This window comes from Esox lucius, chromosome 16 (assembly GCF_011004845.1).
Source record: "Esox lucius isolate fEsoLuc1 chromosome 16, fEsoLuc1.pri, whole genome shotgun sequence".
Taxonomy (NCBI): Eukaryota; Metazoa; Chordata; class Actinopteri; order Esociformes; family Esocidae; genus Esox; species Esox lucius.
Window position 1 is genome coordinate 32,909,196 of NC_047584.1, and position 122,142 is coordinate 33,031,337.

The 122,142-nt window shown below is 44.4% G+C and overlaps 9 protein-coding genes across 17 annotated transcripts in view; 3 read left to right on the plus strand and 6 right to left on the minus strand.

Moving 5' to 3' along the window:
• Nucleotides 1-4,440, minus strand: part of tmem182a (transmembrane protein 182a) — a 5,180-nt gene extending 740 nt beyond the window's left edge. The window contains exons 1-5 of the mRNA XM_010880522.4: nt 3,794-4,440; nt 2,275-2,407; nt 798-896; nt 511-648; nt 1-316 (exon numbers count right to left, since the gene is read on the minus strand). The exon at nt 1-316 is cut by the window's left edge and continues 740 nt beyond it. Coding sequence (XP_010878824.1) covers nt 90-316; nt 511-648; nt 798-896; nt 2,275-2,407; nt 3,794-3,946 — 750 coding nt within the window. The 5' untranslated portion in view covers nt 3,947-4,440 and the 3' untranslated portion in view covers nt 1-89. The remainder of the gene's footprint in view (nt 317-510; nt 649-797; nt 897-2,274; nt 2,408-3,793) is intronic.
• A 2,596-nt stretch (nt 4,441-7,036) lies between these two features.
• On the plus strand, nt 7,037-15,184 carry mfsd9 (major facilitator superfamily domain containing 9). Of its 2 annotated transcripts, none has more exons than XM_034297652.1 (6): nt 7,037-7,423; nt 8,992-9,079; nt 9,800-9,843; nt 11,763-11,892; nt 12,207-12,416; nt 12,836-15,184. In XM_034297652.1, exons 1-6 carry the CDS (start codon nt 7,337-7,339, stop codon nt 13,720-13,722), a joined length of 1,446 nt encoding a protein of 481 aa, XP_034153543.1. In that variant the 5' UTR covers nt 7,037-7,336; the 3' UTR covers nt 13,723-15,184. The 2 variants fall into 2 exon arrangements, with proteins under 2 accessions (XP_034153543.1, XP_010878827.2); XM_010880525.4 differs by having other exon boundaries at nt 7,039-7,423; nt 12,848-15,184.
• A 534-nt stretch (nt 15,185-15,718) lies between these two features.
• Nucleotides 15,719-28,664, minus strand: LOC105016584 (sodium/hydrogen exchanger 2). The gene is made up of 13 exons (XM_029125811.2): nt 27,332-28,664; nt 26,846-27,060; nt 25,195-25,443; nt 22,995-23,245; nt 22,676-22,893; nt 22,228-22,427; nt 21,181-21,270; nt 20,346-20,416; nt 17,949-18,116; nt 17,082-17,184; nt 16,724-16,840; nt 16,468-16,534; nt 15,719-16,382 (listed from the first exon to the last, which is right to left on the minus strand). Exons 1-13 carry the CDS (start codon nt 27,651-27,653, stop codon nt 15,952-15,954), a joined length of 2,502 nt encoding a protein of 833 aa, XP_028981644.2. The 5' UTR covers nt 27,654-28,664; the 3' UTR covers nt 15,719-15,951.
• Nucleotides 28,665-28,698: 34 nt separating this feature from the next.
• Nucleotides 28,699-39,264, minus strand: LOC114841030 (sodium/hydrogen exchanger 2-like). Of its 2 annotated transcripts, XM_029125812.2 has the most exons (13): nt 38,685-39,264; nt 38,180-38,394; nt 36,472-36,720; nt 35,357-35,607; nt 35,032-35,249; nt 34,584-34,783; nt 34,048-34,137; nt 33,863-33,933; nt 32,411-32,578; nt 30,594-30,690; nt 29,782-29,898; nt 29,477-29,552; nt 28,699-29,401 (listed from the first exon to the last, which is right to left on the minus strand). In XM_029125812.2, exons 1-13 carry the CDS (start codon nt 38,965-38,967, stop codon nt 28,968-28,970), a joined length of 2,469 nt encoding a protein of 822 aa, XP_028981645.2. In that variant the 5' UTR covers nt 38,968-39,264; the 3' UTR covers nt 28,699-28,967. The 2 variants fall into 2 exon arrangements, with proteins under 2 accessions (XP_028981645.2, XP_034153542.1); XM_034297651.1 differs by having other exon boundaries at nt 28,699-29,552.
• Nucleotides 39,265-39,841: 577 nt separating this feature from the next.
• Nucleotides 39,842-63,468, plus strand: inpp4aa (inositol polyphosphate-4-phosphatase type I Aa). Of its 4 annotated transcripts, none has more exons than XM_029125807.2 (25): nt 39,842-40,105; nt 47,816-48,044; nt 48,568-48,612; nt 48,962-49,080; nt 50,294-50,410; nt 51,554-51,633; nt 51,749-51,857; nt 52,247-52,337; nt 53,234-53,381; nt 53,522-53,652; nt 55,932-56,036; nt 57,483-57,591; nt 57,905-57,922; nt 58,052-58,238; nt 58,594-58,878; nt 59,204-59,354; nt 59,544-59,717; nt 59,885-59,923; nt 60,285-60,457; nt 60,874-60,997; nt 61,392-61,659; nt 62,065-62,162; nt 62,287-62,399; nt 62,759-62,913; nt 63,057-63,468. In XM_029125807.2, the coding sequence occupies exons 2-25, from the start codon at nt 47,939-47,941 to the stop codon at nt 63,187-63,189; spliced, it is 3,078 nt and encodes a 1,025-aa protein (XP_028981640.2). In that variant the 5' UTR covers nt 39,842-40,105; nt 47,816-47,938; the 3' UTR covers nt 63,190-63,468. The 4 variants fall into 4 exon arrangements, with proteins under 4 accessions (XP_028981640.2, XP_028981641.2, XP_028981642.2 ...); XM_029125808.2 differs by having other exon boundaries at nt 58,055-58,238; XM_029125809.2 differs by lacking the exon at nt 57,905-57,922 and having other exon boundaries at nt 39,843-40,105; nt 58,055-58,238.
• A 6,772-nt stretch (nt 63,469-70,240) lies between these two features.
• On the plus strand, nt 70,241-73,097 carry si:dkey-4e7.3 (nuc_hydro_CeIAG domain-containing protein). Its single transcript, XM_034297650.1, has 6 exons — nt 70,241-70,492; nt 70,833-71,020; nt 71,412-71,591; nt 71,663-71,774; nt 72,485-72,621; nt 72,733-73,097. Exons 1-6 carry the CDS (start codon nt 70,408-70,410, stop codon nt 73,078-73,080), a joined length of 1,050 nt encoding a protein of 349 aa, XP_034153541.1. The 5' UTR covers nt 70,241-70,407; the 3' UTR covers nt 73,081-73,097.
• Nucleotides 73,098-73,515: 418 nt separating this feature from the next.
• On the minus strand, nt 73,516-76,002 carry LOC105016589 (cytochrome c oxidase assembly factor 5). Its single transcript, XM_010880528.4, has 3 exons — nt 75,760-76,002; nt 74,163-74,246; nt 73,516-74,069 (listed from the first exon to the last, which is right to left on the minus strand). The coding sequence occupies exons 1-3, from the start codon at nt 75,859-75,861 to the stop codon at nt 74,028-74,030; spliced, it is 228 nt and encodes a 75-aa protein (XP_010878830.2). The 5' UTR covers nt 75,862-76,002; the 3' UTR covers nt 73,516-74,027.
• Nucleotides 76,003-76,289: 287 nt separating this feature from the next.
• mgat4a (alpha-1,3-mannosyl-glycoprotein 4-beta-N-acetylglucosaminyltransferase A) lies at nt 76,290-118,610 on the minus strand. Of its 4 annotated transcripts, none has more exons than XR_004574578.1 (19): nt 118,470-118,610; nt 117,681-117,932; nt 117,388-117,602; nt 96,413-96,580; nt 95,695-95,835; nt 92,223-92,356; nt 92,054-92,100; nt 91,318-91,431; nt 88,346-88,421; nt 86,791-86,905; nt 86,518-86,648; nt 86,298-86,405; nt 85,847-85,921; nt 85,477-85,595; nt 84,239-84,317; nt 82,285-82,345; nt 81,973-82,085; nt 78,787-80,305; nt 76,290-78,746 (listed from the first exon to the last, which is right to left on the minus strand). XR_004574578.1 is itself a non-coding variant. In XM_013137792.4 (18 exons), exons 3-18 carry the CDS (start codon nt 117,479-117,481, stop codon nt 80,279-80,281), a joined length of 1,602 nt encoding a protein of 533 aa, XP_012993246.1. In that variant the 5' UTR covers nt 117,482-117,602; nt 117,681-117,932; nt 118,470-118,610; the 3' UTR covers nt 76,290-80,278. The 4 variants fall into 4 exon arrangements, 2 of the variants coding, with proteins under 2 accessions (XP_012993246.1, XP_034142623.1); XR_004574577.1 differs by having other exon boundaries at nt 76,290-78,666; nt 78,707-80,305; XM_013137792.4 differs by having other exon boundaries at nt 76,290-80,305.
• A 285-nt stretch (nt 118,611-118,895) lies between these two features.
• creg2 (cellular repressor of E1A-stimulated genes 2) lies at nt 118,896-121,364 on the minus strand. The gene is made up of 4 exons (XM_010880553.3): nt 120,786-121,364; nt 120,208-120,377; nt 119,907-120,020; nt 118,896-119,773 (listed from the first exon to the last, which is right to left on the minus strand). Exons 1-4 carry the CDS (start codon nt 121,215-121,217, stop codon nt 119,632-119,634), a joined length of 858 nt encoding a protein of 285 aa, XP_010878855.1. The 5' UTR covers nt 121,218-121,364; the 3' UTR covers nt 118,896-119,631.
• Nucleotides 121,365-122,142: the final 778 nt, after the last annotated feature.

Consider the following 122,142-nt stretch of genomic DNA (forward strand, 5'->3'; position numbering starts at 1 on the left):
CCCAAACCTGTTGCAAAGATCCGAAAGCCTTAAGTGCCCCTCCCACTTTCAACACGGGCGTCATCACTCTATTGCCATGGCAACACCAATCAGTGGTACTGCATCCGTACAGACCGTCCAATGAGGAGGAACATGAGTCCAGCCAGCAAGCAGAAGGATATGGCGACGGGTGCGAAGAAGAAGGACAGGCCGTAGTAGATGGTCAGGTCAAAGTCGGGACACACTGACAGACGCTGGTGGTCTACATAGTCCTGCACCACACTCATCACCTCCACCCACAACACCAACATCAGCACCACCCCCAGCAGAAACACAGCTGTGGGGAGCGGGACACCGGTAGACCGGGTGAGGACAGGGGGGAGACAGAGAGAGAGGGGTGGGCGGAGAGACAAGTGGGAGGAGAGGAGTTTTAGAGATGTTTTGTTTATGTCTTTTTTATGTTTTTTATGTCTTCAACTGAAAGGAAGTATTTTTCTCAGTCCCACAGTTTCTTAATGCTGAATGACTCACCAGAGGTCAGGAAGAGGCCCCCCCCGGCCTTATATAGTCGGTGACTGGCGAATGGGGCGGCACAGATGATGAAGAATCCGCCCAGAATGACGGCAGCCACACCAATAAGCATAAACACACTCCAGAATCCTCTGTAGACTGTAGGTGAGGAATGTCAGTCATGGTTAACAATGAACAGAGTTATATACCGGCCTCTTTATTTCATTTAACACGTAAACATCCACAGTCTCAAATGCATATACTTTAATACAGCACACACACACACACACAGAGAGAAAGGTCCTTACTGATTGCAGAGTCATACGCGGTAGCGTTATGTGTCTGTTGGGACACTGGAAAGGGAAAGAGGTAGGCCGGTATGCAGACTTTAGAGTGCGGCTGATTGGCTGGAAAGAGACAAACAAACATATTATTATATACACAAAATACAGAACAATAGGTTGTGGCAGTGGTATAATGCGGATAGAAGTCTATTCACACCTCAAGGTAAAATGGTATCGCCACAATCAAGTGAATCACTCAACTGTCAGAAAGAGACTGCAAAAATATGGCTTAATTGCCAGACGCCATTATTGAAATTGTCAGACTGCATAAGAACCTCATACCAACCGTAAAACATGGAGGCGGTGGCATTATGGTTTGGGGCTACTTTGCTGCCTCAGGGCCTAGACAACTTCCCATCATTGAGTCAACCATGAATTCCATATTGTAACAGAGAATTATTGAGAAGAATGTGAGGCCATCTGTCTATAAGCTGAAGCTGAACCAAACATGAACCTTGTAACAGAACAGTAACCCAAAACACAGAAGCTACAGAATGTTTAAAAAAGAAGAAATAAGGATTACAGAATGACAGAATCAAAGCACAGATCTCAATCTTCTCATTATGCTTATGGGGGACATGATGTAGGTTGTTCATGCAAGACAGCCCTTGAACATGATATACTTGAAGCAGTAATGTAAAGAAGTGGGCTCATACCACAAGCTACAACAAGGCATCAAGGCAAAGAGGCGGTTCATCAGCTGATTTCCATGAACTGTACTTTACTGGACATAACATACAGATGAACATTATAGGGAATTGTGAACAAAACCATGAGGGAGCTAAGAGAGAGGTGAGAGAGGAGAGGGGAGAGAGGAGAGGGGAGAGAGGAGAGGGGAGAGAGGAGAGGGGAGAGAGGAGAGGTGAAAGAGGAGAGGTGCAGTTTTCCAAAATCCAAATCCTGTGTTCAAACCGGTGGCTCTTAAACCCCCTTTTGTGAAATCAAATTCATCATGTAACCTTGATCACAACCCCAGTGAGGTAAAGATAGTGTACATGGAGTTTCACCGTGTCTTCAGTAGTGTGAACATTTTAAATGGCCCCTTTTGACAACAGAGAGTAAATGTTTCCATTTTAAAACAGATTCCCTGCAAGTCTTCGCATTTTCTCACGGGGCAGAGATACCACATTTGTTGACTAGAGGCTGACAGGAAGCTTTGTAGTTTTACATTTTAAATATTACAATCAAAGCAGTAGGTAAAAATACTTTATAGATGGATACCTATGTCTCTGTTGGTTATTAAAAAAATGTATTATTGTCTATACACTGTCAATGATTCCTTTGCTGAAACAATTTTATCTGTTGTTGTTGTTATTGCTGTCAATCTGACCCATATTTTTTGCACCGTGAAAAACTTTGTCCCGGTAAACAAACTAGCATATTTTGTCTGGCCATAACCCCAGTGTTGTACACTATCTACATGTAGCAGAACAGGTCTTACTCATCCAGATCTTCACATGTGGGTTGTCATCCAGGTAACCACTGAAGGAGCATCTCCAGAAGAAGCCCTCATGATACACCATGGCATGAGGGGGGAAACCCATCGCGGGTTCTGCCAGAACGATGTCACCATGCTGGGGGGGGGGTAGAGTAACACATTACACTCCAACATAACGCCTCTGTCTTAGTCATAACCATGGCATGACTGCCAGAGAGCAGAAATAATCTCATTACTTGTTTATGTCTATCTTCTCGTGTTGCCTTAGTTAATGAATTCAGAATGAATGTTCTCTCTTTTTCTGCCTCCTAAGTGTCACTCTGACTGGGGAACATAAATGTTCTCGTAACGTATGGTGCTAGATTGCTACTGCTAATGACTGTAAGGTCAAGGGTCACGCCAAGATTGCACCTTAGATTTCGTCGGGGTTGTGAGAAGCCTGTTGAGTCCTGATTGAAAGTATTTTCTTCTCACGTTAGAACAGCTGCCTCGGTCTCGTTCCCTTTGATTCGTCTATTATCCCACTTCAGTCCAACTGTTCGCCTTTCACTCACATTCCCACTCTTCGATCTTACTGAAAACTATCACGTCTTCTCTTCCTGGACCTTTAAATCTTTGCTATCTCACAATATCTCTGTTGCTCAATGCTTGCTCTTTACTACTTTACCTCATTCTTCCTCTCTTTTTCTCAGTTTTCTTCCTCACTTTATGTCCTAATACTAACATTCACACAGGAAAATGACATATTTGACTATAATAGCCTTTGCATTACCCCATCACTACATGGGATAAAACAGCCCCTCTGACTGGATAGTGTTTGTCATACAGACATTCCTGTGCCTGGACCTGGTCCAGAGGGTGAGGTCAATTCAAACTGACATTTGGTTTTTCCATCCATGGGGAATCCAACACGTCTCAATCGCTGAATGTTTGCGGAGCAACTGCATTAAACGGTGTCAGTTTTCACCACTGGGCTCTGTAATGTATGTTTAATACAGGCCTCCGCGGTTCACAGTCCTATTCTCACTGGAAGAGCAATTAGACAAAGAGAAACAATGACCTTTATTTGTAGAAATGTGGCCAAGATAGGATTTAGGATTGGCCCCTTATATTCAATAGTAAATATCATAGTCTTGCTGCTGACAGATCTCAAGTCACTGTACACCAACTGGTTATACTAATATCTGGTTATACTAATATCTAAACTAAAGACAGGATATTTGTCTTCTGGGGAAACACGAGGCAGTGTCTGCTTTTGGTTCCAACACAACTGATTCCCCTGTGGAAACTCCAATCATGACTCCAATCAGAACTCCAATCAGAACTCCAATCAGAACTCCAATCAGAACTCCAATCAGAACTCCAAAACGTCTCCAATTGTCATTTTTATCTGATGACTTACTACACAGGTACCAAGTAGGCTATAATAAATTAACGAGTAATATAAACCAGTAAATATTTTCACATCAACACAATAAATACCCACACTCAATCTCATCGTAGTAACCTGGAGGCTCCTTACCTCTACAGCGACTCCATCAGGTGTGATGGTTCTGTTAGTTACACACATCTCAGAGGCCACGAGCCAGTAGTCCGTCCCGAAGGAGAGGAAGACAAAAAGGGCCGCCAAAGACCCGAACAACCCCGCGAAGAACAGAGCCACACTCAGCTTCATGGTCCAGGAGAGGCCCGGCACAGGCTTACTGAAGGAAGAGCTTGGGCCCAGTCAACTCACCCTGCACCCAAGACACCAAACACACACACCTCCTGAAGTCAGACGGAGTGTGTCTATCCTGAGGCCTCTGATGCCCTTCTACAGATTCAGACGTGGGAGTGTGTTCCGATATGTTTCAATAAATCCCCAGCTGAAATTCTTCCTCTGTGGTGGAACGTGACTTTGCTGTGTTTTGCCCGGTTGTTGACTTAGCCTGGCTCCTCTCTTCCCTCTGAGTCTCTTTCGAGGCTGGACAGGAATGGGCCGGGCAGGACAGTTAGGGAACTCACGGGCGTGTATTCCTCCCCTTGTGCTATTTTTGGGGGGCTGATTGAAGGTGCCTGCTGCACACATTCTGGCCACAGTCACAAGAGGGGAACGGGGGGGGGGGTCCCGGATCAAAATATCCACCAGCAACTGGACACCCCCCTCATACACAAGAAAATCAGAGGTGGCTGGTTAGAGCGAAAGGGCAGGGCGGTAGTAAGAAAGGCCTCCCTAGACCCCTAAGTTAGAGACAACCAACAGCACACACACAAAAACACACGCACACATGCCCACACGGGCCCCCACAGACTATGGTTGGGTGGGGTCGTGAAATTAGAATGAGTCCCTAGGAGTCACCTCCGGGGAGGGTGTCCATGGTGGTCATTTGTCTCCATGACAACAGAGTCACGGATGAGGCGGGGCAAAGCGGTTGACGTGTCAGGGATTGGGCTAGTAAAACGGACACGGACTCCACTGGAAATGTAGGCTAATGTAGGCTAATATGACACTGAGCTACATAGCCCACAGTAATGTAGCGAGTGACCCCTCTGTTTGGACATAAACCAACTTTAAAAAGTATCCAAATGTATTTGTCAAATGCCTCAAACAACACAGTGTCATCCTGCACCATGGAATTCTTGTGACATGGCATAACTACGTAGTGAGAATTAAGAAAAAATATATAAAGCAAAAATATAGCAAAGAATAAAGCAATAATATGCATAACACTGTACTCTAGCAGCAATCTGGGTAGTATTATTGAACATTACAGATATGGCAAGTATGTCAATAATATACATAACAATGTAAACTAGCAGCAATTTGGTAGAGTTATTGAATTTTATAGATACGAGTGTAATATGCTTATGAATGGTTGCATGAATGGTGACATAGCACGCTATAACTATGTAGTGATCGCTTGGAATCTCACTATATAAATGTACCCTAACCCTAACCTTAACCTAACAATAAATCCTACCCTAACCACTAACCCTTAACCCTAACTCTGTAAAGAAAAACACATACCATACACAATTGTGTTTTTTTCCAGCCAATCAGAAGCCAGTGGCCGGGCGGTGTGTTGGTGGAGCTGACATTAGCTGGCTGCAGAACATTAGCGTGTGACAGGGAGATTTAGCACGCTGTCCACAGAACTACCGACTTAAATACAACCACACACACAAACACACAGGGATAGGCTATTTAGCACTGTGCCACGGAGAAACAGTCTAATTAGCACAGCGCTGCCAGACAGACACGGAGAATGCGAGAATCCAACGGTCGGCTTTTCTCTGCTTCTCTCTACTTTTCCGCCGTTTATTCTTCTCCGACTTAGGCCTGAACAAGCGTCCCACGAAAGACAATTTTCTTTTAACAGGGATTTACAACGGTCCCCATTTCGATAAAAACACATATGCTAGTTACTTAAGAACTAAAAATAAAATAAATGTATTTGCAACGGAACGCATGTGATTGAACTACAGAATGCTACGCTGTTGATGTTGACATGGTCTGATTCGCTGAGACGTCCTAGTAAGGTATAGTCGGCTGTAGGCCTGTCTCACATGCCTGTTAACTGTATTTGTGTGCGTGGGTGTATAGTAACTTGGGAACTATCAGTGTGTCAGCTGTTCTATATTAACACAGTAACCCTCCACACCCTGCCAGTCCCACTGTGAAAGACGGAGCAACAAAATTCCAATAGTGAGACGGTTCATAAACACATGCTCACGTAACCGTCCCATATAGTGTGTGAATCCAAGAGTGAATGTGCGGACCCACCCCGTAAACCTGACAAATCCGTCTCCACAGAGTTTCTAGGCAGGTCCCCACTAAGGTAACTATGACTTTCTTGCGATTACGGTGAAGAGAAAACGTAAAATTGGGCACCGAGTCGGAATTTGGGTTACAATAGAAAGTGTAGCCTACACTGAAATAAGGGAGTAGCCTAAGGCAGTGGAGGTATAACAGTATACCTTAACGCAGTGGTTCCCAACTACGGTCCTCAAGTACCCCCAACAGTACACATACGCCAGTGGTTAACAGTATACATTATACTTTAATCTATTGTGGATGTACACTTTTACAGAGTTACAGTTCCATCTGGATACAATTTATCTTTATGCAGGGAAATACATTTGTCTAGATGTTAGGAAATGTGATACGTCTGCAAGCACGTTGCTACAATGAAGGACGGAAGAATGAACACGAGGTGACAATGAGAGGTATTTGAAGTTCCATCAATATCCACATAGAGCAGAGTGAGGTATTTGAAGTTCCATCAATGTCCACAAAGTAGAGCAGAGTGAGGTATTTGAAGTTCCATCAATGTCCACTAGGTAGAGTAGAGGACACCATTTCGTCTTCTCACTACAATTCACCCCATCAGCAGACATCATTAATGCCTTCATGCCATTTATAAAATCCGTTTTCTCTGGAGGTCTGTTTTAAAAATGTAAATAGATGTAGAACATTACCGGGAATAGTGTACCAAGAGTTTATAATTCTATTAATTCTTGATGTATCTATTTGTACTGCATGTATTTAAGTGAACTGCTGAACACTTAAAAAACACTCTTTAGACTAAATATAGTCTCTGGTACTTGTGAATGTACATGACCCAGGGTACGCCCGCATGTTTCTAGAAGAAAAACATACCTTAATGCGATATCAATAGACTTACATAACAAACTACAATTTCCCTTGACACACGTTTGCCGCTTGATGGACCCAACAGAATCTGACATTACTACGCTTGGATAACTGTCTGACGTCAGGTCGATACCATCTCGTTTCTCCCAGTGCGGCAAATGGGAAGACACGAGACCATGGCAGCTCAAACATCCACATGACGCTTCAATATATCGACTTTGATTTGGTGTAGACTGTATAATGTCACGTGTGACAGTATTATCACACCGTCATCAGGTTAATGTGAGGTGGTTGGAAGTTAAATCTAACCAAAACACCCCTGAAGAGAGCGGATATTCCCCACATCGTGGAGTTCTTTTTACGGTTGACCGGCAGTGTATCTGCCAGTGAGCGCTTCCGCATTGACAGTCGTCGAGTTGTGATTGCTGGAGAATGAATAACGTAAAATGTAGCATATTAGATCAATTACCAAGGAGGCGAACTCGGATTATACAATGTGTCTACGTGGTAGGTTTCATGGTAAGTTGTAACCGTTGTTGAAAATGTAGCTACATTTTGAACCTTTAGTTTCTTGGTTGCTGCATTGTTTGCTCTTTCTAATATGTATATATGTGCACGTTTCGGAAATATCCTTAAGGTTACGGTAAATGCTTGGTCACGACTGATTATTGAACTGTTGGCAGTATTCAGCGTTGGTAGTGGCTACGTCGTGACATTGGTAATTAAAAGGTGTATTCCGGTTTTGGCAGTTCCGTGACATTTCAGAACTTGAGCTGCAGGTTTTCCTTTAACACATCAGATGTGTTTACGCTCCTCGCGTCAGTACGTTCTCTGGTCCTTCTAAAGCGCATGCAGCATTTCTAACAGGTGGGTTACGTTCAGTTAGCGATGTCAAGGCAAGAGGTCTCTGGATTTAGCCTTCGTTTTGTTTTAGTTTTTTTGTTTTAGGCTTTTAAAAAAAAATGTTCAGCTTCATACGATGAACACATTTAATGTTATTTAAATTCTTGTCACGTAGTACATGATTAGTCTGACAGCATGTTTTTTGTGATGGTGGACTGGACACGCAGTAGCATATTTATCTGACAGATCCCGGATGATGGACCTGCATGTTATCTGAAGGCTGATACAGTAGTGCGTGATAAGTATTTCTGTCTGTGTGTAATGCTACCCAGATAAGAGGGTTGTACGAACATTTTCACCCAAACCCTTGAGTTACATCTTTGGAAAAGTAGTGATTCTCTTGCGCGCGCATACTCACACACACACACACACACACACACACACACTAATTCCTACATACTATGTTTGTGTCCATGCTGTTTGAATGCAGAGGAAGCTGAGGGACCATTAATAGGTTAGTTTAATTATAGGGTCCTGACAATGTGACTTTAATCAAGAGTCTAAAACTGGGTTCCTCAGTGACACTCGATGGGATGATATTTCCTTAAGTCGGTTGTTCGGTGCGTGAACAAATAAGGGATTTTTTCACTGCACTTTAGACAACAACAAACAGATATAGTATTTCACAAAGATTGAATGACTTCTAAACCTTGATTGCATCAAAACATCTTGAATGTTTATACATTTTAATGGGAATTCTTTGGAACAGATTTCCTAAAATACTAGAATAAGCAATATTAAAATCACTTCTTTGGGATTTTACAATCCTATTTCTGTTAACAAAACTAAATATTTTAGGGAGGGGGGGGGGGGGTGAAAACACAATTGGCACATGTGCTGCCTATTGAGGAAACCTTCCCTGAAAGGGATACTAAAGAGCGTGACCGATAAACAACCATGAATTACATTTCACTGCTCAATTGAATTTAGGACCCGACATTAGACATGTTTTTGGTTGTTGAGTCAATTAGACCATACCAGGGCCTGTAGGTGTTGTCTACCATTAACAGCGTCTTAGCACTAGATGAAAGTCAAAGCCTGTGTACATTTGCCCCAGTGGAAAAAGTATTTTCCTGATACTATTAATTGCCTTTGACTGTGTAATTACCTCATGTTGTTCAACCCCTGGCGCAGGCATTCGGGTTATGATGTCTTTTCTTATGCCCTTCTTGTCTCCTCCACAGGACCTGTTTGGGGTGAGCATGATCATCCCCCTGTTGAGTCACCATGTCAAAGACCTGGGGGCGAGTCCCACCGTGGCTGGCTTAGTAGGTACGTGGGATGATGTAGACCTGGGGGCGAGTCCCACCGTGGCTGGCTTAGTAGGTACGTGGGATGATGTAGACCTGGGGGCGAGTCCCACCGTGGCTGGCTTAGTAGGTACGTGGGATGATGTAGACCTGGGGGCGAGTCCTACCGTGGCTGGCTCAGTAGGTGTTTGGGATGAGGTAGACCTGGGGGCGAGTCCCACCGTGGCTGGCTCAGTAGGTGTGTGGGATGAGGTAGACCTGGGGGCGAGTCCCACCGTGGCTGGCTCAGTAGGTGTGTGGGATGAGGTAGACCTGGGGGCGAGTCCCACCGTGGCTGGCTCAGTAGGTGTGTAGGATGATAAGGGTCACCATGAGGATGATGACAGAGTTCACACCCCCTGTTGACCTTGCCGGGTATGAAAACAAACTTTTGGGAAAAGTAACTTTGAGGACATCACTCATTTAGGAAGAACAGATAATGGAGTGCCTTTTCTGTGCTAAATACTTTGTCGGCATTTAGGAACACGGCATTGGGTTGAAAATCCCCAGGTGCTCAGTCATTTTATATGGCAGTGTGTGTGGGTTGAAGTCATACTGGTAGTTTATACAAAGATCCGCAGTGGCTTCATGGTAGTCTTCCTTAGCAGCTGTCGGCTTGCCACTGTTAGTGTCGGCTGTTAGCAACCGTTCAGCAGGCAGACTGTGTCGGCATCTGTAACTAATGCATTGATTTGTGTCCTAGGCTCCACATATGGGATCCTACAACTCTTTTCTAGCACTATAGTTGTAAGTATTGCCTTTAATAATCTTGAGGTCAGAGATGGGGGGGGGGTGTTCATGTTATATGTGTTTAATATACTTGTATTTAAACCACTTTAAGTATTTTGTCACTTGTGTTTCATTGGTCTGAACTACAGTCTGATGTATTTTGTGGCAAGTTAGTTTAGAGAGGTGTAACTTTAATTTAATTGAATTAAGTCCTGATGGATAACATTCCCAAGTCCATGCACATTAACAGCTCCCCACAGGAGAACAGGGTTCAATACCTGTCTCAACCCTCCAGCACAAGGAAACGCTGTTGCTATGACTACCTCTGTCAATAAATGCCTGAAAAATAAAAACATTTAGAGGAGAAGAGGTGACCACTTTAGAACAAAAATGCACAGTCTGTTTATGGAGTATCCATTGATCAGTCAAAGAAAGTAAATATAGCCCTTAAATCTTATCCCTTAAACCCAAATCTAACCTTATCTAATCTAAACTAATTCTAAACTGTTATTCAAACCCTAACCTTCGCTAACATAACTGTGCAGATTTTAAGGTGGGGGGCATCGTAGTAGTTGATATTTTAAAAGTGGCGTTACATTGAAGTGGTTGTAGGTCTTGCGATCACTTGGGGTTCGCCATGCCATCCCTAGCTCACCTGTTGACCACCCACAGGTAGCGCTTAACCTTTAGCAATTAGCCTAGCTGAATTCCCAGATACTGCTCACGCCCTCTGAGCCAATCACAGGACGGGGAGAAGAAACCTATAGAAAATGTCAACGAGGGAGGCTTAGCAATGAGCACGAACCAAGCGCCTGTGTGCGTTCGGGCCAGACATCTCCTGACTTGGCGTTTGTGTCCTTTGGTTTCCATGACGATATCAACATCTGAGAACAGTTTGGAGGTAGTGGTAGACCTGTTGGATGCTTTGCAGTGCTCTGAGCATTAACACCCGACTGACATCTCCACAGAGTCCACGACTCCTGACAATGTTGTTACTGTATGCTGAAAGCATCTCTAAGTTCACTTCCCTGCCCCCACGCTATCCTGAAATTGCTTTAAATCTCAGAGATTGTGCTACGAATTATAGGAGAAGGAGCTGTTTGTGACCCTTGTTAAGAGACAGGCAGAGAGGGATGGGGTGATGGAGGGAGGGAGGGCAGAATGGAGGGAAAGAACGGACAGGTCTCTATGGTAACAAATTCAATTGAACTTGATTTCATTATACAATTTTGTGTGTGTCGTATGTAACAGTTCAATGAGTGACTGAGTGGGGCTTCTGGGCTGCTCGCCCCCGAGAACGAGACCATAAAATGACTTGAGTGTCAGGGTCACCTGACCCTCACACTCATGTCCTACCCGGCTGTCTCCAGGGGGACATTTATGTCTGTACATGCATTTAATATTCATCCTCAATGAATCACGGTTCCCAGAACTGTTTTCTGAAAACCAAACAGCCCTGGAGGACATTAGTGTCCAGAAAGAGGCCTACTCTGTCCTGCAATGTTGTGGAGATGTTTAAGATCTAGTGCACTGTGAGAAAATATCTGTCTTTCATATTTTACATTTCAGTCATTTAGCAGATGCTCTTAATCAGAGTGAGTTAGTAAGGGCATACCTTTTTAAGAGCTAGGTGAGACAACCACGCAGCTTACTAGTGAATGCAGTTTAATCAATTAGTTAATTATCAGCAAAAGTCAGTGCTGGATACAGACCATACAAATACTTTGTTTTATAATCCAACAGGCCAAGGTGGTGGCAGTGGTACCATTTTTAGATGTTTTCTGAAAATGGCAAGAGACTCTGTTTTCCTAGCCAGCAAGGGAAGCTGGTTCCACCGTTCAGGTGCCAATGGTGAAACCAGCCATTCATACATGCCAATTCCGATGTTGTGATGTCATTTCCTGTGTGTGATGATGATGGTTTGTTGTGATTGGCAGGGCAGCTGGAGTGACGTGGTGGGGAGGCGGTACTCCCTGCTGACATGCCTGCTGCTGAGTGCTCTCGGCTATGGCCTGCTGGGGATGTCCACCAGCATCACCCTGTTTGTCCTGGCCCGGATCCCTGTGGGTGAGTCAATCTGCGGGGAAGTAGGTTGGAAGCAGGGGGTTCCTGGAGGGTGGAGTCCTGGTAATGTGCTAGGCTGTGTACCTATGAGGTGTGGGGGTGTCTGGCCTCAGAGGGTTGGTCCTCAAAGTAGCTCAACCATTAATCTGAATCAGTCCTGAAAGCAAGACTACAATCTTTTAAATTGTTTTGGTGTTCAATTGTGTCGGTGTTCACAACGTGTAGTGAAGAACTCCTGTTGCACATAAATATAATACACCGTCTATCTGTTCCATGTCTGTTGTGTCGTTGTCTGTCCCTCTTTCTCGTCCTACCAGGGCTGTTCAAACACTCCCTCTCAATTTGTCGGGCCCTGCTGTCAGACCTGGTGTCTGAGGCAGAGCGCCCCCTGGTGATGGGACACTTCAACGCAGCCTCCAGCGTGGGCTTCATCCTGGGGCCTGTGGTCGGAGGGTATCTCACGGAGCACGAGGGGGGCTTCTACACCTCCTCTTTTACCTGCTCTGCCATCTTCCTCGTCAATGCAGGTGGGTGGGGGGTGTAGGGTTGTGCGTCAGGGAGGTGGGGGTGTAGTTGTCCTCTTCTGTCAGGAAGTTGTAGTCCTGGTCAGTCAGAAGAGGTCTCTCCTGTGTTTAAGAGGCGTTGGCTCCGTGCTTAAGTTGGAGAAGCTAATAGAGCAACACTTATATTGGTTTTCTCACACTTCTCACACTGTTTGGTTTTGCAGTGCTTTTTATTGTCAATCCAAATCCTGAGGGTTTGATTGAGGTTGTCCTTTTGTGTGGTTGGACACTCATGGTGGGTTGTTTTAACAGGAAGCTTCGTTTGTTTTAGCTTATCAGTTATCTTCATGTTTGAGTAACAATGTTTGGTTGGATATTAGGGAATGGGAATTTAATCGTAAAGCATATCCAGTCTAATGTGCTTTCTGACCTCTTGACTGTTGGTTTCGGCCCAGGGCTGGTCTGGATGCTTCCCTGGAGCGAAGCGCTGACACCACCCACTGACGCTAACTCCAACAGCAGCATCAGCAAAGCCAGCTGCCACAGCAACCACATCGCCGTGACGGAACAAAACTGTTACCACCGCAACGTCAACAACCACACAACAGGGCCGGTCAAAGCAGCCAAAGGACCGGCGGCTCCTGGGAAGAACCGGCAGAGCTGGAGCTGGGACCAGGACTGGGGGCAGGTGTCCCTGTTCCAGCCTGCCTGGCGCCAGCTCTCCTCCGTGGGCGCCAAGATCCGCACGGTGGCGTCCTCGGACATGTGGGACCTCTTCCTGATGCGTCTGTTCATGGCCGTCTCCATCATGCTGTACTACAGCAACTTCTCCCTGGCCATGGAGGAGCGCTTCCTGCTGAAACCCAAGACCACGGGCTACCTCATCAGCTACAGCTCCACCCTGGGCGCGCTGGCCGGCTTCCTGGTTGGGCCCGTCACCAGGCTGTACCGGAACGACATGGCGTCGCTGCTGCTCCACTCCACGGTGCTCACGTGCGGCCTGATCCTGCTGTACGCTGCCGCGCCCACCGTCTGGCACGTGGTGCTCAGCTCCACCTTCATCGCCATCTCCACCACCATCGGGCGCACCTGCATCACTGACCTGGAGCTGCAGAGGGGCGGAGCTCGTGCCAGCGGGACCCTGATCGGGGCGGGGCAGTCGGTGACGGCGGTGGGGCGGGTCCTCGCCCCTTTGCTCTCCGGTTTGGCCCAGGAGTTTAGTCCCTGCGGGCCGCCGAGTCTGGGGGTGGGGCTGGCAATGGCGGCTGTCGCCCTGCTAACGGTGAGGATGCCGAAATGGGACAGTAGAGGTAAGGGGGAAAAGGCGTGACTCTGAGAGAACTGCTGTTAAACCAGCACAAGCAGGAAGTGATGTCATACCTGCAGACAGCCCTGCAGAGCTGTTGTGGGGTGTTGGTTGGTTTTTTGGTTTCATAGCTGTCGTTTCGGTTGGTTTGGTGTCAGAGTGATGAACTCACAGGTTCTGGAAAAGCCGGGTCGTTAGCATCGCTGCTCCCCAAAATGGGGCAAACTCGACATGTCCACGGCACATTGTGTTATATTCTAATATTTATGTCTCGTGTGAGACAATAGATAACGGTAATACGAAATGGGCCTCTGATGTCGTCCTGCTCTTTCGAACCACTACAAACAGTCCAGAAAATCCTTGGTTTCTGTGTACTGAAAATGCACCAAACTCCTCTTTTTCTGGCCTACTGTGTAGATGTGGTAAAGAGGTCAATGGATCTTGACCAAAACAATTTAAATGTTTTAGAAATGCATGGCGGAGAGATTGCCGATCTTCAAAAGAAAATACATAAAAGTATAATGATGGTATGTCAACCTAAATGTGTTCATGTCATAGTGATCAATCAGCTGTATTACAGCTAGAAATGACTTTTACCTCAGCTACAGATTTCTGTAAGAGGTAACCTTATAGTGGTCCCTTCTCCGAACATTAACGTTGTCAGATCTGATGTTTTGAGTGTGTGCTAATGATGGCCACCTTCCTATATATTCTCCCTTCAAATGACTGTTTTACTGGGTCCATCTTGAGGCCACAGGGTGGAGGGCTTGTCTGCTGCTCAGGTGATTCATCTGGGTCACTTCCTTACTCCTCAGAGCGTGTACCTACTGTAATAATGTCAAATCATTTAAATGGTGTAAAGATTATTGATGTTTTTAAGTCCTTGAATCAAAAATGCTGAAGGACCCAAACTTGAGTCTTCAGACAGGGCACTGAGAAATCCTCATTTTGGTAGGGGTTTGTCTTTAGACAGGGAACGGGGAGAATGGAGGACCATTGTCTTGCTTCTGTGACCCAGAAACAGCTAAGAGGCTGTGTGGTTAAGGAAAATGTCTGTGTGTTGAGAGGTGAAAGGATTAGTGTTCTCCACTCCTCAATGACCACCTTTCTTCCTGGATGGTCATGTGGCTCCTCCCAGATTCTTTATCTGCCACACTGAGCTACAGTTTATGCAGCAGATAAAAATAAAGGTATAATACAAATGTAATGATCAATAAAAGATAACAGATCCATCCAGGTAAATATACCAAACATCTAACATGTTTACTTTTATAAAACATATATACTGTACATATAATTTCTATTTGAACAAACTCATGTTCATCAAATAAAACATTTTGATAAGAAATCATTTTTAATGTTTTGCCCTTATAATTACAGAAATCCTACTGAATGTGATGAAGACAATAATTGGTCTGAATGATTCATATGGAGAAAGATCTGCCCATTTGAAAATAAAATGTTTCTATTGATTTGTGTCCTATAATCATCTAAAGAATGTTATTGTTGTTCATGAATGACAGTTTGATTGTGGATCAGTCAAGAAATTAGTTTGATAGATTTATTGTACAAGTTTAGCTCTGTTGCTAACAAAAACACTTTGCATCTCAACCAAGATAACAGTAGCTAGCCAAATTAAATAATTATTTCAGATAATCAACAGGATTAAATGATGAGTTGAGCAGGGGTCGAGAAGACCATGTTCCAAACCCGAGGAGACATTAAGAACATGTATGCTGCATAGATGAGAAGGAACAAGATAATATTATGAAACTGCCATCACTTGTGTATTTTGTAAAAACAAAAAAGCCTGTAGGTACAGTAGCTAGAATACCTTAGTAGTTTCATTAAGGCTAATGGGGAGATATTGTATCCATGTGAGACTTGCTCTAACATGCTTCCTTCATCTTGATCTTGTCTGTTTATAAGGTATCTGATCACAATCAGATCACAATGCATCTTTAGCACCCACATCTGTCTTAAAACATGAGCACAGAATGCAGTTCTAACCTGGGATTAGAACCAGGTATAAATGGGGCTATAGATTCAGTGTTGAGTTGCAGTGGTATCATTTGCTCTACAGAGAATGGTTGGTTGTAGGTCTTTCGTGGTGCATTTTCATCTGGTGGTATTTGACACTACATCCTCCTTGGGTTCAAGAGTCTTTTAAAAGTTCCTCTGGAGGAGTTCAACTTTAGAACCCGATTCGGCCAACAGCAGTCCTGCTGCTACCGTCCAGACATCCAATTGGCCTCAGGGGTTCTTTGGTTTCACTGGGTTCCACCGTGGTCTCCTGAGAAGGGGGTTCTGTGTGCTGCTGTCGTCATGGTCACTTGGTTCCTCCGCCCAGGTTACAGACAGGGACAGGGGCTCCTCCTGCTCTGGCATTGAGTCTCTGTTGCCATGGAAAACCTCAGAGGAGTCAAAGTGACAGGGAGGGGCAGGAACCCGGGAGTCACTGGAGGAGGAGTTTAGACGGGACTTGCCACGCCCACCAGCCCTTCCTCTCCCTCCACTCCTCTCATCCACCAGGTCCACTCCTGCGCTAGAGGACACCTCTGTCAGAGTGTCCAGCCTGCGTAGTGGCAGACTGACTCTGGAAGAGGACCTACTGGGCTGGCCGATCCTGGAGCGGGGGGCTGATGGGTAGCCCCCCCCCGACAGGGTCTCATCCTCACCATTATCTGAGAGAAAAAGAGACGTTGTCAGTTTGGTTTTGGATTCAGAGTGATACACACACACACACACACACAATTCCCTCAATATCACCTGTTTGTCTCCAGTCAAGACTCTTCCCTGCAGGAAGAGAAAAGTACTTCTGGTTCCTGGCTTCATCCTGAGAAAAGGATACAGGCAAAGAGAGAAGTGGTTGATGACACTATTCAATCAGAAAATCCACATTTTGTTTCTTTATTTGTAAACACGAAGTGATTTCCTGTTAAACTGATCCATCCCATTTTTTGTAATAAAATCATAAAAAGGTCACTAAGAGCATGTTTTTCTATAATATCTGTGTGTTTCGGACCGGGCTTTGGAAGCTGCGGAGCCGGAGGCTACGTCTGATGGTGCCGTGCCGTCGGATCAGAATCTCTTTGGTGTGGCTGTCGTTCGGCAGCGAGTGTTTGGTGGTATACTCTGTCGTCTGGAACACAGAAGAAAACACACCACATTATCCAAGCTCAAAACATGACTCACACACACACCACGTGATAACACACACTTCAGCAAACAGCATCACAGAAAACACTGATTTGATTCTGTTTTCTGGTTGTCAATACATGCATCTGATAAAACAAGCGTCAATAAATAAATAAACAGATGACAGTCAGGGCTTTTGCCTTGGTGTCGTAAAAAAGACATCATTAATAACTTGAGTGACTCACCTGTTGTCTGATCTTGTACATGTTCTTGGACAAGATGTCATGCATTTTCCTCAGGTCTGCAGCAACAAATTTCCTCTTGGGTTTACCAGGACCCTTCTCCTTCCTGGAGGAGCAACCACACCCATTACTGGACACTGAATATACATTTCTGATGTGTTGAGGTTAAAAGGGCAGTATTGGGGGGGGATTTGGTTAAAGGGAATATGTGAAAGAAGGGATGCACTTATCCGATACCTGGAAATTTCTTAGAAACTGGACAGAAATACAGCATTACTTATCGGTGACAGTGAGTCTACGTAATGAGCCGATGCCACAAACAATGTGCAGTAAACACGTCGTAAGTGGTAGAATTAAGTAAACTCCACCACTAGCCTCACTGGGAGATCCACCGGGAGATCCACCAGGAGATCCACCACTAGCCTCACCGGTAGATCCACCAGGAGATCCACCAGGAGCTCTGCTCTCACCCTTTTTCTGTGTTGCCATCTATTAGTTTGGGAATTTCCCTTATATTATACATATTTGCTTCATATTAGAATAAGTAAATAAAGATTTTGAAAGTTTAATATCTGTTCATCTTTGGTCTGTGAAATAAAGTATGGTTATGCTTTTGAATTGAAAAGCGCAACTCTGTTCTTCATTTCTTTTGGAGGCGTCTGTGGAGAGGGAGCGTCGTCCTGTGAATCCGTGTGGGGTTGTCCCGGGGTGGCGCCCAACCTAAACCTTGCACTTGTCAGACTCATATAAACTTTAAGGAAAATTGTCCATTTGTCACATGCCTAGTTTTCACTAATTGCCGACTTGTCAAAGAGAGTTAATGACAGAGACAGAGATTGAGAGACAGGAATACTGAGAGAATAAACTTACCGTAGAGAGATGACAGAGGGAGCTGTGCTGGTGCCTTCAGACACTGTGTCCAGTATCTCCATAGCATTCTGCAGCTCCAGCTTCTTGTACAGCGCCACAATGCTGGACTCAGCCTGGTTATCCTTGATCAGGATCTTACGCAGAATCTGGTTATTAAACTTCATAAACCTAACATGGGGTGGCATGGGGGGTTAAGCTTCATAAACCTGACATAGGAGCGGGGAGGGTTATTAAGGGTTATTATTTGTAAATAAAAAGTTCCTTATATTTGATCACAGTGTGTAGGACGAGTCTGATTGGGAGAGCTGACTTACAGGCCGAGTGCAAAACCAAGGCTTAATTCAGTTTTTCCTGTGTTTTGTAGAACACCAAAAGGAAATATCCTTTAGTTTTGGGCAACATGCAGGTCAAGTGAGTCAGTAGATAAGGTAGGAAAGAACAGAAAAAACTACTCTTGTTGATGTTGTAGTTCAAAACAACACAACACTGAGATCCTGTCAACTGTCAAGTCATGCTTCCACAGTCAAAACAAACGTAAAGACAACCAAAAAGAAAAAGGAGCAAAAACCCCAGAAGCAACAAATATTTTCACTATCAATAATTCCTCAGCTTTTGTCGTGGAATAGTCGACCTCACCCACTCATGCCGAAAAGATAGGTACTAAATATGTAATGTAATATGTTATGCAATAAATTCAACATTTTGTTTAAAAATGCAGTTCACAACCTAACAACAATAACATTTCAGTATAAACAATTAGGCTAGATATAATATTACTCGGTAGACATCAAGATTTTCATAACAGCAGCAAATAACCTAATGCACAGGCCTGTCAAGGCGTTAGTATGTTATAACAAGTGATTTATTTCAAATTATTCCATTAATCACAATAGCAAATGAACTATAAAGGAATTAGCGCAGAGATCTGTACGAATTGCTTTACATTAGCCAGCGTCACGTGTCAATACTTTCTGGTCATAACAACAAATGTATTAGATTGTATAGCTATTGTTGCCGGACCGCGTAAGCGGAACCGACTAAGACGAATGTCTCTGACTGACTGACTGAGTGATTGACTGACTGATTGACAGACTGAGTGACTGACTGATTGACTACTCCTTGTTAAATAGCGTAGTGGTTAGAGAAGAAGACTTGTGAACTATAGGTCCCGATTTCATATCTCTTCGCAGGCGAAGCGAAGTACACATTGTGAATTATTCTGTGTTGTGAAAACTTCGCTGGCTAGAAACGGTATACAGCTATATTGCGACTGTTTCTGGCATGGAATAGTTCATCTTCAGTCTCGCTAGAAATTGCTAACTTCTTATGATTATTCCTAGGAAGTTAGTAGATACAAGCCTATTACTGGCTAATAAGCTGCTAAAACGGCTAAAATCGTCTTTTCACTTGATGAAACAGTTAGTCATCGTCACCTTTATTGATAGTTACTGTATAAATGTCATTCACGAATGAAAGAAAAAATTCTGTTGTTTTGCCATGAAAGAAAAAAAAACGTTCCTACGCCATGAAATGAAATAGCTTTGGCAGACTCGCTAGCAACTGCTCAATTCTTATGACTATTCCAGTAAGTTAGTAGATACCGGTAAAGCTTATTACTGGCTAATACGCTGTTAAAACGGCCAGTGACAAACGCCATACATAGTAAGAAACATTAGTCAGTTTAACTGTTTCAATGTCATTCATGAATGGCCAATTAAGTATTAAAATGGACAGGGGCAAAAGAGGAATTGTTCAGGAGGCTCTACTGACACCAGGCCAATGTACAGCTCCGTGGTTTAGCCGTGATGCTCTTTAAACACATGTTAGGTTAAAGCAAATGTTCCCACAAAATAATTCATTTTCACCAATACCTGCATGTCAGTAGCCAGCTAAAACTAGGGATGAAAGTGGACAAATGATGAAACTGTCATGTGTAAACTATAGTGTTTCTCGTATTTTTCCACCTCAATCAACTTGTTAACTAGTTCAGGACTACAAAAAACTGAAATGCCTGAGGGTCACAGAGCAAAGGGCTAGAAACAAACCCCACTGTAATATGGCAGGATGCTGTACCACATCAGTGTTGAAACCAATACTGTTGTCAGAGCAGCCTTCCGGTTTTGACCAGCAAATGGTCATTCAAAACAGGTTAGTATAACTCAAGCAGAGGGTTAGAAGAATGAACGTGGCACGTTAAGAGAATTAGATTCACGTTGGAAAAATGGTTAAGGTTAGCCGAAATGGTAAACCGACGCAGAGCAAAGATATTGAGCAATGACCTAATCTCTGAAACACAGAATATGACCACAGGACTTTAGAACCAACCAGGTTTGCCCAGAGAACAGACTTGGTTTCCATTAATGTGATTCTGCAGACAGGACAGGAAGTGATACATACTTGTCCTTCCAGTAGTAGTGGCCCCATTGTCCACAGATGTCTTCTATCCCAGCGATGGCATGCTCCATGAGCTGAGGAGGAGAAGGAAGGAGATAATTTGGACACTCAGGGGTTAAATTGGGCAGAACCCCGGTACCTTTGGTTATTCGGCCAAAAGCTTGATGAACTAATCAGCTAATCATTTATTCATTTGAAAATGTTGTTTTACCCTATGTATTAGGACACACAGCTGTGGATTAAAACAAACAAGCACAAGAGACAGATGTTGAGTTGCGGAACTGGGAGTTAGAAGACCATCGTAACGTACAGAAATTCAATAGCAAGACAAAGTATGAAAAGGCCTCAAAAACTACAGGCAATGACATCAGTGTTTAACGTTATTGCAAGAATATTTGTGAATTTAATTTAGGTTGGATCCCACGGGACATGGTTGGCCAATTCTCCAAATTGTCGTGTCTCACAACAAGAACAAGAAGATATACGGAGACACTAGATAGACTGAGGGAGTAGATAGACAGAGCCGATAAGCTGGGCTACTATATATATTTCAAATCCCTTTAGTTCTTCCTACCAGAAACACTGAGAACAACCTAATTTCTACTTTGCTACAGTATGATAATGCATTTGGCTTCCCAAATATCCCAACTGCATTGGGCAACACAGCTCTTAGAACGTGGCCACATAGGGCGCCTCCACCTCCCAAATCCAAATGTAACCCCAGCAGACCCCCACCATACACCCTGAGTCAGAACCAGCCTGTCTGCTGTACCATGGAACTGTGTAGAATACACTAAAAACGACATGACAAACAAATGAACAAAGAGTCTTGACCTACCCTGGAATGGACCTCTACGTTGATGGTGTCCAGGTTGCGGTTGGTTCTGCGGACATTGATGAACTCCACCAGCGGCCTGATACTGATGCCCTGTGTTCAAGAAGGGAGCAGATATTACCAAAAAAATTGGTTCCTTACCGGTTCTGTAGCTGTTCCCATAGGGGAACACGTATTTGTGTCCCGAGAGAACCCTTTTTGGTTTGAGGTGTGAAGTATTTTACATTGGAGCCAAAAGGTTCAACTAGGAACTAAAAACGGTTTTCCCTGGTCAGACAGATACGGGAACAGGTCAGTGGTTCTGGTTAGATAGATACTGGAACAGGTCAGTGGTTGGTCAGATAGATATAGTCGGGAAATCAATTCAGTAGGCCTATAGTAGAGTTTATTTCCCGACCACAATAAGAATAAATGTATTTTCAGTAACGTCAAATGCACCCAGATATTTTAATTGGCGAGTAGAATGCTTATTTCACCAGCCAAGACAGCATGTTGTCACACAGTATTCTAAGCAGTGCAAAGACATTCAAGTAGTGAAGCCAAGTAGTATATGCAAATTGTGATATAAACTTGACCAAAGTTTCACAATATTTATGACAGGCAATTCACTAGTAACAGGTCAGTGGTTCTGTTCTGATAGATACTGGAACAGGTCAGTGGTTTTGGTCCAAAAGATACTATAAATGGTCAGTGGTTCTGTTCCGATAGATCCTGGAACAGATAAGAGGTTCTGATCCAACAGATACTGGACCAGTTCACCAGACAACCTTGTAACAGGTTTCATAAAGACACATGAGGTTCTCCCCATAGTATATCCTGTTTTGGTTCATAACACTACTCGGTTCCATGTATAAACTATTTGGGTTCCACCCTCTGGGGAAAGGGTTTTTCAGAAGGTTATCCTGTTGGGATGGAAATAGAACTCGTTTAGGTTCCAGATAACACCTTTTTTCCAGCCACTTCTTGATCTGCAGGCCTGGGCGGAAACATAGCCAGTAAAACAGCCACCTAAGAGGTTGTTAGGCCACGACACGCAGACTAGTCGCCTACCTGGATGAAGACTGTGAAGAGGATGATACAGATGGTCGCTGTGACAAACAGTTTTTTGCGGACAATGTGGTCTGGAAGGGTGAAGACCAGGGCAAAGGTCACTGCCCCTCGCAGGCCACTATAGCCAAGCATAAACTGGTCCTTGAAGTTGAACGGGATGGTGCGGAAAGGGTTAATGATCTGGGTCAGCACCAGGATACCTGGGAGGTCAGAGAAAAGGGTGAAAGGCTGAGGGTGAACATCAAGGAGTTACAATCCACATTAGAACAGAGTGGCCCAAATCTTTTTACTATATTCATTGTCTTACTTGTATCTATACAACCAAAGTATGTAAAAGCAAAGACCTGAAGTGCAAAGTTGAACAGTCCCAGTCTACTCATGTTGTAAGAGGCGCATGTGAAAAGTACAACATCATTTGATTTGACAGATTCTCTCATCTCTTTCGTACCCAGTCCTCTCCACAGGAAGGCAAACAGCAGCGTAAACAGGATGTAGCCCCAGTTCCACTCGTGTTCCGTCGTTATGGTGACCACGCCCAGGAAAAAGAAGATAAGGGTCTCTGAGATGCTACTCAGCATCTTGACCACGTGACGGATGGTGGTGCAGGACCGCTGGGTAACATTCTCCTCCACGTAGTACTTCATGGTTAGGGCACAGGTCACGATGCTGTGGAGGGACACCACAGGGACATCAACGGTATCTGTGTTTCGTGCATTATGTGTGTGTGTGTGTGTATGTGTGTGTTGTATGCTAGCTCCACGACTTACGCCATGATGCTAGAGATGTTGAACAGCTCAGCCACCAGGTAGGCCAGGTAGCTGTACATGAAGATGAAGAGCGGTTCTATTTCCCGGACGTTGGAGGTGAAGCGCGTGGTGAAGGACGCTACGAAGCCAAACACCAGGCCAAAGGCCAGCCCGCCGAGTCCTACCACAAAGAACTTGGCCACGCCCAGAAACACATCCACTGTTTCCACGACTGGCATCTCTGCTACAAAGGTAAACATGTTGTACAGAACCTGGGGGAGGGAGGCGAAAGCAGAGGTTGGCAGGAGGGGAGGGTTAGGAGCGAGAGGGAGGTGTGGGGAGAGACATGCTGTCAGTCAGCCTTTATGGGAGATAATACACCCACTTTTGGATACACCATAAGGTCCCATGTACCACAGTAATAAGACTATAGAGGTTAGGTGTCAGAGGTCATGGGTCATGACCTCCAATTGCTCTTTCAGCTTTACATATTCATAAGTAATGTCTGTTTGCACTGTTCTGTTTACCAAGTCAAATCTACAGAGCCACTGGCCTGACCAAGGCCCTATGTTAGGCCTGCCAAGGAACACAGTAACAAGAAAGGAGCCATTGTTTCATTGGCAACCAACTGCTGTATGAATCATATAGTGGCAGAAACCTAGATAACAATTCACCTTGTTATCACAGAGTTAGCCAGCTACTGGACTTCATATTCCGAAACTACAGTACCTAGCTTGTAAAAAAAGAGACATCTGTAAATGTAAAAATTAAGGTCTGAGCCCATTGCGTTAGAATATGGATTGACATGGCTCTCTTAAAAATAAAAATAAAATCCATTATTATGTTTGCACTTCCCTATGTTAGCAAAGTATTATGTTAGCAATTCCCTTTGTATGCTAAAGGTGCAATCAGTGACAAGTGTCATCTGGTCAGAACATGTCTTCCATCAAAGTGTTTTCATACATTAGTACATAAGTACATTAGTATGAAAACACAGTTCATTTGTTTGTTATAAAACCTGCTTCGTGTCCCTGAAGTATGTACCTTCAAGACGATGATCTAAACTCAGTTTGTGTGTTTTCTCATATGTTAAGTTAAGGATTTGGGCAGGGTAAGCTGGACATAATTCATCTCATTTATCCACTGACTCTCGGTTGATGTTATCTGATTGTTTAAGCTCCTTGTTGAATGGATTGTTGGAGCTGACCTGCCCAGCAGAAATATTAGAAATACTGAGTATTGTATGAACAGAAATGCCAACAACCCAGTTACACTGCCAATGAGTCCTATATAACACCCTATTCACACAAACCCCACCAGTCCTATATAACACACTATTCCCTCAACCACACCAGTCCTATATAACACCCTATTTACACAAACCCCACCAGTCCTATATAACACACTATTCCCTAAACCCCACCAGTCCTATATAACACACTATTCCCTCAACTCCACCAGTCCTATATAACACACTATTCCCTCAACTCCACCAGTCCTATATAACACACTATTCCCTCAACCCCACCAGTCCTATATAACACACTATTCCCTCAACCCCACCAGTCCTATATAACACACTATTCCCTCAACCACACCAGTCCTATATAACACACTATTCCCTCAACTCCACCAGTCCTATATAACACCCTATTCACTCACACAAACCCCACCAGTCCTATATAACACCCTATTCACTCACACAACCCCACCAGTCCTTTATAACACCCTATTCACACAACCCCACCAGTCCTATATAACACCCTATTCCCACAAACCCCACCAGTCCTATATAACACCCGCTATGTTGAGGGAATAGGGTGTATTATAAGCAGTTAACAACACAGTTGTAACTGGAACGCTAGTTATTATTAACAGGCTCTCCACACAACGTCATCTACATCCTATGACGTAATTATAATGGCAAAGTTCTGTTCTACTAAATCTTTGCATTCTTTTGCGATAACATCCCTTACTCGTTTAATTTAGAAAAACATGATAATAAGCAGGCGATTTAAAGGGACATTTCCCCATAACACAGCCAATGTACTTATAACTAATGTTAGCAATATAAATACCAAATACAAAAACATTATTTTTATAAAAACAATAGTTATTTTTGAAACAGCAACATGTTTCCAGAAGTGTCTCAAAAAACGAACCCTTGCCGGCTCTACCAAAAACACATACACCTCCTGTATTCTACCACATGCAAACTCACCACAGTGACAGCGTCGCTGAACAGGCTCTCTCCAAACACAACGATGTAGAGCTGCTCGTTGACCGAGACATCCTCGAAGACGTTCAGCACGGCCACCGGGTCAACCGCTGAGATGATGGAGGCAAACAGCAGGTTCTCCTGCAGGTTAATGTCCTGCACCTCCAGTGCCCCAATCTGACACACCCCATACAGAGACATGCCAACCCCGATGCTGTTCCACAGGGTCCCCACCACTGCAAACCAAAGCACCTGTCGGCAGAAGATGGCAAGTAAGCTGGGCCTGTCTAAGACTGAAAAGGGTGACATGCAAGCTGTGCCTGTCGAAGGCTGAAATGGGTGACATGCAAGCGGTGCTTGTCTAAGACTGAAATGGGTGACATGCAAGCTGTGCCTGTCGAAGACTGAAATGGGTGACATGCAACCTGTGCCTGTCGAAGACTGAAATGGGTGACATGCAACCTGTGCCTGTCGAAGACTGAAATGGGTGACATGCAAGCTGTGCTTGTCTAAGACTGAAATGGGTGACATGCAAGCTGTGCTTGTCTAAGACTGAAATGGGTGACATGCAAGCTGTGCTTGTCTAAGACTGAAATGGGTGACATGCAAGCTGTGCCTGTCTAAGACCGAAATGGGTGACTGGCCTGTACACATTTTGGGTGCCAGTATGTTAAAAGGCAGGATATTTTCGTTTTTGATTTGCTTGATTTTAGCACACAAAATGGCTTATTAAAGACAAACTTCCTTATGTTTTCTTAGTGGTCTCAGACCGTAGTAAACAATAGTCAGTCATAAGATTTAATATTGCGTTGTTAGGCAACAACATTGGCTGATTCCATATAAGCAAGGAAAGAATTAGCATAGCAAGCAAGTGTTGTAATTTGCTCAGATTAAAATGAATTGTGCCTAAGGTGTTTTCATGGTTCCCAGCCTCTGTCTCCAGTACATATCCTGCTGCACTTGAGTTTGAACACTCATTCAACTCTATCGTTCAACTCTATCGAATAAAGTCTCTAGCAAATAAAGCCCAAAAAAATCCAAAAAATGCATTTAGATTTTGATAGATGAGGGTTATTTGATCAACTGGACAATTTGTAATGCATTGGTTTAGTTGTACAGACAGTCTACAACCTATGCATATTCATAAGGTTAGCATAACCTGTCACGCACCTTAGAATGCGGGTGGTGGGATTTCAACACCCCTCATTGAATATTGTAGTGTAAACCTACAGAAACAGACACCAAAATTAAGACCACCAGCACCCATTCGTCACCACTGGGAGGCTGTCTCAGAGGCTGTCTCAGAGACCTTAAAAAGGGGTCTTTTGAGTTTGAGTTCTACCCGCACCTCCACCTTTCACCCTTCCGGCTCAATAAAACACCCACCAGACTCCACCTGTGTTTGTTCCCTGGGTCCCCACCACTGGGTCCCCACCACTGGGTCCCCACCACTGGGTCCCCACCACTGGGTCCCCACCACTGGGTCCCCACCACTGGGTCTCCCCTTGTTACAATATTTTTAAAAGGATGAAAATTACGAGCCCACCGATCCATAGAGAAAAATAGGTTGGAGCTTGACTTTAGACCACATTTTTCTCAATAGAATGTAGTGAAATGCTGTCTTGCCCTGGTCAGTGGGGCGCCTCAAGCGTACCGTGCCAATGTTCTCGAAGAAGGGCCGGGTGGGCATGAAGTATCCAGAGTCCAGGACCATGGGAGGAAGAATGTAGAGGAAGAAGATGTTGTAGCTGAGCACAGACGGGGGCTCCTCGTGGACGGCGTGCATGATGGCCCCCACCATCAGACCAATGCTGATCAGGAGACACGATTCTGGGACCCAGAAGGTTACCTTGTGGTAAATGTGGAAACCTAGGGAGGAAGCAGAGGTTAAAGGTCAAATGCTCTACACTGGCATCTCACTGTAAATTGATCTTTAAGGGAACAATAAACATTAACATATGGGAAATCACGTGTTTTGCATGCACACATTACATGAATGAAATTGCATATTATATCTGTGCAAATTCTAAAGCCTATGTTTTCTCTGGCCGGATGAACTGTGTGAATTCCCACTAGGAGAAACGCTTTAAAACCTTATCCTATTACTATTCTGACGGGTGTGCCCACGTTGTTTTCTTACCAATCTTGGCGAATGATGCGAGCAGCACCCAGAGGGTGATCTCAAAGGGCACCTGTATACGAGAATAATTCATAGCGAAGACCGGCAGATCCGATTTCTCCGCATTGGGGAAGGCTTGTGGACCACCCGCTGGATGGACTGGGGGCAGAACGGTCACGGTACCCGAAGGTTTTGATGGGACCTCCGTGAATGACCCACATGGTAGAGTCAGAAGAGTCAACCCAGTGGTTAAAAAGTACACGGCCAGTTTCATGGTCATTGATAATCGTTTTGAGAAAAACTCCCCAACGGCTCCTGAAGTTGGGTGGCTGATACCACGCATTCAAAAGGACTGAAAATCCCGAAGCAGATGGCACTTCAAGAACTCCAAACGCCACTAAATTACATTATTTAAAAACGAAATCATGAGAACAATCCTGAATAAAACAATATATTGTATTTCCATGCGTAAAATCGGCCCTAAAAAACTTCCTCTCGTGGCCGTTTTTCTAAAGACTGTTTTAGTGGTTACAGTCCGTGAGTGGATTTTAATCTGCTACCTGCTGCTCCACGCACCTGTGGTGCGTGATCGGAAGGTGCAGTCAGAGAAGGGTTCTGATTGGAGCAGCCACATGATTCAGAAAGGGACGGACGATTGTGTTCAGTCAGTTTCAATTATATCACTGTATACAATGCGCACATTCATCCTGCCGCGGTTTCTACGTGGGTTTCAAGTTTCAACTGAACCGGCCAAGGATGGAACAAAATAACCCAAAATAAAACGTCTCAAAAAACTTCCAAGCCTACTAATCTTTAATGTAAACAGTCACGATACATTTAAGCCTACAGGGTCGAATAACAATGAGTTCCAGCGAAGTTACCAAATACTCGCAGGAGGAGAGTGTCGAATACTGTTTCTGTGCGACAATGTACCACAAGATGGCAGTGTAATTTAATCTACAGGACAAAGCACCGCTAAATTCCATACTTGCAAAAATACGCGAACACTTGTCAGAGATGCGTCTGTGGAGAACGTAAATGTTAATTTCTATCAATCCCTAATTACCCTCAACGTACTGCTTCTTGGCAGTATCCGGTGGTACTTCTGTTTCAAGCTAAAATGCGTTATAGGCCAACACAATATCGAACATTCATTATTCCGGATATTAGAATCAGAGTTCAAGCAGAGGTCATGAGGATTGGTCTGAAGGTCAGACAAGAAAAATTGGGAACATTTACACTGTATAGATGAGAAGTACCACACTCTTTCCTGGAACTTTCACATTCAATGGTATTCAAGGGTATTTCTCTATTTCTATTTTGAAAATAGTAAAAATAAAGAAATAACCTTGAATAATTAGATGTGTCCAAACCTTTGACTGGTACTGTATATTAGATATTGTAAAAAAAAAAAAAAAACATTACAAAGCATTTAATCGCCTACACCTGTCTTAAAACATGAGCAAAATGTGGTCAGAACAAGCACAAAGAATGGTTGATTGTAGGTCTTTTGTGGTGCAATTAGATTTTATGGTATTTGATACATCACAGTTCTTGGGTTCAAGAGTCTTTAAAAGTTCCTCTGGAGGAGTTCAACTTTAGAACCCAATTCGGCCAACAGCAGTCCTGCTGCTACCGTCCAGACATCCAATTGGCCTCAGGGATTCTTTGGTTTCACTGGGTTCCACCGTGGTCTCCTGAGAAGTGGGTTCTGTGTGCTGCTGTCGTCATGGTCACTAGATTCCACCCAGGTTACAGACAGGGACAGGGGCTCCTCCTGCTCTGGCATTGAGTCTCTGTTGCCATGGAAAACCTCAGAGGAGTCAAAGTGACAGGGAGGGGCAGGAACCCGTGAGTCACTGGAGGAGGAGTTTAGACGGGACTTGCCACGCCCACCAGCCCTTCCTCTCCCTCTCCCTCCACTCCTCTCATCCACCAGGTCCACTCCTGCGCTAGAGGACACCTCTGTCAGAGTGTCCAGCCTGCGTAGTGGCAGACTGATTCTGGAAGAGGACCTACTGGACTGGCTGATCCTGGAGCGGGGGGCTGATGGGTAGCCCCCCCCCGACAGGGTCTCATCCTCACCATTATCTGAGAGAAAAAGAGAAGTTTTGGATTCAGAGTGACACACACACACACACACACACACACTTCCCTCAATATCACCTGTGTGTCCCAGACTCTGAGTCCGGTCGAGACTCCCTGTAGGAAGAGAAAAGTACTTTGGGTTCCTGGCTTCATCCTGAGGAAATGACAGTGAGAAAGAGAGTTTAGCAGTAGATGACGCAATTCAAACAGACTGTTTTTGGTAAAACAAGCATCTAACCCAGTTTGGAAACAGTTTGATCCCAATAAAAGAATTTCCTTTGAAGCTGATGCTTTTAGTTAAATCATGAAATGTATGTTACAAACAACTACATTCACTATAAAAAGGTCCACTATAAAACTGTCTGGATCCGAGTGTTCCTTACCGGGCCCAGGGAGGAGCCCTGCCCAAAGCTATGTCTGATGCTGCTGTGCCGTCGGATCAGAATCTCTTTGGTGTGGCTGTCGTTCGGCAACGAGTGTTTGGTGGTATACTCTGTCGTCTGGAACACCGAGGAAAGCACAGCACCCATATTTTAATAACACACACAAAATCATAGAAAAAATAAATGGCAGCTTGTTTTATGGTTGCGCTTAAAGATGATGTCATGTATAACACCCGATGCCTGTACCATCTTTATTACCGTGTTATACATTATTTTGTGTTTTATTGTCTTAACACTAAATTGATTGGATACAAATATTTTTTATTTGAGTCGATGGGACGTGACACTTTAATTAAATTTTCCTTGCTGGCTACCCAAAACTTCTCGTAGCAAAAAATACTACAGCCTACAATTTCCATTCCAGACGTCAGGCAAGACAAATCCTGTTCAAGCGCCACTATATAGAACAGGCCACCAGATGGCAGCAGACACAATGACTGAGTCTCCACCCACAATCGCCTAATAACCTAATACACCAAATGTAAATGAAACACCTGATTGCGAGTTTTCACATGCAGTTTTCAGGGAAGCTGATGTGTTGTCTGTTAAAGATATGCCAGCGCCTTGCAAGCCGGTTTGCACAACTCTGGCAAATTTCCCAGGTTTTCTAGAGATACTATAAATGTTGTAATTTTCTGGAAATCAGTGGGGGTTCGAGAAAGTTCTAAGAATTTTGACCTTGAATATTACAGAATAAGGACTATGACACATGCAGGCATAAAATAAATCTTCATTAATGACTTATGACTCACCTGTTGTCTGATCTTGTACATGTTCTTGGACAAGATGTCATGCATGCTCCCCAGGTCTGCAAACCTCCTCTTGGGTTTACCAGAACCCTTCCCTCTGCTGCATGGTAGAGAGAGACAAACAGAGAGAAAGAAAACAGAGAGACCAAGACCAAGTATTTATGTCACAAGGGATCCTAACATCAGTTCTATCCAAGCCTGTCAAACTATGTCATATAGTGTGACTAGCATGTTTTAAAACTATCCTGTTGTGTGTTTTGATTGTTCTATAGTGTGTCTTTGTTTTAACTTGAGTGCTATGTGGTTATTTGATTGCTTTGCGTGTGTTGACATTATGTTTTAAATGGCCCGGACTATGATGACAGCTGATGCCAATTTCCTACCTGCCGCCTTCCTGAACTAACCGACACACCCCAATCAATTTATAAAGCGGCGGACAGGAACACAGAAGTGCCATGTGACTGGCCCGCTGCCAGACTGAACCAGTCTCTACCGTCCATCTCCTCCTGATCCACAACACTCTCAATAAGAGAATTCTTTGGAACCACAAATGGCGTGAGTCAAATTCCCCCTCTGAAAAGAACCATGATGACTTCCTGTTTTTCTCCTACGATCACAGCCAATGAGGAACCTGCGGATGCCAACCATTTATTTCCCCAGCCAGCTGTCACCAGATCCAAGACAGACGTGGCCACGATCCCGCCAAACCCAATGACTAGACAGCGCCATCGCGTTCTGGACAACAGCTAGAACAAACAAATTAAAGCGGACAGAAGATCGATTGTGTAATGAATCGAACAAACTGAAATGACCTCCCAATCTAAACTGCTTGGCTGTTAAAAGGGTGACTGGCATAAAATGCATGCTGCAATTTAGTTCCTGAGTCAAACAGAATTGTGCTGAAAGTGTGCTATACATGCATTAGTTCCAGTGTGGTTTAGTCTAGGTATGATTTTAAAGACTTTTTATTGGATTTTACGCTGTAGTAGGGCCCTCTTTAGATTAAAAAAAATGATAGAATCATTTTAATCCTGTATTTATAAATACTTTTGAATACAATTCTTGCCTCTGGTTGTTTGAGAAAAAACCCTTGCTTTCGAAATGTCCATAATGAAACAAGCACCAAATTGAGACTCTACATGCAGAATTCTGCCAAGGTATCCTCAGGACCAGCCAAATAATGAGATAAAGAGAACCACACGTTTTTGACACAATAGAAGTTATCAGCCAAAAACAAAGGAAAACTGGAATGCTAGCTTTTCCTTAACAGAGAGTACACAGTGGTGAAACTGTAACATACCTAAAATTAAGAAACACCTTCACTATAGCCAGGCTCAGTGATGATGGCTTGTCTTTGGAAAGTGGATGGCCCAGGCTGACCTGGTTCTCAAGAAGGCAAATTATATGCTAATGCACACTGCCCACAAAATGAGGTGGAAACTGAGCTGCACTTCCTAATCTGCCAAACATATGACAACATTAGGAACACCAGGTGAGTGCAATAAATGATGAGGCAGAACATGAATCAAGCAGGCTCCGGATCTCATAGAGTAAGATTTGAATACCCCTGCCTTGGATCATACAACCCACAAAGAACATCAAATCAAATATCAGCTAATGGTGTCTGTTAGATGAAATACTGCAATGCAAAACAGCATTAAGATTTGTGATCCATTGAAAATGGCCACAAGTGAGACATAAGCCTTGTGAACCTAACCAGTAATAATCTACTAGTTTTCTCTTGTCATATCTTTCGCATAACTATTGGCATGAATCCCATCGACAAAAGATAGAGCAACACTGAGAGAGAATAAACTTACCATAGAGAGATGACAGAAGGAGCTGTGCTGGTGTCCCCAGACACGATGTCCAGTATCTCCATAGCACTCTGCAGCTCCAGCTTCTTGTACAGTGCCACAATGCTGGACTCAGCCCGGTTATCCTTAATCAGGATGTGACGTAGGAACTGGTTGTCAAACTTCATAAACCTGACAGAGGTTGGAGAGTGTTTACCCTGACAGAGCGTGGATAAGAAATTATTACACCTTAATTAAATTGGAAAAACAATATACTAATAAGACCTCATTATTGTGCTTCTGAGTACATCCATTTGCCAGTGACATCACTAAGCTCTTAGCGGGCGAGAGAGAGCAACACAAGTCAGTCGACATGCAAGTGATATTTGAACTCCCTAGCCGAGCTCCTTTTGTATAGGTTTTCGTACCGTGTGTGAATTAAAGATGTAAGAAATCATTATGTATCTGTAACTTCTTAAATGTTACACGCTAAAGGCCATAAACCTGCTACCCAGAAAGATACACAACAAGTCACCTTTTAACAGAATGAATCTGAAACTCAGTTTGGACTGAGTAATAAAACCCTGTCATTCTCTGACCGGATATCCATATCTTGGCTACTCAACTAGTTTACCATTTACCCGAGACACCTGCTATAGTGCTACAAAAGGAAACCTGAGACCGATAACTCCACAACCGCATCAGCACCCCAGAGCCATCACTTTCAATAAACCCAGGCCTTGGCTGCCGCGCCTTCCAAGCCATTCTACCGTCGCGTATTGTGATTTGTTTGTTTGAAATAAACAGCCTCCAGGCCACAGCCTCCAACCCAGTGTCTGTTCCCTGTGTCCTCATAGTCACACAAAGAGAAAATATTGAACGTAACTCGGCCTGCCAGAAGACCTAGGGCAACAGGTGTCCCTGAGATACAAGAAGCAAAATACACCACCTGTGACATTTGAAAGCAAAAGGGACTACATCCAGTTCATCTGTAGGAATGAAATTCAACATTAAACCATTGAAGTGGTCCTCAAACTTTTCCTCAGGGAGCCTCAGGAAATGTTTTTTAACTATTCCGAAACAAACACATATGAATGAAGTGTTAACTGGTTGGGTGCTCCACCCAAAACTGAAATGCCTGAGGGTCACAAAAGAAAGGGTTAGAAACAAACCCCACTGAAATATGGCACCCTGTGATTAGAGGACCAGGATGCTGTACCATATCAGTGTTGAAACCAATACTGTAGTCAGAGCAGCTCTGAACGTGGCATGTTAAGATAATTAGATTCACGTTGGAAAAATGGTTAAGGTTAGCCGAAATGGTAAACCAACGCAGATCAAAGATATTGAGCAATGACCTAATCTCTGAAACACAGAATATGACCACAGGACTTTAGAACCAACCAGGCTTGCCCTGAGAACAGACTTGGTTTCCATTAATGTGATTCTGCAGACAGGACAGGAAGTGATACATACTTGTCCTTCCAGTAGTAGTGGCCCCATTGTCCACAGATGTCTTCTATCCCAGCGATGGCATGCTCCATGAGCTGAGGAGGAGAAGGAAGGAGTTCTTTTTGACATCCACTGTACACACAGTGATTCTAAAACAGGCTGTCTATTGCTGAACTTGTGTACTGTATCGTAGAACAGTCTTGACCTACCCTGGAATGGACCTCTACGTTGATGGTGTCCAGGTTGCGGTTGGTTCTGCGCACATTGATGAACTCCATCAGCGGCCTGATACTGATGCCCTGAGGGAAGCAGATATTAGATCAAAGATATCAATAAAAAAAAGTTTGACTGACCCTTCCTTGGTTCCAAAGAGAACCTTTCCTGGTTCCAGGTAGATACACTTACAGGGCAGTAGTTCTGGTCAGATAGATACTGGAACAGGTCAGTAGTACTAGTCAGACAGATACTGGAAGGGGTCAGTAGTTCTGGTCAGATAAATACAGGAGCAGGTCATTAGTTCTGGTCAGATAGATACAGGAACAGGTCAGTGGTTCTGGTCAGATAGATACAGGAACAGGTCAGTGGTTCTGGTCAGATAGATACAGGAACAGGTCAGTGGTTCTGGTCAGATAGATACAGGAACAGGTCAGTGGTTCTGGTCAGATAGATACAGGAACAGGTCAGTGGACAGCCATGTTTCATAAGCCACTTCAGTCATTGACATTGGTTCAGACTAGTCGCCTACCTGGATGAAGACTGTGAAGAGGATGAGGCAGATGGTGGTTGAGACAAAAGGTTTGTTTCGGCCGATGTGGTCTGGCAGGGTGAAGACCAGGGCAAAAGCAACTGCCCCTCGCAGGCCACTATAACCAAGCATAAACTGGTCCTTGAAGTTGAACGGGATGGTGCGGAAAGGGTTAATGATCTGGGTCAGCACCAGGATACCTGGGAGGTCAGAGAAAAGGGTGAAACGCTGAGGGTGAACATCAAGGAGTTACAATCCACATTAGAACAGAGTGGCCCAAATCTTTTTACTATATTCATTGTCTTACTTGTAACTATACAACCAAAGTATGTAAAAGCAAAGGTCTGAATTGCAAAGTTGAACAGTCCCAGTCTACTCATGTTGTAAGAGGCGCATGTGAAAAGTACAACATCATTTGATTTGACAGATTCTCTCATCTCTTTCGTACCCAGTCCTCTCCACAGGAAGGCAAACAGCAGCGTAAACAGGATGTAGCCCCAGTTCCACTCGTGTTCCGTCGTTATGGTGACCACGCCCAGGAAAAAGAAGATAAGGGTCTCTGAGATGCTACTCAGCATCTTGACCACGTGACGGATGGTGGTGCAGGACCGCTGGGTAACATTCTCCTCCACGTAGTACTTCATGGTTAGGGCACAGGTCACGATGCTGTGGAGGGACACCACAGGGACATCAACGGTGTCTGTGTTTCGTGCATTATGTGTGTATGTGTGTGTGTGTGTGTGTGTGTGTTGTATGCTAGCTCCACGACTTACGCCATGATGCTAGAGATGTTGAACAGCTCAGCCACCAGGTAGGCCAGGTAGCTGTACATGAAGATGAAGAGCGGTTCTATTTCCCGGACTTTGGAGGTGAAGCGCGTGGTGAAGGAGGCTACAAAGCCAAACACCAGGCCAAAGGCCAGCCCGCCGAGGTCCACCACAAAGAACTTGGCCACGCCCAGAAACAGGTTCACTGGTTCCACCTCTGGCATCTCTGCTACGAAGGTAAACATGTTGTACAGAACCTGGGGGTGGGGGGGGGGGGGGTTATAGTGTGTTTTTGAAAGAGCATGGAACCCGAATGCACCTTTAGAATGTATTTATCACCTGGAAAGAGGCACACACACAGGAGAACACACCGACACCAGCCACTCAGTGGTTAGGCTTGGGGTTTCTAATGGACCTTTAGACCCTTATAGTCCACACAGTAGGACAGGAAACCTGATGGGTCCCTTTTGTTCATTGGCTCTTTGTTGATGTTTCAGACTGTGTTACTTTGTTTTGTAGATGTAGACACCAATGCTGCGTTATCACAGCCAGCTTACTTTGCTTGAGTCTGAAAGTAAGAACAGGAGTCCAGTTCCATCCAAGCAGAGAGGTGTCCTGTGATCAGTGTTGATCGAGAATGAAGTGTGTAGAGACCACACAGTAAACTGTTAAGATACAATCTTTGTGTGTTTTCAGAACACCTTGAGGGGGAAATACGGACACACCTAACACATAAGGAACCCGGAACAAAGGAGCTCTTGTTACAGACAGGGATACTCTTCACATACTCCCAGACAGCTTGGGTAAGTAACTTTAAATAGCAATGAGGAGGAGGAACATGAGTGAATAAATACACTTCATTACTATGCTGCTGACACATAAATACACACACAAATACATAATATTATCACGAGAGATTTTAAAAAATATCATAAACAGACATATGGCTCCAGTAGGGGGAAGGATACCCAAAACATTCATTAGGGACAGAAGTGTCATGAACCCTTCATGTTCTCAAATTGAATTTGACACCCCTGTTTTGCAATATTCCTGCGATATAAAAGAGCAAAACAAACTCAATATTTTAAGGCAAAAAATAAAAACAACACACACAAACTCACCACAGTGACGGCGTCGCTGAACAGGCTCTCTCCAAACACAACGATGTAGAGCTGCTCGTTTACAGAGACATCCTCGAAGACGCTAAGCACGGCCACCGGGTCAACCGCTGAGATGATGGAGGCAAACAGCAGGTTCTCCTGCAGGTTAATGTCTTGCACCTCCAGTGCCCCAATCTGACACACCCCATACAGAGACATGCCAACCCCGATGCTGTTCCACAGGGTCCCCACCACTGCAAACCAAAGCACCTGTCGGCAGAAGATGGCAAGTAAGCTGTGAAGACTGAAGTAGCTTTCACATTCAGGTGAAGGAAGTCCACGATAACTTTGGCTCTGTAACAGCTTGGAAAAACGTCCCAACCCCAGTCTCTCCAAAAGTTACAAAGTGACTTAACAAAGATTAACTTGTTGTATCGGCAGAACCTCTGAACACTTTTTAACAATGTTAAGTCCCACGTAGCCAATAGTTTGCCCCGATGAGCAAATCGTCTTAATAAATATCCCCCATCTTAGGCAGTTGTGGGGGAGAGGAAATGTGGGGGAGCTGTCCAATCTGCAGTGATGCGCTAGGAGTCGGGTGGGTCAATGCCCGGGAGACGTGGCACGCATGGTTCCCACAAACAGACAAGGGTAACACGGGTGCAAAATCCGTTGCCTGGCAACCCAAACTCCATAGGTCATCGGTCCCCAAGCAGAAAAGAATTGTCAAAAGATGGAAAAGGATATAAAAAGAGTCAGTACTGCTCAAACACTTATTAAGAAGTGGAAAAGGTGGGGATCTCTTGATAACAAGCCAAGGTCAGGTAGACCAAGAAACATTTCAGCCAAAACTGCCAGAAGAATTGTTTGGGATACAAAGAAAAACCCACAGGTAACATCAGGAGAAATACAGACTGCTCTGGAAAAAGACAGTGTGGTTGTTTCATGAAGCACAATACGATGATACTTCCACAGAATTAAGCTGCATGGTCGAGTCGCCAGAAAGAAGCCATTACTGTGCCAATGTTACAGAAAAGTCCTGGAAGACAATTTGCATTCTTCTGCACGAAAGCTGCACATGGGACGCTCTTGGACTTTCCAGCACGACAATGACCCTAAGCACAAGGCCAAGTTGACGCTCCAGTGGTTACAGCAGAAAAAGGTGAAGGTTCTGGAGTGGCCATCACAGTATCCTGACCTTTATATCATCGAGCAACTCTGGGGAGATCTCAAATGTGCAGTTAATGCAAGACGACCAAAGACTTTTCATGACCTGAAGGCATTTTGCCAAGACGAATGGGCAGCTATACCACCTGCAATAATTCTGGGCCTCATAGACAACTATTACAAAAGACTGCACGCTGTCATTGATGCTAAAGGGGGCAATACAAAGTATTAATAAGAACTAAGGGTATGCAGACTTTTGAACAGGGGTCAGTTAATTTTTTTCTTTGTTGCAATGTTTTGTTTTATGATTGTGCCATTCTGTTATGACCTACAGTTGAATGTGAATCTCATAAAAGATAAAAGATGTGTTTTGCCTGCTCACTCATGTTTCCCTCACAAATGTTCGATATATTACCAATTATCCAAGGGTTCACAAAGTTTTGATCACAACCGCATCTCTACGAAATGTGTATTTAATCAAACGCATTTCATGAAAAATATTATGATATAGCCATCTGTGTCATTATTGTGAGAGGGCATCTTCTATCTGGCACCAGTGTACCGTGCCAATGTTTTCGAAGAAGGGTCGCGTGGGCATGAAGTATCCGGAGTCCAGGACCATGGGAGGAAGAATGTAGAGGAAGAAGAGGTCATAGCTGAGCATCGCTGGGGGCTCCTCATGGACTGCGTGCATGATGGCCCCCAACATCAGACCAATGCTGATCAGGAGACATGGTTCTGGGACCCAGAAGGGTACCTTGTGGTAAATGTGGAAACCTGCAGGGGAAGGAGAGGTAAAATGTCAAACGCTCTACACAGGCACCTCTGTGTAAATTGATCTTTAAGGGAACATTAAACATGAACATATGGGAAGTCAAGGGTTTTGCATGCACACATTACAATAATTAAATTATATTAGATATTTGGGCGGAGGTCCTCGGTGAATTCCCATTAGGAATGTCGCGACAATACTGAGGTAACTTGAGGATAACTAAGAGAAACGCGTTAACACTTTATCCTGTTCTTATTTTTCTGACGGTTGTGCCCACGTTGTTTACTTTGCTTACCGATCCTGGCGAATGATGCGAGCAGCACCCAGAGGGTGATCTCAAACGGCACCTGTATACGGGGATAGTTCATAGCGAAGACCGGCAGATCCGGTTTCACCGCGTCGGGGAAAATTTGATGATCCCCCGGCGCTGACTTGGTAGAGGACAGGTCCGTTACGGTACCCGAAGGTTTGTTTGGGATCTCTGCGACAGATCCACGTGGTAGAGTCAGAAGATGCAATCCGGTAGTTAAAAAGTACACCACCATTTTCAACTGTCTAGATCCTCGCATACTGGTCATTCAACGCAGATGTTTTTAACCCACTAAGCAGCTTAAATAACCAATTTCCTTACAGCTCCAGAAGTTGATTGGCTGCCCCTCTCGCGGGCACCAAGTCAAAGGCTACGGAGTGAAAAACTATCTGCTATAATTTAAAAGTAAATTACGCTACATCCCTATATTTCAATGCCAAGATACAAGACATTCCAGTTCAACTCGTTGTGTTTCAACTCAACCGACCGGTTTTGGGAATGACCGCTCTCAGCTTTGCTTTAATATTCGTTTCACAGGTGGGGCGTGAAAAAGATGCTCGTCTCGAGAACAGTTCTGATTGGAGAAGGAACATTGAAATCACTGTATTCAATGGTATACGTTCCACCTGGTTTCTGCGTCAAAGGCCAGAAAATGTATCAATATAAAACCAAAATGGTCTCAAAAAGCAACATTTTCTCAATCCCGATTGTAAGCCCAGTTGCATATGCTACTCATACATACAGATGGTAAAATAAATAAAAAGGTGCCAATGCACTTATTTAATCTTTATATCAACGCGTTCGTAGGATACATGAATGTTCCTGCACGAACATACCACAAGACGACAGTATAAGAGGACCATGGTGGACAAAGCATCAATGACGGGAAATATACATTGTTCTCGTCCCAAGACAATGAACACTGGATTGTATTGCCACAATTTGACTATAAGTGTATTTAATTGACTGCATTCTGAAATATATATCGGTCACCAAATGGTGCATTAAGCAATAACCTAAACACCTAAACATATGTAAAATGTCACCTCAATATGCATGAAGCTAATGTGATTCATAGTTGCTGCATACTTAAAGGTCGTTTTTTTCATACAGCCATAGTCACAACATCATTCTCATTAATGAAGCACGTTTTTTAATGAAGAGTGCTTCAGCCGAAGCGCGCCCGAGCGCGCCACAGTCCGTTTGAATGAGAGAGGAGGGCCTCGCGACAGATTTCTTACGTCGTAATGTGTCATTCAGAGCTCGGGCTAGGGCGAGTCTTACTGCAGACTCCGACGCTTTCAGGAGGAACCGAGATGAGCATCACAAGGCTAACAAATAAAGTGCACATTTAGGCCAGCCGTTTCAAAACAGGGATGGAGGCAATAGGTTGCGTGTTTCTTGAAGTAAGTAACCTAGCTTGTTTAATGCGTAGCCTATGTCTTTATCTCTAAAAATGCATTATATCGGTTTTAACTGGATGGGGTTTCAGGCGTGTTGCCTGCTGTTAAACAATCGCTATTCTGTAATGCAAAATAGTTTCTGTTTGCATGACATGACAATCCCATTGTAGCCGTGTTCTTGCTGTATTTGACGGGCTAAGGGTTGCTTATTAAATAACGGGACTGCTGGTCCTTCTGCTGTCAACAACGGATCCAACTGAACGAGCATCATCAGTATAGCAGATTTTATTATGACGCAATCTTTGTTATGGTCGGAACGTCAAAGATAATTACTCGGTCATTGATTCATCACATTCTGTACATTTTAAATTATGTATTTGAATGCGTCCTTACCGATGCATGCTATATGAGTGCATACATAGCTCGAGACATAAACTACAGTCGGTTTGTTACCGCCCGTGTCTGTCGTATTGCATCCGTGTAGGCCTGCAGAAAAGGCAGTGGTGACGCGTGTTTGTATACGGTCGACAATGGCACGGCGTGAACGAAATGCTCTAACACACTCGCTTTTGGCAAAGGCTCTGCTTTGATCTGCTGGATATTTTTAGCGGTTTATCGTAACAATACAGGTGTATCTGTCTGTGTGAGTGAGTGACAGAGACTGATTAACTATTGACACTAAAATCCTCAAATGTTTCCCTGCGGACTAAGCAATAATTGCTGCAACATGATTGAAATCTCCTGGACCAGTAATCTAGGTAATCTAAAACAATTAAATGTAAGAGTTTTCAGCCAATGAGATATTGTGTTTACAGGTTTTACTATGCTTAAATCCTAACAAGAATAGTAAATTATAGACAGTCACCATGCGTAAAAAGTACATTCTCGACTTAAGGGTTATAGGTTTAGGATCAAACTTACAACTTGGGGATGGTTTAAGGTTAGAGAAGTGAATATGACGTTTTTGGAGTTAGGGTTATCTAAAGGGTTAGGTTTAGGGACAATAGGATTTTCAGTAGGAATAACGTTTTGTGTCTTGGTAAAACTTGTGTTTCCAGTGGGAAGCCATTGCTGTAAGTCTGAATAATAACAGCATCTTAGTGAAGTTGAAGGTCTCTTTCCTGTTCATCTCACCCTTCTCTGACATCAGTGAAGGCCACTCCCCCCTACTGTTTGACTGACAGTGGGTGAGAACAGTGTCCATGTTGTCTGGGAAGTAATAGTGTGGCTGTCCTGGGTTTCTTCATCGTGTGTCAGCTTTCCATCTGAAACAGAGTTCCCTAAAGGTGTCCTGTGTCTGTCACGTAGAGCTGTCTCTCAGTAAACAGAAGCAGATTGTACAGGCGACCTTACACAACTGTCTGATAGATCTGTTATCTCTGGTAGATCTGATGACTAATATATCTCTGATGTCTCCCTAATAGATCTGATAGATCTGTTATCTCTGGTAGATCTGATGACTAAGTAGATGTATTTGATTGTTCTAATTGATGTCTGACCTATCTGGTAGATCTCTGATCATTCTAATGGTTCTGACAGATCTCTGATCATTCTAATAGTTCTGGTAGATCTCTGATCATTCTAATGGTTCTGACATATCTCTGATCATTCTAATAGTTCTGGTAGATCTCTGATCATTCTAATGGTTCTGACATATCTCTGATCATTCTAATAGTTCTGATAGATTTCTGATTATTCTAATAGTTCTAATAGATCTCTGATGTCTGATTTGCTCCCTGTGGCGGTGCTTCAGATCCAGAGAGACGGGGTGTTGCCGTCCTCCCACAGCCCACAGATCCCCGGGCTGTGAGGATTACAGCGTGTTAAAGCCCCCATTGACTCACACAGCCCAATGACACCAGAACCTATTAGCAGACTGGGTAATTGCCCTCAGTTTTGTTTTTGTACAAATCCGCAAGCATAGAGCATACCCTGGTAGTGATTGAATGGGTAAACATGTAGCCTCTCTGGGAGGATGAGCCTCTATGTCCGAATGACAGTGAACTGGGCATTCTGGGAGGATGTCTTTATGTCCGAATGACAGTGAACAGCCTCTCTGGGAGGATGAGCCTCTATGTCTGAATGACAGTGAACTGGGCATTCTGGGAGGATGAGTCTTTATGTCCGAATGGCAGTGAACAGCCTCTCTGGGAGGATGAGCCTCTATGTCCGAATGACAGTGGAGAGGGCATTCTGGGAGGACGAGTCTTTATGTCCGAATGTGGCAGTAAATGATTCTCTCTCTGCCTGGGTGTAGTGTGTAGGAGGTGCTTTGATGGAAGCTCCTGATATAAAAATAGATGTTCACATGCAGAAGTTGTCTGGATGGATGCACCAGAGCACCACACCCAGGAGGGTCTTTATAAGTGTATCATACAGAAATAGCAGCAACACACACACACACCAACACACACACACACCAAGACACACATACACACCAAGACACACACACACACACCAAGACACACACACACACACCAAGACACACACACACACACCAAGACACACATACACACCAAGACACACATACACACCAAGACACACATACACACCAAGACACACACACACACACACCAACACACACACACCAACACACACACACACACACCAAGACACACACACACACACCAAGACACACACACACACACCAAGACACACACACACACACCAAGACACACATACACACCAAGACACACATACACACCAAGACACACACACACACCAAGACACACATACACACCAACACACACATACACACCAACACACACACACACACCAAGACACACACACACACCAAGACACACACACACACCAAGACACACACACACACCAACACACACACACACACCAAGACACACATACACACCAAGACACACATACACACCAAGACACACATACACACCAACACACACACACACACCAAGACACACATACACACCAAGACACACATACACACCAACACACACACACACACCAAGACACACATACACACCAAGACACACATACACACCAAGACACACATACACACCAACACACACACACACACCAAGACACACACACACACCAAGACACACATACACACCAACACACACACACACACCAAGACACACACACACACCAACACACACACACACCAAGACACACATACACACCAAGACACACATACACACCAAGACACACATACACACCAAGACACACACACACACACCAAGACACACATACACACCAAGACACACATACACACCAAGACACACATACAGCCACGTGGACAGATAAAGCTCAACCTGCCCCATTTGCTATCCTGGTGCCCTTTCCAGTTGACATGTGCCTGTCCGCCTTGGTGACATGCGTTTCACACACCGACTGGCGTGCGTCCTCCGTCTTTTTTACGTGTCACTCACTCTGATGGGCATGCGTCGTCCAAAGAAAAAAATTACCCTTTTTCAAAACAGGTTCAGCCATAATTTGGGGAAATTTGGTCCCCATTTTTCATACTTACACACACACATACACACATATATACACACACACACACACACACTCACACACTCACACACACACACATATCGCCTGACCATACGTACAATTGTTAATCTTGAGTTCCTTTCTAAATTTTGTCCCAGTTTTGTTCTATAATTCACTTGCACACTGATCTGGAAGCAGGAAGGGTTGGAGGTTAGGGTTGTCAGTGTGTGTGGGTGTGTGTAGAGCACCTGCAAGTGTGTGTGTGTGGGTGTGTGATTGCTCATGTGCCTGCAGGTTTTTGTAAGAGGAAATGTCAAGTGTTTGAGAAAAGCCACAGGAAATGAAAAAGTTGTCGCAGACGGTGAGCTCAGAGATCCTTCAAGTATGATTGGTTCAATTTAGTAAAAACTAAAATTGTTTTCTACTCTTACTCTTGTCTCTGTCTTTCTCAGTTTCTCTCTTTTCTTATCTTATCTTATCTTTTTGTTTATTTCTTGTCTGTTTTTTCTGGTTGCAGTATTAGTACAGACTAGGCCTGTCATATCACTAGGGTACACTGTAAAGCGTGATGGCAAACCAAACCAAGCACCTGCATTTCCATGTTGTATGAGGCTGATACAAGTGACAGCTGCCACCGTATTGGAGATTGGTAGATTCAGTGGAATCATCCATTTTACTCCTGTTTGGTTTGGTTTCTGAGGTGACAGTGAGAGTAAGATCGACAAAGAGACAGATATTTAAATGGAGAACCAGAGTTGTTTTGAAAGTAATTTTATTGCACAGGCCTAAGCACTGTGCCAGGTGAACTATATTGGTTTTAGGGCTTCTGCCCTGATTACAGCAGAGGGTTCAGGTGACAGGGAGACAGAGTGTGACAGTTCCCCGTCCGGAAACCAGGACGAGCTGGTTGAGTGATGGAGTGAATGTCCTGTTTTCATTTTACTGTTTCACAATGAAGATTCAGCACCAACAAGACGACCCACCCCCTCGACATGGAACTCCCAGGTATCACAGCTCGCAAAAACATCCGTAGGTTTGTTAAGATCTGTTCTTGTGGCATTATTTGCTTCTATTGACATTAGAAAAGTGGTAAATATAGAGTAGAGTTAAATTTGGGACACTTTTCTTTTGCGCCGTCACAATTTAAGTGTATTTATTATACAGCAGTTTGCTGCAAATTAAATACTAATACTATTGACATTTTAATACATGAAATCTATTTAAAGGTGTCTCAGTTTCTTGCGCAGGATTTTTGCCTTGGCTGAAGTAGACATCATGGAGGTGTTAAAACACTGAGCAGGGGTGAGAGAACACAACAGTCAGACATATTTATCTAGAAACTGAGTCTTTATACCACTCTGAGTAAACGGGAACTGCCTTTCTCAACTCACTGTGTCCATGAGACGTGTGTGCCTGGTGACTGTCCGTCTGCGATAATCTTTTACAGTTTTTCCCAGCCTTCTTACAAGCATCGATCAGTACTGAAACCACAATAACAAAACTCTTCACCCAGCGTGCATTACCAACATGCATCGTTGCAAAACTGTTAATCCCACCCCCAAAACTCACTAAAACCACCAAAACGCTTCATACATGCTTGTTCCACCAAAACACTGGCAACAATTCTCACTCAGAAACACACACTGTCTCTCATAACACACTGACCTAAAAAACACTAACAACAGGGATCATTACATAAATTACGAAGTTTTATGTTGTAGGTTTTTAAAATAATTTTTCACGTAAATCAGTATTTGATCATAGAATAATAAAAACACCTCACTTTAATTACTTTACTAAAGTATATGGAACAAGAATGAATCACAAATGCAGCATTTTGAAGGAATATCCTTTAATTCTTCTACATCTTTGCATATAGTACATTTAAAAAAACACATTTAACATTATGTGTAAATGTGTAAATACCCTGTTTGGTTATTGAACAGACATCTTACCTGGATATATTGATACCGGAGTTCTTTCACACATTCGCCGTTTCTCTCAAAGGGCACAGTGTACAACACTTCGGTTTTCAGTTGAAACTGCAATCAACTGTGTTTGGATTTAATAAATGTTCATAATTAACATTTTCTAACAAATATCAAGCATTTTCTTTATACTTCAATCTGGTTACTGCAGAAATGCACACCAGTTGCACACCAGTTACAATCCATGTTGACACACACACAGACACACACCAGTCAGCCTATTTTTATCATTTATTTTATAGCCTTTTTATGAGCTAATTGGCCAATACATGTGCCACCTGGCCAAACACCTCAATGGTTAATTGTTACCACCTCAATCAGGAAGGAAGCACTATGAAAAGACCACAGGTGAGCACTTTGGAAGACATTGCAGAGAGAGGAAGAGGAAGAGGGATGATGAGAATGAGAGGGGGAGGAAGAGTGAGAGGTAGGGGTAGAGCTGGCAGAGGAGTTCATGGCCAAAGAAGACAACAACTTTCAAATGAAATCAGTGCAACCTTAGTTGATCATGTCATCAACCATGGGCTGACAATGCGAGAGGCTGGACTTTTGTTTTCTATATATTCTTTCTGCAAATTTTCTTTTTCCAGTTTACTGTTTTATGTGAGCATATTTTTGTTCAGTCCAATGTACATATATCTGCTGTGCATATGTTGCTTTGACTTGTTTGGTGAAAAATAACAAAATACATTTTCAAAATAAATCTGCAAATATTTCTGTGCATGTGAACAATCTGAAGAATTTTCTACAATTTGAAATATTTTAGTATTATGGCAAAGCATGCTAAAGATGAGAGTGCTTTTCATTATGCCCAACAGTGTCTAGTTGGTTAGACAAAAATCTGGTAACATGAATGAAGTGTGTGCCATTTTGTGCAAATGTTTGCAGTTTGGGTGTGTGGTTTTGTGAATTGTGTTAAGTATTTTGATACAGATGTAGTCTGTTCCTTCAATCTCCTTGCTCCCTGCAGATGTAGTCTGTTCCTTCTATCTCCTTGCTCCCTGCAGATGTAGTCTGCTCCTTCTATCTCCTTGCTCCCTGCAGATGTAGTCTGCTCCTTCAATCTCCTTGCTCCCTGCAGATGTAGTCTGTTCCTTCAATCTCCTTGCTCCCTGTAGATGTAGTCTGTTCCTTCAATCTCCTTGCTCCCTGCAGATGTGTGAAAAGTACATCTCCTCTTAACTCAATGTGTTTTACTGCTTTTTATAGATGAGAAAATAGAAATGAGTCATTGCAGGACACAGACAATTAAAGAGTCCCCCCACTCCGACTACTTCATATTTTCTCTCCACCCATATTCACTGGGTCACACCTTGTTCTGGGGCTTGGAGTTTCCTAATCAGACTATTGATCCCCCATTTGTTCAGAGCAGAAGTTTCCCCACGACCGTCTGCTGTTGAATATTTAAATTTGCTGGTAGAAGTCAGAAATTATAAATAATTGAGGATCACCAAGTCTAAGGTGGAATAGCAAGTCATCCCTATTTGTGTTCCATTTAGATAAAATGTACATTTACACTATTTAATACAAAGTAGTTAAAAAATAGTTCTTCTGTTGTCGTTGTAGAACGCTTTTGGGTTCCATTTAGACTCCCCTGTTGAAAGGATTCGGTGTGAAACCAAAAAGGGTCCTAATGGGAACAAAAAAGTTTCTTAAAAGCATTCTCCTGATGTAGCCGAAGAACACTTTTAGATAGAACAGTCCTAGATTGCCCTTTTTTTAAGAGTTAACTGTAAGGCTACATAAAACTACTCCAACATAAAGTCCAATAGTTTGGAGACATTTGTAGCAGTTCCATCTGGCATTTATGTGTGGTAAACCCTCTGTGAATGACCCCACATTAAACCCCACATTAATTCCTCAATACCGTTAGTTTCATGTTCCAGTCATTATACTCTGTTACTTGAGTCACAATACCTGCAGAATTCAGCTGATGGAAAGGCATACTTCAGCAATGATCAGGTGTATGTCCACTGTGTGCTTCTTTAAATCACTCTCTGTGGTGTCTTTCTCCATCTGTATTTCTCCCGCAGTCTTTCTCTCTCTTTGTCTTTCTCTCTCTCTATCTTTCTCTCTCTGTCTTTCTCCCTCTGTCATTCTCCCTCTCTCTCTTTGTCTCTCTCTCTCTGTCTTTCTTTGTCTCTCTCTCTGTCTTTCTTTGTCTCTCTCTCTGTCTTTCTTTGTCTCTCTCTCTCTGTCTTTCTTTGTCTTTCTCTCCCTCTGTCTCCCGCTCACCCTAACTCTCCTTCTCCCTCCCCAGCTCCATAATTTAGATTCCAGAGACTGAGGAGATCAACCTACACACAAGGAGCGTATCTGGACAGGAAGTTTTTCTTACCCCTTCACCCACGAACTTCAGCCCCCTGACCCTTGATCCCTAGCAATGATGTCAGGAAAGGGAAAGGCCAGCCCGCGTCACCGGCCATGGTCAGTGTATCGGGCCAATACCTTTGACCTCTCAGCTGAGATGATGGGTCTTACCCTGGCAGGTAAGAGCCCTGTTACCATAGTTACCGTCGTTAACATACCTTCAGTATATAAGGAGTATTTTCAGAATTTTCTACCCACTGAGTGAAAGCAGGTAAATTAAGCAGCTTGTTATAACAGTATCTCAGTTTCTGTAGTCATAACAATATGTGTTTTTGTAGTTGTTATAACAGTATGTCTGTTTCTGTAGTCATGACAGTATGTGTTTCTGTTGTTATAACAGTATGTGTTTCTGTAGTTGTAATGACAGTATGACTGTTTTTTTGTAGTTGTTATAATAGTATCTATGTGTTTCTGTATTCATAACAGTATGTGTTTCTGTAGTTGTTATAACAGTATCTATGTGTTTCTGTAGTCATAACAGTATGTGTTTGTGTAGTTGTAGTGACAGTATGTCTGTGTTTTTGTAGTTGTTATAACAGTATCTCTGTTTCTGTAGTCATAACAGTATGTATTTCTGTAGTTGTAATGACATTATGTCTGTGTTTTTGTAGTTGCTATAACAGTATCTCTGTGTTTCTGTAGGTAACAGCCAAGACCCAGATGAGCCAGTGTTGGAGTTTAGCCTGGGTAGGTACAGGGTTACTTATGTCAACTTTTCACTGGTTCAATTATTTAATGGTGTATGTAAACATTATCTGGCTTATTCTTGAAGAATATACAGCAACTTAAACAGACTTTATAAAATTAATGCAACTGTCTTTCCTTTCCATAAACCACAATCAAAAACTAGTATGATTCCATCATTGAATGTGAAAGTGGTTTGAATATATTGACAAATCCCCAGATCCTTAACCTGGCAATGACCCATGACCCCGCTCTCTGAAGGTGTCTTGTGGCAGAGGTGGGATGGGATTTTAGAGTCAGGATTGAGATAACAGATTGTGCCGCTAAGCCCACTGTGCTGTTAAACTCCCAGCCTGCAGTGAGCTGGTCACGCCGTCACTGGATCGCAAGCCAACCAGCTTTGTGGCGGTCAGCTGCACCACTCCTCCTCAGGCCTTCTGGACCAAACACGCTCAGACAGAGATCATAGAGGTTGGACCCCAAACCACGTTGATCTAACCAGAACACAACCATTCATCTCTACCACACCACGTTGATCTAACCAGAACACAACCATTCATCTCTACCACACCACGTTGATCTAACCAGAACACAACCATTCATCTATACCACACCACGTTGATCTAACCAGAACACAACCATTCATCTCTACCAAACCACGTTGATCTAACCAGAACACAACCATTCATCTCTACCACACCACGTTGATCTAACCAGAACACAACCATTCATCTCTACCAAACCACGTTGATCTAACCAGAACACAACCATTAATCTCTACCAAACCACGTTGAAATAACCAGAACACAGCCATTCATCTCTACCACACCACGTTGATCTAACCTCAACAAAACCATTCATCTCTACCACACCACGTTGAAATAACCAGAACACAACCATTCATCTCTACCACACCACGTTGATCTAACCTCAACACAACCATTCATCTCTACCACACCACCTTGATCTAACCTCAACACAACCATTCATCTCTACCACACCACGTTGATTTAACCAGAACACAACCATTCATCTCTACCACACCACGTTGATCTAACCTCAACACAACCATTAATCTCTACCAAACCACGTTGAAATAACCAGAACACAACCATTCATCTCTACCACACCACGTTGATCTAACCTCAACAAAACCATTAATCTCTACCACACCACGTTGATCTAACCAGAACACAACTATTCATCTCTACCACACCACGTTGATCTAACCTCAACACAACCATTCATCTCTACCACACCACGTTGATTTAACCTCAACATAACCATTCATCTCTACCACACCACGTTGATCTAACCAGAACACAACCATTCATCTCTACCAAGCCACGTTGATCTAACCAGAACACAACCATTCATCTCTACCACACCACATTGATCTAACCTCAACACAACCATTTATCTCTACCACACCACGTTGATCTAACCTCAACACAACCATTCATCTATACCACACCACGTTGATCTAACCTCAACACAACCATTCATCTCCACCACACCACGTTGATTTAACCATGACAGAACTCCTGTGCTCCATGTTAAAAATATCACTGTTTCTGTGATAGCCTTTCTTACTCTCCCTTTCCCCTCTCTCTTTCCTCTCTCTCTTTCCCCTCTCTCTTTCCCCTCTCTCTTTCCCCTCTCTCTTTCCTCTCTCTCCCCACAGGGTACCAGTAATCCCATCTTTCTCAGCAGCATAGCGTTCTTCCAGGACTCTCTGGTTACTCAGCAGACTCAGGTCAAGCTGTCAGTGTACGATGTGAAAGACCGCTCCCAGGGCACGGTAAAATAAGTCCCCAAAACACCCCACTACCCCACCACACACACACCTGCACCCAAAACACCCCACTACCCCACCACAGACACCTGCACCCAAAACACCCCACTAACCCACCACACACACACCTGCACCCAAAACACCCCACTACCCCACCACAGACACCTGCACCCAAAACACCCCACTAACCCACCACACACACCTGCACCCAAAACACCCCACTACCCCACCACACACACACCTGCACCCAAAACACCCCACTACCCCACCACAGACACCTGCACCCAAAACACCCCACTACCCCACCACACACCTGCACCCAAAACACCCCACTACCCCACCACACACACCTGCACCCAAAACACCCCACTACCCCACCACACACACCTGCACCCAAAACACCCCACTACCCCACCACAGACACCTGCACCCAAAACACCCCACTAACCCACACACACACCTGCACCCAAAACACCCCACTACCCCACCACACACACCTGCACCCAAAACACCCCACTGCCCCACCACACACACCACACACACCTGCACCCAAAACACCACACTAACCCACCACACACACCTGCACCCAAAACACCCCACTACCCCACCACACACACCTGCACCCAAAACACCCCACTACCCCACCACACACACCTGCACCCAAAACACCCCACTACCCCACCACACACACCTGCACCCAAAACACCCCACTACCCCACCACACACACCTGCACCCAAAACACCCCACCACACACACCTGCACCCAAAACACCCCACTACCCCACCACACACACCTGCACCCAAAACACCCCACTACCCCACCACACACACCTGCACCCAAAACACCCCACTACCCCACCACACACACCTGCACCCAAAACACCCCACTACCCCACCACACACACCTGCACCCAAAAACCTGACTTTCCCATATTTAAATCAGGGCAAAAAAGATAAAATAAGTGATAACAAGTTTGGTGTTTAGTTGTAATTATTCTTTTTTTAGTCGGTTTGTGGGCCCTTTGTGGTACTTTAGTGGGAGTGTAAACAATTACAGTAATTAGCTTAATAAATTATTAATTTCAACATGCAAATAAATGTAACTATAAATAAATAAATAATAATATGATCCAAACACCTGGTCTGTAGATGTACCTGCTGGGGTCAGCCATGTTCCCTGTGAAGGAACTGCTGCAAGACAAACATCACCGATTACACCTGACTCTCAGGTAACACACACACGCACACAAACGTGAGCACACTGAATCAACTTTTGGATCGTTATACTGTAATAATTGTGTTGTACAGATATGCATTAGAGCTTGATGCTTGGTCTGTTTCCAGGTCGGCGGAGGGGGAGAGAATGGGAAACATCACCATAATCGCCTGGCAGATAGAGGAAAGACGAGAGCAGAGAGCCCCTGTCACCCGGCAGGACACCGTCAATGGCAGAGTGAGTGATCTGGATCTGGTCTGGATCTGGTCTGGATCTGGTCTGGGTCTGGTCTGGGTCTGATCAGGGTTTGTTCTGGATCTCATCTGGATCTGAATCTGGTCTGGGTCTGGTCTGGGTCTGGTCTGGATAGGGTCTGGGTCTGGATCTGTTCTGGGTCTGGATCTGGTCTGGATCTGGTCTGACTGAGAAAAGAGATCACAAGGTCTAAACCAGACACTTTGTCTAATAATAGTAACTCATATGATCTAATTAATTTGACGCTTAATTTTACTCAGTTGCCTAATCTGTCAAATATGAGTTACTTTTGTCCACTGATTGTAAGGTGTCATCACAAGGATAACCAGGAAGAATCACAAAGGTGATATTATTTCCTATGTTTATTTCAGATGGTGCTTCCAGTAGATGAGAGCCTGACTCAGTCTGTGAACATCAGGGCCAAGTCTGCCTCTTTGTGCAAAGATACACTGCTGAAGGCTGGTGAGTCTGTGTTTCAGACTCTGTTTTGTCTCTGTTTCAGTCCGTGTTCCAGCCTCTGTTTCAGTCCGTGTTCCAGCCTCTGTTTCAGTCTGTGTTCCAGCCTCTGTTTCAGTCTGTGTTCCTGTCTCTGTTTCAGTCTGTGTTCCAGCCTCTGTTTCAGTCTGTGTTCCAGCCTCTGTTTCAGTCTGTGTTCCTGTCTCTGTTTCAGTCTGCGTTCCAGCCTCTGTTTCAGTCTGCGTTCCAGCCTCTGTTTCAGTCTGTGTTCCAGCCTCTGTTTCAGTCTGTGTTCCTGTCTCTGTTTCAGTCTGTGTTCCAGCCTCTGTTTCAGTCCGTGTTCCAGCCTCTGTTTCAGTCTGTGTTCCAGCCTCTGTTTCAGTCTGTGTTCCAGCCTCTGTTTCAGTCTGTGTTCCTGTCTCTGTTTCAGTCTGTGTTCCAGCCTCTGTTTCAGTCCGTGTTCCAGCCTCTGTTTCAGTCCGTGTTCCAGCCTCTGTTTCAGTCTGTGTTCCTGTCTCTGTTTCAGTCCGTGTTCCAGCCTCTGTTTCAGTCCACGTTCCAGCCTCTGTTTCTCTCTGTGTTTCAGTGTACATAATAAATTAATTATGATTGACACACTAACTTGTGTCAATCATTTCTGTGTTTATATTTTGTGTCATTAAGGATATTTTGACTAGTGTCTTGTGTTATTAACTATATATTGAGGAGTGAATTATGTTAAGGATATACTATCTAGTGTATTGTGTTATAAATGATATATTGACAATTGTTTTGTGTTATTAATGATATATTGACCAGTGCGTTGTGTTATTAATGATATATTGACCAGTGCGTTGTGTTATTAATGATATATTGGCTAGTGGTTTGTGTTATTAAAGACATAGTGTTTGTTTTGGTGACAGTGTGTGGGGGCACTATGTCCCGGATGTACCGATTTCCCACCACGGATGGGAACCACCTGCGCATCCTGGAACAGATGGCTGAGAGTGTCTTGTCTCTTCACATTCCACGGCAGTTTGTCAAGCTGTTGCTGGAAGAGGACGCTGTCAGGTAACACTTAGCTTCACCTGTGTGTGTGTGTTTGTGTGTCTAGCCATGTGTTTGTTTCGTCTGCCTGCATGGGTATGTACCACTGACTGTGTGTGTGTGTGTGTGTGTGTGTGTGTGTGTGTGCGTGCGTGTGCGTGTAGGGTGTGTGAGCTGGAAGAGTTGGGGGAGTTGTCTCCATGTTGGGAGAACCTAAGGAGAGAGATCATTACTCAGTACCAGACCATCATCCTCACCTACCAGGACACAATCGGCGACCTGCACGAATATAAAGGTGAGCATCTCAGCCTTCAAACAACCTCGGAACAACATACCAGGCAACCCAATCATTCTGTTAACTTGCAGAAAAACATTTGAAAACCATTGTTGTCAGTACTGTTAGTATCACAGGTTAACAATTCGTAATAATGTTTTTGGAACATTTAGATTTTGGATGCCTTTAACAAGAGACAATGACCAATTATAAACATTTAGTCAAAGTATTTTATCTATCAAATGCCTGAATAACACAGCGTCATTCTGAACAATGACATTCTTGCGACATGGCACAAGACATCTACGCAGTAGGAATTAAGAAAGCAAAAAGAAAAATGTATAGAGTAACATGACCACGTATAAACATATATAGAGTAACATGACCACGTATAAACATATATAGAGTTACATGACCACGTATAAACATATATAGAGTAACATGACCACGTATAAACATATATAGAGTAACATGACCACGTATAAACATATATAGAGTAACATGACCACGTATAAACATATATAGAGTAACATGACCACGTATAAACATATATAGAGTAACATGACCACGTATAAACATATATAGAGTAACATGACCACGTATAAACATATATAGAGTAACATGACCACGTATAAACATATATAGAGTTACATGACCACGTATCAACATATATAGAGTAACATGACCATGTATAAACATATATAGACCACGTATAATCATATATAGAGTTGCATGACCACCTATAAACATATATAGAGTTACATGACCACGTATAAACATATGTAGAGTTACATGACCACATATAAACATAAATAGAGTAACATGACCACGTATAAACATATATAGAGTAACATGACCACGTATAAACATATATAGAGTAACATGACCACGTATAAACATATATAGAGTAACATGACCACGTATAAACATATATAGAGTAACATGACCACGTATCAACATATATAGAGTAACATGACCATGTATAAACATATATAGAGTAACATGACCACGTATAATCATATATAGAGTTGCATGACCACCTATAAACATATATAGAGTAACATGACCACGTATAAACATATATAGAGTAACATGACCACGTATAAACATATATAGAATAACATGACCACGTATAAACATATATAGAGTAACATGACCACGTATAAACATATATAGAGTAACATGACCACGTATAAACATATGTAGAGTTACATGACCACATATAAACATAAATAGAGTAACATGACCACGTATAAACATAAATAGAGTAACATGACCACGTATAAACATATATAGAGTAACATGACCACGTATAAACATATATAGAGTAACATGACCACGTATAAACATATATAGAGTTACATGACCACGTATCAACATATATAGAGTAACATGACCATGTATAAACATATATAGACCACGTATAATCATATATAGAGTTGCATGACCACCTATAAACATATATAGAGTTACATGACCACGTATAAACATATGTAGAGTTACATGACCACATATAAACATAAATAGAGTAACATGACCACGTATAAACATATATAGAGTAACATGACCACGTATAAACATATATAGAGTAACATGACCATGTATCAACATATATAGAGTAACATGACCACGTATAAACATATATAGAGTAACATGACCACGTATAAACATATATAGAGTAACATGACCACGTATAAACATATATAGAGTTACATGACCACGTATCAACATATATAGAGTAACATGACCATGTATAAACATATATAGACCACGTATAATCATATATAGAGTTGCATGACCACCTATAAACATATATAGAGTTACATGACCACGTATAAACATATGTAGAGTTACATGACCACATATAAACATAAATAGAGTAACATGACCACGTATAAACATATATAGAGTAACATGACCACGTATAAACATATATAGAGTTACATGACCACGTATCAACATATATAGAGTAACATGACCATGTATAAACATATATAGAGTAACATGACCACGTATAATCATATATTGAGTTGCATGACCACCTATAAACATATATAGAGTTGCATGACCACGTATAAACATATATAGAGTAACATGACCATGTATAAACATATATAGAATAACATGACCACGTATAAACATATATAGAGTTACATGACCAAGTATAAACATATATAGAGTAACATGACCACGTATAAACATATATAGAGTAACATGACCAAGTATAAACATATATAGAGTAACATGAAAGGCAGGAGAATGATCATCATGGTAACACTTCCATCCTACTCCTCTCCCAGGTCCCTCCTTTAAGTCAAGTACCCTGAAAGCTGACAAGAAGCTTGAGTTCCTCCCTACTAACATGCATGTTCAGAGGATGAGAGTACAGGGGCAGTCTGGCTATGGTAAGACCCACCATGGCCTTTATCTCCACACTGATATCCCCCTAGCTCACTGATATCCTGCTAGCTCACTGATATCCCCTTAGCTCACTGATATCCCCTTAGCTCACTGATATCCCCCTAGCTCACTGATATCCCCCTAGCTCACTGATATCCCGCTAGCTCACTGATATCCTGCTAGCTCACTGATATCCCCTTAGCTCACTGATATCCCCTTAGCTCACTGATATCCCCCTAGCTCACTGATATCCCCCTAGCTCACTGACATCCCCCTAGCTCACTGACATCCCCCTAGCTCACTGATATCCCGCTAGCTCACTGATATCCCGCTAGCTCACTGATATCCCGCTAGCTCACTGATATCCCCCTAGCTCACTGACATCCCCCTAGCTCACTGATACCCCGCTAGCTCACTGATATCCTGCTAGCTCACTGATATCCCCTTAGCTCACTGATATCCCCTTAGCTCACTGATATCCCCTTAGCTCACTGATATCCCCCTAGCTCACTGACATCCCCCTAGCTCACTGACATCCCCCTAGCTCACTGACATCCCCCTAGCTCACTGACATCCCCCTAGCTCACTGATATCCCGCTAGCTCACTGATATCCCGCTAGCTCACTGATATTCCGCTAGCTCACTGATATCCCCCTAGCTCACTGACATCCCCCTAGCTCACTGATATCCCCCAAGCTCACTGATATCCCCCAAGCTCACTGATATCCCCTTAGCTCACTGATATCCCCTTAGCTCACTGATATCCCCCTAGCTCACTGATATCCCCCTAGCTCACTGACATCCCCCTAGCTCACTGACATCCCCCTAGCTCACTGATATCCCCCTAGCTCACTGATATCCCCCTAGCTCACTGACATTCCCCTAGCTCACTGATATCCCCCTAGCTCACTGATATCCCCCTAGCTCACTGACATCCCCCTAGCTCACTGATATCCCCCAAGCTCACTGATATCCCGCTAGCTCACTGATATCCCGCTAGCTCACTGATATCCTGCTAGCTCACTGATATCCTGCTAGCTCACTGATATCCCCTTAGCTCACTGATATCCCCTTAGCTCACTGATATCCCGCTAGCTCACTGATATCCCCCTAGCTCACTGACATCCCCCTAGCTCACTGATATCCCCCTAGCTCACTGACATCCCCCTAGCTCACTGATATCCCCCTAGCTCACTGACATTCCCCTAGCTCACTGATATCCCCCTAGCTCACTGACATCCCCCTAGCTCACTGATATCCCCCAAGCTCACTGATATCCCCCTAGCTCACTGACATCCCCCTAGCTCAATGATATCCCCCAAGCTCACTGATATCGCCCTAGCTCACTGACATCCTCTCTAGTTGTTATTGTTTATCCGTCTGAAAGGGCTCTCTTTCAAATCCACCCCCTTCTCTCTCACCTCCCTCCTCTTCTCCTCTCCCTCCCCCAGACAGAACCTATGATGTGGTGACTCTCGGTGCTCCGGCAGCCCACCACCAGGGCTTCAAGCACTGTGGCCTCAGGAAGCTCCTCCACAAGTTAGAGGAGGCCAGGAAACTGTGAGTAGAGAGAGACCAGATAGAGGAGGCCAGGAAACAGTGAGTAGAGAGAGACCAGATAGAGGAGGCCAGGAAACAGTGATTAGAGAGAGACCAGATAGAGGAGGCCAGGAAATTGTGAGTAGAGAGAGAGTCCAGATAGAGGAGGCCAGGAAACAGTGAGTAGAGAGAGACCAGATAGAGGAGGCCAGGAAACAGTGAGGAGAGAGACCAGTTAGAGGAGACCAGGAAACAGTGAGGAGAGAGACCAGTTAGGGTCATTCATTTACAACTGTTGATTTAAACTGTGTTCTTTTACCTGCTTTCCGATCAGCTCATATGAGGAGGAATGGTGAGCCTCTTCACCTTCTCTGTTTTGCTCGCAGTGTGTGGATGTTTGTTTGTACAGTTGTTTTAAATCTGCATTTGGTCTCTCCCACACACACACACACACACACACTAACACACAAACATCTTTCAGCAGTGCTGGATCTGGTTCTAAGCCAGTGGCGTACCTTCCTCAAGACGTGGTGAGGGCGAAGGAGCTGATTGGTCAAATCAACACGTTGAAGACTCAGGTGTGTTACTACGCTGAGCGACTGTCCCGGGCGGCCAAGGAGCGCTCAGCCAACGCTCTGGAGAGAACCCTCGCCATCCTGTCTGAGAAGGTACAAGGGAGAGAATGGGGGGAGTCAGGGGGGAGACAGGAAGGGGGGAGACAGGAAGGGGGGAGACAGGAAGCAAGAAGAGGTGTCTTCATCTGTGCTGCATACAAGCAATGTAATTCACTGTTCTATATCCCTTGACTCCCCCTTTCTCTCCCCCTTCTCCCTCTCCTCTCTCTGCCCCTCCCCCTTCTCCCTCTCCTCTCTCTGCCCCTCCCCCTTCTCCTCTCTATGCCCCTCCCCCTTCTCTCTCTGCCCCTCCCCCTTCTCCCTCTCCTCTCTCTGCCCCTCCCCCCTCTCCCTCTCCTCTCTCTGCCCCTCCCCCTTCTCCCTCTCCTCTCTCTGCACCTCCCTCCAGACTCGTCAGTTAGTGACAGTATGTGACTCCAAGCTGTTGTCTTCTGCCATCCTGGCCCTTTCCTCCGCCCGACCAGAGTACATCGCCCAGAAGGGTACTCCCTCCCCGTCTTCCCTCACCCCCTCTCCATCCCGATCCCCCTCTCGTCACTCCACCTCCCCCTTGCGCCAGTCCACCTCCCCCTCACATCCCTCCATTTCCCCTCGCCATTCAGCGTACCTGGAGGGAGAGGGCGTGAGGGGAAAGCGCTCTTCCCTACATGCAGACTGGCATGAGGAGGACTGGGTAAGGAAACTGTTTTTAAAACTACCAGACAAATGTTGTTACAGTTTTATGCTATCTGTAAAATAATATATTTCCCCTCGCATTCATCTTTTCCGTCCCTCTTATTATATTTCTGTGACTGACTCTCTTTATCTTCTCTGTTAACCAAACACATTTCTCTCTCTCCATCTCCCGCTATTCCTGTCTCTCTGCATTCATCTCTCTCTGTTTTCTCTCTTTATTTCTCTCTTTATATCCCTCTCTATTCTCTCTCTCTTTCCTTCTCTCATGATCCCCCTAACTCTCTGCCATTCTTTCTCTTCCACTCTCTCTCCAATGTGTCCAGGAGAAGGTGTGGTTGAATGTGGAGAAGAGTTTGGAGTGTGTGGTCCAGAGGGTGGACAGGCTACTGGCCAAGGAGAGGCTGCAGAGCGACAGCAGCAGTGAGGACGTGTTCCTGGACTCTCAGCAGCAGACCAACTCCTCCACTAATAAAGGTACTCAACACGTTGTTGTCTACGACATTAGGCAGGATGTTGAAATACTGGACTAGCAATGCAAGCACATCCTTATTGTCTGACTGATGGATGAGTTGTGACGCAGTAGGTAATTGGTTGATTAAATGGTTAATTGATTGATTGATTGATTGATTGATTGAGTGAGTGAATGCATGTCAATCCCGTGAGGTGCCAGTGGAAATAGGGAAGTCTTCTGGATCCATCCCGGATCGACATCTTCATCACCTCTCCCTCCATCAACATCTTCATCACTTCTTCCTCCATCGACATCTTCATCCTCATTGTCCTCATTCTCTCATCTGACCGCCACATGTCAATCAAACCGTGAAAAAGGACAGAGCTGTAGGTTCACGCCCACAGACACGTTCACTAAACTAACATGTAGATGTAGTGTTGATCCAATGTTTCACAATCTGCAAAAAAGATTCCACAGAGATCCCTCTTCATCTTTAAAGACCGGCTGTATCTTTAACGTTAATATTAATATTGTAATTTCCTCTTTCCTCCAGACCGCAGCTCAGAGGTGGAAAAAGAAAGACCCTCCCCAGGTAAATGTGTGTGATTCCATGTCTATGTCCCCACAAAAAATTGGTTCCTGTAGAAATTATTAGCTGGTCCAGGCTAGGGAAAATATGATGAGAAGTTAGGTTTAGGGATGAATGTACAATTGAGCATAGTGTTAGTTAGTACTGTGAGGTTAAGCAATACCGATAAGTTCAGGCATGAAAATGAGGTTAAGGTTACGGTTAAGGTTACGGTTAAGGTTACGGTTAAGGTTAGGGTAGGGGTTAGGTTTAAGGCAAGGGAACATGGATTTCCAGGATATGCATAGGTATCAGGTCCCAACAGAACAGGAAAGGCATGCACCAGTCTAGGTATAGTCTTTAACCTCTGACCTCTCCATGGCAGGTGAATGGAGCGAGGCGCTGTACCCCCTGCTCACAACGCTGACCGAGTGTGTGACTCTGATGAGTGACAAGGCCAAGAAGTCCATGGTGTTTCTCCTGATGCAGGACAGTGCTCCCACCATCGCCATGAGCCTCGCTCTGCAGTACAGGAGAGACGTGGTCTTCTGCCAGACCGTGGGTTCACTCAGGCACACACACACACACTCACACACACACACAGATTATTCATGCATCACCCTTAAACACACACGCTACAACATGCAGTGTGTTTTATTGATGATTATTCTGTATTAACAGTATTCATTCAGTGTGTTTTAATTCTGGTTTTGTGTGTGGTTTTAATTCTGGTTTTGTGTGTGGTTTTAATTCTGGTTTTGTGTGTGGTTTTAATTCTGGTTTTGTGTGTGGTTTTAATTCTGGTTTTGTGTGTGGTTTTAATTCTGGTTTTGCGTCTGGTTTTAATTCTGGTTTTGTGTGTGGTTTTAATTCTGGTTTTGGGTCTGGTTTTAATTCTGGTTTTGTGTGTGGTTTTAATTCTGGTTTTGTGTCTGGTTTTAATTCTGGTTTTGTGTCTGGTTTTCTCTGTCCAGCTGTCAGCTCTGATCTGTGGCTTCATCCTGAAGCTGAGGAACTGTCTCTGTGACGACGGCTTCCTCCGACAGCTTCACACCATCGGCCTGTTGGTCCAGTACGAGGGCCTGCTCAGTACCTACGGTAAATTCCTGCCTGCGCGTGTGTGTGTCTGTGTGTCTGTGTGTGTCTGTGTGTCTGTGTGTGTCTGTGTGTGTGTGTCTGTGTGTGTGTGTCTGTGTTTCTGTGTGTCTGTGTGTGTGTGTCTGTGTGTGTCTGAAACTACACATCCATTCAAAGGTACTAGACATGTGTGGTACAGCACTTACCGAAAATAGAATGGAGTAGAAGAGTGTTGTTGTTATTCCTAGAACCATCAGGTGTTTGGTTTTGGTCGTCTGTCATGTGGTTTTTCTTTACATAGGAGCGTCGACCAATGACCAGATGGGTTTCAAACCCAGTTACCCTGTCTGATTTTAGGATGTAATAATATGAGCACTGAAACCACAGTGACCCTTTACTCTCCTCAACCTTAAAGGGGAGGAGCTAGCCATGTTGGAGGACATGAGTGTGGGGGTTACGGACCTGCGGAACGTCACCTTTAAGGTCACCCAGGCAACCTCTGCCTTCGGCCCGGACATGCTGCCTGTCATCACCGGGAATCGGGACGGCTTCAACGTCCGGGTTCCGTTACCGGCGGCGATGTTTGACGCGTTGCCGCGGGAGATCCAGAATGGCATGCTGTTGAGAGTGCAGCCAGTTCTCTTCAATGTGGGAATCAACGAACAGCAGACACTGGCCGAGAAGTGAGGAGAAGGGATGGAGGAGAGGGGATGGAGGAGAGGGGAGGGGAGGCGTTGGACACCAGCACAAGAAACAGAATTGTAAAGGGGATGTTGGGAGGTGTGTTACCATGGCAACAGCAGGCAGCTGGCCTTATGCAGTGATGTCATTCGAATTATGACGGTTAATTCCAATCACCAGCTGCTGGTTACTGGGAACCATTAGATATAGATTGTCAGTACAGACTGGAAAATGGAACATGAATAAGAAATGCTGTGGTAATTCCTGCTTAAACTCAACAGTGCCAATAATGGAAGTCTCTAAAGACTAAGAAATGCTGAGGTGTTGTCCTAATAAGCAATACTAGGCCCCCTGAACAGAAATGTTATCTGTCTGTCTGTCTGACCCATGTGTATGTGTGTCTACAGATTTGGAGACACATCTCTTCAGGAGGTGATCAACATGGAGAACATGGCTCGTCTCAGCTCCTACTACGACCAGTTCAAAGAGGTCCTACCTGAAGACTGTGAGTCGCACACCTTCATATTAAACATCCTTCCTAAGTGATTAGCAACCTGCTCCCCAACATGTACGTCAGGGTAATGACATCATCCTCCCCTCCTTTCCTCCTCGCTTTCTCTCCTCTCCAGTCCTCCCTCGTTCCCGTAGTCACACCAGCGTTCCTGAGCTGCTGAAGATGTTGGGGCAGAACATCCATGCCAAGAAGACCAAGAACGTGGAGATCCTGTGGCAGGCAGCGGAGGTAGGAACGTCTCTCCTTTTCTCCCTGCCCCCCTCTTCCTGTCTTGCATCCTTTTTTATCTCTCCTCCGCTCCTCTCCTCCGCTCCTCACCCCTGGTCCTCTCCTCCACTCCTCTCCTCCGCTCCTCACCTCCGTTCCTCTCCTCCGCTCCTCTCCTCCGCTCATCACCTCAGGTCCTCACCTCCATTCCTCTCCTCAGGTCCTCTCCTCCGCTCCTCACCTCCATTCCTCTCCTCCGCTCCTCTCCTCAGGTCCTCTCCTCAGGTCCTCTCCTCAGGTCCTCTCCTCATGTCCTCACCTCCGCTCCTCACCTCCGCTCCTCACCTCCACTCCTCTCGTATTTGCGTCTCTGTCCACAGGCATGTAGGCGTCTGAACGGTGTGCGTTTCACCAGCTGTAAGAGTGCCAAGGACCGCACGGCCATGTCCCTGACCCTGGAGCAGTGCCTGGTACTCCAGCAGGAGCATGCCCTCGCCCCACAGGTCTTCTACCAGGCCCTCGACTGCATGCGCAGGTGAGCTGCCCGCACAACTGCCTGAAGAGAAACGACTGACACTGTAGCATTTGGCATGTAGAACGCGAGGGAAGGAAGACGTGTGTCAACGTTTGTATCAAATTGATTTTATATCCTCACCTTTTCCTCCTCTTCTCCGTTAGCGAGGGCTGCCGACGGGAGAACACCATGAAGAATGTGGGATGTCGTAAATACGCCTTCAACTCCCTGCAGCTGAGGGCATTTCCCAAACAGTACCGCCCACCTGAGGGCACCTATGGGAAAGTAGAAACCTGATTGGACAGACCAGTTGCCCATCTATCCAAGTAGCCAATAGAAGGGGAAAGGGAATAAACGTTAACCATAACAAAGTAAAAATAACATCACAAACGCAACCCCTCCCTAACGTAGCGCTGATTCACAGTTGATGATGTCATGTTATCAGTGGTAGATTGTTTGATAGCAGTTCCCTCTACCGGCGTAATGTCACGAGAACCACAGCAACAGACACAGCAGCACACACAGCAACAGACACAGCAACAACCACAGCAACAGACAGCAACAGACACAGCAACAACCACATCAACAGACACAGCAACACACACATCAACAGACACAGCAACACACACAGCAACACACACATCAACAGACACATCAACAGACACAGCAACACACACATCAACACACACATCAACACACACAGCTACACACACATCAACAAACACAGCAACAGACACAGCAACACACACAGCAACACACACAGCAACACACACAGCAACAGACAGCTTTTCAAATCCAGTGATACTGATTGTGTTAGACCTCAGTTCTTGAGCATCACTCGATTTAGATTTATTTAGAAAAACTTTTTTTTTTTAATTTCTTGTGGTCAAAGGGGGAAATTGTAAGTTAAATTCAAGAGAACTAAAGCTCTTGATCTGTGCAGCGCATCAGGCTCTGGTTCACACATGCCACAGCTAGAACAAACACAGCAATCTGACATACACACACTGATATCAGCTGTCTGACAGAGATACACACACTGATATCAGCTGTCTGACAGAGATACATACACTGATATCAGCTGTCTGACAGAGATACACACACTGATATTAGCTGTCTGACAGAGATACACACACTGATATCAGCTGTCTGACAGAGATACACACACTGATATCAGCGGATGACAGAGATACACACACTGATATCGGCTGTCTGACAGAGATACACACACTGATATCAGCTGTCTGACAGAGATACACACACTGATATCAGCGTTTAAAGACTATCCCATTTAATGTGATTTTGTTGTCCCGGTTGTGTGATGACACTGCACATGATTACTGCTGAGGGTGTCAGGACACACACACACACACACACACGCATGTAACACACACCTTTATGTAACGCACACCTTCATGTAATACACACGTACATGTCTGAGATAGGACAGTTATAAACACCAGATAGTTATTAATATGGATTATTAAAACACTGGATTTCTGTCTTCTGATAGGCGGAGACAGTTACAGGGGTCAAGGGTCACATTAAACTAATATTTTGTTTTGAGTGCATGGTACCACACTCCACTGAATCAGATGCATGGAGTGGTTACACACAAACACACTTGACACCCACACACAGCAGAATGCAAAAATACAACACAATTTGTTTCTATGCCTGTGTGTGTATATTTGATTCAGCTGAAAAAGGAACATGGTATTCCAAATCTTACCTGGTTGTTTCATGAAGTTCATATTCATGTCCTGGCAATCCAGAATTTTAATCAATCTATAAACGCAACACAAATAGGTACTAAGAGAACGGAGCCTCCTCACATATCTGCAGCTATTCTCTGTAAGTTCATATTACCTCAGAGCTCTTATTTAAATAGCACAGGAATACTGCTGCAATGGAAGGCAGCACAATGACACAGCAGAACAAACCCTGGCTGAACAGCAGGCAACATGACTGGACCAAAACACAACACTGGGGCGAACGAGGAAGTGTCTTACTTTTGAATGCATGTAGATAGAGAATCCTCCTTATCATACTAAGTTTGGAAAATAAGAGAAAGGCACACTGCATAGAAGCCTGTTTAATTAAGTGTTTCGTGTTAAATTCTACTGTCAACACATCAATGGCATCTGGTACCAATTTACTTAAAGCTTTTCTTTGTATGTTACAGAGACAGTGGATTTTTATTTAAGGTTTATTTTGTTTTGCTTTCCTGATTGCAAATCGCTGAAAACGTTGCCAAACTGCTGCCAGAGTTGTATTCATTGATTCAAATGTGTAATTCAAATGTGTAATTTATTTATTTGTATTGAGCGCTTTTGAGGGACACACTTTCAGGTAGGATCATTTGTATCTCTGTAGGTACAGGCATAGTTGTAAAATGTGTTTTCCCTCTTAAACCCTCCTCTGATTCTTGAGCTATTAAAATGAGAGCAGTAAACCATTTCTCTTCTGTGATTTTGCCCTGGTCTCTTATCTATCTGTCTGTCTGTCTGTCTCTCTGTATACCTGTCTGTCTGTCTCTCTGTATACCTGTCTGTCTGTCTTTTTGCCTGTCAGTGTCGGTCTTTCTGTCAGCACAAGCTCACAAGTCAAGGTCTAGATAAGGCCTCCTAAAGACCTTGGTCATCAATGCTGTTGTTGACCAACATATTGCTATAACACATGTTTAGCTTATACTCAAAATACCCATCCAGGAGTTGATCAATCTGTCAGGTGTCAGCAACACCTGGCCAGATGAACACTCCTCAAAGAACTGAGAACAGAAACTGGCAGACTGTACTGTCCAACTACTGTCCAGACTGTACTGTCCAACTACTGTCCAGACTGTACTGTCCAACTACTGTCCAGACTGTACTGTCCAACTTTGCATTTGTAAGGAAGAAATAGGAGAGGCTCTGATGGGTTATGATGCCGGGAGCCAAGAGAATTTGATGGTTTATTGAGAAAGAGGAGAGGGCCTGGATCCGAGCCCAAAGGACCAGACACTGATCCAGTCCTGTGTCACCTGGTGGGAGCGGCCTGCTGGTTGGGATGAGCTGGGGCACACAGTTGTAGTTAGGCTAGGAACTTGAGATGCTTCTTACGGAGCCACTCCTTAGTTGCCCAGGCTGTGTGTTTCGGGTCGTTGTCATGCTGGAAGACCCAGCCACGACCCATCTTCAATGCTCTTACTGAGGGAAGGAGGTTGTTGGCCAAGATCTTGTGATACATGGCCCCATCCATCCACCCCTTGTGTGCACTGCAGGATTTTAATCCATGATGGCGTAGTGTGGAATTGTTTTCTTTGAGACTGTGGTCCCAGCTCTCTTCAGGTCATTGACCAGGTCCTGCCGTGTAGTTCTGGGCTGATCCCTCACCTTCCTCATGATCATTGATGCCCCACGAGGTGAGATCTTGCATGGAGCCCCAGACCGAGGGAGATTGACTGTCATCTTGAACTTCTTCCATTTTCTAATAATTGCGCCAACAGTTGTTGCCTTCTCACCAAGCTGCTTGCCTATTGTCCTGTAGCCCATCCCAGCCTTGTGCAGGTCTACAATTTTATTCCTGATGTCCTTACATAGCTCTCTGGGCTTGGCCATTGTGGAGAGGTTGGAGTCTGTTTCATTCAGTTTGTGGACAGGTGTCTTTTATATAGGTAACGTGTTCAAACAGGTGCATTTAATACAGGTAATGAGTGGAGAACAGGAATGCTTCTTAAAGAAAAACTAACAGGTCTGTGAGAGCTGGAATTCCTACTGGTTGGTAGGTAATCAAATACTTATGTCATGCAATAAAATGTAAATATATTTTTTAAATCATACAATGGGATTTTCTGGATTTTAGATTCCGTCTCTCACAGTTGAAGTGTACCTATGATAAAAATTACAGACCTCTACGTGCTTTGTAAGTAGGAAAACCTGCAAAATCGGCAGTGTATCAAATACTTGTTCTTTCCACTGTATATGCAAAAAAATCTATATACTTACTCTATCCATGCTCCTGAACATGTCCTACAATACATCCACTGCAGCGTTTTTTTCTGTACAGGGCAATATATTTTTCGTATCCATTGAGTTACATTGTGCCCAATGGGATGGGTGGAGTAAAATGCCAGCAACAATTGCAAATACAGTGTCCCTTGATTATTTGCATATTGCATATTTTGCATATAATGACTCTAACAAGCTAGTTTTACCAAGAGGTAGATGGAAGGGAAATTATGAAATGGTAAACAACGGTGGAATTGTCCAAACGTTAAAAAAGTTACTCAAGTGACAACAGTAGGTCAGGAAATGACGAAACGGAAGGGACGAAATGGAAGTAGAGTTTTAGCCATAGACATAATAAAGAGTAGACGCTGCATCGACCGCTACTGCCTACTGGCGCTGATGAGCCGTGGGACCGCCATCTTGGACCGGTCCGTCACTCCACTCAATGTAATCTGGCAGGTGAAACAAGCTGTCAGCGCATTTAATTAATCATACCTCAGTGAATACCTTACTGATTTTCACGCGGGTTTTTTTGCTGCAAAGGTCATACATGTAGCTATGATACAGGACACATGGTTCGGCGTATTTTAATATTCATAGTTTTATATTCATCAAAACTGTGAACATAATCTCCAAAAAGTCACAAATATATATTTCTCTCGCTCTCATTTCACAGCCCCCATCCCAACATACACACATGGGTCCCAGTCTAATATAGCAGGATGAAATGAAAAGTGACAGTTTTTATTTAAACTGCACATTTATTTTGTTTAAACTCCCTTGAAAAGTCTGCAAACTTAATGTAGCAATTTTCAAAACACAGTTACAAGTGCTTTTCAGAACCCAGAGGGAAAGTGATCAGGGCTAAGACAATCACAAGGACATAATGTAAAGATAAACTTCATTATACACAAGCTCACAAACCCAGTGTAAGGCAAAGGAGACCAACATTTGGATTCCTGGAGACACACCATGAGGCTAGAGTTCATGAAAACAAACAAACAGAGGTATTTACAGACCCACCAACACTTACAGCAGTATTCACATAAAATGTGACCGACCACTGTTTTCAGGCAGTTTTAAGCCATTGCTTTCAGTTTCAGTGTTAATCTTGTCAGAATGATGACAGATATGACATAAAGATACTATTTGTGATGAGTAAGGTTAAAGTACAGATATAAAGCTTAGAATTCGTTTTGGGATGCTGGAATTTAGGATTAAAGTCTTGAATTGTCATGGAACCACACACATGCACACGCTCTAAAACCCCTGAAAGAGGACAGTTCTTCCTCGTGCTCCCTTTCTGCAGTTCAAGAGAGGTGAGTCTGGTAAGGTGGTGCAGCCTTATTTTGAGAAACACAGACACAACCAATGACAACAAGTCAGAATGATGGTTGTCGATGCCAAACTGAGTCTCCTCAATGTGTTCCCCAAGCAGAAAAACATCCTCCGTTCCAATCTCCTCCCGGACGATGTCTGTGACTGTCGACACCTTAGGAGCTGGCATTGGTGAAGCTTGGCGGATCACCCTCTCTGCAGCACTCAGCACCTTATTAAAATAATAATTAAATATTTATATAGTGCTTTACACAGGTGAGACACCACACCGAACCATCAGGCGGCGGAAGATGGCCTGGAAGTGCCGATGGATTGTTATTCCAGCGTCCTTATATGGAAAACAGGCACACAATACATACATTACTCACGAGACATAAAGATATTCATTAGGTATATTTTCAAAATTGTAATTAAAAGAACACCAACCCTACCTGACGCTCTGATTAAATTAAATAGGAGCTCCAAGTGATCTTAGCTGAACCTGTAGGTGAGCACATACCGCTGAACTAAATAATAAGCTTGTTTGAAAACCATTCTACTATCAGATGTTCTGTTGCCTTTATTTTAAGTGAGGTGGGTATGAGACATGAGAGGTAACTTACTTTTGTTAGGGTGAATTACACGTGAATAATACACAGTGTTGGGCAAGTTACTTGGAAATTGCAGTGAGCTAAACTATTAGTTACTGAATAAAGCTTCACTACACAAATGCTACCACCCAGTCAAATGTAGCAAGCTAAGTAACACAAACACAGCAGTAGGCTAGTTCATTACATAGGAAGCTACTAGCTAAGCTAGTACTGCCCAAAATTGATAATACCGTCTTTTATTTATATAAATATATAATTAGCTGGCCAATGTTATAATATACCAGTAATATTTGCTTTATTTCTACAATAGCATTCTTGAGTCAGTTGTAATCTAAGTCAGTGTTATAAAATATGACTTGTCAAGTCTCCGTTCGCTGGGTGAACACTGGCTGGTGCAGTAAACATAGCCTAGCTAGCTGGATACGATTTCAGTACAGTAATATCAAAGATCCTTGCTCCTTCTCAACTCTCTGGTAATATTCTAGTCACAAAATACAACCAATAATACGGTAATGTTAAATCTTACTTGTGAAAAGTAATCCCCCGAGCCCTGCTTTCGATGGTCCGCCGATATGAGCAGGAGTATGTTGCACAGGGCTCTGGCATCGTTGCTTCTGCTGCTACGCAAATAGGAGTATGACCGGTCAAATATGGCGGCCGTATTTCTCGCGCCCCAGCAGCCAATGCGGCGTCTACTCTTTATTGTGTCTATGGTTTTAGCCAGCCGAGGTTTTAAACAGCCGTGTCTGCTTGGCTGCAGCTGGACGCTGTTGGGGATGGGCTCGGAGTCTCGGAGTCTTTTTGGTGAGACGAATTTTCCGGTCTCCGTTAATCGGAAAGAGTCGGCTCATTTGTCTCCCGATCGGCTCTTATAATGCTTTACATAACCAAATACAATGAAAAAAGTGCAAATCTCAATTGTAAAGGCGAAAATCTAGTTTAGAACTGTATGTTAGGTCGTGAAATGCACGTTCAAACCTTATATATACAGTCTATGGTTCAAACAGGCTATGCTTATTTGTTCCCCTAATGATCATATAGCCAGATTGCTTTTTTAACCTCAGGTTACCATCCAGAAAAATTACTTGCCTATTCCATAACAGTTTTATAGAAATATGACCAAATAACACAAAATGAATCAAAATAGTTTTACGACTAAAGATAAAGACAGAACTAAGTTATGTTTGTGATACGCCTTCTGACTACAAAATAATGAGTGAAGACAATATTGAATGGCTTATATTTCTCATAGAAGTTGATGATTATGTATTGATGATGTATGTATTTTTAAGGTTAAGGACACTTCTTTCATGATTAAATACTTTATATTTTTCCTATTTTAACCTAAATAAAAATAGATATTTTCCTGCAGACAGGAAATGGCACTGCATTGCAGGAATGACTGTTAAGTGGGGCTCCATTTAGGGTTAGGCATTAGAGAGGTTAGTGTAGGCATAAAAGTTGGGGTATTGAGGTTAGATTTAAGGCTAGAGAACATGTATTTCTTGTCAGGTTTAGGTCTCATGTCACCACAAGGGTGTGTGTGTATATAATCACTGACTCGACTCTGAACAATCCTCTTCACTGTTCAAAAGTTAATGGTTTCTTGTGACCGTCTCTCCGCCCAGCAACGAGGACTAGTTATCTATCTACACCACTCAGTCCGATTCTGTTCAAGTACAGGTAGGACGTACCTCTGTTTTAATGTCACATACACATTTTATAATTGCCATTGGGTCCTGCTGTGTGCATCTGATTTCATTAGTGGATGGTCATGTCCACATGTCTGTGGTCTATGTCAATGCAGTACAGTAACGGTATTCTTAAACCTGGGCCACAGAGCTATATTTGTAAATGAACTACAGGTGGTTCATTTTCACAGTGTCTGGACTGGTGTGGCCCTGCAATGACCAAACCAAACCGGTGTGGCAAAAACACTATAGAGATGAATGGACCATAGTCTCATGCCAGTGCGCAGTCTGATTCCGGCGCATCATTGATCCGTCTTTGGTTGTTGCCCAAGGCTTCGGTATGGCCCAGAAGCTGCTGGTGGATGTGGACTGCGGCGTGGATGATGCCCTGGCAGTCATGATGGCCCTGGCCGCCCCTAACATGGACGTCTTGGGGATCACGTGTGTCCATGGCAACACCAGCGTGGAGAACGTGTGCAAGAACACGTTGAGGGTTCTTCATGCCTGCGGGAGACTGGAGGTACGGCGATGCAGAATGATTGTACTGTTTAACGTTTGACATGATTTTATTATTTTGTTTCTATGTAAACAAACATTAATTGGGAAAATATGCGTAACAACATTCAAATACATTAAATTAAATGAATTAATACATGAAACATAACTGGCAACTTTCCAATTGTTTTAGTTTGTGACCTTTCATAATTCATGTCCCCTGTATTCCAGGTTATGGTATTATGACCTGTTTTCTGTAGCTTAGTTCTAGACCTTGGCATTCTGACCTGTGTGTTCTAGACCTTGGCATTCTGACCTGTGTGTTCTAGACCTTGGCATTCTGACCTGTGTGTTCTAGACCTTGGCATTCTGACCTCTGTGTTCTAGACCTTGGCATTCTGACCTCTGTGTTCTAGATTCCAGTATTTCAAGGTGCGGCAAAGCCCATTCTGGGGAATGTGATCAGTGCTGGACATTTCCATGGAGAAGACGGGCTGGGGGATGTTCCAGACCCAAACGCCCCGGGGCTTGACATGCTGCAGAAGGAAGGTGCGGTGGCTGCAATGATAAGGATAGTCAACGAAAACCCCAAAGAGGTGAGATGGGGTGAGCAGATGGTGTGTTCTGTTCGGCTCAGTTGAAAACAGGTACATTCTGTTTCTACCAGGTGTCTCTGGTGGCCACAGCCCCACTCACCAACCTGGCTCTGGCTGTGAGAATGGAGCCATCCTTCCCCAGCAAACTGAAGGACCTCTACATCATGGGAGGGAACATAGAGTGTAAGAGGCTAGCTTTTCTTATGCTTCAGGGCATGGCTGCCCAACCCTGTTCCTGGAGAGCTACTGTCATGTAGGTTCTCTTCAGCCCAATTTGTGACTAACCTGATTTTAGCTTTTCATCCAGCTAATTATTAGGATCAGGTGTGCTTAGAATAAAAGAGAGAACCAACAGGACAGTCGATCTCCAGGAACAGGGTTGGGCAGCCCTGCTTCTGGGCAATGTTTCTGTAACACGGATGGTAAATCGGATTAAATCATGTGATACTTGTCTGTCTTCCAAGAACAAGAATGGCACAGCATTATGATAAATATACTTCTGTAAATAGATGTAAATGTTTTTATAGCCTCAAAAAGGTTTCAGGTCAGAGCGCTGGTACAGTGTGAATGGAAGACTGGAGATCAGTGTCAAGCAACAGGCCACACCTGATGGCATAACTCTCAGTCAGAATTGGCACAGTCACAACCCCAGCAGAGTGATGGGTGGAAAACTTGAAAATAAATGATCCAGATCAGTTTACTATTATTGTCTAAACGTCAGAAGGGTATTTTATTACTAAATATTTGGAAGTAACAGAACATCCCTCAAAGACGTGTCGATAGAGTCAAGCAATCCATCCACTGCCTGTCTTTGTAGAAGTACCGCATCCCCCTCTCCTCTTTGTGGCACATTCACCAATTCGGTCCCAGATAACAAACCTGCCCTTCTTCAGCTAGAGGAAACACCACTATGTGTGCAGAGTTTAACTTTGCCGCCGACCCAGAAGCGGCGTACATCGTCCTGAATGACTACCTGTGTCCCACCTACATTGCCAGCTGGGAGTTCACCTGCTACAACAAATTGCCCTGGGTAACAAGTTTCTTCTGCTTAATTGTTTAATGAATAAATGATGAAATACAATATCCTACAGTGAGTGATGTTCGTTATGTTGTTCTTCTGGTTCCTGGTGGTACTGGACAGTCCTGGTGTGATGACTGGCTGGCCCAGGAGACCGAGAAGGCTCGCTTCATGGCCCGGATCTTCCGCCACAGCATGGAAGCGTCGAACAGCGAGCGGAGCCTAGCGGAGATGGTCGACGGCACGGGTTTCGTGTCATGTGACTCATACGCCATGGCAGCGGCCATCGACAACAACTTTGTAACGTTGAGCGACCACGTGGCAGTGACCGTGGAGCTGACAGGCACATTCACCCGCGGCATGATGGTCTTGGACACCTTGGATATGCTGAAGAAGCCCCACAAAGCCTTTGTGATGAAGAAAGTGAACATGGAGAGATTTAAGCAGCTAATCATGGACGCCTTAAAATAACTAACCACCACCGCAGAAACAACTAACTAGTTGTCTGCTGCTCGTTTCAAATTGGTTTCACCACAGAAACAGGCCAAGACAAAAACAGAATCTCTCTTGGCATACTGGTCCCCATGGTTACACAGTTGTATTAAACAAATCATTGTGTTATCTTACTAAAAATGTGGATTTAACATTTCAAATTTTGGTTTTGGCTACAAAATGTATGGACACCATTCCTTAAAGATCAGAGTAGGGAACACTTGTTCCCTTTAGAACCCTTAGAACCCAGTAGAGAGGATCAGGCAGTAGCTCACACTGGGGGGAGAAAGATCATCAATGATAATTTTTTTAACACACACGTTTGTATGGCTATCCTCAGGGGGACCAGAAAATAGAAATTGCCTTCTCCCTTGCCCTAATCTTAACCTCAATAAAGTAACATTCACTCCTAAACTTTACCTAGATGTAATGCCTAACCTTAACCCTAAACTTAACCAACAACGCCTAACCCTTAAAGAAACCCCAATTCTAACTCTAAAATGAATTCTACATTTGACCCTAAATGTAAACCCTTGACCGGACCTGTGGTCCCCATGAGTAGAGTTAGACCTAAAACACACACGCCAAAGTTGTACCTCTCAATGGTTAGTGGTTTAAAAAAAAGAGTGTTATGGCAGTCTGAAACATTTTATACATTTTAGAACTTGTGTTTCTGTCACTATTTTCAATACATTTCACCATTTCTATTAATAATACTGTTCACACAGATGTTTAGGGATGAAATTGTCTTTTGTTGGAATTGGGATGGGCCTACAATTCATAACAGAACATCACATCGATCATAAGGACAGTTATTTCATGACCGTACTGCATTTTCAGTACCAAACCACCTAAATTAAACAGTCACTATTTACAATACATAATTTCAGCACTGTCACAGTTGGAGATTTTTCCACATTGGTCCATCAGTAGCCTTTCCTTCCCCGGAACCTGGATCTTGTATCCAGCTGCAGAAATAGAGGACGGGATTAGAAACAGATCAGTACAGTCATTGGGGAAGAGAATGTTGAATGAACGTCATTGTTGTTTAAGGATTTCACCATGGATCTTTTGCACTCGAAGAAAGAAGTCTGCAGCGCCCTACAGTGGCCCTCCTTTAAACACTGACTGGGCATCTTCCCCTCCTGCAGGAATGGAAAACGGAGTTAACAGGTTACTTTCAGCAAGACTGGGGTTCAACGAACTGAACGTTCAATTTCCTTAAAGTTTATTTTATTATTTTATTCAGCCTACTGCCGCTATGCATGGATCGAACAATTCTAACTTGACTAAACTCTCCTTCCTCTGATCCTCTCCTAATGACAAGGAGTTTGTATTTTTATCTAACCTCCAATCAACAATTTGAGTTAACAATGCATACATTATTCTAGATGTGCATTATCGTAGACATGTAATGTTGCTTAATCTATCACAGAGGTTTCAAACAAGTTCCACGGAAGGCTGAGTGTCTGGTTTTCGCTCTCACCTTGTACTTGATTGATTAATTGGTTAGTTTCTTCCACTCACTTGGTTAAGGTCTGAACTGAAAACAAATTTTGAGGAAAAATCAAAAACCTGCAGACACTCAGCCCTCTGTGGAACTGGTTTGACACCTCTACTCTCACATTTATTTATTTAAAAAAATTATTCAACTATAAATAAAAAAGTTAAAACCAGCAACCAACTTGTTCTCTTTCTAATTAGGGTAAGTAACAATAGGACTATTATTTGGTCAACATATGTTTAGTCCAACCACTTAATCTCCACAAATACATGCATAACATTTGATGGTATTGTTCTTGGACTACAAAATAATGAGTGAAGATTTAATGCCTTATGCCTTATATTTCTCATGGAAGTTGATAAGTAACACCTTGGGACATAGCAAAATCGCCTACATTCACTGAATGATACCGGATCACTGAGCGTGTTCAAAATGCATTTAATTCAATTTGAACATGGTGGTTTTATGTTTAAAAATATCGGCCCTCATAATTACTTATTAAATAATATAAACTTTTTTTTTACTTTTTCGCTATTTGTTTTAGAAATGCAGAAAGCTGAAGACTTGGCTTTATTTTCCAATGGGATTTGAGTAAGAGAAGAGTTGTTACATTTTCTGCCCATTAAAATATTTTTTGGGTTCTTTTCACTTTTTTATTATGTACGTTTTCTGACGTAGGATATATTCCGACAGTAATATAGTTGCTCAGCGAAACTCCGTAGCTATGTATCTGAGAATGTCATTTGATATAACAACGTCAATGTCAACTTTATTTATATAGCACATTTAAAACAACCATGGTTGACCAAAGTGCTGAACAGGATAATATCAAGTACATAAATTAGCAAGAAACAAAGTTACTAACAAAAAAAATAAAAGAAACAGAACAGCAGCACAGTAGTCTGATCCCAAAGTCAGCCAGGATTAACAGCCAGAGGGAAAGGTTGTATCGTGTCTACGAAGGGACAAGTTCAATCAGCCCATCTAACTCCTACATAGTTATCATGTGAAAAGCTGTGCACTTCGCAGTGAACGGATGACTCAGCCAACCAGTCAGTGCCTCTGGCCAACGTCTACAATTCAAGGTAAACCAACGTTCAGAGACAATGGATGGGAAACCGTAACAGACTGTATTAAGCCAAGCCAAATGTTACCTTTATAACGCAGTCGTGTTGAAGGAGACATGCCTTGAAGTCTTCTCTGATACCGGAGCAGGCCCTGCCATCTTCCTCTTTTTCCTCGTAATATTTAGGCATTGTGCGGTTTTTACATTTAGCTGCCGGATCGATTTGGTTTAAGTGAATAAGAGGACAAATAATCTACTTGATTTGATTCAGAATTTGTGCGATTGTTATGCAAGCCACCATCTTTAATTGGCAAAGTATAGTGGGAAATAATCAAAATGCATGATGGGAGATATTGTAGTTTTTGTACAATTCAACAAATGTAGTTGTACCATTTACAACTTACCGCTGGGTGGCGCTCAAAACCTTCAGACCTCACGCTCACGAATCCTGGCAGGGAATCCTCAAATAGCAACCCAACATGTTAAAGAGGTTGACGTCTGTCAGGTGGGCGGGTGACTAGATGAACGCGTGGTTTATGGTAATGACTCATTCTCCCATCACAGTGACATGAGAATTGTGTAAAATTATGAAACCAAGGCAGAAAACAGAGATGCACATTACTTTTATGTTTTGATTTATTTCAACGATGTCCATGTAAACAAAGTCAAAATCAGAGGCAGACATAGTAATGGACGTGATAAAGGCACATGAACTGATGGAGAGAAGCAAGAGTCTGACCGTCCAGCTTCCTTTCGTTGCCGTCTCTTAGGCAAGCAACCCAATTACAGGCATTCTCCATATTGCTTACACACACACACACACACACACACACACACACACACACACACACAAACACACACACACACGTGGATGAAAAGCAGGGAATGGGGATGAGAGGAATCTACTTTAAACTATTCAGACATTCCTAAAATGCGTATTCCCCTCTCCTCCAGCCATCCTGCACTTGAAGACAGGCAGCAGCTTCTTCAAGATGGTCAAAACACACAGGTAGAGCATTGCAGACAAAAATGTCATGTATAGACCTGGATTTTGCTATTCTACACATCCTACCTGATCTAAACAATACATGTAAGATTCTGTAAAATCGCACTCTTTAAATAAGCCAGAGGAGTGAGCCAGAGGGTCTGGTTTAACCAGTGGGTTAATGGGAGGGGTCAACTCCATTAAAAAAGTGGTTGGCTGACCAACCAATTACTCACATGATAAATAAAGATTTACAAACAGGCAAATCTAGCAAAAAGTGGCCCACTTTCAAAGTGTTCCCGAATTCCAAATCATGCCCTAGTCGTTCTGCCTACCCAGTATTGTCCCTTCAAGGGACAGGATTTTGCAACAGTCACACCTGACCGCTGCAGAGTAGGCGGGTTTGGATCTGGGAAGGTTTATCGGTCTTAAACATAGAGAGGGGCTGATTTAGAATTGGACAAGTGCGTGTATACTTTGAGTGCCATACAGGTATTAATATACAGTTCGAGTACCATTACTCCTCAAAGAGTCTTCACATAAACAGTGAACAGAGAAAACATTTCCCAGTCCTCACATTTAGAAAGGCTATGCTTAGCTAAGAGGTTGGGGTTTAGCATTAGATTTGGGTTCAGTTTTGGGATTCCAGGTTTACGGTTACAAAATCGGCAAGGGAAAATGGGATTTACACCCAAAAAACCTCCTCAGAAGTATAGCACTAGAAGTTTGTGTACACTAGCCGTCCACTTTATTAGGCATCTAGTATCAGGTAGAACACCCTTTGCTGCCATCCGCTTCAAAGTTCGACGTACAAGCCTGCTCATTCTACTCTGACCTCGCTCATTCTACTCTGACCTCGCTCATTCTACTCTGACCTCGCTCATTCTACTCTGACCTCGCTCATTCTACTCTGACCTCGCTCATTCTACTCTGACCTCGCTCATTCTACTCTGACCTCGCTCATTCTACTCTGACCTCGCTCATTCTACTCTGACCTCGCTCATTCTACTCTGACCTCGCTCATTCGCAGAACTGCCACACTGGGTGTCTTATGTTGAGGACACCATGCTCTGTAAACCTGAGACCATAGTGCATGAAGCAACATGGTCAAAGTTGCTGAGGTCGCACGTCTTTCCCATTCTAATGTTTGGTCGAACAACAATTAAATATCTTGACCGTGTCTGCATGCTTCACACATATACTGAGTTGCAGCAACATGATTCGCTGTTTTGCGTTAAGAGGCTGGCGTATCTATTTAAGTGGTCAGTGAATGTCACACGGTTGACATGTAAAATAGCAACAAAACGAAAATCAATTACAATCAAATGAAAATAATTTACAATCTTCTCACACGTGCATGGAATTGAAAGAGAATCTGAATCACATTGTATACACATGTTACTCATGGAAAACCATTCCCCCTGTCCTGAAACGAGGCCTCAGTGTGTCGAACAACAGTTAGTCGTCTACAGAGCAGCCGTAACGACAAGCCGAGGGAAGTTCGGCTGCCTCCACACAGCCACATGCTGTCCAACCACTCCCAGCAGAGTCTGATTGGACAACATCGGGTGTCACATGGGGTGGAACTAAATGATGTCAGGGGGAATATTACGTGTCTGTTGGAAATGGTAAATGAGGGCGGAGCTACAACAAGATAGAATGTGGAACAAAAAAAGGATGGAGGAAAAAAAAAAGTCTCTGCACCACTAAATAGTCACAGAAAAATGAAATGTAGTCATCAAAACAAAGTGCAACGAACTGCCGACAGTGAACATGCATCAGACCATACAGTGGAAGCCCTGCACTGGCAGAACCATCTGTCAATCCCAAACACAATGTACATATCCTGTCCAGGGTTCAAAGGGCAAGTGAACACCCAGGATGATGGTTAAAGGAAATGAGTGAGTAAAGGTGCTGGAGCAAAGACATACGGGTAGTTCTGCTCAAGACTCTTGGAGGAGCAGGTCTTCAAGGCACGTGGGTCTGTCTCAGGACAGCCTCAGCCAGGACCTCAAACTTCCCAGCCAGAAAGCAGTCCGTGGGCCAGGACCTCAAACTTCCCAGCCAGAAAGCAGTCCGTGGGCCAGGACCTCAAACTTCCCAGCCAGAAAGCAGTCCGTGAGCCAGGACCTCATTTCTCCAACTGATTTTTAGCTAGCTGTTGCTACAGTTAGCTTAAGTTAGTAATGGCTGTTGAAACAAAACTGAGCCATGGATGTCTATTTCCTCTTGGCTCAAACAACTTTCAGGATGAGCAACCATCTTAAAATCAAGTAGAAAGTGTAAGACAATCCCCCTTCTGAGATATGCTGTCCTGTTCCATTTAAATGTCTGGAAAAGGTCATTAAAAACACAAACTGGAGACTTGCGATTAGAGACGTCCTCTATCTACACCAACCAACAGACAGGAATACCTAGAACAAGCAGCAAAAAATAAATTAAATAAAACACTTCTGGAAGTAAAAAGGACACGTGAACATTACAACTACTGTATAATAAACTTAAAATAAAACTTTTTCTTTTGGCCTCTTGTACAAATTAAAGATTTATTTCAAATAAGTTAAATCACCATTGATAGTCATTATTGTAATAATCATATCAAGATATCCCACTTAAAGGACACGAGCCTTTCAGCCTGACTTCCTGTCAAAGGAAGTATAGATATAGATATGGTTTCAATCATTAATATTCTTAATTGAGTAATTCATAGGCTGAAATGATTCCAGACATGGATATTGAGTAGATTTTAGTCCCCCACCAGAATTGGAAAGTTTGGGACTTGGGTTAAGATAAGCTAACCCTAAATCTACACAGAGCATTGATCTACAGTTTGGGCAATCTGTCACTACAATTTGGGGCAACATTTTCCTTTCCACTTTGTTTGACAATGTCATCCCTTTCAAACAAAGATCTGAGGAAAAAGCAACACGGGCAGTAATGCACCACCATTGAAAATACTGACAACTTGTTTTCTATTGCCTGTGTTTCGGTTAAAACACACAGCCAGGTGGAAACCACACAAAGCAACAGATCCTTGAGGAGAATGGAGATGTTCCTTCCGTCGCCAGCAGGGGGCTCCAGTGACGGGGCAATACCTCAGCTGACCACAGAGGGAGACAGAACAGGAGTCAGCACGTTACCCTGGTGACATCAGCCCCCTGGATCAGACGTGGTTTTTACTAGACCTCCAAACTGTGTGTTTCTCCCAGATAGCGGCCCTTGCTGAAACAAACTGTTAACATGGACAACTAGAGCTTGGAACAGACCTCTTTAGGACTCCCAAATCATTCTGATATTTTTATCAGTCTCTTTTTTTGTACAGTAGTATTCACACAGAGCTTGAGCAGGAGAGAAAACGAAAAAGAGGAAAAACTAGGAGTGATGAAGGGACAGAAAGAAAGAGGGGTTAAAACAAGGACAGAACAAAGCGGAAATAGAGAAACAAAGCCAACATGTGAAAGCGTCCTCAGAAAGAAGCCCTGAGATGAAGCAGTTCTGGTGCGCTCTCGTAATGTAACTGCTGGTTGCTAGGCGCCACAAGGCCCCTGGACAGTCCGTTTTAGGCATGTCTACGCACAGCCCGGGTCTGGGGGCCAGGATTGATGTGGCCCCCCACCTCACATCAGCCTGCTATCCTTTTAATGTGGATCTACAGAGAGGGAGAGAGGGGGAGAGAGAGACAGGGAGATAAACGTCACCCGCAGTTGTCTTAATCGAGCAGGCCTCCCCAACACACTTCCTGATTAACTGAACTCATTTAGGGTTTTGTTCCATTTAAGGCTTTATGTGGTTGGGGGTTGGGGGCATGGTGGTTGGGGGCATGGTGGTTGGGGGCATGGTGGTTGGGGGCATGGTGGTTGGGGGCATGGTGGTTGGGGGCATGGTGGTTGGGGGCATGGTGGTTGGGGGCATGGCCAGCCCACTGGTGCCATTTAGAATGGTGCTGAAGTCCAATGTTCCCTTTAACACTAGAACCGCCAGGCCTTTTTGACGCCCAGTATCCACCAGAGCCGAACGCTGTTCGGTGTCATTAGCATACGAATCGTCCCTATTAGCATGGACCTTCTCCTCCTCAGCATCACCATCCAGACAGAGCATCAGTTCATCTACTGGGTCATTATCAAACTATATAGAATAGTCTTAAAAAACAGTGAATTACAGAATTTCTTTGTTTTTAAAGGTTAATGAATTTGGAAAAAAAGAATGAATAACACAGTCTACAGCCTATTTATAGAAATAAAATTGATAGTTGATAAAAGGATAAAATCATTTGTTTCATTAATAATTATTTAGCATTTGTAGATTTACATTTTAGATTTACATTTGATGAATAAGCCTAAAGAATATAAATAATAAAATATAGAATGGGCTATATGAACTGCTTCGCAGGTCTCCAGGGGTTGTAGTGGGGATATCGGGTTCACCACCAATGCATGGCTCTAGTCTCCAAGATTACTGGCATATAAGACCTGTCTATAGGTGACATGAATAAGTTATAGAAAAACCTAGAGGAGTTATTAGAAGATGATGTTGGAATTTCGTTTTGGGAATAATTATTTAGCCTAATATATTTGTAGAACATTAATCTACAGTAAAATAAGCAGAGAAAATGCAGAGGTAGACGATAGGATGTGTGTGCGATTTAGTTTCTCTTTCCTTTCTAAAATAAAAACAGTAACTTGTAATACCTTTGTTGAATTGGTAATTGGTGACTTGGTATTTCATTTAGTGAATAATTATTTAGCATAATACATTTGTAGATTTAAATTTTAAATGTACATTTGATGAATTAGCCTACACAATAAGCTGAATCTCCTATTGAAAATCAGAAAGGTGTGATAAGTACCTCATATGGTTTGTATTATGTTTCAATAATAGCCTAATTTAGTTTTTGAATGGTCATGGAAATCTTGAATTTCATTTGTAAGGTCATTCAAATTCAGCCACGGTCTGATCATCCTTCTGAGAGTATCGCGCAATCATCCATTGGCGTCAGGCATTCTGTGAGGGGTGATTAGCACCTGGGTACCAGTTGGGTACCAACGTTAAGTGCCGTGAGCTGTTGGCGACTGGCAAAGTCAGAAAACGGGGTAAAGAAACTGGTAAATCGTCTCTAAATAGTTTTCTGTTTGTGAGTTTAGATTTCGGACAACGGAACAATGTAATATACGCCTATTTATGAAAAGTCATGGAAGGAGGAGGGCGTAGCTTTCAAAATGGCAGTTTTATTTCAATGACAAACATTTGGCGGTTCTAGTGTTAAGCTGAGTGAATGTGGGCGTGTCTGACAGGGTGACCCTGGTGGAAGGAACTGACCTCACTGAGGATGGCCCACACAGCAGAGTCCTTGACCACAGAGAGACGCAGCGCCACCACCGGATTGAAGGAGATGTCCACAGCCCCCTCCGCCACGCCTTTCTCAAACTGACCTGGGGAGGGAGGGGGGGTGAGGGCTGTGACTGACACCCTTTGCCAGGCAGTTTTGCACATTGGTGTCTGAATCATGAGCAGTGGCCAGAACAATGAAAGCGGTCAATCTCATCAGGATGTGTGTGATGTTCTGGGGAAACAGTTGGTGCCAGGGGAATGGGGAGGGGGGGAGGGGGGGGGGCGGGGCGGCTGACTCACCGATTCTGTAGAAGTGATCATCAGTTCTCTTGTACTTCTCTTTGTTCTTTGGGCCAGTTTCCTACAGAGACATTCAGAAGGCCTTGTTTAATCCTAAATCAGTTCCTAATCTAGAGGTCACCAAGAGAGGTGCCTTTTCTAAATCATGTAAAGCTGTTGTACATGGACATTGAATGGCAGATCAACTGATCACATCCAATATCAAGGCATCAGATTTCCAACAACAGCAACAAAAAAAATTCTCATGTTTCGGTTTTAGGAATTAAAATAGGATTCCAGTACAGGAAAAGATCATGCCTGACATTAAATAGGAGAAAGCGTCTTCTCCAATCAACAGTGATCCAGCTAGTCGACCGGGTTGACGTCGTCTATATAAATGTGCCTGACTGTGTTAAAGCCTTTACCATGACTCAGTACATGAGGTGGGCTGACATTCCCTGCAGATCCACGCACCGCCAATTTGTGTATAAAAAGCCCTCCAACACAAATCACCGCAGACGCAGAATTCCCTTTTAACCTACACAGACACAGGCTACCAGACTCAATCTCAAGGCTGGCTAATTCCTGAAATCCCTCCCAACTTGTCTGAGTTGGGTATAATCTTTTTTTCTCGTGATATATAATCTGTCAGGAAGAGTTGCAGTTGGAGATGTAGTTTCTCAGTCAGTCACGACAGCAGAGTAAAACGTTTAAGGATGAGTTTGTTTTTGTGGTTGTACAGGCAGAGGTCAGCAAGCGGTTCTTTTTTCAACCCCCAGTCTCCTTTATAGAACCGCGGTTATGAGAGTAAGATCCTAAACTGCCAAATGTGGTTTCGATAAGCAGAGAGGTTTCTGTTCTTTCAGCAAACCGTTAAAACAGTTTGACACAAAGTGTGATCCCATTCCAGATGGTTATCCACAAGAGCATATCGTAGTGAGGTTGGAAAAGGTCACCTCAGATTTGTTTCTACATACATTTTCTATATTGCTCAGCAATTGCTGACATGTTATTCTCACAATACAGCTTCTGTTATCATTCTGTAAGTCCAACAGGCCTGACCCCACCCCCCCCACCCCAGGCTGAGGTCATTTCCACCAGGGGGGGGGGTAACATATACAGTGGGGAGAACAAGTATTTGATACACCGCCGATTTAGCAGGTTTTCCTACTTACAAAGCATGTAAAGGTCTAACTTTTATTTTTTTAAAATCCAGAAAATCACATTGTATGATTTTTAAATAATTAATTAGCATTTCATGTTGACTGTGGGTCACACACGTCTGATATGGTTTTTTGTTCTTAGTTCATCTGCATGTTCTTGTTCATACAGATTCTAATTTTGTTATCATCATGTTCCACTCTGTCAAAAACCATCCTGTGACGGAGAAAATCAGGTTGTTGCTATGAGAATTAGCTAAAAGAATAAAAATTATAAAAATAAATTGGTGCAACAGAGATATTCTCCAAATCGTAGTATACAATGTGGTTCAAGTGGAATCATTTTTTGGATGACATTCAGTCCTTCTTAATGTTTACTAGTGACTGCTAAACGCTCCCTCCCGTTCGTCTGAGCGAATTAGGCATCTGGGTGCAGAAGCCTTTGTTGGTGGGAACTTGTTTTAGCAGCAATACAAGGGACTGGTGACTCAGACACTGGCTCGAGGTCCACATCCACACAAGCATCATACAAAACACATTCGTTGCTTCCCAGGTTCTTTCTATTGTTCCGGTTGATTTCCATTGACCTCCTTACTGGGCTCATGGCCCGCCCCCAGCAGCGACATCGATTGGAGCAGGCTGTGCTTATGATCCGGTCAATAACCAATCCATAACTGACGTACATGTTTTGAGTGACGGGTCAATACACCAAATCAGGAACAAGTGCCCTGATTCTATTTACAATCTGCTGACTGAACGTTGCCCCTGTGTTGACAGAACGTTGCCCCTGTGTTGACAGAACGTTGGGGTCTTACGGAGAAGGGCAGAATCTCCACGGTGGTGTTCTCTATCCGGTCTCCAGGGTGCTCCTGGTTGCCACTGCGAAAAAGGAACCTGCCAATCAAACGACACCTATTAATGCATATTCATGGCCTGCAACACACATGAATATGCAAACCAACACCTTGCCCACACCCAACACCGCCCTGTCACACACACACTGCTAGAACCACACATCTGACAAGTCTGGACCAAGTCTGAGGTGGCAGAGCAGCACACACACACGCACGCACACACGCACACGGGACCCTTCACACAACCCCCACTTAAGCTGCTAATGAAATCCTGTCACACATTTTTACACTGGGACCTGGGCTGCTAATTGGTCGGTTCCAGACAGCAACAGCATAGGAGATCTACAGGGAGTGGGAGGGAGACCGGGGAGGTGATCTACAGGGAGAGGGAGGGAGGCCGGGGAGGTGATCTACAGGGAGTGGGAGGGAGACCGGGGAGGTGATCTGCAGGGAGTGGGAGGGAGACCGGGGAGGTGATCTGCAGGGAGTGGGAGGGAGACCAGGGAGGTGATCTGCAGGGAGTGGGAGGGAGACCGGGGAGGTGATCTGCAGGGAGTGGGAGGGAGGCCGGGGAGGTGATCTACAGGGAGTGGGAGGGAGGCCGGGGAGGTGATCTACAGGGAGTGGGAGGGAGACCGGGGAGGTGATCTGCAGGGAGTGGGAGGGAGGCCGGGGAGATGATCTGCAGGGAGTGGGAGGGAGGCCGGGGAGGTGATCTACAGGGAGTGGGAGGGAGGCCGGGGAGGTGATCTACAGGGAGTGGGAGGGAGACCGGGGAGGTGATCTGCAGGGAGTGGGAGGGAGGCCGGGGAGATGATCTGCAGGGAGTGGGAGGGAGGCCGGGGAGATGATCTGCAGGGAGTGGGAGGGAGGCCGGGGAGATGATCTGCAGGGAGTGGGAGGGAGGCCGGGGAGGTGATCTACAGGGAGTGGGAGGGAGGCCGGGGAGGTGATCTACAGGGAGTGGGAGGGAGACCGGGGAGGTGATCTGCAGGGAGTGGGAGGGAGGCCGGGGAGATGATCTGCAGGGAGTGGGAGGGAGACCGGGGAGGTGATCTACAGGGAGTGGGAGGGAGACCGGGGAGGTGATCTGCAGGGAGTGGGAGGGAGGCCGGGGACTTCTCGTTTTAGAACTATCATTAGCACACAGAGCCCAAGAGAGCAGGCCTCCTTCTTCCCTCTCAGAAACACACACACACCTCTCTATGCTGACAGGTCTGTCGAACTTGAAGAGGATGTAGTCTCCAGCTGTAGGGTTGATGGCCCAGAAGAAGTCCTCTCCCAGGTAGGTCTTCTCCAGCGTGTGTCCCTGGTAGACCTGGAGAACATCCATCTGATTCAGCAGGTGTCCATCAGCAGAGTTAGAGTGAACCCATACAATCACCATGGAAATCAAGCCCACAACCACTACACATCCAATGGCTGTTACACTGTGATAATATATTTCATGGACTGTTTTACGACACTTTTCAAGCTTTGTGTAGAAAAACGTTACTGGTGACATGAAAACGCATTTGGGCTAATAAATGAGCATCCCACTTTCCATTCTGATTCAAAACGCTGAGGTACCTTAAGAGATGTAGACACTTCAGCGGGCGGATTCACGTGGATCTTATGGAGTAAGGGCTTCAGGAAGTCCTTATCCTAAACAGGAAGCCAAGAGGGACGACAGGAAATCGTAAGACTAGGTCTGGTGTTCCCAGATGACGAGGTGTTTGGGGGAATCTGCATAAACCTAGACACAGTGAAGTCCAGTGTAACTAGAACCAAACAATGGAAATGCCCTTCAACAGTGAACAAACGGAAAGGCCACTGAACACTATTTAATGAAGCCAGAACTGTCATTGTCCTTCCCAGAGTCTGTGCCCAGACAGCTCAGCTATCCCACAACAACGACGCCAAGTAGCGATGGGCTGGCATCAGGCTTCATACTGTATCTAACGGCCCTCAGTGACCTCACAAAGTGCCAGCGGACGGGGGTGGACAGCGACAGAGGACGGGCGGCTGGCTTACAACTCACCGTGAGTTTCTGGATCTTTCCGGCCAGAGAAGAGTGCAGGCCCACGTGCTGAAAGAGGGACGGGCGGAAACGAACGCGTAGACTGGACTTCTGCCGCTCACAATGTTTCTACAGGGAGGAAAGGTAGACGGAGCGATTGGAAGAGAAAGACAGGAAAAAGAGTCACAAAACTAGTTGAAGATAAAAGACAAAGCGACAGACAGAAAGCATGTGAACGTACCGCGTCTTTCTCTGGGTTACACACTTTGACCCAGAGGATGTGATCCAGTAGCCAATCAATGGGCTTCTCCTTATAGAACATGAAGATGAACTCTACGATCAGGTTGAGATCTGGAGCCTGAAACATCTTGCCTAAGACAGGGAGGGAGATGGGAGAGAATCTGAGCCTGTGCGACTGAGTGCCTGTGCGACTGAGTGCCTGTGCGACTGAGTGCCTGTGCGACTGAGTGCCTGTGCGACTGAGTGCCTGTGCGACTGAGTGCCTGTTTGTTACCAATGAAGCCGAGCTGGGAGAACTCCAGGATCATCCAATCCTCAGATGAGAGCTGCAGGGCAAAGTTCTTCATGGTGGCAAAGTAGTTGGGCTTGGCCACAATGTCATCCTCCATCTGGGTCGAGGGGGATCAAAGAGACCAGCTGGTGAGGCAAGAAGCCACAACTGCACCCACACGCGCGCGCATATATACACACACACACACACACACACACACACACACACACACACACACACACACACACACACACACACACACGACCACGACCACAGAGCCCCCTCCCCACACACATCTCTGCCACTCCAGCTAACCCTCTAATGTTGCTAACATCTGGGTTTAAATTAGCCGCTGTCTATTTCCTACAAGCACTGCTTGATGTCTACGGCCAACCAGACTGAACTACCCAGCATCAAAGTCCTCTGTACCTCAACCCTCTTCTCTGAATGGAGGCAACCTGAACACAGAACAGAAGATGAAACCCCATATAAACAACTGACAGGGTTAATACATGGAACAGAGGTCTATCCAGTGATGTCACTCGTTCACAATCTATGGGTGAGGCAGGCAGTAATTTGTTTAGTAATGAGAAGGGTTTCCTATGATCATCATCAGTCTGACTTCTGTCATCACGACCACTCAGACCATGTAGATATCCTAACGGGTCCAGACCATGTAGATATCCTAACGGGTCCAGACCATGTAGATATCCTAACGGATCCAGACCATGTAGATATCCTAACGGGTCCAGACCATGTAGATATCCTAACAGGACCAGACCATGTAGATATCCTAACGGGTCCAGACCATGTAGATATCCTAACAGGACCAGACCATGTAGATATCCTAACGGGACCAGACCATGTAGATATCCTAACGGATCCAGACCATGTAGATATCCTAACGGATCCAGACCATGTAGATATCCTAACGGGTCCAGACCATGTAGATATCCTAACGGGTCCAGACCATGTAGATATCCTAACGGGTCCAGACCATGTAGATATCCTAACGGGTCCAGACCATGTAGATATCCTAACGGGTCCAGACCATGTAGATATCCTAACGGGTCCAGACCATGTAGGTATCCTAACGGGTCCAGACCATGTAGATATCCTAACAGGACCAGGTGAATAAAGTCCACTGAATTGAATTGGCAGAGAAAGAGACAGAGACGTAACGTGTGATGTGACATTTAGAAAATGTACTTTACATTCACTGGAAGGAGCCAACATCTGACCAACCCTGATGGAAGACCATTCAATTCCAGCTCTTTTCCTTCTGCATGAGTGTGCGCACAGAATTCCAGCTCACTGGTGTTTCCGTGGTAACAAACCCTCTGATGCTGAAGTATACAGTATGTGTGTGTGTTGGAACAGTAACAGGTGTATTACAACTCCACCTGTACGAGACCTACTGTTTCAGACAGAACAACAGGTTACCATGGGAACACATCTTCAGTAGGGCGTGTGACTCCCTGCCAAAAATAAAAAAAATAAGGCCAATTTTACCTGGACTGAATATCAAAGGTCCTCGCAGGGCTTGTAGTGTACATACCTGAACATAGTAGACTCCTTTCCTGACAGCATACATCATGAGGAAGGAATAGTCCAGATTCTGTTTGGTCCGCCATCTACAACACACACACACACACACACACACACACACACACACACACACACACACACACACACACACACACACACACACACACACACACACACACACACACACACACACACACGTTTGTCCCAGAAAATAGAAATTGCATGCTCCCTTGCCCTAACCTTAACCCTAAACTTAACCAACAATGCCTAGACCTTAAAGAAACCCCAATTCTAACTATAAAATCAATTGTAAGTTTGACCCTAAACCTAAACCCTGAGCCGGAAATTTACTTTTGCCTCAAGGGGACCGGCAAAAGGTCCCAATGAGGCCAATTTTTTCTGGTTTTACTATACTCATTGGGACATTGGGTCCCCATGAGTTCAGTAAGACCTAACCCTAACACACACAACCACCCACCATCCCAGAGGCCTCTACAACCACACACATCCACCCACCATCCCAGAGGCCCCTACAACACACACATCCACCCACCATCCCAGACGCCTCTACAACACACACATCCACCCACCATCCCAGAGGTTTCTACAACACACACATCCACCCACCATCCCAGAGGCCTCTACAACACACACATCCACCAACCATCCCAGAGGCCTCTACAACCACACATCCACCCACCATCCCAGACGCCTCTACAACCACACATCCACCCACCATCCCAGAGGTTTCTACAACCACACATCCACCCACCATCCCAGAGGTTTCTACAACACACACATCCACCCACCATCCCAGAGGCCTCTACAACCACACATCCACCCACCATCCCAGAGGGCTCTACAACCACACATCCACCCACCATCCTAGAGGCCTCTACAACCACACATCCACCCACCATCCCAGAGGCCTCTACAACACACACATCCACCCACCATCCCAGAGGCCTCTACAACACACACATCCACCCACCATCCCAGAGGCCTCTACAACACACACATCCACCCACCATCCCAGAGGCCTCTACAACACACACATCCACCCACCATCCCAGAGGCCTCTACAACACACACATCCACCCACCATCCCAGAGGCCTCTACAACACACACATCCACCCACCATCCCAGAGGCCTCTACAACACACACATCCACCCACCATCCCGGAGGCCTCTACAACACACATCCACCCACCATCCCGGAGGCCTCTACAACCACACATCCACCCACCATCCCAGAGGGCTCTACAACCACACATCCACCCACCATCCCAGAGGCCTCTACAACCACACATCCACCCACCATCCCAGAGGCCTCTACAACACACACATCCACCCACCATCCCAGAGGCCTCTACAACACACACATCCACCCACCATCCCAGAGGCCTCTACAACACACACATCCACCCACCATCCCAGAGGCCTCTACAACACACACATCCACCCACCATCCCAGAGGCCTCTACAACACACACATCCACCCACCATCCCAGAGGCCTCTACAACACACACATCCACCCACCATCCCGGAGGCCTCTACAACACACACATCCACCCACCATCCCGGAGGCCTCTACAACCACACATCCACCCACCATCCCAGAGGCCTCTACAACCACACATCCACCCACCATCCCAGAGGCCTCTACAACCACACATCCACCCACCATCCAAGAGGCCTCTACAACACAGACATCCAGCCACAATCCCAGAGGCCTCTACAACCACACATCCACCCACCATCCCAGAGGCCTCTACAATCACACATCCACCCATAATCCCAGAGGCCTCTACAACACACACATCCACCCACCATCCCAGAGGCCTCTACAACCACACATCCACCCACCATCCCAGAGGCCTCTACAACACACACATCCACCCACCATCTCAGAGGACCCTACAACCACACATAGATGTGAGGTCTCGCTAGCTGAACAGTGATTTCTCTTGGGACAGAGGGGGAGGAAGACAGGCAGAGAAAAGAGAATCTCAGACAGAGAAGATGAAAGTGATAGAACAAAGACAGGGAGAGAGCAGGATGAGATGGCACTATTGATCAGAAAGAGGGGGAGGAAATAGACCCAACAGGAGGAGTTGGATAAGGAGGAAATAGAGGAGAGAGAAAACAGGAGGTCAAGGAGGAAAGAGAAGAGACCAAAACTGTGTATAGAAGAAAACCTTGAAACATTAGATTGTCATATGATATTAATTAACTTCTGAGCCATGCAAGACGAAGCCTATTTCTCTATCGCTTCCTTTATCTTCTGTTCTAGTCTGAAGGGTCCAACAGAGATTTTTCCACATCACAATCAGTGTACTGTAGAGGAGAGGGGTGAGGAGTGAGTTGAGGGGTGAGGTGAGGCTGCTGATATGTACTGCATCCTGTCACTGGACACTTCAACTACAAGTGACCTGAAAATAGTTTAAACAGGACAGCATTTCAGCATTTACCCAATGCTCGCCACAGAATTAAAATGAAATGGAAGAAAAAATATCCTGTGATTCTGAGCAGACGGGTCCACTGACTGTTTAAAGGGCGGGATGGTTCCGTGGGACGGGTTCACTGACTGTTTAAAGGGCGGGACGGGTCCGTGGGACGGGTCCACTGACTGTTTAAAGGGCGGGACGGGTCCGTGGGACGGATCCACTGACTGTTTAAAGGGCGGGACGGGTCCGCGGGACGGGTCCACTGACTGTTTAAAGGGCGGGACGGGTCCGCGGGACGGGTCCACTGACTGTTTAAAGGGCGGGACGGGTCCACTGACTGTTTAAAGGGTGGGACGGGTCCGTGGGACGGGTCCACTGACTGTTTAAAGGGCGGGACGGGTCCGTGGGACGGGTCCACTGACTGTTTAAAGGGCGGGACGGGTCCTCTGACTGTTTAAAGGGCGGGACGGGTCCGTGGGACGGGTCCACTGACTGTTTAAAGGGCGGGACAGGTCCACTGACTGTTTTCCTACCGGACTCTCTCTCTGGAATCTCCAAATGTCTCTTTGAGGTCTTTCAGGTCGGGGTAGTAGCTGGATGGAGGAGAGATCACCTCCAACAGCCCGGAACTCAACTCCGTAGAAAACCTTGAAAACACACAAACACACAGAATAAATCCAACAGAGCTGCACACCACATCCCTAAACATCTCAGTCATTTTGCAGTCATTGCCCTGGCGATAGCTGCCTAGAGTGGGAGAAATTCTACTTCTAACAGGATAACGATTTCCTTGTGACTCCTATTGTGACTGGTAGCTAGTATTAACATAATCGTCACAGTGACCAATTACCCAGCTAGAGTGACGTCTCTGAGGACACATTATTGGCCAATCAGTTGTACAGAGGACATTCCTACTGGGGAACCCAGTTAACTGTCACCAGGGGTAGCTTGCTAACATGACCAGTAGAAAAGGGCTTAAAACATTTCATGCACTGATTTAGACTTTTTTTTGTACTTTCACAGGGCTCAACTGAGCTCCCATTTGAAATAAAAACGATTCCAACGATTAATAGTAGCTTTTCAGTGTACCAAGTAAAATATTAAGTCCAACTCTTGCAGACATTCAATGGTTAAACTCGCCTGCAGCTATACCGGATCTTGTCACAAACACATAGCCATGGTCTCGACAAAACAAGGGGATTAACAGACAGGAAACGGTCACTGCAGAGTCAGGAAGTGAGGTTAAGGTTTGGAAGAGACACTACTCACTCTTTCTCCAGTCCGGCCACCACACCGTGGACATAGTCTGTATCTGTCTGCAAACAACAGAGTTGGACTCCAGGTTACAGTCAGATGTTGACAGGTAGAGGAAGTCCATTAAGTCTGGCTCCATCTCTGTGCAGGGAAAGGGACAGGGTGTGTGTGTGACGCTCCCCACCTCTCCAACAAAGACGATGATGACACAGTCCAGCTTCTCCTCAGATGAGAGCTTGTCGATGAGCGAGTGCAGCGTCTCGGCCAGGTACGACTTCACTTTCCGCTTTACGGTAGGAATACCCATCACCATGGAGACTGGGGGACATGAGAGGACCGGGAAAATTCAGACCACCGAGCAATAAATAAACAGTGACATATGACAGGATGCGGTGAACAAATAGCCAGCGCTCACTTTAGATTTCAAGACAAATAATCTACTGAGGAAATGATAGGAGAAAGAAACAGAGAGGAGAGATAGTGATATTAAGCAACTCCCCATTTGTATTCATACATTATCAGTTAAAATATTCTGCGGACATGATAGGAGACAGAACCGGAGAGAGAACAAGTGGTAGAAAGAGACAGAGTGAACGAGAGCAATGGAGATGTAAGAGACAGCAGCTGTTTTACTGCAGGGATTCCTACAGTCTGGTGGTTTTATAGTGATGTCCTCGGAGGCATCTCAGAGAGCAAATTAGGGACCTTATTACTGATGAATGGTTGTTGTTCTTTTATTAACTAACGTGCTTTCTACTGCTGATTCTGTAATGCAGGGTTCATCTCCCTGAATAATGGGCTGAGGGGCCAACAGGGAACACAGACAGAAGGGGAGATCCCTGGAGACTCCCCACACAAACACACTGGACTGGTCTATTGACAGATCACTTGGCCACAATAGGCACCATGGATCCCTCAACCAGGCCAACCAGACGGTCAGTACTGTCTGTGTGTGTGTGTGGGTGTGTGGTGCTGTTAATCGACAGCACTCTGCTCCTCACTGCCAGTTGTTCAAATCAAAATCATCCCGTCTCACTCTCTCCTGCAAACAAGCTGTGTCACTCACTGGATCCCCGTCCCGTCCCATCCTGTCCCGTCCAGTCCAAACCCATCCTGTCCTGTCCCCCATCCCGTCCCATCTCATCCAGTCGTGTCCTGTCTCGTCCAGTCCAAACACATCCCGTCCCATCCTGTCCCCCATCCCGTCCCGTCTCATCCAGTCTTGTGTCCCGTCTCATCCAGTCCAAACACATCCCGTCCCATCCTGTCCCCCATCCCATCCCGTCCCGTCTCATCCAGTCTTGTGTCCCGTCTCGTCCAGTCCAAACACATCCCGTCCCATCCTGTCCCCCATCCCGTCCCGTCTCATCCAGTCGTGTCCCGTCTCGTCCAGTCCAAACACATCCCGTCCCATCCTGTCCCCCATCCCGTCCCGTCTCATCCAGTCGTGTCCCGTCTCGTCCAGTCCAAACACATCCCGTCTCCCCAGTTCCGTCTCCTCACACGCTGAGGAGAGTAGGACGTTTGCCTGGAAACACATTCCAACTGGGGAGCAAAAAATCTAGAATTTGTGTGTTAATTTGTATGTATTATTTTGTTATATTGTGTCAATTTTTTTGTGTTATTTTGTTTTGTGTTATTTTTCCTCAAAACAAAATCCATCTCCACAGAGTGACAAAAAGTGAGAAAGAACACGAGTGTGTGAGAGAGAGAAGGAAAGACAGTATGAAGAGTGTCAGAGCAATGGAGTGAGCAGTGTTGCGCTTTGCTTTGCCCCCCCCCCTCCACCAGAAAAGCACAGAACCAGGAAACTAGGTCGAAGATGAAAGGAGAGAGTGGGAGGGACAGACAGGGAGAGACAGAAAGACTGACTTTTGAGGGATGGAGAGTGTGACAATGGGAAGGAGAGAGAGAAAGAGCGACCGACAGATAAGCTCAAAGCGACAGACAGATAACACAAGCTCAAAGTGACAGACAGGTCATGGTATGTATGCATGGCAGTGTTTTTATCCATCTGGGGACCACACAAATTATTGCTCATTTCCCTAACCCCACCCTCCATGAATTAACATTAACGCCTAAACCATAACTTAATGCCTTAGAGTTTGACCTAAACCTAACCTCTAGGCTGGAACCCTAAACCGAACCTCTAAGCAGGAAACTGGCTTTGTCCTCGTGGGGAACCGGCAAAAGGTGCAAATAACACCAGTTTGTACTGTCCCTGTGAAGACTCCTCGTCCTAATTCGTCCCATTAAACTAAAACACCCACATACCCACCCACACCAGAGAGCCCATAATCCTGTTGAACGTGGTGAGGTAACAATGCTGAGACAAAAGGACACAGTAACAGTGGGGACTGGAGAGACAACTGAGACAAATCAACACAGTACACAAAGTAGCATGGGTACACACACCCTACCAACCCACCCACCCCCACCTAGCCACACCCTACCAACCCACCCACCCCCACCTAGCCACACCCTACCAACCCACCCACCCCCACCTAGCCACACCCTACCAACCCACCCACCCCCACCTAGCCACACCCTACCAACCCACCCACCCCCACCTAGCCACACCCTACCAACCCACCCACCCCCACCTAGCCACACCCTACCAACCCACCCACCCCCACCTAGCCACACCCTACCAACCCTCACACCCTACCAACCCACACCCTACCAACCCTCACACCCTACCAACCCACCCACCCAACCCACCCACACCCTACCAACCCACCCACCCAACCCACCCACACCCTACCAACCCACCCACCCAACCCACCCACACCCTACCAACCCACCCACCCCCACCTAGCCACACCCTACCAACCCACCCACCCCCACCTAGCCACACCCTACCAACCCACCCACCCCCACCTAGCCACACCCTACCAACCCACCCACCCCCACCTAGCCACACCCTACCAACCCTCACACCCTACCAACCCACCCACCCAACCCACCCACACCCTACCAACCCACCCACCCAACCCACCCACACCCTACCAACCCACCCACCCAACCCACCCACACCCTACCAACCCACCCACCCAACCCACCCACACCCTACCAACCCACCCACCCCCACCTAGCCACACCCTACCAACCCACCCACCCCCACCTAGCCACACCCTACCAACCCACCCACCCCCACCTAGCCACACCCTACCAACCCACCCACCCCCACCTAGCCACACCCTACCAACCCAGCCACACCCTACCAACCCACCCACACCCTACCAACCCACCCACCCCCACCTAGCCACACCCTACCAACCCACCCACCCCCACCTAGCCACACCCTACCAACCCACCCCCACCTAGCCACACCCTACCAACCCACCCCCACCTAGTCACACCCTACCAACCAAGCCACCCACACACCCTATCAACCAACCAACCCACACCCTATCAACCAACCCACCCACACCCTACCAACCCATCCTCCAATACTCTACCAACCCACCCACACACCCTACCAACCAAGCCACCCACATCCACCCACCCACCCCCTAAAAACACCCACCCCCTACGAACACCCAACCCACCCTACCAATGTAACAGAATCCAACACACTATAGCAGAGAAAACACACCAGCCAGGACCAGGGTCAAGGAGGGCGGGAAGAAAGGCTGTGTGTGTGTCTGCGTCACCTCCTGTGCGCCCCAGGCCGACCTGGACAGCAGGGTGCAGGCTGCCCTCATTGTTGAGTAGGTGGGGCAGGTGGTGATAGATGTTTGGCACCTGGAGAGGCTTCCTATTGGCCAGCTCCTTCAGCAGCTTCTGGGTCTCATCTGACAAAGAGACGGGGGGGGAATTACAAAATGGTAGAAGTTATGAAGAGTTACAAATAAGGACTCAGGGTCACAGGTTTAGGGGGCAGAGGGGATGGGATGTAATGGATTGTAATGTTTTTGAAGGACTATAGTTGTCCAACAGAACTTTTGGTAGAGCATGGGGCTAAGAACGCCAAGGTTGTGGGTTTGATTCCAATAGGGGACCAGTGTGTAAATGTATGCACTTTCCAATGTTGGTTGCTATGGATTTAATGACTGGATATAATAAAACTGCAGTTCTGTCTATTCACCTGCCTATTCACAGTTGCGACATGACTGATATTTTCATGCTTCCCTCAAAGAGAAACCTCTGCTTTTGGCAGAAGCTGACAGGGATTCTAATAAAAATCCCCAAAATCCTTAACCCTTCTACCAGTTGGAGGTTTATAATTCTCCACCTCTCATCTCTATTAGCAGGATACCACTCAGCCCTTTGCAGAGTTCCCATTAAGGGTGGGGTTTTTGCTTGAATGGGTCTTTGTGTGAGATCAATGACCTGAGAAGCTAGTCTGTGAGTTCATTCCCGGCGTGTTACCGGAGAAGTTGGTGAGAGGATCCTTGCTGCCGTTGGTCTCAGCGATGGCCCTCCTGAACTGTTCCAGGATGTTGTTGAGCTCAGAGGAGCGCTGCAGTGTCCGGTGTTCAGCCACACGGAGGCGCTCTTTCAGGGCATGGAACTCCCTCTGATAAGCTACCAACTTCTCTATAGACAGAGAACCGGAGAGTTATTGTCTTTGTTTCAACATTAGGTCAAAGCAGAAGATAATTACCATCACATATGAACTAAAATAACAGATCAGAAGTCAGGAGGCTAATAGTCCTGTAACAGCTAAACAGAATACTGAGTGTTCAGAGAGCCTCGAAATAAACTAATAGCAAACAGAATACTGAGTGTTCAGAGAGCCTCGATAAACTAATGGCAAACAGAATACTGAGTGTTCCAAGAACCTGGATAAACTAATGGCAAACAGAATACTGAGTGTTCCAAGAACCTGGATAAACTAATGGCAAACAGAATACTGAGTGTTCCAAGAACCCAGACAGACTGTGGAAGGGCTGTGGTGCCAGACATGATGACATGTCCACTGACTACATGATGAGGGGACAGTTTGATGTTTTTGACGCCCTGGTATGCCCTTGAAACACACATGTTGCCCAACAGAGAAGGCCAAGCAGTGAGCCGTAGTGTGCATGAACATCAAAGCCGAGAACATACCATAGACTCTGTAGTGTGGATCAGTAACAGACTGTTATATCTACCATAGACTCTGTAGTATGGATCAGTAACAGACTGTATTATATCTACCATAGACTCTGTAGTATGGATCAGTACCAGACTGTATTATATCTACCATAGACTCTGTAGTATGGATCAGTACCAGACTGTATTAAATCTACCATAGACTCTGTAGTATGGATCCGTACCAGACTTATATCCACCCCCCCCGCCCCGCCCCGCCCCACCCACACAAACTGAATTACTCTTTCCACAAGTAACCCAGTATATTCATTTCCATGGGTCTGCCCAGGAACTACACAGGAAATGGTGCTGCTGTACAGGAAATGCTGGTCAAAGACAAACAGCCCGTTCTAAGCAGCAGCACACCACGACAGAAAACACCAATCAATGAAGTAGAACCCACCCTAGCCAGGCAGAGAACCCACCCCAGCCAGGCGGGGCACCCACCCCAGCCAGGCGGGGCACCCACCCCAGCCAGGCGGAGAACCCACCCCAGCCAGGCGGAGAACCCACCCCAGCCAGGCGGAGAACCCACCCCAGCCAGGCGGGGCACCCACCCCAGGAGAACTAAGAAAGGATTGGAAAAAAATTAATAAACTCTGAAAGGATAAAATACATAAACATATTCTCTAACACATGACCCTAAAAATAAACCTATTCGCAAAAATCCAACTTAAATCCTGAATCTATCCCTAAGGACAAACCCTAAACCCCTGACCCTAACCCCTCTAGCCCCAGCCCTAACCCCCCCAACCCCCTAGCCCTAACCCCCCAAACCCCCTAGCCCTAACCCCCCAAACCCCCTAGCCCTAACCCCCCCAACCCCCTAGCCCTAACCCCCCAAACCCCCTAGCCCTAACCCCCCAAACCCCTCTAGCCCTAACCCCCCAAACCCCCTAGCCCTAACCCCCCAAACCCCAAACACCCCAAACCCCCCAGCCCTAGCCATAACCCCCCGGGCCTAAATAAATATTACTAATTTATTGAAGACCAACCAAAGGTTCACACTTGCCCTAATTTTCATAATTCTGAGAACACCCACCCCACCCCACCCCGACAGGAAACACCCCCCCAAAGTGAAATACCAACTTAAGCAGCACAGCCGAGGATGAACCTCAAATGTAAAGGTTTCTTTCACCCGTACAAGCACATAAAACAAGAGCACATGGTGAACAGTGGGGGCATTCAAACAAACTTGACGACTTTTAAATATAAAACGTTACGGATAAAAGCACTTGAATGTGTATAGGCCAACACCACAGCTTGAAGAATGAAACACTTTTTGGTGTAACAGCTTGAAGAAACCTGCATTAACGCGTCACTCTGGAAAAAACATGCTGAAAAACAGAAGGGCCAACATCCTTTACGCAAGTTCAGGATCAGTGCCACTACAGCCCACGTGGAAACCACTGACTCCTGATTTCCCTGGAAGATGACTTTGCAGGGTCCTCCACCTTCCTGCTACGAGAAGGACCCTGGGTATTTTTCTAAGTTGCTGACGTTGTGTTCATGACTGCTGATGACGGCGGGTGCAGGATGAATGGGTGGGTGGGGTTAAGTGAACTGGCTGTTAAACTGTTCTCAACCTCAGAGAAAAGGACAGGAAGAGAAAAGGAGAGGGAGGGAAATGGAGAGTCGCAAACAGGCATTAATCACTTGTGAAACTTTAATTTATTTGTATTTTATTTCTTTTCTTTTTTTTTATTCAACCACGAAGCTTTAAATGAACTGAACTGACAGATAAGATTACTATATTTGTACTTATTTAATTAATAAAGTTATGCAACAGCAAATGTCAAAAGGTGGTTGACTGTGTATACTCAGTAACTAGTTGCCCCACCTTTTGTTGCAATTACTGCAACCAAACGCATCGTTTCATTATTGATCTGTCTCACTAATTCATTCACAGCTCTGTGAGCATGAATTACTCTTCATAGTTTTGGACCGCTAAAGGACAAAAAAAGAATTTACCTTTCAAATCAGAAATCAGGTTTTCTGGGTCCTGAGGCTGAAAAGCATCCAGAAAACAGCACCCTGTAGTGTTGTTTTCACCCCACACAACAGACAAAGCACTGCATTCCGCAGTACTGACACCATATCAACACCCTGTAGTGTTGTTTTCACCCCACACAACAGACAAAGCACTGCATTCCGCAGTACTAACACCATATCAACACCCTGTAGTGTTGTTTTCACCCCACACAACAGACAAAGCACTGCATTCCGCAGTACCGACAACGTATCAACAATGGCCAAAATGTGGTGGAGGTAGTCTGGTGTTTGGACAACATTTTGCTGCCTCAGAATCAGATGAACGCGTATATCTGTATCAGGGAACTCCAAAGGACAGTTAAAACACATCTGAGTCATTCTGCAAGACAATGCTGGAAAGATAACAATAAAGTCACACTGTATGTAGCTCCCAAAATCTGCCTGCACCATCTCCAGGTCCAGGTAGAAGAACGAGACCACACCTAGGGGGTTAGAGGTCGTCAGAACAACGGTGACCTATCAAAAGGTGCTTGAGAATGACAGAACTGGAAAGGATCTCAAAAGTAACAGGATATTGTGGGGGAAGAGGACATAAGTGTTATGTGATGAAACATTAGTCTAAAAGAGACAGGCCTAATTAGGATGTCATTATATATTGATGGGTTTATTTTCCCGGAGTTAGTCATTCTCAGCCTTATTAACAGTAAAATTCTCCATTTGATTTCACAGCAAAAAACTACTAGTTTCATATATACACATATTCCAAAATGAGACTCAAACTGACTGCTTTCACAGCATTGGCAGATAAGCGCAATCATTTCATCGTAATGTCTGACAAAGAACCTGATGATCTCTTTTGGGTGAGGTCTTCCGGACTTAGTGAAAAAAATAAACACTCCCCAACTGCTACAGTGACCAAATGATGCACGCTGATTAATCACAAAACTGTGTCAGGAGCACAACGGGATAAATCTACTAGACAGGCAGATTTAGCCAAAAGGGCAGGGGGTCATCATGGCAACAAAGACAACAGCACAAGCATCTGTGGGAGAATGTCAGGTGAAGTTCACCAAAACTAACATAGATATCACCAAGCATGTGAAATTAACAAAGCAATGAACAATGTGAAATTATAAAAGATTCCAATGGATTATATTTTCTTGTGTAGGTGAAGGGAATTGTTTGCATTTTTACATTTGTTCCTCAACCTTACTTGGAACCAGCATAGGAATTTCACGACGGCCATGGCCATGATGCCCTGACCATTATCGCACGCCCTACAGCCGCCATGGCCTTTGTCCCTGTGCTGCTGTCAAAATCTCATGGTCATCGTTCGTTTTTTTTTTTGTTGTTTTTTAAGTTTGTTTGTAGATCGCAACTGAAAACAACCACAAGAACTGATCAGAATTTCTTGTGAATTGCTCTCCTTCTCTTTCACACACATGTAAAATTACCACTGTCACATTTACAAACCTAAATTAGGAACGCAACCAAGCTCAGAACCAATGTGCCTACAGGGCCATACGCGAACAGCAATGAGCTCAACACCACTGAAGGCCACAAGGAAGAGGAAAGACAACTTAAGGGATACAGATCCATTCTATGACAACAGGCTTAATAGATAAGCATGGACACACTGACACTTGTCACCATCTATATCAATCGATCCAGCGCAAAAATATGACCAATGCACGGACCAGCACCACAAAGGCAGGATGATAAAATATGCTTTCACTCACCAAGGCTGAGGGCTCACTGAAGAGAAAGGTGGCACGGCGGTTCTTCCTCTGGGCAAACTTTTTGATGACTTTGGGAATTAAGTCATGTAGCTGCTGAATCAGCTGGCTTTCGATGGACAACATGGCCAATGCAGCTGTCCCATGGTATGATAATTTTCAGCAGAATGACGGTCTCAGCAAAAGCCTCCTCTAGGTTGTTCTCATGGATGGATCTTAACAGAGACAGGGCCGTCTTACCCGTGTGAAGCTCAGTGTGGTGGTACAGAGTGGTCAGCTCAGACTTCAACTTTCCCTTGTTTCCTAGAGGCCATTGTTTCACCGCACAGTCAAGCTCAGATGTAGGGAATGACAGGACAAATTGTGGGAAGAGCAAGCTGTCAACCAGCTTGGCAGCGATCAGGGGGTCACTGCACCACCTGGGAGATGACTATGTTGCATGCCTCCTTCATCACCTCCTTCATCACCGGCGCTGTGATGGTTACTCGTCGGCCTGGCTCGTCTGTTCCATCGTGAACGGTGGCAGCCCATTCATCAGTTGGCTTCCTCATATTCTGGACATTCTCCTTGAAAGGGGTGAGCGCACTGCTAATCCCAGATGCACCGATGCTCCGTTTTTGCAGAGTGTTGTATAAAACATCTGGCATAAGGAAGAAAAAAAAATCCAGCAGCGGCAGAAAGGCTCGGTCCCAGAGTTTTTTTGAGAGGCCGTATGCCTCACTTATGGTGGCCTCATCCCATCCTGGTTGTGTGCGTATGCTGTCCATACACAGGAGCAGCACGGTTTTCCCAAACTGCATTGACAGTTCTTTTAATGTTCCATAGTACAGTGGGTGGCCTTGGAATGCGTCTCTGTGTTGCCTCAGCAAGTGCAGCAACACGTTTTGCGGCACTTGCTGATACTATTAGTCCAGTTTCATCTTTTATCAAACTCCAAAAACCTCTCTGTCACTGTATTGTCAGGCAACAAGCATCGCAACACAACCACCATTTGTTTTCTCATCTGCCTGTTTGGCAACAAATTATGTCTCGTCCACTTGCTTGGCTATCTCCTCCCTGTACACTTCATACATACAGTCTAACAGTTTGATTTGTACATTGCTAGATGTCCCTTTGAAGATGGGCTGAACATCATAATGGCTCTGAAGTCTCTAATCGCCCTCACACATAGTCTTGCATCTGAATATTCCAGGATTCAGGGAGTCCACTGACTCGTCGTGCCCCCGCAGTGCGGATTCACATTGTCCCCACAGTTTAATACGTTATGATCCGACTGAGAACGTACCTGGTTTCCTCCACCTGTTTGTTATGCTGCTCAATGGAGCGCCTGTATGCACTGTCAACTTGGGCTGCGACATTTACCCTTCCAAGTAAGCACAATTCTAAGTAAGCCTAAGTCCTACTACTGTGAACTGGAATCGGCAGAACACAGTCTGAAGCAGCAAGGCAGGGACCAATGAACATTAAATAAAATCCTAACACAAATGATATGCACTTTAGAAAGATGCTATATTCATAGATGATAAATTATAGGAAGTAATCTTGGAGAGAAAAATAAATTTGTTGCAGTTCTTTCTGTTGACATCTTAATGACCAGTCGCCCCTGTTCGTGGTTTCCTTTTGTGTAACTGAGGTCATGTTAGCCTTCTGGCTAGCTAGCCTTAACATTACGTAACTCAATACTGTTGCCTGTTGATGTCGTCAAGTGAATGCTTCAATTAAATCTTCTGAAATGAAACAATGATAATTGAACTTTTTATGTGGAAAAAAACATGTTATTCTAAGTTATTATTCAAAGTATGAAGTTTTTTATTTGTAAGCTCCAAATCCTCTTATTTCACTTAATGGCCTCTGTACCCTAAAACAATTTGTGACACCGAAGGCCAAATGGCCTTGCCCCTAAAATGACGAAATTCCAAGCCTGCTTGGAACAATAATTCCATTGGAACATTTTTTCTTTTAGTTCAACATTAATAAAATTAATTATGCGGCCTATGGTGATCCGGGCCACACTATGGTCCCGTATCAGGCCACACCCTGTTTAAAATCAGGTAGTGGTGTCAAACTCCACCCACCGTTTCCATACGTTCAACACATTCGACAGTAGTGATGGCCATTCAAGCCTTAATTGCTGTTCTTGTAGCAGCAGGATATTATGCCAGCAGCGCTAACTCAGATTTCCTTCTTCAAAATAAAAGCCATAATTGAAATATAAGGCAATATAGTTAGTCTGGTTTGTCAATCTAGTCTTTCATTTGATGTTTGATGTCCCTTCTAATGTTGTCCTTGTCTGTTCTTTTTTTACAGACTAGATTGTTAACTAAAGGGCTTTTATTGTGATAAAAAAATCTGAAATATCCTGCTGCTAAAATAACGCTAATGGAACCTTGTTTGGCCATCACAATTTGACACAAGAGCCTTTGGTGATAGCGCCCATCAGGGCTTCATTAGGTGCATCATGCCTATTTACAGAGTGAAAACAGAATTTGGTGTGTGTGTGGTTAATGTCTTCCTGTAAGGGGCCCACAATGCCTTTCAGCCACGGCAATGTGTCTCCTGGCTGTCATTTTAAAGTAAGACAGATGTTTCAGCACGGACACCGACAGACATGAAGAAATAGCCTAGAGGGACAGCAAGAGAGAGAGACAGGGAGATGTGGCATTCACTTACATATCACAATTTTACTAATTGGGACAAACATCCCATTGAAACCTTGCATGCAGAGTTTTCTAAGATCCCTTTATTCATTTGGTCCTGGGGCTTAGTTCACAAATCTGTTCTACTAACACATGGAAGCCTCAGGATGAGAACATACAAGCAATCAGAACTAACCAAATTACAAAACAGTTAAAACAAAACTACATTACCCATTGGGGGGGAAAAACAAGCACAAAGCAAATTGCAGTGCTATCGGGCCCTAAACCAACAGTACACCATGGCAAACTACGTGACCGTGGTGACTGATAAAAACTTCAGAAAAACATTGAGAAAGTACAGGCTCATTGACCACAGCCTTGCCATTGAGAAGGGAAGACACATTAAAATCTGTCTCCCTGTAGGAGAAACGTTGTGTGGTCACTGCACCATAGAACCTGAGACAGATCTGCACTTCTCAGCACCATGTAAAACACACCAAACATTCTGAAACAATCATTTCTACATTTTTGAAGGGATCATTAAAAGGTATTAGGAATCTTTCTGAGAACATGGAGAGCCGGGTGCGGGCACCGCGGAGAGCCGGGTGCGGGCACCGCGGAGAGCCGGGTGCGGGCACCGCGGAGAGCCGGGTGCGGGCACCGCGGAGAGCCGGGTGCGGGCACCGCGGAGAGCCGGGTGCGGGCACCGCGGAGAGCCGGGTGCGGGCACCGCGGAGAGCCGGGTGCGGGCACCGCGGAGAGCCGGGTGCGGGCACCGCGGAGAGCCGGGTGCGGGCACCGCGGAGAGCCAGGTGCGGGCACCGCGGAGAGCCAGGTGCGGGCACCACGGATATATATTTATATGCGTATATATACATTTTTTTACTTTATTAAGGAACCAAAAAACTATTATTAATATTTCGTTCAAACACTGATTGTACTTTAGCAATATGTACATGTTTCTTGCCAATAAAGTGAACTGAAGTGAAAATTGACAGCGAGAAGGACAGAGCTTTGGCCGTGAGACAGATGAGCCTTGCTTGTGAGATGGAAAGACACTGGAAAACATGGCTCCCTGTAGAGGAAAGGCTCCGTAATCACTAAAACCCAGCAGGTCCTCAGACACAGCTGCATTTCCTGGTAATTTGTCCCAAATATTAAAGAATTAGAGTATGTCCTTTCCACAAATAGACCATTACTCAAGGTTTTAAAGACCTAGATAAGAACAGGCTACATCCTTTTGGGATAGCTTATTAAAGACCAACAAACCTGTCTTATTCCATTATCAACCAGCCATAACATTATGACCTCCCATTTTTCCTGCTTCGAACACATCAACTTTGAGGAGAGAATGTTCACTTGCTGCCTAATATATCCCACCCACTGACAGGTGCCATGATAACGAGATTATCAGTGTTATTAACTTCACCTGTCAGTGGTCATAATGTTATGGCTGATGGGTGTATATTCCGATCTTTTCTTTTTAAAAGAGCCAGGCCTAATTAGGATTGCAAGTACAAGTTGACCGTCTTGTATAAATAATAACATCTCGCCAATAAAGCAATTTCAACTGAATTGAGAGAAGACTGTTATTCAGCCACTAAACCCCAAGTTAATATGACAGTTACACATCCCCGACATCCTGACTATTACCACATCTCCCAGTTGACTCATCCTAAGGGTTAAACTTCCGGTGACCTCTGCTGCCAGAACACTGATATGTTGCTAGGGAGATTGCTAGGCAGGTTGCTAGGTGACCAAACATCTGCCCATATTTCTGACTCTGCAGAAAAAACACTTTGTTGCCGACAGAAATAGCAGCAAGCTCACCTCTAAAGCTCCAGAGCAGTATTTTAAAAATATCTCTGGACTGGTAGAATTGTTGGAGCGTGTCCAAAGTGTGTCATATAAATTCAGTAACTATTGCCTAACATGCAATCTGCCAGTTACCACAGTTGTGATCATTTACACATTCCTTGGAAATAATCTGCTTTGCCCAGGTTATCATGTGGACTGAGTAATCATTATCACTCTTTCACCTGTTTTAGAAGCACTAGCATTCTACCTTCCCTAGTCCATTTAATGTGTTTCTAACTCGGAGGTGACCTCATTCCATCCAGCCAGAAGTGCATCTAGCAGATCAATCACAGACTAGCATTATGGAGAACCAGGTCGCTCACCTTCAGTGATGGAAATTAAACATCTCCATCTCATCAGAGGTTGAGCTAAAAGCTATTCAAAGAACTGCAGCAGCGCACAGTTAAATCACTCTCAGAGATTACACACACACACACACACACACACACACACACTTTTGCTACATCATGAGGAGACCTTACTAATAGGTGCCTTACAGGTACAGCACTTTCTAAAGGGTCTACAAACAAGATCTATACTGATCCAACTTTATTTTGCTAGGCACCAGAATAAACAGATAATTTGGACATTGCACAGTAAAGTAAAGAGGGGCCAAATAGGTTGTTTTCTCACTGCTTAACCAAACTTTTGCTATAAGTTTCAGTAACTACTTTGTTTAAAAAAAATTACAACTGGAATGATCTGGGCAGTCCAGTCATAACACATTGGTTGTGGGTTATTACCATTTAAAACACCGTCTACAATATGTATTTTTTACATACAACTTAATGGCTTCCCAACTTCTCTCTCGAAGTGCATCAGGAAATGCCTCAATGCATGCAACACACTGATTTTCCCAGGATTTGCCAGATTTGATTCAATGGATCAGCTTCTTTTCCATCGCCTGGATTTCATCACAGTTCCATTTTCTCCGCTTTGTATGTGACAAACCTAAATAAAAACAGTTAATAGGTCTTACCATATTCCTTCTTACTCAAATTACATTAAAACATACTTTCCAGTTTGGAATAGCACCTTTCAAACAGAAAAGTAAAAAAGCTTTGGAAAACAATTGTTTGCATTTACTTTCTATTTGCGTTATTACTTCTATCAAGTTGATTAAAAAAAACACATTTAATTATAACTTATACTTTCTGCTCCAAGCTCTTCTCATATTTTGTTCAGGCTGAATCAATGTTCATATTAAATAACATTAAAAAATGTAATTCAGTATTGTTGAAACTGTCATTATTGTTTTTTATAATGACAAATGAACATGATAATCGGACGATTAATTGTAATCAGCTTTTTTGTTCTCCCAATGATCTGTGCTGGCGTTGTAAATTCATAATCGGTCTACCTCTAATACAGACGTGCTCAAATTTGTTGGTACCCCTATAGCTCATTGATATACTGCTTCCTTCCTCCTTTGGTATGTCAGAATAAAGCAAAAAGCTGTGAAAAGACATTAATGATGTTGTGTTTCCACTGGTGCTTAATCCTGGTAGCAGGGCTACAATGGAGATTTATGCAAATGTTGGCTCCAGACTTTTCGGTTTCCACTATACTTTTGGTACCACGGATTTAAGGGGGGGGGGGCACAGTTTTTGTAAAAGCACTTTGTGACAACTGCTGATGTAAAAAGGCCTTTATAAATACATTTGATTGATTAATTGACTTAAGTAATAAAACTAATTTCTTCCTAAAACTCCAGCAACCGGCTCCTTCACCTACACTTGTGACACTGCAATTAAACCAATGTTCCCATTGTTTAATTTAGTATTAAGTATTTTGGCAAAACTACCTTCAATAGAAAGATCTGGGAGAATTCTGAGGTAATTTTGTGTTGTTATAGGTTCTCAGTCTCAGCAAGACGTTTTTCTATTAAGTCAATGGCATCATAAGACCTTCAGTCGTTCCAACTCTTTACGTTCTCAGTCTTTGCTTCCCTGTACTGTTGCTTCATTTTCTTTATTATATCAGGAGTCTGTTTGTTAGATCAGATGAAAACCATTACGAGAAGCCAAAAGCAAACAATACACATTGCCATTCGAATAAAACAACATGCCGCGTTTTCACACCACGTAAGGTGTCAATCCGCAAACTCCGCCCGAAGTCCTAAAGACCAAGTGAGAGCCGGGCTACTCGGCCCTGGCTGTGTCAGTGGAAATCTGGACTTTAGGGTAAAACACCAGTATTTGGCACCAATGGAAATGCGGGATTAGAGTATCATCAGCATCACTGGCTGGTAGTGCATTCTTTGGCCTTGAGGGTCCTTTTAGGACAAAATAAAGAATTGCTCATTTAGGATACAACACACTGACAACAGTAATGTTGCATAGTGTAATGTATATGTCACCTGAAAAAGAGTAGGGAAAATTGTTGCAAACAGATTTCTGGGACCCAACCCAAAATGATGAGGGTCATTGTGCAGTTGTGGTGACTGTATTACTGTCACATCCCCCCTGCTACTCAGGGGTCGATTCTCACAATAAAAATCAAACCCTGACTGATTTTCAAAAATCTGATCATTATAATTGAATTCAATTCTCAATGGTGGCCCAATAATAACGTAGGGGTGAAATTATCGTGTTTTTAAATTCACTGTTAGGGTATCATGTACATTAAAGACAGTGTGTCCTAACAAGTTTGGGCTGGATATATTACCTCTGGGTGAACATCCACCTTGGTTTTTCCGCATGTCTACAAAATAGTGTAATCGCCACCAGTTTGAATATATTGCAACATAAACATTCTAAAGCACATTTACCAGAACTCACAGTGAGTCATGAATACAACAGGGACCAATAACGAGTGTATTGTATTGCTAATACAGGAGCTGGTCATAATTAGAATATCATCAAAAAGTTGATTTATTTCAGTAATTCCATTCAAAAATGTTAACTTGTATATTATATTCATTCATTACATACAGACTGATATATTTGATAACATTTTTATTTCTTTTAATTGTGATGATTGTAACTGACAACTAATGAAAATCCCAAATTCAGTTTCTCAGAAAATTTGAATATTACTTAAGACCAATACAAAAAAATGATTTTTAGAAATGTTGGCCAACTGAATAGTATGAACATGAAAAGTATGAGCATGTACAGCACTCAATACTTAGTTGGGGCTCCTTTTGCCTGAATTACTGCAGCAATGCTGCGTGGCATGGAGTCGATCAGTCTGTGGCACTGCTCAAGTGTTATGAGAGCCCAGGTTGCTCTGATAGTGGCCTTCAGCTCTTCTGAATTGTTGGGTCTGGTGTATTGCATCTTCCTCTTCACAATACCCCATAGATTTTCTATAGGGTTAAGGTCAGGCGAGTTTGCTGACCAATTAAGAACAGGGATACCATGGTCCTTAAACCAGGTACTGGTAGCTTTGGCACTGTGTGCAGGTGCCAAGTCCTGTTGGAAAATAAAATTGCTGCAGTCCACTCTTTGTGAATCTCCCCCACATTTTAGAATGGGTTTTGTTTCACAATCCTCTCCAGGGTGCGGTTATCCCTATTGCTTGTACACTTTTTTCTACCATATCTTTTCCTTCCCTTCACCTCTATATTAATGAGCTTGGACACAGCTCTGTGAACAGCCAGCCTCTTTAGCAATGACCTTTTGTGTCTTGCCCTCCTTGTGCAAGGTGTCAATGGTCGCCTTTTGGACAGCTGTCAAGTCAGCAGACTTCCCCATGATTATGTGGCCTACAGAACTAGACTGAGAGACCATTTAAAGGCCTTTGCAGGTGTTTAGAGTTAATTAGCTGATTAGAGTGTGGCACCAGGTGTCTTCAATATTGAACCTTTTCACAATATTCAAATTTTCTGAGATACTGAATTTGGGGTTTTCATTAGTTGTCAGTTATAATCGTCAAAATTAAAAGAAATAAACACTTGAAATATATCAGTCTGTGTGGAATGAATGTACTCATTATACAAGTTTCCCTTTTTGAATGGAATTGAAATAAATCAACTTTTTGATGATATTCTTATTATATGACCAGTATGTGCAGTACAGTAGATTTATAGATTTATTAAAACAAATACTATTAACGCATTATGCTACTTTTAGGTAGGTTGGTCAAATTACAGTGTCAAAATGGTTTTATGGTGTAGCGTCACTTATATTACTTTTTTTTAGCACATTACTAAACAGATCAAAGATTTAACTAGATAGCCGAGACATATAACATGGTACCATTACAGTAACAAAACATGGGCGCCCAGGCACATGGGAACGTGCAAATGGCCACAATCTTGCTAACATAATTAGCTTGCTTTTCAAATGATAATATACAATACAGTAGATAGCTAGCTAACTAAAGCAAAAACAAAATATTACACAATACACCCATTTAGCAAAATCACTTTAAACATACATAAGCACATTACTCCAGTCGTTTTGAAGATTTTGCAAGTTTTTTGACTTAATGTGACAAGCTAGCTACTACTGTGCAACACTAGCTAGCATCCATGCAGATAACTAAAACGTAGTATTAACCAAATTGTTAACGTCAGCCACTAAGTTAGCAATCCTATATGTGATGACTGTTACAGCTAGCTAACTAATAAAAAATAATTTAACTTAACAAGTTTCCATAAATGGTCAAAGCCAAAGAACGACCTGCCAGGGAAACTACCCACAACTAGAGTGAGGGGACAGGAATGTGAGATCGTGCCTCCCGCCTAATACACGCACGAGGCTGCAGAACGTCAGAGTGTTGGGGGAGGGGTTGGTCCTAATGGGGACCGCATATGTCATAACTGTTGTAGCCAGCCAAACCTATTAACCCAGTAAATCTGAGGACTGCATGTCATGATCAGAATACATTGTGCAGACGTATGTATGCACAAAATAACTTCCATAATGTAGACTGCATAAAGATACTTGTATAGGCTAATCTACAATGTACGACCTAGTATTGTCCAGTATTGGGTACGACCACCTTTTGCCTCCACAACAGCCTAAATCATTTCTGGTGTTGTACGCTACAGTAGTAGGCGCTTCTGCACACCATTGTGGTAAGTAAATGGCTGTTACAGTATTTTGCCCTACTAGATGTCCCCTGGCAACTGTAAGTGACCTGATTGGGAACTGGATGCATCTAGGAGCGCCAACATCCCAGCCACAAAGTGGTAGACCACGAAACTCACAGAGCTGGGTCGCCTATCATCTGTGGATCACTCACCACAGAGTATCAAACTGCCTCAGGAAGCAACATCAGCCCCAAGCTTCACGTTGGGAGCTTCATGAAATGGCAGCTGTACGCTAGCCTCACATGAACATGAGCAAGGCCAAGCTTTGGCTGGAGTGGTGCAAAGCACACCACCACTGGACTCCGGAGAAGTGGAATTGTTCTCTGGCATGATGAATCATTGCAAAACTGACACAAGTGGATATTAATAACAAAGAGATAGGCTAAAATAAATAAATACAACTAAAAACATGACCAGACAATAATGGTCCTGGACTGCAGATTTATATTTTTTAAACCAAAGAACATTATGATAGGCCTATGGATGGGGATTTCATGGGTTCTTGGCGCATCTCCATTAAATTGCCTAAATAGGTCTACTTCTATTTAACAATCTGAATGTAAAGTCAGTATATCGTACATGTGGAACTTCGGTCATATCCGAGCACAGTATAGAACCGCGAGTCAAATATGATTCCAGTATTGGTTTGAAAAGTATGCATATACAATGTAGTCTGTATATGCATGGGAAATGCCTGTATTCTTTGAAATACCATGGAAATTAAATTTTCAGAATCTCCAGATTTCTGAATTTTCCGCCCAGTGTTCACTCCCTGCAATCGGTCAAAAAACGCTGTTTTCACCCCTGTGTATATCAATCAGTCTTTAAAACAATGACTTGGCATTCAGGAATACATTTATGTATTCCCTAAAGATGGTATGTTTAATTAGTTTCCTATGATAACAGGAAGTGGCTTCAGTGAGGGTCATAGGTGAGAAAAGTAGCCAATTTAATGAGTTATGAATGGCAGTAAGAACATGATACCATATTTTGGGATGGTACAGTGACTAGGAAGATGCTAGAGATGTAATTTGACATGTATATTACTCGGGATGATTAAGGATGGATACAAAATGTAAATACATTGCCTTTGTCCTTAATCAAGGGCTATGGGTAATGTGGATTATGATTGGTCTGGCAAAATGTCAGATGCATCTATACAGATTCCCTTTGTTGATTTTCAGACCTGATCATTTTTTTTTAAGTAGCCACTCATTTTGGTCATTTGGGTAGTACTGTTGAATATTAAACCATATTCACATATAGCCTTCTGCCTAAATTACACAGATACCTGTGGAAAATAAGAAATGATAGGCCTAAAGGTTTACTGTAGCCTATATTCATCTCATCTTCATCCGCTTATCCGGTATCGGGTCGCGGGGGCAGCAGCTCCAGCAGGGGACCCCAAACTTCCCTTTCCCGAGCCACATTTGCCAGCTCTGACTGGGGGATCCCGAGGTGTTCCCAGGCCAGTGTCGAAATATAATCTCTCCACCTAGTCCTGGGCCTACACCGAGGTCTCCTCCCAGCTGGACGTGCCTGGAACACCTCCCTAGGGAGACGTCCTGGGGGTATCCTTACCAGATGCCCGAACCACCTCAACTGGCTCCTTTCGATGCAAAGGAGCAGCGGCTCTACTCCGAGTTCCTCACGGATGGCTGAGCTTCTCACCCTATCCCTAAGGGAGAAGCCATCCACCCTTCTGAGGAAACCCATTTCAGCCACTTATACTCGCGATGTTGTTCTTTCGGTCATGACCCAGCCTTCATGACCATAGGTGAGGGTAGGAAGAAATATTGACCGGTATATTGAGAGCTTTGCCTTCCGGCTCAAAAAAGTCACACTGATTTTGTCTGAAATTCACCCCCATAGGGACACTTTTCAAAAAAATAATGCCAGTTAGCCATTTCCTGATGATTGGTAGGGATGACCTGGATTTAGGGTCCAATGAGGACATAGGTCCCACTGGTGTTGGTGTGCTGTCAGGACCATGTTCCAATGAGGACATAGGTCCCACTGGTGTTGGTGTGCTGTCAGGACCATGTTCCAATGAGGACATAGGTCCTACTGGTGTTGGTGTGCTGTCAGGACCATGTTCCAATGAGGACATAGGTCCCACTGGTGTTGGTGTGCTGTCAGGACCATGTTCCAATGAGGATAGAAACACACACACACACACACACACACACACACACACACACACACACACAACAGACACCTCTTTTCCTAGACGATGAGGGAAATCCAGAAATGTGTTTCCTATCCCCATGCCTAAACCTAACCTGTAATGCCTAAACTTTAAAGTAACCCCAATTCTAAAACGGAATGTAAAATTACACTTAGTGTTGGTAAGTTTACATACAGGCACTGAATGTAAAAGGACAGAAAGAGAATGCAAATTTATTTTATCATCATATTGTCTATAGTTATTCAATTCATTGTGCTGATTTTTGTGACAGTCAGAAAGATGACCAAACATTGTTATCAGTGCTTCCCAGTAAAAAATAGCAGCATTTTCACTACCCAGCAAGGCTGCCCTTGACCACTGAAACAAAGCTCAACCTATTTGGTCTCATGTAAATTTACAATCAAAAGGCCACATACTGTTTGCCTGTAGGTGTCTTAGGTCAATAGTTCCTAACCAGGGGTACTCATGGGTACTCTGAGCAGAGCAATATTCTATTGGTGGTACAGTAACTGAAAAAGGTTGGAAACCACTGTCAGCTAACAAATATCACCACTGCAAGCATGAATTTTCAGCCGAGGCTTTTCAGGCTTGACAGTTTTCCCTTCCCACTTTCATTTCCCACTAATCCTCACTCCAATTCTCTGCAGGCTGCTCTCGCATTCCATTTTAGTAATTTTGCAAATGCTCTTATCATGAGCGACAGGAGCAATTATGGTGTAAGTGCCTTGCTTAAGGGCAGAATAAAAATGTGTCATTTCTTTGGCTCTGGGATTGGAACCAGTAAACATTTTGGTTACAGTGCCGACATTAAACAGTAGTTTAACTGCAGCCCATTCTCTGATTGGCTCCCAGTCTCATGTCTTCACTGCTATGTGTAGGCCTTTGTATCCATGACAACATTTGGTAACGGTTTGTGAGTCTGTTGCCTTGTTTCCATGGTGTTTAAAACAGTCCTAACCATTTTACACATGCTCCTCAGGTCTCCTTCCATCTCAACCTGATCCTTCTACACGTGCTCCTCAGGTCTCCTACCAACTCAACCTGCTCCTTCTACAATGCTCCCCTCAAACCTCCTTCCATAGCATCCTAAAATTACTGTAATTGGCATCACCACACCCAGACACAAACACAGAGACAGCGTGCGAGAGAGAGAGACAGCAAGAGTGAGAGACAGATGAGGTGAGGTGGAGACAGAGCTGCACTTTTTATTACATTGTGACCAATATAAAGAAATTAGAGACAACATATTCCCCAAAATGCATTAGAAATAAAGGGGAAAAACGCTATACTTATTAGGAGAAAAATCTAAATGTGCACTTTTAGCAGCCAAACATATGACCACCAGCCATATCCTCAGGGACAGCCAGCTGAAGGCCTAATAATACTTTTTTTATTGTATTGTGTATGTGTTGCTGTTGTCGTGCCAATAAAGCTTTGGAAATTGAAACTGAGAGGCAGCACGAGTGAGACAGCGTGAGCGAGACAGAAAGTGTGACCCAACAATAGGAACCATGTTGACAGGTCAGTCAGACTACAGCGTTTCAACCGTAAGTCTCCGACAACGGGGCCATTTTTCTCCCTGATCAGGAGTTAGAATGTGGGAATGGAGCAGAATGCAGAGACGGATATGGGATGAATAAGAAGTAGTGTGTAAGCACTCGCACAAACACACATACAGCTTGGGAAGGGGAAAGTTGTGTTACTTCCGGCTAACATGGAGACTGTGCACGACTGATCCTGTTAATCTAGAGGACATGAGGTAGGACGACATCTCCACCAAACAGGGTTCATGTCTCATCCTGAAATGCAAGACAACCACTTCACCAGCAATTCAGGGCCAAGGCTTTTGTCAGCTCTCACCCTGCCTCCCCCTCTCCCTGCATGCCTCCCACCATCCCTCCCTCGAGGCATCTCTCGCTCTCTCCCCCCCCCCTACTCCCCTGTGGCCTCTCTCTCAGACAGTCTTTCTTGAGTTCCTCTCTCTTTGGGCCACTTGCAAGCATCTGGCAAGAGTCTCTCTCGCTCAATATAAGAAAATATACCACCAAGAAATATACCACCAAACACACACACACACACACACCTCTAGCACTGTCCCTCTAAGCAGCAGAAGAATTCCTGTCTTATCACAGTCAGTAGCATGTTGGCCATAATGACGTCTTTCTCTATTTTTGGACCATTGTGTTCACAGTGAATTGGCAAGTAACAATGGAGCAGCACTCAGAGGAGAAACATACCCACAGATGAAGAGAAGGGAAGAGACTCTCCCACCTTTTTCTCCTGCCTCTCAGCTATCTCCCTTCTCTCTCCCTCTCCTCTCCCCCAACTTTGGGGGTCACATTCATCAGTAGGCACAGTAGGAGTCTGATAAAGAAGCATGGTCTTTTTCTACAAAATATGAGTGTGATAAACAAACGTCTGGCCTCTTGATAAAGAATATGAATGGCTAAATACTGACAGGGTCTCTTGAAATTCTAGTTCATCACACAGCTGAGGAATATACGGCTGTTGGAGATCTATATTCAGAGAAGTGCCCAAGCAGAACGCCAACGAGCAGCTTTGATTCAGAGCCCTTATTCAGAATCACTTGACAAGACTCAGTGTGCAACACCCAGACAGGAAAGATTACACAATAACACCCAGCAGAGAAACAACTTTTGCAATGCAACACACACACACAAAAAATGAATGATCACCAAATTGCTTACATTTTAAATAAATGAACGAAGCGGTACACGACACAGTCCAAGGAACATGAGCCTCAAAGCACCTGGCGAGACCCAGTGGGACCACTACCACCAAGGGTCCAGACACGGCACTTCACAGGGACCCACTGGCCTGAGGCCAAGTAGAATTAAAAAAGACACTAAGAGGAGAGGCCTTGAGATGAGACAGACCTTGATGAAGAGGGATTAAAAAATCAGCAAAATAGACAAGACTAGGGAGAGAAAGGAGACCAAGACAAAGACCACAGCCAGAGACAGAGGCCACAATGCTGGTACCACGGCATCATCAAATTAGGCATATTAGTGAGGCACACAGCACACTTTAATATGACATCAGCTGTGGTGCGTAAAAACTGTCTAATCAATAACTAGACGGTCAAACTCAGCAACTGACTGCTGAGCGATGGTCTGTCAAAACACAGGAGCAAGAGAGTATCGATTGTGTACTCAACTCTGCTAGCTGGGTGGGTTGCACTCAAAACGCAGTGGCTGTCGTTTGGCAGAGCATTGCGGGCCATTTGTGATACAAACATAATTAATGTGGTGGAATGTTCACTGTGATCAATCTCAAACATAAAAAACCCCAAGCTGATACTGCAACCTAAAAGATCTGATAATAATCAGCAAACTTAGTTTACGCAACAGAGATGTCAGATAGGACCAGCTGCAAACTTTGAGAATTTTTTATGTATTTGTTGTAGACTTGCAGTTTGTGATTTGAAAAAAACATAAAATCAGCATGAAACAAGCTGAACAAATGTAATCGTTTTCTTTTTATTGGTGAGAAGAAATAGGACCACTTCAACAGAGAAGTAAACCTGTTTGTTCAGTAGCCTGTTAGAATGGTGAGCGTCTCAACCTACCTGACCGGACAACCAAAGCTAAATAACAACACTAACATTCATCGCCACTGGAGAGGGAAATACAGCTGCCTGTAAACATAATGGATTAATTTGCATTTAATGAGAGATGGACTTCAAAACACTGTTGTAAAACGAATTTTAAGAAATGTGTGCAAATGTATTGAAAACATCTCAGGTACATAAGAGTTCAGTCATTTTGTCATAGGACTATGAACAAGCTGAAATCCACAAGTGCGTCTGTCAAAAAATAGGACCTGCTCATCCCCTGACTGTTACCATCCCTACAGCAAAGCAAGCTGGTGGGACTACCTTACCTGGAGATTTGTCTCAGCGCCAGGGACTTGGAGGACCCATGAACCAAGCTCTGGTCAAGATTTAGGGAAGGATGAACTGATGAACTACGCAAAATACAACCGTGAAGAAAACCTGATTTAGGCTACAGGACCCTCAGACTGACGCAGGATTCTTGCTTTCAGAATGACAACAAACTGAAATGACAACAAACTGAAACAGCCAACAGCTGGCTTCAAGAAAAATCTGTTAATGACCTTGAGTGGCCCAGCCAAAGCCTGGGCTGGAACTCCATTGGATATCTGTGGGGAGACCTGAAGATCACAGTTCACTGACACTCCCCATCCAATCTGAGATTGAGAGCATCTACAAGGAAACATGGGAGAAACTGCCCAAATCAATGACTCTAAGGCGAGCAGAGGCACACCAACATGTGTTTTTGCTTTGTCCTACTGTCTACTGTATTTGTCTATTGTGTGTAGAACAATGTCAAACTAAAATGTGATACCTTATAAATTAGGTCTATAACAAAGCATGGACAAAGTGAAGTTGGGTTTTTCTTTGGACAACCCAGGTACAATCACACCAACTTGGAATAGTGGCTGTGTTGACTAACAGGGTTTGCGTGACTGCTTGAGACAAGGTTTACACGACAGAGAAAACACTGTTCTGTAGCTATCTGTGTCAATATCCTGCTTATGTCCAGGTTATGAGGAAGCCTCCCATGAAGCCTGTTCATATTAGACAGTGTTTCTGTTGCTCTATGTCTGTATAGAAAAGGTGCTGCTAGCTAACTACTGTCATCCTGCTTTCCTTAAACCCGTGACAACAAACAGCTGTTAAATAGGTAGCTAGGTTTTCCAGCTGTCGGTTCTTGAATTGCTGTAGCGGAGCGGTGGACCCTTCCAACTGGTAAGCTAACAGCCATGTTCTTGCTTACCTTTACCATTCTGCCAGGCTGTGTACCAGGACAAGCTGAGAAACGACGTGAAGAATATGATTGCGGTGGCAACCGTTCCATTTCTGAGCCTCATCTCATTTCAGCGATTCTCTCCACGAAGCGTGGGGACCCGGGAGCTGCCGTGCCTCTCTCTAATTCCGAGTAGTCAGTCCGGGCGGAAGCGCGTGCGTGCGGCAGCTCACCTCGCCTAGGGACTGGTTGAAGGAACGGATGTTAGAAGAAAAACAGATTAGCTAGCTAGACCTGTGGATGGACGTCTCCCTCCTCTGTACCGTGTATTGTTACGAGTCCACACTCAGTACGGTCTAAGTACGTGACTGTTGATCTCGCTCTTCCACCCTCTGGGTTGTCAGTCACGAGGCAGTCGTTCTTAGTCCGAGGCTTCTGCGCGTTCTACACTCCCCCGGTGATGCGAGCATGGCTGGGCGGTGCGACTATTTCGCTCCACTCACTACACGAACAGATAACGATGGAGGAACTGAACCGACGTGTTGACGCCTCCTTGAACTTGCACACTTGTGATTCTGTGGATAACAGGAGAGCAACGTAATTAATTGTTTTGATTCAGACTAACAGGCACATCTACATTGATAGATATACAGTATTTTGATTTCCCAATGCAAACATTGACACTAGTAAAACAAGTATGTAGCCCACGTTAACTGACGAATTTATATGGAGCCTCTATTGGAGGTTAGTCTGTTGGGAACCAGCCCACGATGTGGGCATTAGTTGACTAACGTGCCATCGAAAAATAACTTTTAAAATAGGTATTAAGAGATTGGCCTTAGTTATTTTATTGCCTGCTACAGACTAACTACCTGTCTGATCAGAGACATGAACACTCTGAGCTGGTTATAACTATGCCGTATATTTACTGTAGCCATTTAGTGTAGCTAGTATCCCAGACTGCACAGTAGTTGTACCGTACAGAAAACAAAAGGTTTTTGATTCTTTAACAGGAAATTATGAGCTAAACTTTAGCTACTGTAGCTTGTTAGCCCCTTGATATCGACGTAAAGGACTGTTCACCCCATAAGAACGATGGTTGGCGCACTTACCCTCCAGTAAACTGTTGAAGAACGCCAAATTTGTTTTGACAGATATATTCACCGCTTGGAAAAGTCCTTGTTCACCGAATCAAACGTAACGACGAAGCGGTACGGTCGCCAACTGTCGGTCAATACACGAGGCGCCGCCCATTCAATACGCCATTTGTTGCGGAGGGTCAACACACCCCAAACTTGCGCAGTGCATAATTTGGGGAATCATTCAAGCTTGTTAAACGCGCGATTCTCTCATGAGTGAATCAAAACCGCAATAAAAAAATACGTCTTCAATATATCTCTAAAAAATTTGCAATACATACTTCAGGACTACATTTGTAATGACCAGTCATGCATTGTCTTAACGTGTAAACTGCGCCACCTTGTGTTCAAACTGAACAGCAGCTGGAAAAAGTCAACATAAAATTAATAGTGAACTCATTATTTGACCAAATCTTTTGTATTATGTTTCAAGCATAGTGTGTCCACAGTATTCATACAATCTATAACATCTTTAGATTATACAACAATAACACCAACCATTTTGAAATCTCCTTCTGACTCAAACAGCATCAGAGCAAACTAAAGAAATGTGAGTTGTTAGTAAGCAGCACTCAAGAACACTTCAAACCAGAGTCCATCTGTGTCAACCAGCCCTGCGCCTCCTTTGATTAGTCGTCATCTCGCTTTACGACGTTAGATTATGCAAAAGGTGATAGCATTTGATAAACAACATCTGCAAACAAAATAAATCATTCAGTAGTCAACTAAAATCATAACATCAACAAAAATCATAACATCACAGCTCATATGGTGCCAACATCTTACTAGCTATACATTCACTTTCTTTAATAGCTTTCCCTTGAGCAGCTAAAATATGTTTAGCAGTTAGTGCAAACTGATTGTTATACAGGGGCAACGTCTTGCGATTGTTTGGCCTCTGCATGTTCTAGGTAAAACCTTCTAGAAAAGACCTAGAATTGAACACTTTCTCTTTAAAATAGTTTGGAACTTAGAGCCTTCGATTTTGGTGTCTTATTCCTCTAAAAAAATAAAAAGTCCAGAACATCAGCTTTCAGAAGCTGTCAGATGTTTACGTGGTCTGAGGACATTCTGCACCACCCAGAGAAGACAACATGCCGTCCTGTTTACGCACGGCACAAGATTCTCCTCTGTCTCAGTAAGGCGTGGCTTTGAAGTAGTCTTCAAGGGAGATGAGAGACACCCGTCCAACCCAATCCTGCAGCCAGACCTGTGTGAGCTCCAGCTTCATGAAGAACCACTTGTGCTCAACTGGCCATTTCCTCATTGCGGGGTGTCTGGAGGGAGAGGACAGAAGAGCTGATGTTACAGACTAACCACATTCACGCGTTGTCGCACGACTTAGTTTGTCACGTCTGGAAAGACAGACAGAACACGTCCCACGGAGGACCAGTCATTAACGCCACACACCTGGAGAACATGGCCCGCCGGGCAAACTCCACCTCCTCCGGCCCCACATCCACCATCTTGCCAGTCAATGTCAGCCTGGCACAGCGGAGGTCCCCTGGGTCATACACCAGCTGCCTGGGTACAGAGCGCCGGTTTAACCACAACACACACGGGCACACACACACACACGCACAGAGATGAACTGCCGAGTACAGTATCAGTTTGCATCTGACCAGAAGTGTCAACAGAAGAAGGCATGAAATATACAAGTATTAAGTAAAGCGCATAGTGCAAAAAGCCGGGTTCCACTGCCAGTCCTTACCTGCAGAAGTCCCCTTCAGCCTCGGAGAACGTGAGTGAGGCGAACGGGAAGCTTCTCAGGTCTGCTACCATGTTGTCCTTCGGAGTAACGTAGAAATAGAGGACTCCTGTGCTGTTGTCCATCGGGCCATCACTGACGGAGAGGACATTCCCAAACGGCAGGCCCTTTATCTGTGGACACAAACAGGTTTTATTTTTTAATACTGTTCACACTACTGTATACAGACACAGGCCCACCTCTTAATTAAACAGCAGAGCTTCAATTCTCCCCCAACTCTGCCCATCTCCCTGCATCTAGATAGCGATCGCTCCACCTGGAAATGTAAAGGAATTGTATGAAATTTACTCTTTGTAGGCTACGGTCATCTACCATTAGCAGCATCAATTCTTAATATATGCTGAAATGAACTTTGCGAATAAAGCTGGTTCTGATTCTAACACACGGGCTACACCTGTATGTCCTTGCCTGTAGTAAAAAAACAAGGCATACGCACTTATCTGAGTTACGATGTGTGTCATAGATCAGTAGCAACCCAGCGGTCGAGGGCACGTTCAGTAAGGTCTACCAGCTTAAGGTACCTTGTCTTGAGTGGAGATCGTGGCGAGATGTCCCCAGTCGCTGTAATGGGACATGTATCTGGCTGTTCTCGCCGTTTGCTGATGTGGGGGAGGTGATGGGGGACTGGCGGGCGCTTTCACATCCTCCATCCGATAGGAGAACACCCTGGATGCAGAGGACACGATGGTTGCATCCTCGATTTTGGATTTGACGGTTTCTTTGTTTTTATCTACGCCATTCCCTAACACCGAGGAGGGGTAGGCCTGTTTCCACAGCCCGCTGTTGTCCTCTAACAGAGCCGGGGCGACCTCCTCGGACACGGCGTCTAACTCTCCCCCCACTACGACGTCGTTGGAGGCGTCAGCCCAAGATACAGAGTTCCTGAGAGTGTAGCTTTCACAAAGCCACAGTGTTGCGGCAATTAAAGCCAGGGAAAGATGATAGGGCTTCATACAACTGATGGATATTTTCTTTCCTACACAGTTAGTCCGGTACGTCTTTCTAGGTCACGAGCTGTAGTGTGTTTTCATAACACAACAGAACAAGCGGAGTGGAATGGACGGAGCCACCAGTCAGGACAATTCTGATGAGAATTACCGCAGTGCCACCCGCAGGAACGCCAAAGAATAACTGTCGGTTGCTTTTCACTAGTACTTTCCAAGTATTGCGTAGAAGACTTCAAGACATGTTGTTTTAAGTTTGATTGGACAAATCGAGGTACTTAATAAATGTATATACACTTCTCCAAAATAATATATTATTATACATTATTTTGTGTAATAATATACATAATAATAATAATAATCATAAAATAATATTATACATTAAAATAATATTATACATTGTGTAATTCGTTGAGTACAAAATCACGTAACAACGGCACAACCGATTCAGGGCTGGATTCAAACTTGTACCGAAAATCAAAGTAAACAATTGAAATCACACGCTGTTCCGACATGTGTGACTTTCTTCACAGCAACTCGTAATATAACTCAGTAGTGTGTATATGACCCCCACGTGGCTGTATGCATTCCCGACAAACGTCTGGGCACTCCTGATGAGAAGGCGGATGTTGTCCTGGGGATCTCATAGCAGACCTGGATCAGGCCATCAATGAGCGGCGGTGGATGCACTGATACTTAACGTCCCAGAAGTTCTCAATTGGATTGAGGTCTGGGGAACGTGAGGGCCAGCCAATGGCATCAAGGGTCTGTGCGTCCCCCCAAGGATATGCATAACGTTCCCCATGGAGCCAGACTTTTTCTTATCTGTCATGTGCTCAATGTGAACCTGCTCTCATCTGTGAAGAGAATAGGGTGCCAATGGCGGACCTGCCAATTCTGGTGTTCCTGGCAACTGACAATCGAGGTCAGGCCC

Coding starts and splice junctions, on each gene's coding strand:
- creg2 (XM_010880553.3), bottom strand. CDS start 121,217: ATGAAGCCCTATCATCTTTCCCTGGCTTTAATTGCCGCAACACTGTGG. Junction 120,378..120,785: donor CGATCTCCACTCAAGACAAG/GTACCTTAAGCT, acceptor TTGTGTCCACAG/ATAAAGGGCCTGCCGTTTGG. Junction 119,774..119,906: donor CGGCGGGCCATGTTCTCCAG/GTGTGTGGCGTT, acceptor CTCTCCCTCCAG/ACACCCCGCAATGAGGAAAT.
- mfsd9 (XM_034297652.1), top strand. CDS start 7,337: ATGAATAACGTAAAATGTAGCATATTAGATCAATTACCAAGGAGGCGA. Junction 7,424..8,991: donor TCTACGTGGTAGGTTTCATG/GTAAGTTGTAAC, acceptor TCTCCTCCACAG/GACCTGTTTGGGGTGAGCAT. Junction 9,844..11,762: donor TCTTTTCTAGCACTATAGTT/GTAAGTATTGCC, acceptor TGTGATTGGCAG/GGCAGCTGGAGTGACGTGGT.
- LOC114841030 (XM_034297651.1), bottom strand. CDS start 38,967: ATGACCAGTATGCGAGGATCTAGACAGTTGAAAATGGTGGTGTACTTT. Junction 33,934..34,047: donor ACGTAGAGGTCCATTCCAGG/GTAGGTCAAGAC, acceptor TCTCCTCCTCAG/CTCATGGAGCATGCCATCGC. Junction 29,899..30,593: donor TGTACAAGATCAGACAACAG/GTGAGTCATAAG, acceptor TCGGTGTTCCAG/ACGACAGAGTATACCACCAA.
- LOC105016589 (XM_010880528.4), bottom strand. CDS start 75,861: ATGCCTAAATATTACGAGGAAAAAGAGGAAGATGGCAGGGCCTGCTCC. Junction 74,247..75,759: donor AACACGACTGCGTTATAAAG/GTAACATTTGGC, acceptor CCATTCCTGCAG/GAGGGGAAGATGCCCAGTCA. Junction 74,070..74,162: donor TCGAGTGCAAAAGATCCATG/GTGAAATCCTTA, acceptor CTATTTCTGCAG/CTGGATACAAGATCCAGGTT.
- si:dkey-4e7.3 (XM_034297650.1), top strand. CDS start 70,408: ATGGTTTCTTGTGACCGTCTCTCCGCCCAGCAACGAGGACTAGTTATC. Junction 71,592..71,662: donor TCAACGAAAACCCCAAAGAG/GTGAGATGGGGT, acceptor TGTTTCTACCAG/GTGTCTCTGGTGGCCACAGC. Junction 72,622..72,732: donor GCTACAACAAATTGCCCTGG/GTAACAAGTTTC, acceptor GGTACTGGACAG/TCCTGGTGTGATGACTGGCT.
- inpp4aa (XM_029125807.2), top strand. CDS start 47,939: ATGATGTCAGGAAAGGGAAAGGCCAGCCCGCGTCACCGGCCATGGTCA. Junction 50,411..51,553: donor AAGACCGCTCCCAGGGCACG/GTAAAATAAGTC, acceptor CCTGGTCTGTAG/ATGTACCTGCTGGGGTCAGC. Junction 59,718..59,884: donor CCGTGAAAAAGGACAGAGCT/GTAGGTTCACGC, acceptor TCTTTCCTCCAG/ACCGCAGCTCAGAGGTGGAA.
- mgat4a (XM_013137792.4), bottom strand. CDS start 117,481: ATGAGGCTCAGAAATGGAACGGTTGCCACCGCAATCATATTCTTCACG. Junction 96,581..117,387: donor AGCCTGGCAGAATGGTAAAG/GTAAGCAAGAAC, acceptor CTCTGTCTATAG/AGAAGTTGGTAGCTTATCAG. Junction 80,306..81,972: donor TGTGGGCCATCCTCAGTGAG/GTCAGTTCCTTC, acceptor CCCTCTCTGTAG/ATCCACATTAAAAGGATAGC.
- LOC105016584 (XM_029125811.2), bottom strand. CDS start 27,653: ATGCGTGGTATCAGCCACCCAACTTCAGGAGCCGTTGGGGAGTTTTTC. Junction 22,428..22,675: donor CTTCCTGTGGAGAGGACTGG/GTACGAAAGAGA, acceptor CTGACCTCCCAG/GTATCCTGGTGCTGACCCAG. Junction 18,117..20,345: donor CACTACTACTGGAAGGACAA/GTATGTATCACT, acceptor ACCCCATGTTAG/GTTTATGAAGTTTAATAACC.